This window comes from Rhinolophus sinicus, chromosome 2 (assembly GCF_057876585.1).
Source record: "Rhinolophus sinicus isolate RSI-liver-muscle chromosome 2, RSI-T2T, whole genome shotgun sequence".
Taxonomy (NCBI): Eukaryota; Metazoa; Chordata; class Mammalia; order Chiroptera; family Rhinolophidae; genus Rhinolophus; species Rhinolophus sinicus.
Genome location: NC_142502.1, coordinates 14,594,198 through 14,738,376, shown reverse-complemented (window position 1 = coordinate 14,738,376; position 144,179 = coordinate 14,594,198). Strand labels below are relative to the sequence as shown.

At 42.5% G+C, this 144,179-nt stretch overlaps 2 protein-coding genes and 2 long non-coding RNA genes across 4 annotated transcripts in view; 2 read left to right on the top strand and 2 right to left on the bottom strand.

Annotated features, from left to right (window-relative positions):
- Positions 1–41,023: 41,023 nt before the first annotated feature.
- Positions 41,024–56,780, bottom strand: LOC148758749 (uncharacterized). The gene is made up of 2 exons (XM_088795396.1): positions 56,336–56,780; positions 41,024–41,175 (listed from the first exon to the last, which is right to left on the bottom strand). Exons 1-2 carry the CDS (start codon positions 56,628–56,630, stop codon positions 41,141–41,143), a joined length of 330 nt encoding a protein of 109 aa, XP_088651522.1. The 5' UTR covers positions 56,631–56,780; the 3' UTR covers positions 41,024–41,140.
- On the top strand, positions 55,490–121,834 carry PPP1R14C (protein phosphatase 1 regulatory inhibitor subunit 14C). Its single transcript, XM_019735404.3, has 4 exons — positions 55,490–56,327; positions 105,121–105,204; positions 106,597–106,629; positions 120,204–121,834. Exons 1-4 carry the CDS (start codon positions 56,004–56,006, stop codon positions 120,276–120,278), a joined length of 516 nt encoding a protein of 171 aa, XP_019590963.3. The 5' UTR covers positions 55,490–56,003; the 3' UTR covers positions 120,279–121,834.
- LOC141571913 (uncharacterized) lies at positions 77,205–85,305 on the bottom strand. Its single transcript, XR_012496958.2, has 3 exons — positions 84,960–85,305; positions 81,574–81,668; positions 77,205–78,369 (listed from the first exon to the last, which is right to left on the bottom strand). It is a non-coding gene; the product is annotated as an uncharacterized LOC141571913 (long non-coding RNA).
- Positions 121,835–142,913: 21,079 nt separating the features above from the next.
- The window catches only part of LOC141571721 (uncharacterized), a 6,895-nt gene continuing 5,629 nt past the window's right edge, over positions 142,914–144,179 (top strand). Inside the window, exon 1 of the long non-coding RNA XR_016020164.1 lies at positions 142,914–144,179. This exon is cut by the window's right edge and continues 516 nt beyond it. This is a non-coding gene — a long non-coding RNA (uncharacterized LOC141571721).

Sequence of the window (144,179 nt, the reverse complement as noted above, 5' to 3'; positions counted from 1 at the left end):
ATACTGGTTTTTATAGTGGCTGCAATAATATGTAATCCCAGCAAGGGTTCCCTTTTCTCCACATCCTCACCAATACGTATTGTTTGTTGATTTATTGATGACAGCCATTCTGACAGGGGTGAGATGGTATCTCATTGTAGTTTTTATTTACATTTCTCTGATGGTTAGTGAGCATCTTTTCATATATCTATTGGCCATCCTTATGAGGTCTGACAATTAAGTTCGTGAACTTGTTGCAATGATGTTGCTAACCTTTTTATATCAGAGGGATTTTTCATTATGAATTTGTACCAACTGGACAAACAGTTAACCACGTTTACTATTTGGAAGTGCTTAAAAGGCTGCATGAGAAAGTTAAACAACCTGAACTTTTTGCCAACAATTCATGGCTCTTGCATCACGACAATGCACCAACTCACATGGCACTGTCTGTGAGGGAGTTTTTAGCCAGTAAACAAATGACTGTATCGGAACACCCTCCCTACTCACCTGATCTGGCCCCCAATGACTTCTTTCTTTCCCCAAAGATAAAGGAAATACTGAAAGGAAATAATTTTGATGACATTCAGGTCATCAAACGTAATATGACGACAGCTCTGATGGCCGTTCCAGAAAAAGAGTTCCAAAATTGCTATGAAGGGTGGGCTAGGTGCTGGTGTCAGTGCATAGCTTCCCAAGGGGAGTACTTTGAAGGTGACTGTGGCGATATTCAGCAATGAGGTATGTAGCACTTTTTCTAGGATGAGTTCGCGAATTTAATTGTCCGACCTCGTATGTCCTCTTTGGGGAAATGTCTATTCATGTTCTCTACCCATTTTAAAATTGTATTGTTTGTTTTTTTGGTGTTGAGTTTTTTTTCTAAATATAAATTTTGGATATTAACCCCTTATCAGACATGTCATTGGCGAATATCTTCTCCCATTTAGTAGGATGTCTTTTTGTTTTATTGATGGTTTCCTTTGCTGTGAAAAAATTTTTTAGTTTGATGTGGTCTCATTTGTTTACTTTTTCTTTTGTTTCTCTGCCCAAAGAGATATATCAGTAAAAATGTTACTAAGGTTAATGTCTGAGAGTTTACTTCTTATATTTTCTTCCAGGAGTTTTATGGTTTTGGGTCTTACATTTAAGTCTTTAATCCATTTTGAGTTTATTCTTGTATATGGCATAAGAAGGTGGTCCACTTTAATTTTTTTTTTGCATGTATCTGTCCAGTTTTTCCAGCACCACTTATTAAGTAGACTGTCTTTACACCAATGTAAATTCTTAATTCCTTCATCATAGATTAAATTACCATATAATCATGGATTTATTTGTAGGCTCTCTATTCTGTTCCATTGATCTATATGTCTGTTTTTATGCCAATACCATGTTGTTTTGATTAATATAACCTTGTAGTATAATTTGATATCAAGCAGCATAATACCTCTAGCTTTGTTCTTCTTTCTCAAGATTGCTGAGGCTATTCAGTGTCTTTTATGGTTCCATATACATTTTAGGATTTTTTTGTTCTAGTTCTGTGAGAAATGTCATTGATATTTTGTTAGGGATTACATTGAATCTATATATGGTTTTGGGTGGTATGGATATTTTAACTATTCTTCCTATCTATGAGCATGGTATATGTTTCCATTTATTTGTATCTTCTTTAATTTCTCTCTTCAATGTCTTATAATTTTCTGAGTACAGGTCTTTTACTTGCTTGGTTAAATTTATTCTTAAGTATTTTATTTTTTGGATGCAATTGTAAATGGGATTGTTTTCTTTTTTGTTTTTAAACTTATATTTTATTTTAGTGTGTTTTCCCAGGACCCATTAGTCCCAAGTCAAGCAGTTGCTTTGATCTAGTAGTGGAGGATGCAGCTCACACTGGCTCATGCAGGGATTGAACTAGCAACACTGGTGCTATGAGCACCGCGCTCTAACCAACTGAGCTAACCGGCTGCCCCAAGATGTTTTCTTAATTTCTCTTTCTGATAGTTCATTATTGGTGTATAAAAATGCAACCAATTTCTGAATGTTAATTTTGTATCCTGCTGCTTTATTAAATTCATTTATCAGTTCTAATAGTTTTTTTTTGTGTGGAATCTTTGGGGGTCTTTATATATACCTAGTATCAAGTCATCTTCAAATAATGACAATTTTACTTCCTCCTTTCTAATTTCGATGCCTTTTATTATAATATTTCTTTTGCCTGTCTGATTGCTGTGGCTAGAACTTCCAGAACTATGTTGAATAAAAATGGTGAAAATGGGCATCCTTGTCTTGTTCCTAATTTTAAGGGGAATGCTTTTAGCGTTTCTCCATTGAGTATGATGTTAGCTGTGGGTTTGTCATATATGACCTTTATTATGTGTTGAGATATGTCTCCTCTATTCCCACTTTACTGAGAGTTTTTATCATAAATGGATGCTGGATTTTGTCAAATGCTTTTTCTGCATCTACTGATATGACCATATTATTTGTATTTTTCGTTTTGTTAATGTGGTGTGTCACATTAATTTGCAGGTACTGAACCAACCTTGTATACCAGGAATAAATCCCACTTAATCATCGTGTATGATCTTTTTAATGTACTGATGAATTTGGTTTGCTAATATTTCATTGAGGATTTTTGCATCTATGTTCATTAGCGATATTGACCTGTAGTTTTCTTTTTTTGTAATGTCTTTGTCTGGTTTTGGAATCAGGATAATGGTGGCTTCATAAAATGAGCTTGTGAGCCTCCTCTCCTCCTGGATTTTTTGGAATAATTTGAGAAAAAATAGGTGTTAATTCTTTTTTTGAATGTTTGGCAAAATTCACCTGTGAAGCCATTTGGTCCAGGACTTTTGTTTGTTGGAAGCTTGTTGATTACTGATTCAATTTCATTGGTAGCAATTGGTCTGTTCAGCTTTTCTATTTCTTCTTGATTTAGCCTTGGAAGATTGTATGCTTCTAGGAATTTATCCATTTCTTCCAGATTGTCTAATTTGTTGGCATATGGTTGCTTGTAGTATTTTCTTATTTTTTTGGGTATTTCTCTGGTGTTGGTTGTCACTTTCCCTTTTTCATTTCTGATTTAGTTTAATTGGATCCTCTCTCTCTTTTTTCTTGATGAGTCTGGTTAAAGGTTTGTAAATTTTGATTATCTTTTCAAAACCCAGCTCTTGGTTTCATTGATCTTTGTATTACTATTTTTTTTTAAATCTCTATTTTATTTATTTCCACTCTGATCTTTATTATTTCCTTCCTTGTACTCACTTTAGGCTTATTTTGGTGTTCTTTTTCTAGTTCCCTTAGGTGAAAAGATAGACTGTTGATTTGAGATTTTTCTTGTGTCTTTAGATATGCGTGCATATCTAGTCCCTCTTAGGACTGCTTTCACTGTGTCACATAGATTTTGAGTCATTGTGTTTTTATTTTTGTTTGTCTCAAGATATCTTTTGGTTCCTTCCTTGATCTCATTGTTGACCCATTCATTATTTAGTAGCATTCAGGTTCCATGTGTTTGTGTGTTTTTTTTTCCCACTTTTTTCTTATAATTTATTTCTAGTTTCATATCACTGTAGTCAGAGAAGACGCTTGATATGATTTCAATCTTCTTAAATTTGTTGATACTTGTTTTGTGGATTAACATGTGATCTATCTTGGAAAATGTTCCATGTGCTCTTGAAAAGAATGTATATTCTGCTGCTTTGGGGGTGAAATGCTCTGAAAATATTAATTAAATCCATCTGATCTAGTGTCATGTAAGGCCACTCTTTCCATGTTGATTTTCTGTTTGGAGGATCTGTCCTTTGTTGTCAGTGGGGTGTTAAAGTCCCCACTATGATTGTTTACTGTTGATCTCTGTCTTTATGTCTGTTAATATTTGTTTTATATATTTAGGTGCTCCTATGTTGGGTGCATAGATGTTTACTAGGGTTATGTCCTCTTGTTGGATTGATCCCTTTATTATTATTTAATGTCCTTCTTTGTCTCTTATTATAGTCTTCATTTTAAAGTATATTTTGTCCCATATAAGTATTGCTGCCCCAGTTTTTTCTCATTTCCATTTGCATTAAATATCTTTTCCTATCCCTTTACTTTTAGTCTCTGTGTGTCTTTCGATCTGAGGTGGGTCTCTTGTAGACAGCATATGTATGGGTCTTGTTTCCTTATCCACTCAGCTACCCTATGTCTTTTGATAGGAGCATTGAATCCATTTACATTTAAAGTAATTATTGGTAGATACAGAGTTATTGCCATTTTATTATTCATAAGAGAGCTAAGCAGTGTGGTCAATGGTGTCTACAATGCAGTCTCGGCTTCCATACCAGTGCTGGGCCCATGACCACCCTGCAAAAATGCCCCAAGCCACCACCCGTCTCAGGCCCACAGATTCCTGAGGGCTTCCCAAGGGATGCTGCAGTGCAGCTCTTAGGTTACCGCCCACCCACAAATGTTTCCTGGGCTGCTGCAGGCCATTTGCCCACTTCAGACAGGCTTCCGAACCCTGTGGGGTGGGGCCAGCAGGCCAGCAGTCAAGAGTTTCTTGGGTGATGTAGCACCAGCTGTGCAGGAGGCGGGGACCCAGGGCATCACCAACGTGGTGCGCATGCGTGGGTTCCACCAGACCAATGCAGTCCCAGATTTGGTCCTTTGGGGGAGGGCTTAAGACTGAAAAGATGGCACCATCCTCTAGGTCACACATGTGTCAGGCTCCACACAGGGACAATAGCTCCTGTTCCTCCAGCTCCCCTGCCAAAGCCATACAACTCAGTCCTTCTCTGCATGTCCCTCGGCCTCCTGAGCCGCCTCCTCTCCACCAGAGATCAGGTGAGTGCCCACAGGTGAGCAAATTTGTGTGCCGACTCTCTAAGAAAGTGTCTGGGTTTCCAGCCGCCTTCTGCCCCACTGGGAAGGGCAGACAGAATCCTCACTGATTTTCACTGTCAGGTGCCATGGAAACTCCTCTTTCTAGCACAGGACCTCTTTCAGACAGGGGAGCCCGGTGTGGAGCTGGGGCCCCTCCCTCTTCAAGGGGGACCTCTGCCACTGCGGAAGTTTCCCTCCCAGCATTCAACCACTATCTGTGGGTTTGAGGTCAGCCTATTTTGCATCTCTGCCCGTCCTACCAGTCTCAACGTGGCCTCTTCTTTGTATCCTTAGTTACAGGGGTTCTGTTCAGCTAGTGAGATGATTCTTGAGGTTGATTGTTCTATAATTTATTTGTAAATTTGGTGGCCTACTGGGTGCAGTAGGCATAGTGTTCACCTAATCTGCCATTTTGAACCTTCCTCCCCACATATATCTCTCTTGCTTTTTCTTCCACGATACTGAATGCTGAAAAAAATTGTTCCTGTTAGAGAATGCCACCCATTTTAATTATTGTCAAAATATTTCTTATATCTTCATAATAGTAAACCTTGTCTCAAAGGAATGTGCTTTTCTGTTTGATTTTTGCTTGCAGAACATTCTTGTCTGATGTTATCTAACTTCTCATTTGCCTCTCTCTCTCTCTCTCTTTTTTTTTTGTAAGAATCCTTCCCGGTCTCCATTCTGAGCCCAAAAGATTCATCTTTGAAATTATTATATTTAGTCTCTTTGCTTCCCCTCCTGGAAAACATTAAGCCAGTCACTGGCGTTTCATGGCTGAGTCAAAGTTTACTGCAAGCAATACTCATTTTCTTACAAAGCCAGGTTTAATCATTTGTTTAGTAGCCATTGTTCGGAAAGAGAATATTTGGGGCCATAGCGTAAGCAGTCCTGGAAAGAAGGAGAAGAAGGAGAAGAAACATGAGACTGTATCCTATGAATCAAATATAGAGATTAGATGGTATTTAGAGAACTGTGATTCTCTAAGTCATGTGATGAACATTTGTTGAAGAATTCTTTGACTAATTTATCACTGTCTCTTTGGACTCTCTCTACTATGGGGGAAATCTTCTCTTGATGTTTCTTGTAGACACTATCTTGGCCTTTTTCTCAGACCTTAGGATTTTGGAAAAAAAGAGTCTTTTCTATTTTCTCGTCTGCCATGAATCTCCCCTGAGGGAAGGAACCTTGAAAGCTCTTGCTTAGATGAAGAGAAAGGAAAGTGGAACTACATAGAGAAAAATCTAGTTTATGTTGCTACAATAAAGTCCACTCAGCTGACATAGGTCAGATTAGATTTTATTCTCTGAAAGTTAACACCTGAGAATCATTGGCTGCTGTTCTTCCTATGGGTCCTAACTGGTTAAGATTCCAGATTAATTTATCTATCTTTAACTGAGAAATATGAGCATGTTAGGTTTAGAGTTTTGGCTGTCTGTCTCCAAAGCGAGAGGGATCTGAAATTCCCTTTTTAAGAGCTCATCTGAGTTTACATGAGAGGGAAATTTATAAACGCCAAATATGAGAAGAGAACAGAAAAGCAGAGTGGTAAAACAAGGGTGGATGTTGTGGCTTTCCAAAGTTTGGTAGAAGGACAGGGAAGGGAAGGGCAGGGATAGGTTTTGGCCTCAGTGTACAGGGGTGTAGGTTTTACTCCTGTTTAGGGACCTGAGATCAAGCTTTGGGCTCTAGCAAGGCGAGGAGTTGGACTGAGTCACCATATAAAGCTGAGATATAGTGAAAAAGTGTATTTAGGAAAAAAATCTGCTCGAGGGCACAGGGAGACAATGTAAAAGGAGATGGAAGACACATTTCTCTGTCTTGGCATGGATTCTGTGTGTAAAAATAAAACAAACAAATAAAAATTCTCATAAGAATTAATAACTATAGGTTGTCTTTACTTGGCTTTAGGTTTAGAATTTACTCTGCCTGACTCATCTGGGACTCTCCAAGCTACAGAATTAAGATAAAAATGATTCCTGGCTAGTAGAAATCCATGGGTATCTAGCAGAATAGAACATAATACTTCTCCAGAAGAACACAACCTCAGGTAGGCTGCAGACATTTCCTACTGACAAAGCCCTGACCAAGAAAAGCTCAAGATTTAAACTTGCAGAACACATCAAGACTCAAACCACAGTAAGGGAAATAAGCCAATGCAACACAGTAGGTTAGGCCCTCAAGAAGTACAGATATTAGAACTATCAGTAGAACTGTAAGATACGTATACCTAAATCATTAAAGGCATGCATGAAGGAATAAAAAACATTTCAAATAATGAGGCACTATCAAAAACAGACCAGTTATGTTTGAAATAGAAACAAACAGAACTAGCAATGAAAAATTAGTTTCTTAAAATTAAACATTCAACACACTGGTGAACAAGCATATTAGACATACCTGTAGAGAATCTGTAAACTGGATGATGACTCTGAAGACATCCTTTAAAATTCAGTGGAGAGAGTTTCATTCTGAAACTATGAGAGAAAGGTATAAAAATATGAATGTACAATGAGATGGTCTAGCTTACATCTAATAGGACATGCAAAAGCAGAGAAGAAAGAAAATGAAGGAAAGAAAATTGTCAAAGAGCTAATAGCTAAGTCTTTTCCAGATGATGAAAGACATCAATCTTCAGTTTCTAGAAACACAATAAATCCCAAGTAAGATACATAAAAATAAGTTCACTCCTGGGCACATTGTAGTGAAATTACAGAGTATCTTCAAGATTTTTAAAGAGAAAAAAGTTAACAGAGAAAAAAATTTAAAGCAATAATTGATAAGATTACCTTCGATGGAAGGATAATCAAATTGACAACACTTTTAATCAGTTTTGAAAATTCTTAGCCATTATGTCTGCCAATAGGACTTCTTCCCTATTTTCTTTCACTTCTCCCTTTAGTCTGCTATTCTCTATTCTTTCTTATGTGTTTTTCTATCTTTTCGTTTTTCTGTACCTCTTTCTAAATAATTTCTTCTGACCCACCTTCCAGTTGACCAGTCTCTTCTCAAGTATGTATAATCTGGTATGAACAACATCTATTGAATTCTTAAGTTCAGTTATTCAATTTTATAGATATAGCTTATTTCATATTCAAATCTCCTGTGTCACTTTTACATAATTTCCAGTCCTACATTAATTTTTTCTGCTTTTAAGCTCCTTAAATATAGTAAGCATAGTAATTTAAAAATTCTTTCCTGGTAATTCTAAAATCTAAAGCTGCAGGATCTAATAATGTAGTCACTAGTCCCATCTGGCTGTTGAGCACTTGAAATATGGCTCGTCTGAACTGAGATGTACTGTAAGTATAAAATGCACATCACATTTTGAAGATTTAATATAAAAATGTCAAATATCTCATTATTAATTTTTATATTGGTTACATGTTGAAATTATAATTTAGGTTAAATATGTGAGTTAAAATATGCTGAGTTAAATGAAAATATTTTAAAAAATAGTTTCACTTGTTTCTTTTTACTTTTTAAATGTGGATGCTAGAAAATTTTAAATTATGTGTGTGGCTCCCATTGTGACTTGCATTGCAGTTCTATTAGAGCACCAATCTAGAACTTCTGTTTTCTGTTTCTATTGTTTGTTGCTGTTGGTTCTCATTCTTTTTTATTTCCTCATGTGCTTGGTTATCTTTGTGTGCTGGGCATTGTATTTTTCAAATTGCTGTTGAAATAATTAGAAGTCTAAGATGGTATTTTCTTCCTACAGAAATGATTTTCAGGCACTTGATAGCTATCACTCTAGAATCCCTTCATTACATTTCAGGAATGGAGATATGTCTGGCCATGCAGATGCTTTGAAGCTGGACTGCAGTCTGCTTGAGGACTGGTTTACCTGTAGTTCACCTTTACTCCTAGGGTCCAGACCCACAGGATTCCTACCCAAAGAGCAGGGAGTTTTTCAGGGACCCCTCCCTTGGTAGGACCTAGATTTTGAGTATTTATTAGCTTTGCCCCATGAAACTACCCAAAGCCTTCGTAAGCTGTCAGAAGAACTATGCTCCTTCTGTGATTCAGGAGCTGCTGATTCAATTACCACACCAGAACAACCACAAATAGTAAACCACAATGTAAGGGTAAAAACTCCTGTAATCAGAAGCCACAGCTGCGACTGCTGAACCCAGAACCAAACTGTGCCTGTTATGATCTGTGCAATGAACGAATGCCGTGTGCCATGTGCCCTGCTCTCAATGTGCCATGTGCCATGTGCACATCTCAGAGCTCCTAATCAGAGCCTAGGAACTCTGCTAATGCTGCTGCAGAAAAACCAAATGTCTCCACAACTGAGCTTACCAACAGGAGAAACGAACCTGGCCTCTGCTCCAATTCTGCCACATTTGATTGGCAGAATCTAAATCTCATTCAGGACCGTGGTTGTGAAGGAGTCTGGGAAATGTAGTTTTTAGTTTCCATGTCTCTGTAATATAGGAAGATACACCAGAAAGAAGGTGGAATGCATGTTAGTCACCCCTTTTTCCCATCTGCCCCAGGTACATAAAATTATGATGCTATTTATTGTTATTTGGTGTTGCTTAATGAGTTTAATGAGTTTAATGAGTTGTTGTAAGGCAAACATCCATGTACCCACCACCATCCAGGTTAAGAAACAGAATTTTATTAGCCACCCCAGCAGCTCCCCCAGTATCCCATCCCAACATAACCTCCTGACTTTCCCTAAAATAATCACTTTCTTATGTTTGCACCCAAGTACAAATACTCTTAGACACTATAGTTTAAAGTTGCCCATTGAAAAACAAAAAAAACCCCAAACTATGTGTCTTCCAAATCTGTTACAATCCAGTTTCCCCCCTCATTGCTTCTCTCTCCTTTTTTTTTCATTATAAAAGCTGATGTTATTTATTTAAAGTTTCATTAAGATATGCAAAATAATACTATATTTTCCTTATTGGTATATACATGTACCTGCTTATCTATAAATCTGTATCTATATATCTATATATATACATGTATGTATACAATTTATATAAAAGCAGAGATCAGTAGTGGTTTAAGCATGGGTTCTGGACTCAGGCTGCCTGGTTCAAAACCTGTATTTGTGGGACCTGGAGCACACAAGTTTCCTCAGCCTTTCTCTCAAAGCTTATATTTCTCTATCTGTAAAATAGGTACAGTGATAGCACTTACTTCAAAACATTACTGTGGGGCTCACATAAGAGAATGGGTGTAGTAGATTAGGGATACTGCCTGGCTTGTGATAAGTACTTAGGAAATTTTAGCTCTTTTTATTATATGGTGGCAGAAGATCTAGGTGGTAACCCCAACTGATATATCACCTTGGTAAGTCACTTAACTTCTCTGGGTCTTGATTTCTTTGTCTTTCAGACGAGGGAGTTGTCTCCCATGCTCTGTGAGCTGAGTTCCTGAGCTAACAATCTCCTAGTCCCTTACTGGAGAAAGTGAGGCATGTTACTATTATAAGTAAGCAGGTTGCAGAATCTGGCTTCAAAGCATTTTTATTTTATTTTACTTATTTTATATTATATTTTATTTTATTTTATTTTTACAAAGTCTCGTAAATCTAATTTATCTGTAGATGTAAGAGAAACAGATGACAAAACTACCTCCGTGGAACACATTCAAATAGGACGCAAAGACGAATGACTTTCTTAAACCAAGAATAAAGGCAGAAGGCTCTTTAGTTAAAGAATGAGGTGGAAGAAAGTACAGGTTGAAGGTAGCCAGTCTTTTGAGAGTGTGAGAAAAAAGTGTGAGCAGAGGTCTGGCGATGAAAGTAATAGGATGTTAGTCTTCCAAAAAAGCCAAGTGAAAAAGGTTATTTAATTTAGTCTTCAGGTACGTGGGTGCGCATTGCTTTGGGAGAGTGGTTGTGTATATCTTGGTTACCCTCATCTGGATTGCTTTATGAAGTTTAAAATATCACATTAATAAAATAAAAAAACAAAACAAAAACGAAGCACTTTTACTCTTGTGATGGATTCCTATGCAGTGGGAAGTGCTTCTAGGAGTCTAGTATTTAGTGAACAAGAAAATGTTCTAGTTTATAGTGTCTGTCCACACTATAGGCTTTCACGTTACTTGGGGGAGAGGACCCCCAGAAATAAATGAACTTTGTGGCAGTATACACACAGTGACTTCAGTCACCAAGGAAAATTTAGGTTCAAAGAAACGTACGTTAGGACTATAATGAATATTGGAGATGGATAAAGATGAATGGGTAATAATTGAAATATAATTCCTTGAAATTATGTTACTTAATTGAACCATTTTTCGCTTTCACTGAGGTGATACATTTTAAAAATTAGAAATACGAGCAACTTTATAGAGACCAGGACTTCATGAACATTAGGTTCGACACATGGCTCTTAAATTATCTTCCGATATCTGTTTATGAGATAAGACCTTATATTCTGTCCTATACTCTTTTTCCCAGTTAATACTATAATGTCAAGGGAACAAATAAAGATCTTTATGCAAATGGCCTTTTATAATACAATAAACTGCCCTAGAGTTCAGAAATCATGAGTCTAGCAAATGAAGCCGCTCATAGGTAACAAAAGGCTTCCATTAACTACCGACCTCCTTCTTAATCCCAGCACTGCAAGTTCAGAAAGTTGGAAGTCTAGAAAGTCTTGAGAGCTGTAAATGTAGCTGACATAAGCATAGAGAAGAATGGACATTCCGGCTCTCACTTTTGAAAATTCTAAGAACTGACCAGATATCTATACCGTGCATTAGTTACTTCCAGGAAAGCAAGGGCTTAAATACAATTTGAAAAATCCTGTTGGTTACAAGAGCTATCAAAAGAAGCCTGGATGCTTTTCATAAGAAGTTGACAATAGACTTGTGTAGGGATTAGTAAATAATGGAGTGATAGTTAATGTTTAGCCTAATTTCTAGTTGTTGCACATTACTCTGAAGATCTGTGGTGTATTCATTTGCTCAGCATGGAGCAGATGTTACCTTTAGGTAGACAACTCTTTGCCTGGAATCTGGCTGACCTTCTTTTGGCGGATAGTTGGGTCCAGGCTGGTATTTGTGCAAGAGGAGGGTCTGCCCCATTTTGGAGCTCATATAACTGTAAAAATCATTATTTTTATTGCCTCCTTCTCCGTACTCATTATCAAGCTTGAGGGTGACTTTACACCTTTTAACTTGAAGCCCAAGTGTAGGACTACAAGCTGTGAGAGTGGAGATTTAAGAGATTTCTAGTTCTCTGCATCTCATACTGGGGGGTGTGCACCTGTCGACACACTGCTGAGCGACAGGGAGTACAAGAAACCACAGGCTAAGCCTGTGCATTGCCCTAGAGAATCCATTTTGGTTAAAACTTTGTATGGGATAAGCTTGCTAATTTATATTTATATTAAAACAAATCCAAGTATATTATGGAGTAAAGTACAGAACTGCACACATAATTGTTTTCAGTGGAAAAAGGGAACTTCAAAGAAATTTCTGTCTTGCAGAGAGCTGCTTTGGGCTGGTTTTCTTGGGCCTTAGCAATAAAACGAATGCTTGCTCGCGTTCTTCTGCCATTAGTGGTACTTCAGGGGAAATATTTGGAATTCTGGTTTAACAACCTCATTTGACATCCAAGGGAATATAGCCCAAAGTGAAAACTTCTAATATATGAATGTGATTTAGGCTTTATATGTCTTCCTTCTTTGATTTAACCTTGGATATTCCTTCCCACTCCCAGCCCTGGCCAACTAGTAAATTCCAAGAAAGCATGATCTCATGGGAATGAAGAGCACAGGGCAGTCCATAGGTTCAGTCCCTGCTCTATCACCAACCATTGAGTGGCCTGGAAAAGGGGTTTAATGTTTCAGTCCCTCAGCAATAAAGAAATACATTTAAATAAAGCAGTAAAAATAGCCATCATACTTGCCTTGTGTGGTTGTTAGAAAGATCAAACCAGGTAACAGATGTGAAGTGAATTTTGAAGAGCTATAAAAAGAGATGGAGCCCGCTTTTCAACAAATGGGGCTGGGGAAACTGGATGAAATTGGACCTTTACCTAGCACCATGTACAAAATTTAACTCAAAGTGGGCCAAGGACCTAAATGTTAGACCTAAAACAACAAAACTCTTAGAAGGAAACAGTACAAAAGCTTCGTGACATTGGACTTACAATGATTTTTTTTTGGATATGACACCAAAGGCAGAGGTAGCAAAAGAAAAAAATAGACAAATTGAACTTCGTGAAAATTAAAAATTTTGTGCAACAAAAGACACTATCCACAGAGTAATGAGATAACTCACAGAATGGGACAAAATATTCACAAATTATGTATCTGATAGGGGATTAATATCCAGACTATAAAGGAACTCGTAAAACTCAACAACAAAAACACACACAACCTGATTCAAAGATGGGCAAATACCTTGAATAGATAGTTCTCCAAAGAAGATATGGGAATGGCCAAGAAGCACATGAAAAGATGCTCAACATCCCTAATCATTGCGGGAAATGCAAATCCAAACCATAAAGAGATACCACTTCACACCCATTAGAATGGCTACTATCGAAAAAACCAGAAAACAACAAGTGTTGGAGAAGATGTGGAGAAATTGGAACCTCTGTACACTGGTGGAGGGAATGAAAATGGTACAGTTGCTTTGGAAAACAGTATGACTGTTCCTCGAATAATAAAAATGGAATTATCATATGATTCAGCAATCCCACTTCTGGACACATACCCAAAAGAAGTTAAGGCAGGATCTTGACGAGGTATGAGTATACCATGCTTGTCACAGCACTATTCACAATAGCTGAAATGTGGAAGCAACCCAAGTGTTCATCAACAGATGAGTGAATAAGCATCATGTGTTATATATACACAATGGAATATTATTCAGCCTTAAAAAGGAAGGAAATTCTGCAATACACTTCAACATGGATGAACCTTGAGGACATTATACTAAGTGAAATAAGCCAGTCACCAAAAGACAAACACTGTATGATTCCACTTATATGAGGTACTTTGGAGTAGTTAAAATCATCAAGACAGTTTGTATAATGGTGGTTGCCAGGAGTTGGGGGTAGGGAAGAATGGGGAGTTATTATTTAATAGGAATAGAATTTCAGCTTTACAAGACAAAAAGAGTTATGGGCATGATGGTGGTGATGGTTGCACTGCAACGTAAATGCATTAACTACCCCTGAACTGTACACTTAACAGTGATTAAGATGGTAAAATTTATGTTTCTGTGTATTTGCGAGAGAGAAAGAGAGAGAGAGACAGAGAGACAGAGAGACAGAGACACAGAGAGACAGAGAGACAGAGAGACAGAGACAGAGGTGGAGCCCAAAGATTTAAATCCAGTGCTTGAAGGGCTTTGATAAGGGATAGGAGTGGATTTACCATGAGCAATTCTAACTTCAAGCTAGTGTGCTTCATGCTGCTCTGTCTGCACAGCCTGTGGTCAGTGGGTCATCAGTTTGCCTCCACTGCTAGACTCCAACCTTCTTCCTAATTCTGGCCCATGGATGCTATAGAAACACACACCCAGCGTACTGGGTGAGCACTAGGAGGAATGGGTGAGCAAAAAGGAATCTCCATCATCTCCATCAATCCCCCCCACCCCCGCCCCACTGCTGGGATACCAGGACCCACCAGAGTGTAAGCCCCTACAGTGCTGTGTGATTGGCAGGCATTGTGCTCCCCCAGGCTCTTGAATCCTCTCAGCAACGTCATTAGATTGGGTCTGTGCCTTCCCTCATCGTATGGATAAGGAGATGGAAGATTACAGAAGGTAAGCGCTTTATTCATGTATCCTATCTGCAATGCCTACGCTCACTCTTGCATGAGGGACTCCCCCTGTCCCCCAGCTCTTTGTCACCTTCCCCAGGAGCCATCCAGATTAGGGACCCCTTCTGGGTGTTCCCAGTGATGTGGTGACACATGGTTTCCTCACTTTTTCCCCCAGTATTTGTGCCTCTGTCCCCTGAGATGGAGTGATTGCCTTGAGAACCGGAGCTATGCATATATAACTTCGTGTCCCTGTCACCTAGTGCAGTGTGGCTTAGGGAATCTTGCGAAACCCATGAATAAGTGACTGAATGGATACACACATGAATAAATAAACAATATTATAAAATAGTAAGTCCCTAAATGAGAAGTTCATTCTGGTTTATGATTCCTTAGAATTTGTTATCGACTCTCCCTCTTTATAGCTATTAACAGCCTTGGTGCCATCCCAGCTGGTACGGGTTCAGCTATTACTGAGACAATGTTTAGAAATCTGTTTAGATCCTGCTGGCTCCAGCCCAGTCAGTTCTTTCGAAGTCGCTGCTCAGCCTCATGCCAGAAAGCTCCTTGTTGGAGCAGTGTTTTGTGAAGAAAACTCACAATTTGTGTAGGAATCGGCCAGTTAAAACAGCTTGCAATTGTTTAAAAAATTGGCAATTGTTTTCAACCCTCACATAATTAATTTTATGCTAATTAATTCTGTGTGTCTTTAGGAAGACAGCAAATTCTCTGCAAGTTGTTCTGGTCTCAGAGAAGATTTTGATGGCCCCCCAGGAGTTCTCTCCTTGTGTGAAATAAAGTAACTGGGACTGAAAGGGGACCCCTTCTAGAAAAGCTGATAAACACCCTTGAGCTTGGGGCTTGGTTTACAAGCTTCATGAGGGCAGTAATATGACTTCTTATCCACTGCAGTGATGCCAGGGAGAGAAGAGCAGAGCTATGACTCTGAGACCTTAGCTGCTAGCAATGACCGGGAGACAGACATGTAGGGGGACAAGAGTCATTTTAATGCTTCTGAGCTGTGGAATCTTCTAATCTCAAACTTGGCCCATTCTACTTGAAGGTGTTATTTTCCCACTCATGTCATGACTGCACCTATGTCAGAACAAGAGGCTGATGACCCAACATCTCAGTAAAAACTGGGATGCAAGTTCACCTTGAACTTCTGGAAAGTCACATATGCGTAGGGCCCTTTCAAAGTATCCCCTAAAGAGCTCCCCATGGCATCTCTTTGATTTCGTGCTGATATCGTCCTTTCCTAATGACCACTGTACACTCCATGAAGCAGAGCTGGGCCACAGAGCTGGTTCTCTCATTTCACTTACTGGCACTACCATGTGCGAAGCTCTCTGGTCAGTGTGTTATTGACATGCGTCCCTATCTTTGACACACAGATAGATTGGGCCCCTAGTCCCAAATCTCTGTGATCACTGCTATAACAACAAGGGGAAAACAGTGGAAAACATTGCTTCCTCAAAGAAGGCCACTCGGATTCTCTACACAAGTTTGAATCCCTGTTCTAAGCCTCTCCGTCACCTTGTACTAGACATGAACTCCATAGAGTAGGGACCACATCTGTGTTCTCAGCACTGTATTTCCAGCTAAGCACAGTGATGAGCACATCGTAGGTATTTAATGTATGTTTGTTGAATGAATGAGGAGTCATGACAGTGTTACAGAGGTGGGGGCATTTTAAGTGGTTCTTGTAAAATCAGAGGGGTTTGCCAGGGGAAGAAGTGATGGATACTTTTGTAAAATAAATGGACATGATTAAGTACAAGATTAAGATTTATGTCCTTCCCAGTTAGCACAGAGAAATTCCCTGATGTTTACAAGTACTTTTCATGGCAGGACGAAGCATAAGCAGATGAAGTTTTTTTTAGTTGCTCATGGGTACACAAAACATTTATGAACTTTCGACCTACTTGGGGAACGAATCTCATAGTGCGGATGGGGCTTGGTGAACAGGAAGCCGCGGATCAGAGTGTGATAACAAGAACCTGCGTTTCCCTCCTTCCTGCTCCATCCTCCTGTGAAAAAGAGCATCACCCCCTTCTCTCCACCCCATGAGACCGAAGAATTAAGACTCGAAAGAAATCTTTGAAAGATTGCCCTTCCTTTGGTTAGTATTTATTATTTTACTTTCTTCTACTTTAGAATTGGGGTGAATATATTGGGGATAGGGCATTTGCCAGCTGTGGTCTAAACTTGGAATCTTTAATTCATGATTCAATTCATTTCAACAAATATTTAGCAAACACCCATGGCATTAAGAGACCTGGTATGGGAGCCACAGCAGAAAGTGCAAGACATGTGAGGCTCTGTCTTCAGGGAGCAGATTTATAATAACACAAATAACATAAACAACCTGAATGCAACCAGACCATGAGCGCTTGGGGAAACCTCCCCCGCAGGTCAGAGATGGCACAGGGAAGGTAGACTTGAAGGACAAATACACGTGATGGGACAGGGACTCCTGCTAGAGTAAAGAAATGATCCTGGGAAGCATGGCACGTTTAGGGAAGGGCTAGTAACAGCTACTTGTAGGAAAGTGATGGAAGGTGAAGTTGGTAAAAGATTGGCACCATACCATGGGAAGCACCAACATCATCAGATCTAAACATTTCCAAATGTTAAATACCTTACATGATTGGTACACTAGAACGTGGTAAGGAGTCCAGGGCTTTAAACTCATCTTTGGTCTGACTCTGAAGCCTGTATATGCCTGTATACACTGTGAACTGCTGAACGATGTATCTTGGAATTAGGAAGAAAGTGGTAGAATTTTCAGGAACCTTCACTGTCAGCTAGGTTTGTAATACAAAATTTTCCTAAATTCCTAATGCACAAGGTCCACACCCCATTGGTCTGAGCAGAAGGAGAGTCTGGGGGAGGTTTTTCTCACCCAGCCCCAGGAGGAATCCAAAGGAACAAAATTGGTGCATAACCACTGCAGCATTGGCTCTTGGTTTGATTGGAGAGTTGAAATTGCAGATTTGGTTTCTGTTTTTGTTTGTGTGTTTGCTTTTTCTTAGTGGGGATTGGTTGAGGCAAAGGAACAGAATAGTGTTGTACTCCATAGGAATGAAGGATGCGTGGGAAAGAGAGGGCCCTATGTGTCAGCGTGTAGCTAGTCAAGCTATTTTATGGGCATTACTGATTAGAACCCTGGGAAGAAATTGCTGGGAACCTAATTCCCACTCATAGAATCATGTCTGACAGAAAGCAGGTTCTAGGTTCTAAAAACGACATGCAAATGAACTTTTGAAAGTAGCCTGTTTGTAAGTTGAGGTTATAATAGTGATGATAATGATTTTAAGTTCAAACAATTCTTAAAATCTTGATTGTTGAAATACTTATCAACACAAATTAGGGTAGGCAAGAACATTTAACAAATGGGTATGTCTGGCCATGAAAAGCTAGTGGTCTCACTTGGTTGAGAGAAAGGATAAATCCATGCATTTTTCTTGCTCTAATACAAACTAGAGTAAAACCCGTCTCTACCGGAAATGACTCTCTTCCTGCCAAATGTTTTCTGACTTGTTTCCTTTTATTAGGTAAGCTTTGTTTATCCTGATATGATGATGTCTTTGATGTATTTCACCTTCAAGGTAGTACATTAATTCTTGCTGTTTACAGGTGGGGCAGGGGAAGGACACCCATGCCAGAAGAGGTGGATGGGTTCCTTTTCTCTCTTGGTGACTCTTGCTAAGGGACCTTGGAAAAGTCCCTTGACCTCTACAAGTCCAGTTAGCTCATCTAGATGTGAAATGAGGGGTGGAGCAAGGCTTCATCCAGCTCTGAAAGTCTCTGATCCTGTGTATAAAGCAAAGTTTTCTAGTAGAGCTTCTCTGAAGATGATTTTTAAAATTATTGTTCGATGAGTGATATTTTCCCCCCATCTCTCTCTATATTGTCTGAGATAGCTCATTGTTTATGTTTAAAGTCTGGGTTTTGAAACAATTCATATTGTTAAACATTGTATTTTTAAAGTGTCTCTTGAGTGACCATGGATACTCAGCAACAACTGCGGATCCTTTGTTTTCTTTGTATTTTCTTTTTGACATGCAGCTGGCAAGTTATTTGATTTCCCAGTAGAAAACACAGGAGAAAATGCAAGCATGGAATCTTAATCTTGGAATTAAGAATGTAGGTACATAAATTATTATTTTTTAAATTAAAAAATGAAGGTACCTTAGGAAGAGAAGAAATACCAGGGTGCCAAAAACATATATACAAGTGGACACTTCGGTCAATGTTGCGCAAGCAGTAGTTTGTGGTAATCAGAAGTGTTTGGATACTGATTATAACCACTTTGAGCACCTCTTGTAATCGCAGAAGTCACACGTGATTTTGTATTCATCTTTTGTTATTGGTATATATCGAGTATTACAATTTTAACACAGTTTTCTGTTCTTAAAATGTGTCTACATTATTTTGGCACCCTCTGTATTTTGCTCCACTGTAGTGCATGTTTAGTAATAACCAGGCTGTTCCTCCATTTCAACTTTGAACTGCCGTTCATTTCTATCGACCTACTTTCCAGCTTCAGAAAGAAACAAATCTTGGTGCTGTGAGATTTTTTTTTTTTTTTTTAAGTTAATTTCAGTGCCGTTTTCTTCTATAAACAAGTTTCTTCTGTAAACTTTATTCCAGGCTGGGGAGGGCATAAATTCACTCTTTTTACAAAGATGATCCCTCAGTTTGTGAGAATGTGTAAGTGGTCATCTGGGATGAAGTACAATTTCTCTGCCAGCATGTCAGCTACACTAACTATTCCACAGTGTGACCCTGTGCGATATACCCAGAGCTAAAGGAAAAGAAATACCAAGAGGATAAAAATATTTAAAGCTTGTGCATCAAAATGAGCCTTTGAAAGCTAGAGGGAGAAAGTGAATATAGTTTTAAGGAGGCAGGATTCTGCACAGGCGCCACTGGTTACACGGAGGGAGAGGCCTACAATTCATAGACAAGCTGGGGCATTTGGCTGAGGAACCTCTATCAGATCTGTTGTTAGCTTGAACAGAGGATGCTTTGCTGCCTTCACCTTTCTGTCCGTATGTCTCCCTCTTAAAGCCAGACTTCTGTTTGGGCAGCTCTTTCCATGGTACCCACTGGACTTTTGTGTTGCAGGTTGGTCAGGAAATATGATTTACTCCATTTCTTAGGTGAGGAAACAGATGTGGAAAGGTGAACCGACATGCCCAAGGGCACACTAGTTAGTAAGTGTTGTGGAATTTGAATCCAAATCACTTGATGTGAAATGTAGTGCTTTCTCTGCATTCTTTGTGACTTCTGGAAGAAATTCTCAAAATATTTCCTGCACTGATTTGCTGCCTTTCCATTATTAAACTTCTAGCAGAGTGCTAATAACATCCTCTGTGTCCCGGCAATTTAGAACCAGTCAGAGACTATGAAAATCTTACATCCTGTGGCTATGGGAAAGCAAGCTGCCGCTCTAGCAAAGAGGGGTGAAGTGTCAAGATAGGATAGCTCATGACATCATAAAAATGGTGCCGTGAGGTGGGTCTCTTGAAATCTCCTCTGGAATTTACAACAAATTGAACAACTATAACTCCACAAAGGACTCCCTACACAGCAGACAGGCAAAACGAAGAGGAGCACTACTGAATTCACCTAAAGGTGGGCAAATTGCGCAAGTTGGGGAGGAGGGAAGGGAGAAGTGCTGAGATGGGGCCACGCAGGTGCAGGACGCAGACCTAGCTCAGTGCTCCGAGCTGGCTGCATCCCAGAACTATCTCAGCTGCAGGAGAGGGAAGAAGTCAGACTGCTAGGGCTCTGTTTATGGCCCACAGGGTTGCGGGGACAGCATATAACATGGCTGAACCCAATGCTCACGGCACAGACCTTGGAGCAAAGACTGAGGGAAGAAGGCTGAAAACGGTGGTTTAAGCCCTCACTGCAGCAGAGAACAGAAGCCTTAGGCACTGAGACTAGCTGACCTCTCCCTACCCTCCCAGAGCTCGCCCCACTCCCACCTGCCCAGTGCTAGAAGTGGAACAGTAGCAGTGTCAGATCAAAAGAACAGAATATTTCCTGTTCTGAGAACTGTGGACCACAGACACAGATTCGCAGCCCAACTAGTTCCGGCAAATGAGAGGAAGCTGTGGAAGCAGGACCGGCTGTGGTGGTGGTCACCGCCATTGTTTTGGGCCATCTCTCACAACCCACACTGCCCCTGTCCCCACCTATCTGGGCGGATCTCTGCAGGAGTAAACAGAGCTGCTGAAACACATGGGCTCTGAATCTGGTGCAGGAAGAGCTTTGGAACTTCAGAAGCTCTCCACATCCCCCCATGGAGGTGGTGCCCTATGACCCAGGTGAACTGTTCACAGAGGAGAAGCCCACCTTCCAGGGAATCCCCGCATTGTGTGAGAAGCTGGAATAGTGCAGAGAAAATATAGCACTACAGTGTGAGAGAGAATAAAAGGTTGCAGTAGGAGAGAAAATAAAACATTCTACCAACACCTACTGGAAAACAAAAGAAAGACCTCTTTCTATTAACCTGTTGCAGAACCCACTCCTGTAGATGTCTAGGAAGAGAAATAATAAATCATTAATTGCCATGAAATATCAAGATAACAAGACAGCTCAGAAAGAAAATGAAAAGTCTCCAGAAAATGAACGTAAAGACATGGAAATAAGTGACTTAAATGACAGAGAATTCAAGACTGCAGTTCTTAAAAAACTCAATGAGATGCAAGAAAACACAGACAGGCAGTTTAATGAACTCAGAAACACAATCAAAGAACAAAATGAACATTTTACCAAAGAGCTTGAAATTTTAGAAAAGACCCAAATAGAATTTCTGGAGATGAAGAACTCAATAGAAGAAATGAAGAATGAAATAGCCAGCTTAGGTAGTAATGTTGACCAGATAGAGGAAAGAAGCAGTGACATCGAAGATAGAAATCTGGAAATGACACGGATGGAAGAAGAAAGAGACTTGACACTTAAAAGAAACAAAAGAACTCTACAAGAACTTTCTGACTCCACCAGAAAGAGCAATATAACAATAAGGGGCATATCAGAAGGAGAAGAAAGAGAGAAGGGAACAGAGAATACATTCAAGCAAATAGTCGACAAGAATTTCCCAAACTTGTGGAAAGAACTGGATCCTCGAATCCAAGAAGCAAGTACCTCAATCCCAACAGGGCTTCTCCAAGGCACATTGTATTGAAGCTGTCAAAAATTAACAACAAAGAAAGCATTCTCAAGGCAGCCAGGGAAAAGAAGATGGTAACCTACAAAGTAAAGCGCATTAGATTATCATCAGATTTTTCAACCGAAACTCTACAAGCCAGGAGGAAGTGGAATCAAATATTCATATTATTGAAAGAGGGAAGTTATGAGCCAAGAAAAATGTATTCAGCAAAGGTATCCTTTAGCTAAGAAGGAGGAATAAAGACCTTTCCACATACAGAAGCTGAGGGAATTTCCTAACACACGACCTGCACTACAAGAAATAATGAAGGAGGCTATTTGACCAGCATAAACAGGGATAACTTGTGCCAAGCAAAACATAAAAGGGGGGAGAGTAAAGGCCTGAACCGAAATATGGGAATGGAGAAAGTAAGCGTGCTGAAGAAAATTGAATACTCTAAATATGAAACTTTCTTTTACATAAACTTGATGGTAACCACTCAAAAAAAATCCAGAACTGAAATATATAATGTAATAAAAGGAGAAACAGAGGTAAAAATCATAGCATACCACCACACAGAAATAATAGACAACAACAAAAAGGCACCGGTCTTTGGTTTTCAGTCTTACCAGAAAACCAAAGACAGACTGATAGGAAATCCTCATATATCAATAATCACCCAAAATGTAAATGGACTGAACTCACCAATAAAAAGTCACAGAGTAGCAGATTGGATCAAAAAACTAAACCCAACCATATGCTGCCTCCAAGAGACACATCTCAGCTACAAGGACAAACATAGACTCAAAGTGAAAGGGTAGAAATTGACACTCCAAGCAAATGGTATCCAGAGAAAATCAGATGTATCTGTACTGATATCAGATGAAACAGATTTCAGGATAAAAAAGGTAACAAGAGACAAAGATGGACATGTCATAATGATAAAGAGGACTATACAACAAGAAGATATAACAGTCATCAATATTTATGCCCCCAATCAGGGAGCACCGAAATAAACAAAGCAATTACTAACAGAACTAAAGGGAGAAATTGACCAAAACACAATTATAGTAGGGGACCTAAATACATCATTGACAGCTATGGATGGATCATCCAAGCAGAAAATAAATAATGAAATAGCAGCCCTAAATGACACAGTAGATGAAATGGACATAATTGACATTTATAGAGCACTTCATCCTAGAACATCAGACTATACAGTTTTTCCTAGTGTACATGGAACATTCTCAAGGATAGACCATATATTGGTGTATAAAACTAACCTTAGCAAATTTAAGAAGATTGAAATCATACAAAGCATATTCTCTGATCACAAGGTTTTTAAATTGGATATCAACTGCAAAAAAGAAAAGAAAAGCAGGAAACGTTATAAATATGTGGAGATTAAACAACATACTTTTAAAGAATGACCAGGTCAAAGAAGAAATAAGAGGAGAGATGAAAAGACACATAGAAACAAATGAGAATAAAAATACATCCTACCAAAATTTTTGGGATGCACTAAAAGCAGTTTTAAGAGGGAAATTTATATCATTGCAGGCCTATCTCAAGAAACAAGAAAATTCCCAGATAAATAACCTCACATTACACCTTAGGGAACTAGAAAAAGAAGAACAAATGAAACCCAAGGTCAGCAGAAGAAAGGAAATAATAAAAATCAGAGCAGAGTTAAATGAAATAGAATAAAAAGACAATAGAAAAAATTAATGTGAGAAAGAGCTGGTTCTTTGAAAAGATTAATAAAATTGACAAACCCTTGGCTAGACTCACTCAGATAAAAAGAGAAAAGACACTAATAAACAAAATCAGAAATTAAAGAGGGGAAGTTATGACAGATGCCACAGAAAAACAAAGGATCATCCAAGAATACTATGAAGGACTATATGCCACCAAATTTAATAACCTAGAAGAAAAGGACAAGTTTTTAGAAACATATAGCCTTCCTAAGCTGATCACTAAGAATTGGAAAATCTAAACAGACTGATCACCAGTAACAAAATTGAATCAGTCATCCAAAATCTTCCCAAAAGCTAAAGTCTGGGACCAGATGGATTCACTAGTGAATTCTACCAAATTCTTCAAAGAGGATCTAATACATGTCCTATTCAAACTCTTCCAAAAAATTAAAGACGAGACAATACTCCTTAATTCATTTTATGAGGCCAACATTACCCTGATACCAAAACCTGGTAAGGATAACACAAAAACAGAAAACTACAGACCAATATCTTTGATGAATACAGATGCAAAAATCCTAAACAAAATTCTAGCAAATCGAATGCAGCAATGCATTAAAAAGATTATTTATCCGACCAAGTGGGGTTCATCCCAGGGGCACCAGGATGGTTCAACATATGCAAATCCATCAATTTGATACATCACACAAACAAAATAAACAGCAAAAATCATATGATTATGTCAATTGATACAGAAAAAGCATTTGACAAGATACAACATCCATTTATGATTAAAACACTTAATAAAATAGATATAGAAGGAAAATACCTTAACATAATAAAGGCCATATATGAAAAACCCTCAGCTAATCTCATAATTAACATTGAAAAACTGAAGCCCTTTGCTCTACGTTCAGGAACAGGACAGGGCTGTCCCCTATCACCTCTGCTTTTCAACATAGTGTTGGAAGTCCTCACCAGAGCAATCAGGCAAGATAAAGAAATAAAAGGCATCCAAAGTGGGAATGAAGTTAAATTGTCACTCTTTGCAGATGACATGACGCTATATAGAGAAAACCCTAAAGACTCCACCAAAAAGCTATTAGAAATAACAAACGAATACAGTAAAGTTGCCGGCTACAAAATCAATGTACAAAAGTCCATTGCATTCCTATATACTAACAATGACACCTCAGAAAAAGAAATAAGATAAACAATTTCTTTTGTAATTGCAACAAAAAGAATAAAATATCTAGGAATAAACTTAACCAAGGATGTGAAAGACCTATACACTGAAAACTGTAAGACATTTTTTAAAAATTTGAAGAAGACACAAAGAAATGAAAAGGCATTCCATGCTCATGGATTGGAAGAATCAACATAGTTAAAATGGCCATATTACCCAAAGCAATATACAGATTTAATGCAACCCCCATCAAAATGCCAATGACATTTTTTAAAAAAATAGAACAAAAAATCATCAGATTTGTATGGAACCACAAAAGACCCCGATAACCAAAGCAACCCTAAGAAAAAAGAACAATGCTGGAGGTATCAAACTTCCTGACTCTAGCGTGTACTACAGGGCAACAATAATCTAAACAGCATGGTATTGGCAGAAAAACAACAGACACGTAGACCAATGGATTAGAATTGAGAACCCAGAAATAAATACATATAAATATGGACAGATAATTTTTCACAAAGAAGCTGAAAACATGCAATGGAGAAAAGACAGCCTCTTCAATAAATGGTGCTGGTAGAATTGGAAAGTCACATGCAAAAGAATGAAACTGGACTGCTATCTGTCACCATGAATCAAAATTAATTCAAAATGGATCAAAGACCTAAGCATAAGACCTGAAACAATAAACTGCCTAGAAGAAAACACAGGTACTAAACTTATAGACCTTGGTTCAAAGAGCATTTTATGAATTTGACTCCAAAGGCCAGGGAAGTAAAAGCTAAAATAAATGAATGGGACTATATCAAACTTAAAAGCTTCTGCACAGCAAAAGAAACCATCAACAAAACAAAGATGTGACCAACTGAATGGGAGAAGATTTTTGCAAATAGTGCCTCCAATAAGGGGCTAATATCTAAAATATACAAGGAACTCATACAACTCAACAACAAAAGAACAAACAACCTAGTTGAAAAATGGGCAGAGGAGAGACATTTCTGGAGACATTTCTCCAAAGAGGACATACAAGTGGCAAATAGACATGAAAAAATGCTCAACATCACTAATTATCAGAGAAATGCAAATAAAAACCACAATTAGATATCACCTCACCCCAGTTAGAATGGCTATTATCAACAAGACAAATAATAACAAGTGTTGGAGAGGCTGTGGAGAAAAAGGAACCCTCATATACTGTTGGTGGGAATGCAGATTGGTGCAGCTGCTATGGAAGGCAGTGTGGAGGTTCCTCAAAAAATTACGAATAGAATTACCATATGACCCAGCAATCCCTCTCCTGGGTATCTACCCAAAAAATCTGAAAACATTTATACATAAAGACATATATATGTGCTCCAATGTTCATTGCAGCTTTATTTCCGGTGGCCAAGACATGTAACAACCAAAATGTCCTTTGATAGATGAATGGATAAAGAAGTTGTGGTATATATACACAATGGAATACTATTTGGCGGTAAGAAAAGATGAAATAGTACCATTTGTGACAATATGGATGGATCTTGAGAGTATAATGCTAAGCGAAATAAGTCAGACAGAAAAAGTAGAGAACCATTTGATTTCACTCATATGTGGTATATAAAACTGAAAACAACAAAAGGACAAGACAAACAAATGAAGGAACAAAAACTCATAGACATAGACATTAGTTTAGGGGTTACCAGAGGGTAAGGGTGGGAGGGGGGCTCTAGAAGAAGAGGGTAATCAGGGTCTAATATATGGTGATGGAAAAAGAATTGACCTTGGGTGGTAAACACACAATGTGAGAGATAGATGATGTATTATAGAATTGTACACCTGAAATCTATGTAACTTTGCTAGCAATTGTCACCCCAATAAACTTTAATTTAAAAATACAGGATAGCATGGCTCTGTGTCAACTGGCTTGTGCGTCTCAGAGGCTGACTGGTGGCTGGGCTGTTTGCGGGAGTCTGGTAGTTTTAGTTTCCTTCATCAGTGCTGGGAGATCGGAAGGGGATGGAGCAGAAGGGAGTTGACATTTATGGGGCACCTGCCATGGCTCTCCCCTATGCTCCAAAGTGGGAGGATGTAGGAGGGTGGATATCATCTCTTCCAGCTCCTGGCAGCCAGGTGGCAGGCTTGTCTCCTGAGTGTGCTGACTGGATGCTTTTGCCTGGGATTCTGAAGTGGAAAGACTGGCCAGGGTGCAGGGAGAGTCTGGGATGATTCATGGCAGCAGCAGGGAGCCAGTGCCCTGTGGGGCACTTGTGGTTTCCTAAGCAGAACGTCCCTGTGGGTGATCCTGGCTGGGCCTCTCCTGGCCTGGTGCTGTGGTTTGCAAGCCTGGATCCCCAGTTCTCCCAGGGATCCAGAGAGACTCCCTTTCAATAGATCCTTTCTGCAAAAGATGGTTTCTGTCTGTTGCATCTGAAACTCCAACTATGCAGCCAGTAAGAGGTAGAATCATGATTCAAACTGGGTTTCTCAGATATTGTAAATGCGTTATATATTCTTCTATGCCTCCAAAAGTGATCAGAATCTCAGTGACTGCCAAATCCTGTCCAGTTTAAGTCTTCAGGGGAAATAGATTTAATAGATCAATAATGATTAAATATATCAATAGTGATCATACGCGCACACACACACATATATCTAAATATAGACACACACGTATCTATATTTACACATGCACGTTTAAATTGATTGGCAAATTTAATTAAATAAAGTAGTTAAGCTTTATGCCCTTACCCTTGTGACCTTGGACAAATTATTTATTTTCTTTGGTCCTCGGTTTCCTTATCTGTAGAAAGGGGATAATAATACCCATTTCAAAGAGATTAAAAACAGCACACAGTGCTTGGCACATGGTTAGTGCTCAGTAAATGGGAGGTATTGTTTTTATTTACATGTATTGCATAGTTTAGTTCTCACAGCAATGCTGGTAGACAGGTATTTGCCCTTTCTTGAGTAAGTTTAGGAATCTTACTTGTTAGTACCTCCTCTTATTTCCTTCTAGAAGGGCAATGTGGGAGTGGGTGAAGAGCAGGTGAAATGAGGAAAGCAAAGAGCTCTTTATATAAGTTCTGCTTGAGCTTGAAGTGTCATCTGAGTTGTCCATTTTCAGGTTCATTATTGAACTGTCAGTCAATAATTAACTTGACTTGTTCATTTTACTTGCCATAATACCCAAGACAAATTTATATTTGAACGACGCTATTGTAAATGAAGAGCCCTCAGTATTTTATGATAAGCCATGATACCATTTCCCTGAATAGGGTTAGCTGTGTTATCCCTGGTCTCCTGACATTCAGGACCATGATACACCCAGGGAAGGCCTGCAGCCCTGAGCATCCCTGCTGTAGGATGCTGCGGGAGCCACAGGCAGGTTCTGAGAGGTACCAGTCCTGACGCAGCCACGTCACCAGTAAAGTGATGATAGCTTTGGAGGAAGCAAGTGAATACACTTAGAAAATCAATCAATCAACACATTTTTCTTAATGAATACCTAATAGTAATCCAATTGTATTCTATTACACAAGGTAACATATACAGAATCTTTGCCAGTATGCTGAGCAAAGGACAGGCATTAAAGGAAAACTAAAGTTCCCTTCTCCCTTTCTTACACAAACCCTATTTATGGCTTGTAAACATTTTCATCTGAATTGGCTTATATAATTCTCACAATGATTTAAGAAGATGTGTGTTTGGGTAATTTTGTTAGTTTTTTCCTCTTTATTTTATTTTTTGAAGTTAAAAAATATTTTTTCTACTCCAACTGATCTTCAATGTCATATTAGTTATAAGTGTACAGCATAGTAGTTATACATTTATGTAACATATGATGTGATCCCCTCATACATCTAGTACCCATTTGGGAGATGTGTGTTTTTAGTCTCTTTTTGTCTGAAGTGGAAATCTAGAATTTGGAAAGAGGAGTTTTAGAGGATTGTGCTGTCTGGAAATAGAAGAGCAGGGACGTAAGCCCAAATCACTGGACAGCAATCTGTATTCATTCATTCCCCATTTGTGGATCACGTGCCATGTGCCATGGCCAACGCACAGGGGATCCAGGTCTTGGCCATGGCCCGTGCCTACATGGAACTCACACCGGTGATGAAGAGTCTTTCCTTTTTGCCATCCTGTCTGAGACAGCGCCATTTTTTTTTTTTCTGGCCCTAATTAATAATCCATTCATATCCCAAGGCCAGAGGATGAATAGCTATATTCAGGTTTCCAATTTATGGCAATTTTCTTTGGAAACCGACCAGTTTCAGGTCTCTATTTCAATCTGCCCACATACTTCATAGTTCAACTGTCAAAAATGAGGTGGAACGTGGGAATAGTTTTTACAAGGCTCGAAAGAGGGGCATTTCAGGGGTCTATGACACCCAAACTCTCTTCAGTCTGGGTAACAGGGAGGAAGATGTCTCATGCCCAATGGTTGTATTGTTTGTTTTTGTTTTCCATGTTTTATTTATTTATTTATTTATGTTTATTTATTTATTTATTTTAATAGGACAAAGCTGGATTTATTGCTTACTCTTGTAAGAGAGACAGCTATTTCAACCAAGGCTTGCTAGCACCTCAGTGGGATGAGGGTAAAGTTGCGATACTTATTGAGACTTTGAAGTCGAGTTTAATGCCAATCTTTTAATGTGGTGCTGGATTATGACTGTGTTATTGTTTTAAAGCTTGAGATTTAGTTCCTTGAGAGGAAAAAGCTTAGAAAATCCTACTAAGATTTGGGTCTATTATTCAAGTCTTCCTTTGGCCACATTGTAACATAATTAGTCCAAGAAGTCCAGCTGTGGGATGTATGGACCAAGACACCAGTGACCTGCCTGTCCAGCCACTTTGATTCTTCTTCTTTTTTTTCTTTTTAATTGGGGAATATTGGGGAACAGTGTGTTTTTCCAGGACCCATCAGCTCCAAGTCAAGTCATTGTCTTCCATCTAGGAGGGCGCAGCTCACTGGCCCATGTGGGAATCGAACCAGCAACCTGGGTGTATGAGCACTGCGCTCTAACCACTGAGCCAACCAGCCTCCCCATTGATTATTCTTAGTTCACCACTACTTCCCAATTTAGTCCAAGGACAAGCCCTCTTTTCCTCCCCATCCCACAAAAGGTGGAGCTTCCTGGGGGCATCATATATATGACAGAGTAATAATCATACCAACCATAGTAATACTAATTTATTTACCCCTGACTCTGTTCGGAGAACTGGGCTAAACACTTCCCATTAAGCCCCATAACAATGCTGTGAAGTGGGTACTGTTTTCTTCTTATTTGTAAATTGAAATAATGAAACTTACCGAGGTTAAATAACTGGGACAAGGTGGTAAGTAGTGCAGGGGCCAGAATTCAAGCCAAGGCTATCTGCTACCTGAGCCCAAAGCCTGTATGCTCTTCCTATTATGCTGTAGAAGCCCTCTCTCCCTTTAAAATGTATTGTTTCTACAACTAATTTCTTTAAAGCAACATCCAAGTGTTCGCTCACGAGGGAGAAGATTGACTCTCCCTGCAGAACTCCTCTCTTCTTTCAACCTGGCAGGAAGTTTGGCCTTTAATCCACATTTAAGTAACTAGGTAGATCCTCCCCTTCTCAGGGGTGGAGGTTGCCCCACTTTTGTGATGTTCTGCCTGGTTTCCTGGTTTCCCTGGGAAGGCTTCCAGGTAAAAAACGGTCTCCTCAGTAACTGACAGCCCACCCACTGCCTCTCTGCCAGAGTGAATCCATCGCTTTGTGAGTCTTGGTTTCCTAAAGGAGTTTCTGTTGGGATATTCCCAACTGCTTTGACGCATGTTATGACAAATTGGTGAAGAAGACACTTCCATGGGCTAGAAGGAATGAATATTCAAATAAATAAAACTGTCAACATAAATGGTGGTTGCTGTAGAGTGGGAGGACTTTGAGCAACTGGTTAATTTATTTTCCTGGCTTTAGGCAACATATCTAATTGTTCTAGACAGATCAAATTCTACCAGTTTAAAAAGCTCCCTAGAGAAGCTAGATCTCACTGTTCCCTGTAACCAGTGTACACATATAACATTTGGGTCATCATTTGTAATAGCTAAACAAATTCCCCCACCTAGCAAGCTTAAATTCATTTCTAATTATTTTTCCTAGGGAGAAATGGACAAAGGATTGCCCACTTGATAGAAGGGGGTCACACTTATTCTGCTTTCTTGTCTTACCCACGGGGCTTACAGTTGGAGGAAAGGATTCGCTGGCCTTCATGGAAGGAAGGGTGGAGGGTGAGGGGAGCAGTAAACCCCACGCTCAGGCTCAGAAAGTGGAGGCCCAAGTTCTAAAGAAGAGGAACCATGATCATGGACCTTCTGGAACTCCATAAATGTTCTGTTTGTTTAGCTAGTGCCTGTTTCCCATTGGGAAAACACTTATAAAGCAGGGCTCTGTGTACTTGCTTCCAGGCAGCAAAAAAAAGATGAGGAGGAGGTAGCAGGGTGATGGTTGAGCTGACCTAGGGAACTGGGGCAGAGAACAGCCCCAGGGGCAGTGTGAGAGGGGGCTGCTCCTTCAGGAGAAGATGCAGGCTGAGTCTCGGCCACCTGAACTGGCAAATACATAAAAAGCCTGGTGAGGGATTTGGGGTCTCAGAAAGGATCGTGACAAGACCCCATCCGAGCTGCATCCTACCATGGTCTTTAACGCATGTGTAATCTGTGAGTAGAGTTCACGGCATCCTGACACAGCCCTGGGAAAATCACACCTCCTCCTGACTTGTAGCTTTTTCATTCCTTATAGTTTTGTCTGTTCTAGTCAAAGAGTGTTATTTTATATGGGGAGAAAATAAAATGGGGGGAAGAAGAGGAACCAGATTTCTCAAAACAGGTGAACTTTAAAGGTAGAGCTTGGGGAACAGAGACTTTCAATTAAAAGGCCGGCAACAACAATAAATAAGTGAAGCCAATAAGAAAGGATGAAAGAGAAGTAGTCAAGACAGAGCATATACATTCCCATATTGTGTGCACGTGCAAATGACTACAGTCTTCCATTGATTCAATACGTTTTATTAATATTACCATACCTAGGAACTGCACTGTTTGCTCTGGGCAAAGCATACATGAATTAGACTTGGAGAACCCAGGACCTGAGCTGACTTACGTAACAGAGCTAGATGGTGATAGTGAAATATGGAGGTCCACAGCCAGTGCCGTGGAGCTCAGAGAAGGTAAGATCCAGCTCAGCTGGAACAGCAGGGGAAAGGCTGGGGAGAAGGATGCCTGAGAACCAGCATTTAAAGAATCGCATGTCCCTTCCTTACCAATACCCTTCCCCTCCTGAGGTCACCACTTCTGACACCATTGATTCGTTTGGTCTATTCTTTAACGTCATATGAATAGGACCATACAGCATGGTCTCCTTCTTGTCTGGTTTCTTTTGTTCTTGTAATGATCATGACAGTCATTCTGGTTGTTTGTACCAGTAGTTTTGTTCTTTTTGGAAATGGCAAGTAGTATTCCTTTGTATGACCACGCACAATTCTGCTGTCTACACCAACCGTTCTACTGTCGATGGGCATTGGGGCTGTTTCCGGTTTCTACCTGTTATAAGGAAAGCTGCTGTGAATTTTCTTCTCTTTTGATATTAGCTTCCATTATGAAATTTCAGATGTGTTTCCTAGAAAACATTTTGACTGTGATGAGTAATGTGAAACACCAAACATTGAATTGAAGGCCTCCAAACATAAAGGACAATTATGGTTTCAGATGGCATCATTCTCATAAGTAAATCACATAGTAAAACAGTGTTTTCTGATATTATTTTTCCCTTTGGCACGCAGGCAGAAGAGTTCACAGTAGTGCTTTCATACTGCAGACTGGGAATCATCAGTGTTATAAAGTAAAAAAACACTTTTTTTTTTTAAAGGAAATAGAAAATAAGAGATAAACCAAAACTCTTTAGACCTGGTAAGGGTAAGAAGTGTACTTTAGGGCTTCTGTGTTAGTGATACATTCAAGTGTTTTTGAGTTGCAGCTATAAAGGGAAAATTGTCCCAAACCTCGTCTAGGACAGACCCTGAATGTGATGGAATTCACAACCTCTTTCTGGGAAGAAACTAGCGTTCCAGATAAAATACTGAAGTGATTTTTCTGATGAACTTTAAAAGGATTAAGACTTGGTCAAGGAAACTGGTTACCTACCCACTTAGTTGACTGTTAGTATCAGTCAAGAATCTAGTGACTTTTACCCAAACATTTATTTTCTCTTAGTAGTCTAACAATAAACCGTATATTTTAAATAAAATGTCCCCACCACAAATAAATCTTTGAATGGCCTACCAGAGGGCTATTCCTTTGCAGCAAGATTATAAAAATAGTAACTTAAAAATATGCCCATAAATTAGACTGACAAAAATTTTCCTTAACACTATGTAAAATATATTTCTAGAAAGAATTGAGTCAGGATCAAAAAGTCTGACAGTCATTGGTTTAAAGGGGGCAGGACACTGGCCAACTGATGGAACAGAACACGTGGCATCAGTTGGCAGTTTCCTGGATTCAGATACCCGGTCTCTGTGGCGGTCAGAAGCAGGGCTACAGAGGCTTTCTCATCCCTAGATGACACTGTAGGCAAAGAGACCAGGTGAGGGACTCTCCAAGGGAGCAAGGGAACAACTGCACGACGAATCATGCAAACAGAGTTCATGTCAAGACATCACCTGTGGGCTGAATTGCCTCTCTGTGTGGCCTTACAGCTGACAAATTTGGAGGGCAGGGTCTGAAGGCAGAGAACAAGAAGCTGGAGTCTGCAACGGCCACAGGGATAATCATCCGGGGTCTTGTGTCTTCTTGGTGGTCCTGCCATGAAGCGACATCTTGTGCCTTCAGTAGAAGACAGAAAGTTGCCTTGTCTTGCTCTGTGCTGCGTCTCTTAGCACATAGTGCGTACACAGTAAACATCTGTCAAATGAATGAATGTGACTTTCCTATTATTAAGGGTTGTGATGTGTCTCTCTCTGCCCCGAAGTCCTCTCCGTGCTTCCTCAGACAGATCAGGGTCCAGCCCAGGGCTGGGTGGTGATTTATCTCCCTGGTTCCTGGGTTTCTACACTATCTGCTTCTTTCCCAACAGGCCAGGGGCTAGCGCCTGACAGATGGGCTTTGACTGGGTCCCCCAAATACGTGGTTACCTGGATCCTATTTCCAGGGACTTCATGGTGGTTGCTAGCTCTTAGTATGACCAGTCAGAGGAAGGAGGATATTAACAGAGAAACAAGACTAAAGCATAGATGATTATCGTTAACAGGACAGAAGATGAAGGAAAAAGAGAGTGCATTTACTGTACCAAGAATAGTGAATAAAATATTTGATGAGCAAATTCCTGAAAATGACTGAAGATAAAATTTGATGAAAGAACTCATTAAGTAATATGCACTCAATTTGGTTACCTGATATTCTACATTTTGAAATCGTGAATTCTAGAATATAAAATCCAAAATAGACCACACTGCATATCTCTTTGTTTGTTGATTCTGCTGGAAATAATTTGGCCTGGGTTATAAAAAACAACTTTCAGAATAGACTATATAGTCCAGAAAGTATGTCATCATCTTTCCTTTCCCCATATAATTGAGTATTTAGAAGCAGGTTGATTGTTTTATTTCTTCACTTGCTCGTTTCCACTGTGTCTTAGCCTGGGTTTTGCAGAAAGCAGAGGCTGAATAAAAGGCTTATGTATGAAGATTTTACTGGGGTGTGTGATCCCACGGAAAGAAGTCACGGTCAAGCAGGGCCTTCCTGGCTCTTAGCTTGGCCTTGATTTCCTGTCTCACTTGCTGAATAAGAGGGAACAATGATTTTGATCAAACTCTCTAAGGAAAGGAGGCAAACTTTAATTGAGTGACTGTTGTAAAGTATTGTTGAATCAGTAGAATAGCCCTGTACTTTATGACATGTAAATTATCCCCTGATGCTATAGTAATAAGGATTTCCCATGGGCTAGCCCTGTTCAGTCTTGGGAGAGACATTGAGAAGAATGTAAAACATGCCTCAAAATGCAGGAAGCAACTTACACACATGGGCCATTGATACAAGCTCAGAGGACCAAGTTTTGAATTGTGCGGGGCAGAGATGGAGGCTGTTAGAGATTTTACAGCATCATCTTGGTGAGCCGATCGTGGGAAAAATCTAATAAGGAACCACCCTGGGCTTATATTGTATTTCACAACATATCCAATGTTTTCGTTTGTCTGGTTTTCATAAAGTCGTATGGTGAGAAAATATTTTACCTGATTGGAGTTTCACTGAAATTTCATAAGGCACTTTTCTTGTGATTCTAGTTACTGGCTATTTCTCTGTGATGCTAAAACATGTGAACGAAGAGAGAAAAATGCAGTCATCTCTGTTTTTTGCTTACTTGGCATGACTGAATTTTCAACTGTTCTTCCAAATGTTGGCAGCATGTAGGCTGAGACATGGCAAATGGCAGAGATTCTAATCATGGGTTAATGAGAGCTGTAAGAAAATAATCACGGACATGTTGCCTTCTGTCAGTGTTTACTGTAAGACACTGAGATTAATCTTATTCTAATTAGGATCATTACTGTGGCCTCAATTTCTTTAATAAATGCCAGGTTAAACCCATTACTTAGTTCACAGCCATGAATGAGCTCCATTCTTCATGAACATTTGCATATTCCAGAGGTCAGGTTTTTTTTCTTTACGTCAGAAGAACTTTTCCTTTTGTTTCATGTTTAGGATGTTTAACTTGTTGGTTCTGTCAAAAAGTGAACAGAGAAACCATTTATGATCACTGCTCCTTAGGTTGGATGGACTCACTTGACTTAGGGTAAAACTCGCCAACATCTGACAAAAATGATTTAGTCTTAACACATCCATTACAGACTGAACTGTGTCCTCTTCCAAATTCATATGTTGAAGCCCCAAACCCCAGTACCTAAGAAGATGACTGTATTGGGAAATAGGGCCTTTAAACAGGTGATTAAGTTAAAATGAGGCCATTAGGGGTGGGCCCTAATCCAATCGGACTGACGTCCGAAGCAAAAGAGGAAATTTGGACACATAGAGAGACACCAGGGATGGCACAGGATGGCCATCTGTAAGCCAAGGAGAGAGGCCTCAGGAAAAACCAAACCTGCCAACACCTTGATCTTGGACTTCTAACCTCCATAATTGTGAGAAAATAAATTTCTATTGTTTAAGCTGTCCAATCTATGATATTTTCTCCTGTCAGCCCTAGCAAACTAATACAACCTCCAAGAGCAAATTTATCATTTCCCCATCCAAACTCATTCATTCTGTGACAGAAGCATTTACTGCTCACTGAATAAGCCTGTAATTTTCTTGAAAGCCATGCCCACCTGTAGTTAGGTGGGGCCATGCACTAGATCTGGTCTGTGGGTGACAACAATATTATTCCCTGTCATAATGATGAAGGAGCTACTGTCCCAGAGGTGTAGCTCTGTGATGGTGGGGTTTCCACCAGGTCCCTGGGAGACTGAGTGGAGCAAAACCTCCCACCAACCAGTGCAGTGTATGTCTCCAGGAGAGAAGTGATTTATTACTGTATTAAACCTGGGATTTGAGAGTTTCATTTGTTTCTTCAGCTTAACTTTGTTTATCATTACCAGTACAATTTCCATCCTTAGCTCTCCTTGGAGTGTAACCTTAGCCATATATTTGGATTCTTTCACTTCACAGTTTCACATCTGACTGGTCACTAGTCTTTTCCGTACTACCTTTGCAGCATTCCCCAGGTCTGTCCCTACTTTTCCGTCACAGAGCTGCCATAGTTATATTCCTGAACAAATGTAACGGCGATGACGATGACAGAACACTGATCCAGGCACTGTTCTTCATTCTTATACAAAAGTCATTTAATCTCATCACCTGGGAAGTGGGTACTATTACCATCTCCTTCTCAGATGAAGAAATTGCAGTGCAGGGAGTTTTAAGTAACTTGTTCAAGTTCACACAACTGGTAAGTGGCAGAGCTGGGATTTGAACTTTGTCAATATGGTTTCCACTGTTTTTGAATACATTCATGTCATTAGTGACCCTTTACGTTCTAGTCTCAGTGTACCCTCTCAGTCTCTTCTCTCATCAAGGACAACCCTCCACCTCTGATGACTTCCAACCTGGTTACAGTCTAGATTGTTTCTGTTCTCCAAACAGATCTTGCATTTGTCAACCTCTGTTTCATTGCCAAAGCTCTTGCATCAGAATTGTTCTATTTTCCATTGCCTTTTCCTCTGGGCCCTAAGTATCAACATCCTGTGCATCCTGCACCACCCCACTCATTAGTCACCTCTTCTGGGAAGCCTTCCTTGGGTCATCTTCATCCAGCACGCCCACAATCCTTGTCTATACTTCCCTGTGGGCACTCATGGTTCACTTTTTTATATATGTATCTATCTCTCTCCCTAAAATAGAAGCTCCCTGAGTACTGGGACCATGTTTTCTTTGTCTTTAGATCGCCTCTCTAAGTAATGAGTGCATTGCACACAATCATTGTGTTATAAATGCTGATTGCAATTAATTGAAACGAAAGTTTCCTTGCATGCCTCGCTATTTCACAGAAGATAATAATGTTATCCCTTCTCACTTTGGCCACAATGGCTTAGAATTCCCAATCACACTGTGTGAAAGTGACTTTGTTAGCATCAGAGCATTTTTTCTTCGTTCTTCTGTCATTTCTCTGAGTTTGATGTTATCACACTTCATCTGTGTCATGTGAGCAAATTGCTCCTTTGGTCTTTATATTAGAACTGAATTTCACTGGATTTCAATTATTTCTTAGCTTTGACTTATTGATTAAGAGCAATCTTTTATCCTGTGGTACTTTTCAATTATGCGGTAATATATGGTCCAATCAGTTGAAAGAAAAGAGAAGGATGGTGTTCCTGCCTCTCTTTTTCCCTGCAAGTCTCACCTTTGAGCATTTCATGAAACCTTAGTCCTTTTCTCTCAGGGGTGGGCAGAACCCTGAAAGGAAAGTGGAGTGTGACCACTTGCTAGAAGAATTTCTGATTCAAATGCAGGATGAATTTGAAACGTGAACACAATTGAATTTTCTGAGGATTTCAGTTGATCGTTTCCCCCAAGAATGTATTGGTGTGAAATGTATTCTTACATAGGCATGCATTTACCATGGTATGGCTGCCATTCTCCAAGATGGCCGCCAATGGTCTTCGCCTCCTGGTATTCACACTTTTCTATTGTCTCCTCTCACACTAAATAGGGGAGCGATCCTGTATGGACAGTAGGATATTGCAGAAGTGACGGGGTGTGACTTCCAAGACTAGATTATAGAAAACACGTGGCTTTCACCTTGCTCTGTTGGATCACTTGCTCTGGGGAAAGCCAGCCTCCGGGATGTGAGGAGCGGGAGGAATCCTATGGAGATGCCCATGTAGCAATGAATGGAGGCCTCCTGCCAACAGCCAGCACCAACTTGACAGCCTATGTGAGTGTGCCATCTTGGAAGTAGATCCTCTAGCCCCAGCCAAGCCCTCAGATGTTAGTAGCCCTAATTTTAATTCATGAGAGATTGGAGCTGGATCAGCCCAACCAAGCTGTTCCCAAAATTTTGACCAACAGAATCTGTGTGAGATGATAAATATTTACATGTGTTTTAAGCAGCTAAGTTTTGAGGTGATTTGCTATGCAGCAACATGTATAACTAATATACATGGCACATGAATTTTGATTTTACTGGTTGGTTCTTTGTGAATCCATAGTCTTGCGTTTTCAGTTCTAACTATATTTTTGGCAGTATATAGAACATGACTCTTTGTATGGTAGAAGTACAAATCAATGGCATACAAGGAAAATAATCATGGTTTGGTCAGATGTTCAGCATAGAGAGGTTGCCTCAGTTTCCTGCTTTGGTTGTGCCTGGATTTCTGGAACTGCCCTGAGACATGCTCCTCTTACCAGCTCCTCCTGAAGACCCCTTTTAGTCCCTTCTCTCAGCCACCTCACCCCCCTTGCAGGTGGAACCCATCAACCCCCTGGGTCAACCTGGACCGTCATGCTCCTTACATCCACTATCATGCCCAACTGCTCTGATGGGAGTGCTGTGACATTGAAGAACTTCATGAAATATTTCCTTCATCAGTCCCGTAAGGAGAGACAACACATTGAGAAACTGATTCAAGTGCAAAATTACCGAGGAGGCCAAATCTTTTGGTGATTAAACAAAAGGGCTGAAAGCAGTGAAGTCAGCATTTCCCTGGGTGGGGAGAGAATGTGAGTCACTCATTACTTCAATAGAACAAACCAGCCCCAGACACAGATGACCCCATGTGAGGGACCTCCCTGACACCCATTACCTGAATGAGCAGGTGAAACCACCAAAGGTTACTTGGACTAGATGTGGCCTCAGATTCTGACATGGCAGAGCATCTCTTTGACAAGTACACCTGGAGACATCCACAACTAGTCAAATCCTGGGCGGCTTCCCTCTGGCCTTGAAAAAGATCGCCTCACCCATTCCTGTCTATTCCAGAAGGTGCCTGTGTCTCACCTTTCCCTTCTCCTCTCCCCCGTCCTCCCTTTCCTCTCCTCCTTCTCTACACTCCTACACACTGGCACAATGATAAAATCAACCTTCACAATTCTAAATAGTGCATTTAAGGAACTTAGTTAATTAGTAGAAATTCTGCATTGCTTTATAAGCAAAGAGTATGGAAAACATTGTGTAAAATTCTGTAAGGATTAATTCTATTACTTTAGAAAGATAAAAACTGAAATGAATGTATTAAGTGTATACATGTTTCCCGTAAGATGTTTGAGAACACAAGCCATCTTTAACTTAAATATTTGCTGTGTATCTATACAATTTAGAGAGAAGTGAAAATTAAAATCTGCATGGTTAATGTATTCAGTGTTCAAAACCATACTGGGCAATTTAGGCAAGAAGATATACTTCATCTACTTTGATTAAATCTGCAAGATTTAATGTAGCTGCCAAATTTTCCCTTGGCTCCATATTGCACAGACAGATTAGAAGGATTTGAAAGATTTTATCAATAATCCCTGTTATCAGGATACATGCAACACGTGCCACTGCCCACCTCAGATCACTTTAGGTTTCAATCTACTGATGCTCATGTCCAATGACCAGGTCAAACTTGGCTAAGTGTCCATTGGCTAAGAGCCCCAGGTCTAAGGAAGGACAGAGGAATCTGGTCCTTTCAGGCCTCCTGGAAGCTCACTTCTTCCCTCAGGGTCACAGTCAAGTCCAGGCCTGCCCTTTATTCCCCGTTACCCTTGGTCTGGCCCACTAAGCTCCAGGTAACACAGCACATCTGGGACAGAATGGTGTCTGATTGCTTTTTCCTTTTCACGGTGTCAATCAGGTGCTGAACAAAGTTGTCCCTCCACACCCCTGCTCCAACAAGAGCTATTATTGTGTTATTGAAACTCCTGTGCGCACTTCCTGGGAACGAGTAATTCATCAAACAGAAACACACAATGAGAGGTATGAACAAATTCCACAAGTGTTTGCTCCGCTCGGGCTGCGAGGGGAGGAGAGTGAGTACGTTGTGCTTCTTGCCCTTGGAGAGACACTGGGGGGTACCCAGGCAGCCGACTCAGTCACAGTCATGACATATTCGTACTGCTCTGAAGGGAATGTCTGGAAGAGACGCTGTCTCCAGGAGCGCAATCCATCAACCAGGACCAAAAGGCCATTATCGTGACCAGTTCCCTGATGAGGCCTGGACAGCCTGGGATAAAACTCTGAAGTGGGTGGGCTTGTCTTACTGGTCTTTCTCCTTCGAGTCCTGTGGCATATCCCTTCCAGGTTTCCTCATCTTCTACTCGCACCACTCGTATTCCGTGGGCCCCTTCCTTCTCATCACTGGCTCCCAGCTACTCAGGCCAATCGGCTTCATCCAAGCTGGCTGCCCCTCCGTCTAAGACACCCCAGGCTTCACCTTCTCCTGGCCTGTAACCTGAGAAGGTCCCCCCAACTCATGGGACAATCAAAGAGACCCCAGCACTCCCATGGCCTTCTCTGCTTTTGACCTAAGACTAAAACCTAAGACTCTCTGAATACATAACTTTCACACCTTTCTGTAACCCAGCAGGGCCTATGGGGGGAAGGAAGCGCAGCCTTAAGGAGGGGACACAACTGTGGACAGGCCATGGGGACCATCCCTAGGGGCAGTGTAGGTCCTGCAGAGGAAACCCTCAGATGAGACAAACTTGGCAAACGGCTGCTCACAATTAAATAGCGCTCACGGACGTCTTTTGTTTTGCTTTCACGGTTTTCTTAATTTTTTTGTTTAGTTGTCAACATTTTATGATAAGGGGATTTCATGTTAAAAAAGAATAACAATCTGTATTTCTGGATTTTCCTGAAAACCTGAAGACTTGGCCCTGCAGGGACTGAATAGATCTTGGTAGATGTGAAGAATGTACCTGTCTTTGATAAGCAAATGGGTCTGTTGTACTCTGAGGGCCGCAGGCTGGGGAAGGCCTCGCTGATGTGAGGTGCCACCCGGCTGTTGGGTGACTGGTGCCAGGTTCCATTTTGGAGGAAGTCAGAGTTGAGATTCTTTGCTCAGAATCTGCATGCCTAGAATCAAACGAAAGTAACCAAAGTGATAAACTTGCACCTGAATAAACATGATTTCACAATGAAGCTGATGTCAACACTTCTAACCAGCTCCGAGGCTGGATTACTCAGGAAATTCCTCAGAGGTCAAGGAAAATCATTTCTGGGGAGCTGTGGGGTAGAGCTCAGAGCCGGCATCAGGGGCCTGTGACCTGTGCATCACACAGGGCCCTGCGGCCGGTGCAATCACATAGGGCCCGTGCTTGGGAGGGCCTCATGCTTGGTTTAATGCTTTGCTGAGGTTGCCTTGAAATTATTGGTAATCTTTGAGCAAGGGTCCCACAGTTTCATTTTGCTCTATGCACCCTCCCAAACTTGTGTAGGCAATCCTGGCAGAGTTTAACCAAAGCAGGACCCCGACCTCACCAAGGGGATCTTTGAACATTGGATGCTTTAAAGAGATGTAAAATACTGATGGATGCCCTATAGCTCTGGGGTGCTGAGCAGAGAGTAATTTTGTGTAATACTGTGCAAATCAGTGAAATTAGAGAATCCAGTTAATTGATGATAGAGTTCCTAGGAGAATATGGGAATGGCTTAACACATTGTTAAGTGACCAGAAAGCTATTGCTGTCTCAGGGAGATGAAGTTAACATCCCTGCTCTAAGACATTTTGCAGATGGTTGGGTGGGCCAGCGAGGATCAGAGCCAGCGAGGACCACATGTGGAGTAACCGGTGGGGACCTGCAATTCTAGAGAAGTATCCACATCTGCTCAGGATTGCGATTTTCCTTCCAAAAGGATATAGTACAAATATCAGGCTACCACAGCAGCAACTCAAGTAAATCAGTTTGGGGGAGCTGGGGTGGAGCTCCAGGCCTGCCTCAGGGCCATGCCACTGGTCAGTTACCCGGGGCCCATGCTTGGTTTAACGCAGCCACCCTCTCCTGCTCTGCTGACCTAGCAGCCAGCCAGTCAGGCTCAGTTAGGTTCCTAAGGCTTGAGTCCAACATTGGCCCACCGTGTTCCAGGCATTACGGTTGAAGCCCACCCTTCACGGCTCTAAAGTAGGGGCCAAGCCTCTTCTACCTGGCCCCTCGAGGGTGGGTGCAGAGGACATTCAGCCACAACTGCCACCCCCAACTCCTCTCTATTAATACCCTTCATGTGAGAGAGGGGTCTGAGAGTGGCATGACCCTTGTCCCCCGCTTCTGTTTTGCAGTCCTCCGTGGTGGTCTCACACCTACTTTGGCAGGTGGATCCGGTGTCATTTGGGGTCAGTGAAATGTAATAGAGCCCTATTATAAGAGTGTACTCTGTGCCAGGCCCCACATTCATCACTGTGTAATACAGATCTCATGTCATCCACACAACACCTCCAGGAGGTAGGTGCTATTCTTGTACCCATTTTCCTGAGGCTGAAACATTTAATGTCGTGCCAAGGTCAACAGCTGCTATGTGATGGAGTCCAGATTAAAATCCAGGTCTATCTGACTCTAGGCCCTAATATGGATTACTGCAATAGTTAAGAGTTTTGTCATTTTTTAAATTGTTCAGAAAAGCCCTGAAAACAAAACTTTAAAATATTAACGAAAGTTCTTCCTATAGCCTACATTGTTCAAAATGGTGCACCTTTATTGAAAGTAGGAGAAAATAAGGTTCCGGGTTTATCCATAATCTCACACCTCATTATGTGGCAGAGACTGCTGTGGGCTCATCGAAACCTTGCTCTCCTTTCTCCCTGGGCACATAACTAAACTCTGTTTCCTTGCAAGGTCCCCTTGCAATGAAGAGTGTCCCATGTGAGTGAGTCCTACCCAATAGAATGTGATGTGTGCCATTTCCTGGCCTGGCCTATGAAAACCTACTCCATGCTGTCTTCCGGGCTTTCCCCCTTCTGAAGGCTTGATTTCATCACCAAGGACACTTGGAAAGTCACGAGCTAAAGATGGCAGAGTGTTCATGAGCCTGGGTCTCTTTTTAAATGACAGCGTGGAGGAGGGCTGCAATGGAAGAGGGCTGTTCATCTACCCAGAGTTAATATGTAAGCCCAGGAGAAATGTCTATAGTGGTGGTGCTATTGCATATTTTGGGTCTTTGCCATAGCAGTTAGCGATTCTAATGACCATACACTGTGTTAATGATACAGAAGCAGAGCAGGTGGCTCACAGGCCATATGGAGGTAAGTGCCCCCAAAATCCACACATGGTATTACTTTGCAGAAAAAAATAAATGTTATCGACTAAAGTTTTTCTGAATAGTTTTAAGGTATTTTATGCCAACCAACCAAGGGTCCGCTAACTAGCTGCAGCCTGGGAGGTGTCCTGGCGGTGGTTTAAGGAGTTCATAAATAAACATCAGCCACATATTGTCTTGATTGCATCAGGTAAATGATCCTCATTAGCAAAACTCCCTCAATCCCATTCTGATTTCTCAGGCGCACTCAGAAAACTTACTAGAACCTCTAGGAGGTTTGGCAAAAGGAAGTCATCAATCTTGATGCTATGAATAGAATTATCACTGCTGTCCTCTTGTTTGTCTGTATAAAATTTATTTTCAATTCTGGCCATTCTAACCATGTCCAGGGGTAATGTGACATCTGGGAAGATAGCCATTTAAACAAACAGTTTAGCTTTTTACATAAGCGAAATTAATTTATTTGCAAACACTAACTTGCTCCCTTAGGAAGAGAAGCCACAACTTTAGGTCCTTCCTAATTGCACTGTGATGCATGCCTTGTGCATGGGGTGTTACGTGTTAAAGGATTCCTTGTACCTGAGAGCTGGGTGTGAACATCAGCTTTCAGAAGGAGGCTGTGGAGTGTGAGAATCTTGGGTTTGGAGGGAGATGAATGGGTGGTGACCAGGAAGAGCTTGCCCTGGAGAGGCTCAGTGGTGCTTCTGTGTCCCAGTGAGATGGCCAGACGTGTTACTTGCGTGCTGTGGACACTTCATAAATGTTTATTGGAGGAATGACTCCTAATGAGAGGCTGGATAGGGAAGGGGGTTACACTGGCTGTGGTTACTCTGCCCTTTACCAGCTGTGTGATTTGGGCAAGTTACTTAACTTCTCTGTGTTTCCTTAGCCTCATCTGCAAAATGATGAGTTGTGAGGATTAAACAGTTAGTAGGTATAAAAGAAGCAATTATGACAGTAGCGGGCATTTAGTCGGGTTATGTAAGTGTTGTTTTCGTTATTACAGTAGTATTATTAATATTCTGCCCAAATATTGACTTTCAGAAGGTTGAATTGATTCTTAATGTTTCTCTCTTAACAAGCTGAGTAGAAGAGCACAGAAGAGTTACAGCTTATCAAGATGATATTTTTATGTCCAAGTAGCATTTGGTATTTAAATATCTTTATGTTTAAAAAATTAGCATATTTAGTCATATATTTATTCATTAAATTTACAGCTTGTCAAATACCATGTTAGGTAGTAGGGATACCAATCTAAGATGGTGAGCCAAATCAATTTTTGTTTTTCTTCTGGGATTTTATAATCTAAACCCTGTTGCTTAAGCCATTTTCTTTCTAGCCTCACAAATTTTCTGAAACCACTTTGACTTTATATCTTAAATATTTAAACTCTTATAAGCTTGTCCTTTTTTGGTGGGATTCTTTTCTAATATTTTGGCCTACTAACTAGGTACTGGGTCCAGTGCCTACTAATTAAAAATCAACTGACACTCAGTGCTTTTGTATAAGAATGAATAATTCCACAGTTTTGAAAAGATTAGATTTATTTGAAAAAGGTTACTTCTGATTCTAAGTGTGTTGTTTTGTATTCATTTCCTTCCCCCCGCCCCATAAAGTGAGAAGCAGAACGCATTTCAACATGGTAGGATAGCGAGTGAGAGTGGGGGCCACTGGCTAGAATGTGGGTGCTAAGCCTGGGAGCCCTGGAAGGTGCCTCCAGCAGGGCTGGCAGTAGGTGGTATGAACTGTCACTCTTTCTTCTGGGTTCAGGGCAGACAACACTCGTGCCCGGCAACATTCTTCCTGGACACAGCGCCACAGCCCACCTCCAAGCACAGTGCTAAGTGGCCCCTGTGAAGCAACATGAGCCTCCATTTGAGATGAAACTTACTCTCTGCCCCAAATCTGCAGTAGACTATGGTTAGCAGCCAGCTGCACACTTATCTTTAAAGGCTCTGCATTAGTTTCTAGGGCTGAAATCACAAGGTACTACAAACGTGGTGGCTTAAAACTGCAGAAATTTACTCTCCCTGAGTTCTGGAGTCTTAAAGTTGAAAATCAAGGTCTTGGTAGGGCCGTGCTCTCTCTGAAGCCCCCAGGCGAGGACCCGTCCTCGACTCTTCTAGCGTCTCTGGTGGTTCCTGGCACTCTTTCGCGTTCCTTGGCTTGTAGACGCCTCGCTCCTATCTTGGCATCCATCATCACACAGCATCCTCTGCGTCTCCTCTCCTCTTACAACGACACCAGTCATATTGGGTCAGAGGCCCTCCCTACACCAGCATGACCTCATCCTAACTAGTTATATCTGCACTGATCCTATTTCCAAATAAAGTCACATTCTGAGGGTCCAGGAAGGACATGAATTTTGGAGTAGGGGAATGTGGGGACACCATACAACCCAGTACAGGCCTTTGCCTTCCGCCATTATCACACAGCTGGTTTATCCCAGTCAGTAATTGCTGCCTTGGTCCTGGATGATGAGAAGGAGGGCTGGCCATGGGGACAGAGAGGAGTGAGAGATGTGTCAGGGGACAGGCTCGTGAGAAGCTCTGCCAGCACATGGTGGTGAGGGAGGGATGGGGCACTTGGAATATGCACCTGGGTGAGGTGGAGGACCTGGAAACTAGGAAGAGGGACACACATCATCCACTCACAGCATGGATCTAGCTCTGAACCAACCCAGAACTGCATTTAGAACCAACCCAGGTGAGCTCGCTGTGGGTGGGGTCTGGCTTGTTCCTTGCCCAGCCTGACTGATTTTATAGGACAAAGGAGGGGCTACCCTGCTTCCCAGGAAGATTCCACATTTCTGGGTTCACTGGAAGCATGAATTTACTAGCATTTTTATTTTTGGAAATGATGGCTGTGATGACAACTGCAGTTCTGCAATCTATACAGTTATAGCTTTGGAAGTACCTTGAGGCTTATCTTCATTCATTATGCTCTATAGCATTTCCGGGTTTTTCTGTATAGAACCTCTTTCTAAGGGTCAGACGGCCAAAGGACATCTGTGGAATTTTTAATAATTTTCTCTGTGGGTTGGACAGTCGGAGCAGAGGAGGTTAATGTCATTTATTACTTATTGTATAGCTTATTGCTTTGCTGTCTACACTGAAGACATTACATACACTTATTGCTTGACTCCTTTTCTGGACTGTAGCTTTATTGCTGTACATGACATACAGTGTTATAATGTGGTCTGCTTTTCAAACATTATGTATGCAGCATAGTGCAATAGATTTTTCTATTGGAAAAAAATTTTTTCAGCTGGAAAAAAATGCCATTATCTAGTTTTTCAACCTGTTATGATTCCCAGTGTCAACATAATTCTCTACACAAGGTTTTGATTCACATACTCGAGTTATTGCTGTTTCTGTTCTTCTGGTTACATAATCAGATTTCTTGGTGATATGATAGATTTAGTTATTTATACAAGTATATAGCTATATCTGATCCCATTCTTATTCTATAATTGAAGTGTTTTGGTCCATAAAGATCCACTCTTTTTACATTTCAAAACAGTTGCTAAATTGCTTCACCAGTTTCAAACTGTACAATGAATTTTGCACTGTGACTGAATTGAGTGTTTCTATCGGAGTTGACACATTTGATTGAGCATTTAAGGAGGAGTTGGTGATGACGCTTCTGAGGTTTTTGTGCAGCAAAGCCATTGAGGAGAGAGGAGTTGAGAGTGGGAAAGAACGGAAGATGGCTGAGAAGAGAGGGCAGGGTTTGAGGAGACCAGTTGTCATTTGTAAGATTATCATCAATGGTCTGGGACATTAGTCCCCAACACTACAGCACAGTGGAATCACCCAGGCATTTTAAACAGCACGAATGCCCAGGCTGGCCCGCAGCATGGGATTTGCATCCCAGGTGGCAGGGACCATGGAACTGAACATCTCAGTTCTCAAAGCAGAAAAGGGGAAAGGAAAAACTGCCTTCATCAATAAAAACAAAACGTGGCCACTAGAAATTTGGAACTGGACTAGCAATCTTTGTGGGGGATGGGCTCGTGTTCTTTCCTCTGAGGCCGACTGTTCCTGAAGCTCTCTCACAAAGACCCCAGGCTCCACCAAACCAGGCTGGAATGGGAGGAAAGGGGATGCTGTGGGCCCATAACCCCATGACCCAACCCTAAACACATAGCCCTGCCCCTAAAGACCCTGCACAGACCTGAGAGAAGGCTAGAACATTCAAGTAAGATTCTACTAAGGACCAGGCCAGCAGATAAAAAATAAGAGCGCTACTACTCGTAAAACCACAAAATGCACGTAGGGGTTACTTAGCTTCTCGGAGCTTGGTTTCCTTATCTTTCAACTAAGCACAATCATCAGTCTTACAGATACGTAGATTATCATCCAGGTTGTGGGAATATTTAATGAGGTAGCATTTATGATAAAGTGCCTGACACACAACAGTTGGCAGTGATGGGTAGCTTTTGGTATTATTAAACCCAAACAATTATAAACCTGGGTCATCTGCTCCAGGTAAGACAAGCTCAGGGCCTGCCGACCCTGGCTGTGGGTGCACTTCCCTGTGGAAGACACCTACAAACATAGTTAGGTCTAGGCATCTCCCTAGAGTCTAATCACAAGGCCAAAGAAAAATGGCTGCTTCCACCTCCCTAAGGGGTTTGGCTTCTAGAAGGACCTTCCAGTTCTCCAGATAATTGACACTGGACTGCCAGGCCCTTCTTTGATACTCAGCTCCCTGTCCACTGGGATGGAGCCCATTGGAACACAATGCAACACACAATGCAACAGAATGCAACACACTCAACACGATGCAGTCATGAGAGACACATAAAGAAATGGGCTGATTTCTAAAGGAGGGATTCTCATGCCATTCTCTCCAGGACACGAGAGCCAAACCATACGATGGTCACACAGCCTCATCAGAAGGAGAGCATCTCTCTGGGGCACTAGGGTCAGCTCTATTTTTATCAAAGATCTATGGAGGAGGACATTAAAACCAGTGTCTCATTCTCTCAAGATGGAGGGCAATGCCCAATTGTTATTGCTATTATTATAGCTATGAAAGTTTATTAGCCATTCATAATTATAAAAGGGGGCCTCTAGCACACTGATTTTCAGAATGTGGCTCCTGAACTGGTGCCAGTTGGTGAACTGTTTGTTTCTGGACCATGGTGAGGTAAGTACAGAATTCAAAAGTAGATGCTTAGAAAGTTTTAAAGACATTAATTGTTTTTCAATGACAGTTGACATACAATATGATATCAGTTTCAGGCGTATAGCATAGACATTTATATAACTTAAGAAGTGATCACCCCACAAAGGCTAGAAACCATCTGACACCATACGTAGTTATTACCGTATTATTGGCTATATTCCCTAGGTTGTATTTTACATCCCTGTGACTGTTTTTATAACAGGCGACTTGTATGTCTTAATCCCTTCACCTTTTGCTAGATGGGAAGGGATTGCAGGGATGGGCAAAACCCTTTTAGAGACATTGTTATAGGACCAATGGTATATATAGATTGGTGTCAAAGGACAGGGTTTAGACCAGGCCGCGAGTTGTCAGGCTGCCTTGGTGAGTCGAAGGTGACACAAGCTGCAGGACCACACCTGGGGAACAAAAATCGCTGCCTTACCACAGACAGCTTTAGATGGTAGCCTTCAAAATCATTCTTCCTTTTGCAGGTGCAAAAGCAACCTCTTGGCGGGTGGCAGAGTTGGGTAAGAGTAATTATGATTTGCTTTTACACCTAATTCCTCAGCTACTGGCTCATAACAGCCTCAGACCAACAAGGTGTTGAAAGGCTGAAACTGAATACGGGAGAAAAAGGTGATTGTGTAGAACCTTGGGAGAACGGGGTGACAGTTGCTTCCTTTGTTTACTGTGGAAACAGTAAAAACCCAGGGATCTATGGAGGGCAAGCTGTGACTGCCTATGATTTAAAGGAACAACCATTCCTATGATTTAAAGGATTGGGCCTATACTGAGGAGAGATGAGAGACACTTGTGTTTTTGTATGTTTGCATTGGAGACTCAAGAAAAAAAACGTGCACAGTCAGAAGTGGAGATAGTTTCACTCATTCACTATTTAGGGGCCCTTGCCACGTGGTAAGCACTGCTCTTGGACCTGAGAACACAAATTCCAATGAGCCATGTCCTCGTCTTCAGTTTACCGTCCAGTAGGAGGGACAGATGACCTAACAGACTCCTGCCCTCTCTGAGATGCCTCATGCTGCCACTGGTCTCACACTGTTTTAGGAAGTGGAGATACCAGAGTGGACCATGGAGTCTCTGCCCTCATGAAGTTTAACTTCTGGTGAGAGAGGGAGGCTGTTACCAAATACATACATAATTTTCAAGTAGTCATTAGAATGAGGAAGAGAAATAGAAAGTGAGGGGATAGAGGGTGCAGTGAGAGGGCCTGTCTGAGGAGGTGACATGTGGGTAGAGACGATCACACAAAGGCTTGGTGTGTGATGAGATCGAGAAAGGAAGTGAGATGGTGGCCAACAGGCAATCATGAGAGTGACACCTGGTTAGGAAACCGAGCAAAGAAAATGTAAGACCCAAAGCTGATCCTGGAGGGGTAGGAGGGATCAGCCTGGCACCATGGGGAACTGGGATGGGAGGCTGTGGGCATAGGCAAAAGTAGACAGGGGTAGTCCTGTATTTGGGAACTCCAAATTCAGTGAGGCATTGCGCAGCATGAGTTGTGCATATGTACAAGGTGTGGTGGGGAGTGTTTGAACAGATGGTGGAGCAGAAAGCAAGGGCCAGAGGAAGAAAAGCCCCACGTGCAATACTAAGTTGTTTGGACTTTAGCCTGAAGGGAATGGGGAATATGGAGGGAATTTTAAACATAACTTCAAGCAGAAGATTGATATGATCACATTTGCTTTAGCAATCGCTCTGTGGGAGCAATATAGAGAATGGGTGGGAGGCAGGGCTAAGAGAGACAAGCTAGGAGTGCCCAGGAGAAATCCAGGAGGGAGCGTGGGGATGGAGAGGAGGGGCCGGATCCAGACAAATGTGGGGTCAACAGGATTTGTTGATTGATTGGACCCTGAACAAAGTTTCTAGATTAGACGAAGAAGTATGTGATGTTCAACAGTCCCAGCAAAAGGACGATGGGAAGTGAAGTGGGTTCCGCCTGGGAAGATGGTGATTTCAGTTTGTATTTGTTACTTTGAGGTGACTGCAAGATATGCAGGTGCAGGTATCAAATGAAGAAGCAGCTGCAGGAGCTGGAGGTAGGCGTTGACCTCCATTTATCGGGACTTGTCAATGGGAACTGTAACTGCATAGAGCTGTGTGGTGAGTAAAATCCCTCTGGAGATGTTTCCTCACTGTTCTCTCCACACCCCTGAAATCAGAATGTGATGCACCCATGATTTCTTTGGAACATTGTGGGAACAATGGTGAGTCAGTCCTCTCTGCTGTGTTTACGATCCCTTCACGTAGCAGGCATTATTCTAGGTGCTTTATTCCCAGTAACTCATTTTCCCTCAGAACAGCCTGTGACACAAGCACTTTTTATAGAAGGAGAAATGGAGGCACAGAGGGGTTAAGTAACTTGCAAAGGTCACACAGTGCCTACGTGGCAGAGGCTGGATTCAATCCAAGCAGTTTGTGCTGGAACCCACCACAATATATTTCTCTTCAAGCTGGAGGTTCTATGACTCCCTAAGGCCTTCTGATCTTTATCCTGCAGACACTCCATCATTTCCTGAGAGAGCATGGAGGTCCAGCAAAGGTGCATCTTAACTTCTAGAATATTCTTCTTCTCTAGTTCTTTTGTGGCACTTCTAGAGGATTACACACATGCCCTATGCCAGCCTTACGGGGTCAACATTGTTTACCAGAACACTTAATAACTTAACAGTGACAGAAAGAGGGTGCCAGGGAAATACATAACAAGCCTGGAGTGTACCATTAAAACTAAGGAGGCCCAGGACTGGCACTCACAGGCACTGTTCTGGCTGACAGCAGCATTTTTCAAACTCTGGGTTGCAACCCTTTAGTGGGTTGGGAAATGAATTTAGGGGATTGTGAGCAGCATTCCTTACAATAATGAGGCAGAATACAATAGAATAGGATGTGTCAGAGTGTATCACATGTAATATAGGTAAGTTACGTGTGTGGATATATATGTGGGTCATGACATAAAAGGTATTTCTTATTGTGGTTTCTGGTTAGAAAAAATATTTGAAAAATGCTGAGCTAGAGCACTCTTTACTGTGCTGTCAATCCATAGTCAAAAATGCATTCAGTTCACCATTTTGTTCTCTAATGCATTGATACAGGTGTCTATTTGTGTACTTATAAATGCATTTGCATAGTGCATTGGCACTCAAAGCAGTATACCTATAGCTCTGAAGCTCAGACCAGAAATCCGCCATGATTTGGGGAGTTTGTGGCAGGTAGATGGTAGGTTGTCAAAACAGAAGCTTCAGCAGGAGATAAAATCACCTGGAGCGAGCCTGTGAAAGAGCCAAGAAAGATCTGAAGGAACCACCTACCTTCACGGCAGGGATGTAGGAAAAGGAACCGAGAGGAAATAGACAAGGAAGGCAAACCAGGAGGGTGTTGGCATAGGAGGCAAGAGAGAAGAGAGTTTGAAGAGCAGGGAGAGGTTCAAGATTTTCAAAGGTAGAGGGAGGTCAAGTTAGGTAAGAGCTGAAAAACCCACATTGAATTGAGCAACATGGAGTTTGATGGTGACTTTGGTTGATGCCTTTAGTACACTGATGGCAGTTGGATGCAGATGGCTAAGTGGTGAGAGGGTAAGAGAGACGTGGGGCCATGGACAACTCTTCCAAAGCTTTTGGCAGTAAAAGGGGGAGGGCAAGAGGCTATTGGCTAGACAGGGATACCTGACTCCTCTAAATACAAATTTGACCCTAGTTTTAAAAAAAGAGACAGGATATTCCACAAGCTAGGTTTATAGGAAGGCCCTGGGGTATTTCATCTTTGTTAGATGTAATGAGCTGAAGCTGTGTTCCCCTAGCCCCACCCTCTCGCCCCGCCCCCAACACTTTTCATCATCTGTGAACAGTCAGGTAAGAATTTCTGTTAATTGCGAAGACAAAAATTTACAATTGTGACAATGACTGTTCTGATTATTTATGCACGTAATGGTTAAGTGTATTTTGGAAGTATGATTCCAAATCGTAGTGCACGATACAATCAAAGATCCAGAATTAGGAGGAGGGAAAAAACACAAGAGGATGAAACAGCAGCCAAAAGAGAAACCACATCCATCCACTGTGAACAACATTGCTGCTATCACTCCATAAAGAATATTGAAATAATGGACAGTATTCTGCAAGCTGAAAATGTTGTCGGTAACTGATAAACTCCCCAAGGACAGATTACATTTCTTCTACTTTTAGGAGGAAAACCAGACTTAACATTCCTCTTGCTTTGAGAGAATCTGGATGTAGGCACCTTATCCCCTACACTGTTACTCAAGGTAAGAATTTCATGTTGAAGTTTGTGGACCTGGGGACTGTCATTGTCACAGTCTCAAGGTAGATTACTAGGTGTTGCATAATTATTGCAACACCCTGTCTTCAAGGAGTGAGGAAATTTGCATCTGAGCATAAACATTTGTATTTAGTCCTTGTTTTCCTAGGGCGTGAAGAAAGCCCTGGGACCCCTGATTAGGTCACTTTGTCTAACATGCTTAGACAAAAAGCATGTTAAAGGTCACTTTCAGAGGTAAAGGACCTATGTAATTCCTAAAAGAAACTTCCCCCAAACGAGAAAGCAAGTAAAAAAAAATGTTCAGTTAAGAAAACACAAAGCAATGCAGAAAGGATATTGACAAATGAATTTTCTTTAGGCTGCTCTCATAGTAGGGAGTAATTACATTAAGGTAGAAGCTCATCCTTTGTGTTCTAGAAAATTCTCACACCACTCAACTTATTAAAAACTATTCATTGTTTTTGACTAAAGCACTTTTAAAAACTTGTGTAAATGGGTTAGAAACAAAAGCATTTACCTTGAACACATAGCTATATATCTATATCTAAATATAGGTCTGTCTTGTAGATGAGAAATATTGCTGGTTTTGCTGAATTTAAACAGTCATCTCTGTAAAGGGTCTCTGGCCTGAGAATAATTCCCTTATCCCCAAATATTTTGAAACATGGAACTGTGTGTGTGTCTGTGTATTAGGGGTGGGGGCTGTGGAGTTCACTTTAAATGTAAATTATGTCCAGGGTGGAGCAAGCAGATTTATAGGAAGAACTCCTAGTTACAAGTCAATGTACCTGACTGACTCTTCACTGGCTATTTTTCTACAAGTTAAGATGCCTAAAACCCTAAATTTCTTTTTAAATGTCTCTTCATACCTGTCATTTTTTAATTCATAAGTGAACGTTGAGCTTTAAGCACAAAGAAAAATTATGTAGTGAGAAAAAATTGACACAAGAAATTTCTCAGAAAGAACTTAGTAAATGTTTATAAGTTCTTTGAAGTTATTCTTGAACTACTGAAGTCATTGTCCAAAGACTCAACAACAGGAGTTGGAATTCCCCACTCTTTCCCATACTCCTGGATCACAGGCACAGTTTTCATATTAATAGGTATAGCCAGGTCCCAGCACCAGAATGAGGCAGAGGGTTCATATAATTTCTCCTTTATTAATTAAAATTTTAGCTGTTTTTGTTTTGATTGACATCACCTGGTTAGCTGAGTTGGTCAAAGCTGGTGCTAGCTAAATGGATGAGTGCCAGATGTCTGGAGAGAGACAGGCTTGTTTTGTCTGTCTCACTGCAGCCCTCCCTCCTCTTTCTCCTGGTCCACAGAGTCCCCTTTTATTGATACTCTCACCCTCCTGGCTGTGTGTTCATGGTTTAAAAATGACCTATGATATTTCAGGGCAGGTGTGGGTGGAGGTGATGTGGAGAATGGTCATCAATCTTTAGGGCCCAATCACAGTAGTTCTGTCTCTCTTGTCCATGAAAAGTTGGGTGGGAAAGCTACCTTCCTAAGGACAGCTGGACTCTTCCATGAGATAGGGATCTTTTAGTCTTGACCTCTTCTACTTATGACAGGGGTCCAAGACCCACATCAGCCACCCTATTTCACTTAATTCCCACTAGATCCTTTCCCTTCACTCTTCAAGGCCTGACCTGTCTTGATGATGTGCTTCAGGTACGGAACACTTTGGGAAAATTCCTACTCAGGCTCTTGCTGCAAAACGCCAAAGAGAAGGAAGAGAGCCAATTATAAATCTGGGATGAGCCAATCTGGGCACCATTATTTGAAGACCCAGAAGACCCAGGAGAATGTTGCTGGGCACTTCTATTGTTTTTGGTTCCTTTACAGCTGTTGGTCTAGAATCTCACTATAGAAAGTATTCGAGGAAACTGACTTGGTTATCTATTTTATCTCTGAGAAACTTCTTTGAGAGCTGCCATTCACCTTTAAGAGCTTTAAAAAATTTCATAAAAGCTCCTTACTGTGTTTGAGCATCTTTGTGGTTTCTTTCAGTTGCAGGAACAGAGATGTAATGTTATACACAACAGAAATATATTAGTGTCTCCCTACAATTTTACATGCACACACATGCAGTTTTCTGTTTATAACTTCCCTCCCCGTCTCTTTGCCCCAAACTTTATAATGAGCTCATTCATTCCTAACTCTATTTGGCTGCATGATGTTTTTAACGTAGTCAGTGCAGTTGCTTTGCAGGGTAAAAAGAGGTAGTTTGGAAATCGTATTGAGAGAGAAAAAAGCTGGCTACGCAGGGAACGCAACACCAGAAATTAAGACCAGTAAACCGTCCGTGACTCTTTTAGAGAAATGTTTGCTGTCTGGATGTCCCCCCACCCCTTTAAACCAAGAGATATCAAGTCTTCTGTCCTTTAGATATAAAGATACCCCAATGTTCTGCCTATGAATAAACAGACACTTTGTAAGGAGAGAAAAACTGGTCTGAAGAGAATTTCTCAGACGCGGCGATTGCCTGATTGAACAAACAGCGCCTCGTCATTTTTCTCACAATCCAAGAAAGGAGGTGGCATGAATAATAGGAATGTGTGTTTGGAGCTCCGGGGTGGGGCCGCGAGCGGAGGAGACACTTCCCCGCCCTCCCTTGAGGAACCTGTGGCGCGATCCCTTTTCCCGGTCCCCTTCCCGGCGGTCCCCTGCCTCCCGCAGCGCAGTCCGAGGCCGCGGGAGGCGGCGGGTTTCGTGCGCTCCAGGACTGCAGGGGAAGCGAAATTCCCAGTCTCCGGGAGGAGAGGACACGGTCACCCGCGCCGAGGACCATCTCCGGCACCAGACCCACACCCGTCCAATCCCTTGTCTAAACACGGGCAACCGCGCGTATTTACGCGCATACATTCCTGCTTCCGCGCGCAACTCCCACTCCCCGGGCCCGCTTGCCTGCTAGGCGCCAGATCCGCCTCCCCGGCTGGACCCAGAGGGTCCTCGGTGGCGTCTTTAAGGCTGCGGTCCCCGCCCCTCCTCCTCCCCGCCCTATTCGGTGCTGCCGCGGCTCCGCCGACCTCCCCACGAGCCCGGCGGCTGGGCGTGCGCGGCGCGCCGAGCAGGTGCGGGCGAGCCCTTTGCATGCCGCTGCCGGGCGGGAGGTGGTAGCGGCGCCCGGCGCGCTCTGCCCGCCCTCCTCCGGGCCCACTCGGACTCCCGCGCGCGGGGACATGTCGGTGGCGACGGGCAGCAGCGAGGCGGCCGGTGGGGCCGGCGGCGGCGGCGGCGCGCGGGTTTTCTTCCAGAGCTCTCGGGGCGGCGGCGGCGGCGGCGGCGGCAGCCCGGGTTCGAGCAGCGGCTCCTCCCGGGAGGACCCGGCGCCCCTGGCCACGGCGGCGGCGGCTGGGCAGGTTCAACAGCAGCAGCAGCAGCAGCAGCAGCGGCGCCACCAGCAGGGAAAAGTGACAGTGAAATACGATCGCAAGGAGCTTCGGAAGCGGCTCGTGCTGGAGGAGTGGATCGTGGAGCAGCTGGGACAGCTGTATGGCTGCGAGGTACGTACCTGGGCAACGGGCCGGGCCTCCCGCGCCAGCCCTGCCTACACGGGAATTCTCCAGGGCTCCGGGGTGGGTACCCTGACTCCCCGAGACACAGCCCTGTAAGCAAAGCGCGGCGTGTTGCCTTTCCAAGGTGTCTTCCAGCGCCGGGGCGCAGCGATTTGGACGCCGCTGCCTGGGTTCAGCGGCCGCGTGCCGGGGGGTCTGCGGGTCCCCTTGATGGCTTTGGGTTTGGGTCTTGCGAAGCGCATTGCTTTCCTCCGAGCCCCGGCCGCTTCTAGCTGCAGCTACATGAAGCATGGCTTGGAGGGGCTCGCCCAGCGGCGCCTGACCTAACGAGAACAGCACTCGCTGCTGGGATGCTGGCAGCCCCGATTTTTGTGGAGAGGGAGCAGGAAAGGGACCCGAAGCTGCTTAACAGAGAGGAGAGGTTCTGGGGATCTCAGAGGCCCCCTCGGTTCCTGAAATTCTACATCAAAATCATGAGATGAAGCTTTCCCTTTTCCCACCAGCCCCAACGCGTGTCCCCACAATTCGCCCTTCATTTACCAAAGGTGCACACGTTGGTTGAGCTTTGTTGAAGCAGCTTTCTGGTTTCCTCCTCAAGCTCAGTTACTCCCGCTGATGGGCGCAGAATGAGAGCGGTGGGCAACCTGGAAGGGTGCCTGGGTGGGAGGAAGGTAGCTCAGCGGGTGGCTGGTGTGCGGGAGCCCAGAATTATGACTTCCCACGGTTCAGGAGCTCAGGTTATACACCAGTTTGACGTGCATGCATTTCATATTAGGAGAAATAGTTAGAATAAAAGCGACCAAAGCCAACATGATCTCCTATGAGAATCTTGAATGACAGTAATTCTACATGAAGTATTCTACTTCTCTAAAGAGAGTGGAGTTTGGAAAGGGTGGAGGAATGAAAAGGATTAAAAATTTAGGATGTGACCCCTGAGTTAAAGCTAGGTTTGTGTCCATACAACTGTTCAGCAAAAATGAAAGCCAGATGAACTCACTGGCTTTTCCACTGGTTTGGCATATTCTGTATTTCATACATTTTTATGGCCTATTGTGAATACATATTTCCCTTAACATTCTCATCACACAAGGGAAACAGCACTCTCATTATGCACTACTGATGAATGATTATGAGATAATGAAGCGTGACTATATGACTAAAAGGGCTTGTAAAAATATATTGTTTCTCCAGCCCAGCGCTTAGAAAAAGCCATTTTAGTTGCATAAAAAAACCTGGCCAACATCGGAAGTGTTCATGGTTTTTTAAAATAGGAAGTTGGCAAAACTCTCTAAAGAAACAATATGTTTGATTTAGATGGAATTACTGTTGGATGGATGGATATGCTCAGTCTTGCCTCTGTAGAATCTAGTTAATTTTCATTTATTTCATACTGGCCTTTATACTCCATTTTGGATTTGGAGAAGATTTGAATTAATAGAGAAACCTGTTGTTGAAATGAACAATGCGTTAGCAATGCTCCTTTTATGGGAGACTAGTTAGATGTCACTTGGAGAACTAGGGTAGAAAGAGTTGCAATCCCTTCGTAGGTTGGCAATTCTTCTATTTTAAACGTTCTTCAGAATAACTGGGAAACAATGAAGGATTGATTGTTCACTGTATTGAACATGTAGGTTAGGTATACTTTTAAAGGGGAAATATGACCTTGAGTCTTTTCCTTGTACTTTTCTTCTCCCATTTTAGACCTTCAACATATATTAAACAGCTAGAGATTTGGAAGACAAGTTTTGTGGTGAAATGATACAAGATGCTATACTAGTATATTGCCCACAGGTCATTAAAATGTGTCAAGCATTTCTCTTCAAGTTGTTTGTCCTGTCATTTTAGACAGAAAGAATATAAATCATTGAGAAGGTTGTCAGTTTGTAATTACTATGCTGATAGTCCACTTTCATTTAATAATCGAAAGCATGTGGAGTAATAAGTAGCCATATAAAGTATTGTGTTCTTCCATCTATTTCTTCACTGGTAGGGCTCTATTTTTAGGGCTCTGTTAGTCTGTCCTTGCTGATAGCTTCCAGTAGTTCAGCCTCTGATATGTGAATCTAGAAGGACCTACCCTGGCTTATAGCTCTGAATCTCATGAATATGGAGGTTAGGAAATGTTCTTTTTACACTTAGCATTGGTAATGTTTTCAAATGTTTATTACATGAAATTGTTACAGAAAGCCAATTTGCCAGACTTTAAACTTGTAAGAGGCCTGAGTTATCTGCCAAGTTGGGAAGGTGGGAGGAAGATGAACACATATTTAATTTCAGAAGAGCTTTTATCAGGCTGGTCAGCAGATAACTTGTCCTTTGCAGAATAGAAAATAATGATCTTTTGGACTGGCATAAAGCATAATATTTAAAATTAGAAAGGAGTGGGAAAGGGGAAATACACTGCCTGGCTGAGATCTAAAATAACTTTCTGGCTGTGGTTTTATCTAGAAGTTTGTACTGGCCAATCAGTTTTATATGAAGAATACGACATTTTTGGAGAGTTTATTATGTACCAGGTGCTGTTCTAGGCACTTTATGTGCACTCATTACTTAGTCTTTAACAACCCTATGAAGAGGGTGCTGTTATTATCTGTTTCATAGTTGAGGAAACTGAGATACAGAGAGATTATGAGGCTTTCCCAAGGTCACAGAGCTGGTGAATGGCAGGGGTGGGGGTATGAACCCAAGCCTGCCTGTAACTTTGCAGGGTCCTTTGCAAGAGAACAGATGGAGGCCCTCAGAGCATATGTCTAAATATTCAAAAGTTATGCATTAAGCTAACGAGCACTTATATAAAACTTATTCTATCCATCTACCTTGACAACAGTATATCCATCATGGCCTGGAAGGTTGGGTTTGATTGTTTAATTCTCAGAGTTCAGGGCCCAGAGCTGGAATGCCATTGGGAGACTCTGCCCAGGACCCAGGCTCTGCTTCCCTTTGCTTCCCACCCCTGGTACAGTCCTTGGTGGAGGGCATTGTGTCCAGTTGCATATCCAATCTCTATCCACACCCTCTGACACCCCTTAATCATACCTCTGGCTCAGACCAGTGGCAAAGTCCCCCCTTGGGAGGACAGATCTGGGAGGAGTCCATTCATGCCCTGGAAGCAGCTTGGTATTGGGTCAGGGAGCTCTGGGGACCTGGAGCATAGCTGAAAACCAGATGGAGAGATCCAGTTCTGGGTAGGTAGGTCCACTTGGTCCCAGGAACTCTTCAGGAAAAGGGGTGTGGCAGAACTGGGGCCCAGATTATGGCCTTCCTTACCTAATCTAAGGGGTATGACTAAACACCACACCATACAGCCTTTTGGATACATAGATAAATATTTTCATAGATTCTAAAATGCTTAGTTATGTGTTTACAGTTATTTTTGCATTTCATCTTCTTGTACAGGTAGTTAAATCTTCAGCTAGGAATTTGGTTATAGTGGCGCTCTTCGGTTAAATTTATATCCGCATTTAAGGCTTTCTATTTAAGACATTTTCATATCTCTTCCAAACCCTGAGGGTTTTTAAGAGCATTTTAAATCTGGCTTAGTGTCTGCTTGGACAAATATTACAAGATGATTTACTGGGTAAGTCATATCTGTTTTTCCCATCTTGCCCAGCATCAAGATAACATCTGTACTTCTAGGTTTGCAATTTGATACGCGTTTGAAATGAAAGCCTGTTGTTAACCTCAAATTATGGAACTGCCTGGAGCAGCCTGGTCATAAACAGACTTGTACACAGAGGGTGTTTCCTGAATTGTTTTCCTGACTGTTTATTTAGGAGTGTTTTCCTCTGGCTGCTGCTGTCTGCATTTTAAAAAGTGGTTTCTGGCATATTACCCCTTTTCATCTTTCCTGACTCCCTACCATCCTCAGGCTGTAAATCAGTGTTTGTCAAAGTTTTTTTTTTTGATGGTGACTCATAGGAAGAAATACCTTTAGATTGTTGCCTGATACATACATAGACACATGGATGTATGAAAACAGATACACAAAGCACCCATTAATGTTACTATGTATACTAAAGAAAAAAAAATGACAAAAGTAATATAAAATGTGACTTTATTCATATTTAAATACGATATTCTGTTTTATTTCATTTCCCAGAGTTGCTGGCTGTGATCGTCTAGATTGATTTCATAACACATTTTTGGATTATGGCCTATAGTTTTAAAAAGACTGCTCCAGAAAGGGAAAAGCCTAAATATATGTAATAAAATTAGCTGACCTTTATCGAATGCTTTCTATGGATCAGGTATGATTCATGGAGTCCTAGTAACAACCTCTGATACTTCCATTTTATGGGCGTGAAAACTGAGACACAAAGTCAAGAAGCTGCCCAAGCCCTCAGCTGGGAAGTGGCAGAGCCGGGATGCATCCAGGAATTTAGATGCACCTTGACTACTGCACTGCACTGCTTCTCGAGGCAGGACAGGCTTCTGTGAACCCTGTGTATTGGGTAACCCCCAGGTACGGCTGTTGTAACTTCTGATTGACTGACAATGCATGGAGAAGGACACCACTCTCAGTGGGTTTGTTCTTGTGCTTGGATCAGGCCTCACTTTAAGTTTCAGACCTTGCTTTGTATCTAGATTCTCTCTCTACAACATCAAATTCGCCTGCCTTGCTAGTTTGTGAGTTCCTTCGCTGGAGGCAGAAACTGCTGCTTAGAATTCAGCTTGTGGATTATTTGGTGATTCCCCATTTGTGTAGGTATTTGGGAATGAATAGCCGTTTAAACAAAACTGCTTAAAAAAAATCTCTATAAGCTCAATCTGTAAAATATTAAGGAGTAAGTGAAACATGTTAAATGTCTATGAATAAAAGAATTCTAAGTTGCCAAAAGAAGAAAAGAAAACTGTACTGAACACGTTTCCCTTTGGAATAATGGTTAGGGACATTTGGTGTGGAGGCAGTGGTTAAAAGAATAAAGGCTTTGAAACTGTATGTACCTGAAGTTCTAGCATGGCCCGAACATCTAGGAGTAGTTAGAGATTAGGCAACTTCCTTAACCTCTCGGAGCCTCACTTTCCCCCATGTTTAACGGAATCTTTGCAGGATTGTTATGAGGACCGAATGGGTAAGACTTGGAACTTGGTAGGTACAGTCAGTGTTGCAATTTGACTTATAACTAGCCACTAACTGTTGGTTACTGTGTATGATGAGGGGAGAGGGCAGACAGGAGAAGAAAACAAGGCATTCGTGTCTACTTGGTGGTACAATTTGGAGAAGGATGTGTGGGTATTTTGGGGTCAGAGCTGTTGGTGTGTGTTTGAACTTGAACATGGGCAACCATTCTCTACATCATTCCCCTTGCTCCTAGAGCCTTTCTTGTTCTGGAAGTTCTGTGGATTTCCATATATGTTTATAGAGAAATTAGACTTCAACAATTTTGAACGCAGGATCTGTCTTAATTCTTGTTGTCTATACCCTAATAGATCCTAGTTCTTTAACCATTAAGCATTTGCTTGAATAAATGAAAAAGGGTCAAATCTTCAGAAAACCTTGGAAAAGTCACCCATGTCTTAGCATTGAATTTGTTGGTGGTGTTTCTTTATCATAGTCATGGCTAGGAGAGAAAAAATGGTTCCATGGTTTTGTTATAATAATCCATATCATACTCTCGCATCATTACTGTTTTATGTCAGCGTTGTTGAAAAACACACTTGCCTTCACTGACTTATTTGCTCCAAATAGGAATTTAAAGGTAGTAGAGGCAGCAAATTGATTTTTAGGCTTATATTGAGAGAATTCTTTTGAAAATTTGGTCTTCCCCGAGTCTCCTGTTCTACTCTCTTTTTCTCCACGTCTGCTGTGTCCTCTGCCATATTAGTTCTGCCTGCTGGTCTCATCTGTGACCCGTGGTTGTTTCCAGTGTCTTCTGTTTTCCTCCGAACTTTGAAACAACCAGCTCCATAGGGCATACCTAGCCTAGCTCATGACTCCCCTCAAAGACGCCATCTCTCTCTAGGTGGAAGGAAGAAGGAAGTCTGAATTGTTCTCTTCCATGTGGTGTGTGCACAGTTCATTTCGTCTCTTGTCGCTGGTTTCCTGCACTTGGCTATTTTAAACCTTTACCTGTCGTTTCAAGGCACCTTTGCTGTTACACGCTCCCCCTCAGCCAGTGTCCCCAAAACCTCTTGTTCGGGCTAGTCCAGCCACACCCCTTGCGCTTCCTTCCCTTACTGACCTTCCTTTCTTGGCCACATTTTAAACATCCCCCCGCCTTGTACCCCAGTATGACAGACAAGTTGAAGTCTTTCTCTTCTGTCAACAACTAACCCCTACCACAAAAAACGTTTTCTTTTCTCAATCCTGTAACTCCTCTGGTTGCTACTCTATCTTTCTCCTTCCCTTACTATAATATATTTTTTCCCAGCTCTTTCTCTACCCATGATGCACACTGTTTATGTACCACACCTGGTGTCAGCTCCCACCACGGCCTCCCTGAGGACCTTGTGGTTTCTCTATCCAGTGGGTTTGTTTGGGTCTTTATTTGACTTGGCTTTCTGTGGCATTAGGTACCTGTCATCATTTCTTTTGGAAGCCTTTGGCTTCTCAAGCCGTCCCCTCCTGGTTCTCATCCTGTTCCCTCACTCTTCCAACCTCCTTCCTGGGTTTTCTTCCTCTGCCCGCCTCTTCATGCTGATGTCACACGGCGTCTGCCTTTGGACCCCTGCTCTCTCTTCTCTGCTGTTTTTCACTCCTGCACGCTCTTTCTGGGTGACATGAATATTCCCGTGGCTTCGATTCCTGTCCATTTGCTGACAACTCTTCAATCTACGTTTTTAGCCAAGGTCTGTTTTCTGAGTACCAGACATATGCCGAGAGTTTTGAAATGGACAGCTCCACGTAGATGCCTCATGGGAACCTCATACTCCTCTAAAAATGAGTTTAGAGAAAGATTCCCCTGCAAATCTGCTCCTCTTCCTCACTTCCCTCACTGAATGGCGGGGGCTGCCATTTACAGGGGTCGCAGCCAAAGATGGGGCTGGCATCCTTCTCTCTTGCCTCGCTCTTGCCGGTCGCACCCAGTAGTCATGAAGTCTTGTTGGTCTTGCACCTTGTGGCTCTGGAATCTGATTCCTTGACTTCCCACTGCCACGGCTTTAGTCCAATACTTTAGGATTTCTCCCCTGAATCAGGGCAATATACACTTCAATTTGGTTTCCTTCAAATCACTGCTAGTTGTCGTACTGGTATTGCTACTCTCCAGCCCTCTCCTCTTGCTGCTAGTATTACTTCTACTTCTGCCACTAATACAGCTCTCAGTGAGGCCCAGGTAACTTAGATACCTTATCTCCTACAATCAAACTTCACAATACCTTTATGAGGTGGCTGGTATCGTCTTCACTTCTTCCTTATAGAGGAAGAAACTGGGATCAGAGAAGGTGTGACTTGTCCTTGTCCAAGGTCATGCTGATTCCAAAGTCACATAGCCAGGATGCTGTCATCGCTTCTGGCAGCTACATTTATTAAGTTCCTACTGCATACCCCATCCTTCATGAGCTCTCCTTTAATCCTTATAAGGGTTAATTAACTCTGTATGGTAGGTAGAAACTGAGAGCTGGAGAGCTGGAGGGACAGGCCTTTGTCAGAGGTCACCTAAGTCTCAAGTGGTGGAGTCAGGAGTGGACCCCTGTCCTGTCACTGGTTCCAGGGCTGGAGCCTCCTCCTCTGAGCCCTCATTTCCTGCTATGCTGTCTCCACACTGCCTGAGTGTTTCTAAAATCCAGACCTGAGCTTGTTATTCCCCATAGCCTTCAGGATAAAGTGTGAACACCTTAGCCTGTGACAGCAGCTGACTCAGCGGTTACCCCTGCTCACCTCTCTAGTTCCATCTCTTGTCACTGTCCCCACCCCTGCTTTTTCAGTTATCATCTGAGATCTAATGCGGGGGCAGGTAGGAACCCATTTGCACTTGCTTCTCCCTTTGCCAGAATCATCTCTCTCTCCCTCCCCCACCTTACCTGTCTACTTGTTACCTGTTCTTCAGGCTCACCCTGTGGTATCTCCCCCAGGAAACCTCGCTGGCACGTCTCCTCACCAGCAGGCTGGCTGACAAGGCCTTTGTTGGCTTGTTCTTACCCCTTCCTTGGCATCCCATCTGTAGTCTTGTCTCCCTCCACCCCTAGCTGCAGCTTCAAGAAGGCAGGAACTTGTGACCTTTGCAACTCCAGTGCCTCTCGCACACCTGGCTGTCAAGCGAATGAGCCAGAAACTGACTCTCAAGGGCAGTTGACAGCATCTTCCAGTGCTGTGCTTTTCAGAAATACATACCACAGATTACTTGCATTAATATAATTTGGCTCTGCCTGTATTGAAAATCTGCCCTTTCATCACTGACTTGACATTTCAGTTCTTTCTCCTGGTTATGAGTTATAGCTCTACAGTCCTTTGAAGCTGTGAACTAAAAGGAAGTTGTTATGGAATAAAGCACAGATGCATGGGTGATAAAAGTCCTCTAAGGAAGTAATCACAGGTTACTGCCATTCTTTTCTGTAATTTTAATTTTTCAGCATGTACAAGAATACGGTTTTATTTATGCTGTAATTGTTCATTTCTTTGGGAGCAGAAATGCTTGCTGTGCTAGGAAGTGGGGAGTGCTTTTCTACCAGCGGATAACATTCCGAGTAACAGGCTTACACAAGTCTTGATAAAACAGGAATGAAAGCCAGGATTCCTGCCTCTGCTTAAAAGTTTGGGCCAATAAATTCTCACCAGGTTTTTCTTAGTCGGCATTGGCATTTTGGAAATCTGTTCCACTGCGTAAAAGCTTAGAAAAAAGAAGAGACCAGAGTGTGGGTTAGGCTCTAAAGCATCACTTCATTGTTGAGGAAAAAAATGATCCAAGAAGGGCTTTTGCTTTCTGAAAGAATCCTTGGGGAAAACTGTGGAAGGAAGTGTGGAGGGCAGGCATATTCATTCATTCATGTATTCATTCATTCATTCAGCAGTTATGTACATAGACGAGGAAAAAGGAATGAGAAGATTTTATCCTTTTAAACTGGCGAAGAGAAAAAGTACACTAAGTAAAGGAACCCTTCCCATCACAGGAGAAGAATGGAGGAGCTCATATGAGAGCATGTGTTTTGAGGGCACAGACTTGCAGTTGTATTAGTGTGTCCAGCATATATTTACTGCTTGGTGGTTGTGTATTTCCTTTACTCAAAGCCTGCTTTCAGAAAAGGGTGTGATACGTTTATTGACATTGTAGTGTAAATGACTGAAAACACTTCATCTTTTATTTATTATTTTTTTTAATTTTTAATTTTTAAATTTTATTTTATTAAATTTATTGGGGTGACAATTGTTAGTAAAATGACATAGATTTCAGGTGTACAATTCTGTATTACATCATCTATAAATCCCATTGTGTGTTCATCACCCAGAGTCAGTTCTCCTTCCATCACCATATATTTGATCCCCCTTACCCTCATCTCCCACTCCCCACCCCCCATCCCCCTTACCCTCTGGTAACATCTTTTATTTTAATAGGAATTAAGATCTTCAGTAAGAGAAAGTAATCTCTTAACAGCTGAAGTTCAGGAATAAGCCTGAGCAGGCTGTGTTATTTGTGGGCTGCGGGGCCTTGTTGCATCTATGAAATCAAACACGTTGGTTGTTCCCAGTACGATGTTTTGGGAAGGGCCCTGGTCTGTGACACTCTCCCTGGGCCCTGCTTACCAGTTTGGTGACTTTGGCAAGTCATATTCCTGATAGAATTTTGTTTCCAGGTTTACTTTCCTCCTCTGAAAAAAATGAGGGTGGTCTAGGGCTTTCAAGTTCTACTTTAGGGATGCTATATATAGCTGGCCCTGCACTGGAAAAAGTGAGCTTTATTAAAGAGACGGTGATAGTTAAAGCAGGAACAGAAGGGTCTGTTCCTCTCAAGGTAAACTGGAGACAAGAATTAGACTCGTTCACCAGATCATCTGATTTACGTAGTTAATGTTAATAGCTAAAATGAGAGTGTATCTTTCCACCCTTTCCTTGGCATAATCTCTGGTGTGATGTGACTTGGATAGAAAGGATCAAATTGAGAAGCCTTTCCTTTTGAAATCCTTTCCTGCTCCAGCACTTCCTCTCCCCACTATTGACTTCCAAGTTAAATTTGAAATCTGACAAGTACAGATACTCACAGCGACCCTATCCGCTCCTTTTTTTTTCTTTTTTCTTTTTTTTTTTTAAGAAGAGCTGGCATATTTGACTTAAAAACTTTCAGCATATAATTTATAATATTGGCTGTTGGGGGTGGGGGGTTTTCCTGTTCTTATTATTTGTCCTTTATCTTGGCAACTCTTAATTAACTAATGTTGGTATTTGTTTTAGCTTGAGCAGCATGTGTGTTGAGCTATAAAATGAGCATCTGAGAGGGAAAATCGCAGCAGCTTTAGGAAATAAAAATTTAAAAACGTGAAGGGTACAAATTAGCCTAAATAAGAGGCTGAATAAATCTGTACTAAACAAATTAATTTTCACTGGGGAATTTATTCCTGGAATGTCACTTTATTGTTAGTTTTAGAACTAACTTGACAGCATAGAAAAAAGAAATGATTTTTTTTTTTTTATGGACAGTTTCGGTAGGAAGTGAAAAGCAGAATTTCTTCTTCTTTGTAATGTTTATTTTGCATGATGACAGAATTCATAAAGAATCCATCAGACAATGCCATTCAATCCTCACAAAACCTTTCTGATATAAGTAGTTATCTCATTTTTAAAATGAAAGAAAACTGAGGCTTGGAGAGACTTAGTCCCATGCTCAAGTTTAAACTGCCAGGAAGTAGAGGAGGAAGACACACTTGAAACTAGGGTTTCCGGGCGGGATTTTTTTTCGCTTTTCCATTCCCGAATCCTGAGAAAATTTGGTCGGGAAATCGGGAAAATCGGCTCCTTGAACCCAGGTGGTTGGTAGTATCAGCCATCACTTTGTGGAAATGATTCATCGTGGAGAACAGAAAACAGTTTATATCTTGGGATTCGGAATGGGAAAGGGAAAATAATTCCTGAGAACAGGCAGAAATTCCCGCCTGGAAACCCTACTTGAAACTGCTCTTGGAAACAGTGAGTATCAGTTTCACCTTCCCCACCTGATCATTGCGGTGAATTCTGGTATGTTCTACGTATACACTGGGGAAGCCTTTTCTGCTTAATTTATTGGATACATTTTCAAATATGCTTCCTTTTTAACAATTTACAGGATCCCGTTATTTCTTAGATAAGCCATTTCCAGGATTCAGCTATTTCTTTAAAAAATTCAGTTCCTTTAGCTCTCAAGTATGTATCACTCTGAGTGTGTTACTTATTTCTTTGCTAGGTTTGCATGAGCAGTTAGTGTTAACGCCCCTTGGCTCCCTATCTATCCACTTAGATGGAATTTTGAGGTTAAAAGTTAGAAACTCATTTAAAATAAGCCAGAAGATGCAGAGTGAGTGTTTTATTCTACATGTTTAAAAGTACCAGCTATTGTTACCGTTGATATGATAGAAGTAAGGAAATATAATGCTTCTTCTAAATATAATGTGAAAAACCCTTAACAACTTGTTTTGCCTCTGCTAAAGGATGTCTTTGTTCTGAATTGTTTGGTCAATTATCTGTTAATATCTTTTCTCTTATATGTCAGGAGTGCAGCTGACATCACTGCTTCATTCATTTCTGCTAATTTAATTAAATATTTCAAGCCAAGTGGGTAAGGTGTTGAGTTTTCATATTGGCAAAAATGGCTTTTCTGCTTAATTCTTGTGAGCTAATATTCTGCATACCAATTCTAATTAGTAAACTGGTTTTTCTCCTGTTTGTGATGGGGCAGGGAAGCTCTCTGACAAGTCCCAAGAAAATGAGTCACTGATTTGGTGCTAAAACATGATTATACTTGCTATAATGAAAACATCCTACAAATACTATAAGAAAAAAATAACATGTACTATCTGTAGTAGACAAGTGACTTTTGTTAAGCCAAAATACTCCATTTCTTCATCAAACCCCAGATGGTTCAATATTTAGTAATCTTATGCCCGAGCACTTTTTATAGATGGATGTTTAAATAACAAAAACGTTTGTGTATCTCGGTAAACAGACGACCACCTAAACTAGCCTGAGCCTCTAAAAGCATTTAGCTACCAGTTATGCCTCAAACTTCTGAGATATTCCCATGTTAAACTCCAGAGAGGGATGGTGGGCTGCATTTAATAAGTGAACATCCTAAGCTTGAGTTAACTTACTACTACAAAGAAGGAGAAAATGAGGAACTTGTTTATTGATCATTGACACCTTACTATGAATTGCCTTGCACAAAGCAACTTAAAACAGTGAAGGAGCACAGAAAAATGAGACGCAGAGCCCATATAAAACATTGAGTAAAGTGAAATTCAAATTCTCCAGCCAGTCATTGTGACTAGGACACTGGCCCACCCCACCTCCTGGGTCCTCCAGGAACTGAGACTCCACGCTTGCTCCCTCTCGGCTCCACTTTACAAAATCAAAACAAAATGAAAAGTTCCTAGATATGCCTTCTTACTGGTGGTAGGAGTTAGTTTGCCTCATTTCAGAGATCCCTACCGGTTGCAGTCAGGGGTTCTTTTTACATTCTTTATTGCCGGGTGCAGGGCATTGACTTCTGAGAGGCTCTGCCTTCTCCTGGGGTAAGCTTGGTCTATTGAGGAGGATGAAGCAAGGCTCCTCCCATCCACCTTGAAGGACGTCTTGGCTGCTTCCAGTTTGGGGCGCTTATGAATAAACCTGGTGTAAACATTTGCGGGCAAGCTCTTGTGTGGATACAAGTCTCAAAGCTGTTGGGTAGATTTGCCAGGTGCACTATCAGGTGCTAGGGCTACAACAGTGAATCAGAGGCAGAGTCTCTGTGCCCCCAAAACAGATATACATGAAGGAGTCAAAATGGTTTCAGCTGTTAAGAAGTGGTATGAAAGGCTAATGGGATAAAGAGGGAACAACTGGCAAGGTTGGTGGGACCAGGAAGGGCCTCTTTGAGGGTGTTCCTTGCATTTGAACTTGGACCTAAATGATGAGAGAGAACACCCATTCCCCCCCCACGTGCAAAGGCCTGGGAGGATGAGCTTTCTTGCAACGGCCTCAGTTAATGCTGAGACCCTGAGGATGAATGGAGCTTGACTTAGACGAGGGGTTGGGACAGGAAGAAATGTGAGATGATAATGAATTAGAGCATCAAAGAATTTTTTTCTTATAGTATGGCATACAAAGTACACACAGATCTTAAGTGTACAGGTGGATGAATTTTCTCAAATTGAGCCCACCACGTAACCACTGTCCAGATCAAGAAATAGAATCTTGGGAGCACCACAGGCGTCCCACTCGTGCCCTCTTTCCATCATTAGCCTCCCACTCCACTCCAGTGTAACCTGGTAGACTTTGCCTTTTTGGAAGAATTTTTATGTGTTTCTTTTGTTCAACCTTAAGTGTGTGAGATGCACCCATTCCCTGCATGCCATTGAGGTTTGTTCGTTTTAGTTGCCATATAGTATTCCATGTGTTAATATATCACAATTATTTTTTTATCCATTCTGCTTTTGATGGGCATTTGAGAGGTTTCCAGTTTGGGATGACTCTGAAGTGAGCTGCTGTGGACATTACTGCACATGTCTTTTGGTGAACACAGTGGTGAAATTTCTGGTTTATAGGGTATGTTCAGCTTCCCTAGGTATTCCCAGCTAATTTTCCTAAGTAATTGTACTGACATTCCCACTGCAGTAATGAAAGTTCCAGTTGTTTTGCTATATACCAACACTTGGTATTTTATCTTTTTCATTGAACCATCTGTTAGGTGTATCGTTGTATATTGTATTGTGGTTATAATTTGCATTTACTATGTACTAATGATGCCCAGCCCTCTCTCATATGTTTATTGGCCTTTTGGGTGGCCCCTTTGTGAAGTGCCCGCTCAACTCTTTTCCCAATAAAACAACCAAACTTTGGGTTGAGTGGTCTGTCTTCTTTCTACTGGTTTTTATATATCCTGGATAAACAAATCTTTATACATCCTAGATATCAGTCCATTGTCAGAAATATGTGTTGTATTTTCTCCTACTTTGTGAATTGCCTTTTCCACTCTTTTAATGTCTAGTGTCTTTTGATGAACAGATGTTCTTAATCTCAATTTTGCCCAACTTATCAGTTTTTTCCTTTACACTTAGTGCATTTTGCCTCCTTTTAAAGGAATCTTTGCTCAAAGATCATGATAGTCTCCTATGTTACCTTTTGGATGCTTCATTGTTTTACCATTTATATTTAGATCTGTAATCTATCTGAAATTGATTTTTATGTATGTATAATGTAGGGATCAAGATTCATCTTTTTCCCCTGGGACATCCAGTTGACCCAGCACCATTCATTGAAAAGATCATCCTTTCCTCGCGGCACTGTCGTCACAGACCAGGGAACCTTGTATATATGTGGGTCTATTATAGATTCTGGCATGTGTGTGGGGCCTTCCCGTCTTGCTACTATACTCCATCTCCATTTCCTGGTACAATGGCCCATGTGCTATGAATGGTCAGTAAATATTAGCAGGTTGATTGACTGGTCTGAACTTGCCTTTAGGCAGGAGTATTTAAAACACCTAGGTTCAGGCTCAAAGAAAAGATACTCAGATTTCATCTCAGAGAAGCCTTTATGTGACTAGTTAGTTACGTTTTTTTTCAACTGGCCCCACTATGGTTTTGGACAAGTCCTGCTGGCTAAACTCCTAAGGAAGGCCAGTCAGCCTCAGACCACCCAGTCATTAGTAGGGCATCTATTCAACTATCCAGCCAGCCACCCAATTCATATTTGTTCTGGCCCTCTTATGTGCCAGGCATAAAATAGAGCTATGAAATAATGGGATTCTTTTCAGAGTTTCTATTTTAATATTAGAAATTTGTTTTTGTTTTTTCCTTTATAAGGTAAATGCTCAGTGCAAGGAGGGTAATTTTTGGAATTTTCTTCTATTTCTGGGATAGCTTTGTTATTCTATTATAGTTGTTTATAATTTCTTTGTGTGACAGTCTGGGTAAATAGGCAATTGGCCTAAGAATTAGAGCTTTTATGTTGCTACTGGAATATTTTAAAACAAACCCTACGAAAGAAAAGAGATTATTATTTTTTAATGTTTAAAAAGCACATTATTTCATCCAGTGAATTCAGCAAGCAGTTAAATACTTTCCTCATTTTCAGAATTAAGTGCCAGGCCGAAGACCACGTTCAGAGAAAGAGACATGTATTTTCAGGAAGTTGGTGTTACATCAGATGCAGTGCAGGTGGGTCCCATGCTGAGCACTGTGGTTGCTCCTGGCACCTGTCCATTGGGGCACCTGTCCATTGATGGCTTCTCTCCGGCTGCCATCTTGCCCAGTCACACCAGGGCCAGGGTTCATGTCACTGGTTCCCTCTGCTCCTTGTCTCCCTTGGGGATGTACCAGCAGAGTGGCAGTGTCGACAGATACCCTAAGCTGGGGCCAGCCCCCAGCATTAGCTGCTGGAAGGTGGGGCTGCCTCTGCCAGCACTTCCTTGTGTGCTGCTCTATGTTTCTGGTGGTTGCCAGTTCCAGCCGCTCCGAGCATTTTGTGGACCCTGGGAGAGGCATCCGTGGGGCTGGGCCGTGGCCGGCTCTGCCCCTGCCTCACGAAAAGGAAATAGACTGGCAAGAGAACACAGGGTGCTGTCAACTCTCACTTATATAACAGGACTTTCTTATTTAGTGAATGTTGCTTCTGTTTTCTTTATTTTTTTAGTCTGTCTCAGTGGAATGTTTTATAGATTTAGTGAAACCTCACCTACCCGGAGGTCACTCACCTCAATCATTTGGTGAATTAGTGAAGAACCTAAAAGAAAGCAGAATGAGTAACTTTGAGAACCTGAGGAGCTGTACTGGAGTTTATGATCTTTATTGATTGGAGAGACCCATAGGCTTCTTTGTGAGAGCTTGTTGACTCTTGGTTTAGCCACAATTCTCACAAGCTTGGTTTTCTGACTTGCTGGTTCACTATGATTTAGAAGCAACAATCTGGGCTGCTAGTACTAGGAGACCTGTCTAGAAGTGACAGCTGACAGCCTGACAGTAAGGGGGTTGACAGAGAATCTATAAAAAGCTCAGAAGATTGGAGCCATTTTATAGAAGACAAAAAGTGCTCTGTGCGTCAGTGGCCTGGAGGGTAATGCAGAGCAATAGAAAGTCTGAGCGCCGGGCTGACCCGAGTCACTGAGAAAATATTGAATTATATTGGTAGCCTCTGCCTCTGAAGGCAGGTGCATGAGTAATATATTTAGAGAGATTTTCAGAAAAAGAGTTTAAATGTTGGTTATGTGGAAGTCATTGCTTATAGAGAGAGCCATGGTTTTCCTCAGGGTACTAAATAAATAAAATAATTCTCCCTTTCTCTCTATTCCCCTCTTTCTTCCTTTTTCCTCTCTCTTCCCTCTTCCTCTGTCCTCTCTCTTGCTTTCTTCCCTCCCTTTCTCTACCCTCTTCTTCTCCCCACTCTCCTTTACTCCCACTTCCTCCACCTATCTCGCTATCTCTCCTGATTGCTTTTCTTCCCCTTTTCACTTTCTCTTCTTCCCACCCCCCTTCCCCTCTCCCACACAATACAGTTTCCCGTGTCTCTTTGTCTCTGAAGGACACTAATGTCCAGTGGGTTGCTGGTAAATGTTTAACAACATGTTTTTGAGGACAAAATCCCCCTGATTGGTAGCATTTACTCATTTCCTTGGTGTAAATACTCCCACCATGGTTGATTTCAGGCCACCATTGTGAAATCACTGAAAATGGAGCAGTCACAATGTTCCTCCATTAGGTACAATAACAACCTCAAGAATATAGGTAAGAGGGAGAATGGAATACAATTATTAGAAAGTGATGAGTTTTGAGTATTTGTTAACTTTGTCTTAGTTATAATACACTTACTTGTATGTTTGTATCATTTAATTTTTAATAATGACTGTGTTTAACAGCTGGTTTGTAAAACTCCTGAAAATTTAACAGCCGTCTCTCTTGCGAGTTGCGACAAGCCAGCTCCAACTCACCATTGTACGTACCGACATCTTATAGCTGAGCGTTGCCTTGTAAGCTTATTCGACCATAACAGCAACCTAAATTCTATGAGACTCTCAGAAGAGAGACCCTAGAGTCTCTATTCCGATCTCTCTGCCTGACACATGAGTTCCATCCACAGCCTGGTGAAAAGGCATTCCAGGGCTTCTGCCCAGATTCCTCACATCCCAGTGCAGAACCCATGATTGACGCACTCATTTGAAAGTTAAGGGATGTTCTTCAGGCTCCAAACCAGGACTGGAATTTAATCTCTTTCTCCTGGTGCTCTCTAATCTCATTTTCATGAAAACAACCCAATTCCTGATTTCATTATTTAGCGCAGGACATATTTTATATGTAGGGATTCATATAAATACCACCAAACCAGGTCATTAAGTAAAATCAACAAATGTTTACTAGCACTTATTATGTGGTAGGTGTTCAGAATCTCTCCTATTTTTTTGCTGAAGAATTTATTTTATAGACTCATCACCCATCTATAAAGGACATTCATTATCTAGGTTTTATATAACCTATATATATTTATTACATGGTATATTCATTCTAGGTATATATATTATACATACATATATGTGTATATATATACATATATATATATATATATATATATATATATATCCATTATATGATACTTTTGACATTTAGAACTAATGGTTCAAGTTACTATAGCTAGAAAATAATTGATTCCCTTGGGTCAGTGAGACTAGACAGCTTTCTAGAAGATCTGTCTAACTCCGGATGCTTATGACAAGGTGATGCTCTTTTGTAAAGCTGCACTTTTGTGTGGGTTTGTTAATGCAGCCGACCACAGCTGGCCTACTGTACAAGGCCCAGGGTATCATGGGAAGAATATAGCCTGCGGAGCAAGGCAGTCCTCAGCCTAAAGCCCAGTCCTGCTGCTCACTAGTTGGTGATGGTTCTTTATTTGGACTATTGAGAGCTGATGTTAGGCATATTTCTTCTTTCCTTAAGGAGCCTGGGTTTATTATGGGCCTCAAAATAGAAGCTCCTTAGACTGGAGATAAAGTTCTTTGGAAATACTATCTGCCACGTCTCCCGGTGGGCAAAGTTGCTGTAACAAGAAGCATTGGGTGTGTGTGGGGTACTGTGTGTGATGCGGTGGGCAGATGGCTCCTGACAAGGGATGTGAGGAATCTGGGTAACTTGAGAGGACAGTCCAGCCACTCCTTGTCTCTAACCGGCCGTATTTGTTCGGATTCGTCATGCGGCTGGATGTGGGATGAGGACGTGCTCTCACATGTCGGGCCTGGGCGTCTCCTTGGTCTCCCATCAGCCATATTGCTAAGTTGCTCAATCAACTCATCACCTGAGCTCCAAACCAGTACTTGCCCTTACTTCCCTCTTCTTATTGATGATATGATGAATTGCACAAAAAGACCTGGAGTTTTATTTTGCTTTTATTTTGAGATAATTTTAGATTTACGGGAGTACTGAGATAGTACTGAGTTTTCCCATATCCCCTTCACCCAGCTTCCTCTAATGTTATCATCAACATTGGCACAATACTATTAGCTAAACTATAGTCTTTATTCAGATTTCCCTGGTTTTTCCATAATGTCCTTTTTCTCTTCCAGGGCCTAATCCAGGCTATCACGTTGCATTTAGTGGAATTAGTGTTTGACTCCTCATTTCCCATCTACTCTTTGAACGACCTAATCCGGTCCCTCACACACCCCCTTCCTGTGACAAGTGCCACGGCCCAGCCCCAACCCCTTACTTCTCATACATGGACCCTGACACATTATTATTGCACTCCTGTCCCCAGATTGCCCCACCTGCTTGCAAGCTGCCCAGAGCTGCCTGGTGAACCATCGTAAAAATGACTCTTCTCAGGTGGCTCCAATCTCACTTTGAATGCAAGCTGAGCTCCTTACAGCTTCCTTCTAACCTTCCAACATTGTCTTGTACCACTTTCCAGCTTCAACTTCAACGTCTTCCAGAGACAGTTTGATCTCTTGGCAGCCTCCTTAACACTGCTTAATATCTCACAGTTGCTAACCTTGAGTCCTACTGTGTGCCAGGAATGGTGCTAAGCTCCTCACATGCTTTATCTTACTCAGTCTTTAGGACGCTTCCTATGAGGGAGACCAGTTAGGAAACTGAGGCACAAAGAGGGTAAATAATTGGCCATGGATGCTCACACAGCTAGTATGTGGATGAAGAAGGGTTTGGATTGAGGCAGTTTGACTGTAGAACTTAGGTTCCTAAGCACCCCAGTCTCTCATCTCAAATTCAAGATGGCTCCATGAGTTTTGCTCCTGCCGTTCCCAGTTGTCCCCAAACCCCCCCTCTCTCAGTGAGGATCTTCTCCAGCCTCCCAATCCCAACTTGGATCCCATCTCCATGGTGTTTTTCATAATAAGCTGAAATAAATCTGCTTACCCAGCCCTTCTTAGTATTTATAAATCAATTAAAAATAAATGCTATGGCATTACTCAGCTGGCACTTACAATAGGCTGCCTGTGATGTGGTTTCTTATGTGCATGCATCTCCCCAATCCGACTATATGCTCCTAGAGGGTAGGGACTTTGGCTTATAATATATGTGTCTTCCAAAAAGTCCAGCAGATGTCCTCTGTTGAATGACTGTATTTGAAATAAGTGTGATTTTTTGGAATATCATTTGATTAACAGTGAAGAGAGTGATTTCTTTTTGGTCTCATTCTGTTTGAAACATTATCAGTGATTTCAACATGGCTTATGGGCTGCTATGGCTTTCAGTCCCTGTTGTAAATAATGAGACCAATAGTAAGAACAGTAAGTCACATAATGCTTATTGTATTCTTGGCTCTATTCTAATATCCTTCTCACATTAACTCTTCATCGTCTTAACGAACCTATGAGGTGGCTACTATCACTAAGTCCCATTTTAAAAGGGTGGGAACCAGGCACCCAGGGGTTCAGTCACTCACTGAGAGCCACAGAGGAGCTGGTTAGTGGAGCAGGAAAGATTGTCCCCAGGGTCCAGGTCCCTGGGGTCTCCTTCTGTGGTGTCTTTGCCAGCAGAGGTCACAGATGGACATGGAACCCGACCTCTTCTTTTTGTGAGATCAGAGTGGTCATTTACTAAGGATACAGAATGTTGATATGTTGCGTGTATTTTGCGGAAAGTGAATTTGTTAATGCTGTGAGCCTTTATAAATATTTAACTCCTTGCTCTTTATGACTGCTTAATGGTTTCCTTTGTAAAGTATTCCTTCAGCAAATAAACACAAATAGCACAAGGTAAGGCAGCCACAAGCGTGGCTCTTGTGAGGGCATCTGTAACAGTAAGGAAGTGGCTCTGACATTTCCTGGGTGCTGGTTTGGTCCCCCCAGGATGCAGGGGACACCCAGAACTCTTACTTTGTGTGTTTTCCCTGTTTCAGTGCTTAATCATTTTACAACATCTAATCAACTTCCTGTTATTGGGTAACTGTAAGATCTGGGTTTTGTCTCCGCTAAGTTGAAGTCTGGTGTGTTTTTTTTCAGCAGAATTGGTTAAAATAAAACCTGGATGTCATACCCCTGCGCTGTTCTGGGAAATGCCATCTGAACCACAAAGGCAGCACTCCTGTGGTGTTTTTAACCACTTTGCTTTTCTGGTCTTCATTCAACAGTGGGTTCTGAAAGTTTCTCTCTAGTGACAAGAGCTCTGCACCCCCATACTTAAGTCACAAGTTGACTCTACTGAAGAATTCAAGACTTCGCTGGGGTTATTTAGTACATTGGCCTTGATCTTTTTCATTTCTTGTGGACCTGTTTTTTTTTTTTTTTGGGGGGGGGGTAAGGGGTTCTCAGGATTGGGGTCAGCAGGACGGATCCTGTTGGGTACCACCAGGTGAGGGGGTGTGGGGTTGAGGGTAGAGCCCACGTGACGCTTGCAGCCTGCCCTGCTGACTAATCTGGATGGGCCGTTTCTGTCTCTACAAGGGTTCCCTTGCCACCTTGAGTTATCAAGCCAGCAACTCTTCCTAAAAATCAAGTTTGAGGCAGGCTACCCATGGTACAATCGGTGTCTGGCTCCTTTGACAACTGCCTCGTCTTGTTTTCTGCTTCAAGGCAGTAGCTTAGGTTTAAACGGGATGCCCCTCTTGATTTTCTGTCTTAGTGCCAAAGGGATCATGGAGCAGTCACACTCTATTTCTTTCTATACTATCTTATTTAAAATGCCAAATAAATTCAGGCTCAATAAATGTGAGAACTTCCATAGTTCATTTGAAGGAACTATTCTTTGTCTAATTCATGATCTGCTGCTTTCTACTGGTATTTTGGTGGACTAGTGGATCGGTGGTGTCTCAGGGGCCGGCAGATTTTATGGTCATATTCAAGTAGTCCACGTTCTAACAAACCCCTTTCAGGCCATACAAGTGAGGTTTTTATTTTAAGCTGTCATTGGGAGTGAGGCCCTGTAAGGGCAGGTCTGTGTCTTTGCTACAGGTGTCTGGGTTTGGCAGAGAACTTGAAGGGGTGGCTGCATCAGGAGAATCCTGTTCACTGCATATGGGACCCTGTGGGCAGGACGGTGGGTTTTATAGTGATTGACGAGGCCACTCAGGGAAGTGGGAAGCAAGACTGCTAGGCACAGCCAATTATTTAAGGCGGGTCCCACCGAGCAAATGATCTAGCCTTACCCCGTGTGTCAGCTTGCCTGTCGCTCCACCTTCTGGCTTCCTCTGTTCCTGACTTTATGTCCTGTGTTCTGCCTTCCCTTTACCAGAAATTCTAACATCCGTGTTTCCCACCCTGTAAACTTGGCTCTAATTCCTGACAGATGTCTTGCTATGTGGTTTTGCTGTAAATGGTTTTGATGCTGGATTGCTTTTTGAACAGGATTAAGCCATTCTTAACATTCAGCAGAAAGGGCGCAGGCCTTTCCCCTGCACTGTGTAGTTTGGAAAGGGAATGGGCTTCTGCTTCGAGAGTTCCCAAAGAACTAGGGGAGATGGCTTCTCCTGTTGTTTCTGTGAAGAGATCTGCAGAGAAGAGAGGGAAAATTAAGTGATAGTTTGGGCCCATATATGGGTCTCACTTAATGGTGCTTTCAGGCCAGGTTTATATTGGGAAGGGAACTATCTTGGTAGATAAGACATGAAAATTCTTGCCCCTGTGACTGAGGACTGGGCCCTGTCTGTTGATAGGAAACAGGGGAAAACACAGGGTCACGTGTGGAGTATCCAAGGGCCATCAAGCTTTTGTGAAGTTGCTGTGGTTTCACACTTAGCTGTGCTTTTCCTTCTTTCTATTCTGTTTTCCTCTCCCTGGTAGAGGAAGGCAAAAGGTGGGTGGGGGAGAGTTACTTTAATAGGGCCGATTGGACCTGTGTCAGAACAGCAGGGGGAGGGTCTGCCCAGTGAGACTCCCAGGGAGTAGACGGGGGCAGACCTCATCCCTGGGCAGGGAAGATGGGCTTCTCTTTTCTGTCTGTGTCTTTGCTCTTTGCTGTGCTGTTAGCTTGGGTTGTGGTGTAAGTATTGGCTAGTTACTCATCAGCTTAATGTTTTACTTCGCTTGTGAGAGTGCTTTTCCCACATGGCCGAGTGCCATGACCATAATGTCCCAAGGGCTTTGTGTGTGTGTCTCCTGGCACCCGGGGTAGCCCCTCATGACCCCCCCCCCACCCCGCAGACACCATGGGGCTGTTGTGTGGAGGTTTTGTGCCCACCTAGGCTTCCTGCATCCTGTGATCAGGGGCTGGGACCGCACTGGAAAGGTTTGCAGTGACCTGCCTGTCGGTGCCCCCTCTGGGAGCTGTGGAGGGAGGTCTGGACTAAGGTTCCAGGTGGCCTGTCTGATAATGCAGTCCATGTGGGAGGCTGGAGGACACTCCAAGTGTGGGCAGAGGAGCATGCTGGGAGGCCCACAGATGAGGGAAGCCCTATGTGGGCTGACAGAGGGGGCAAGACCAGCTAGAGAATCTCAGGAGACTCTGGGCTACAATTGGAGGGGAAGGGGGTTACAGTAGGTAGAGATTTGTTATTCTCCTAATATGTATGACCAGCCCTTGAAATTCAGTTCTTCAATCTGAGTGACAGCAACACGATTGATTATAGACCTACTGGAAATATTTCAACCAAAGAGATGACTGCATATCTAACCTAAGCATAGGTGCATTGTCTTGCCTGCTGTTTCTTCTTTCTTTTTCTTTTTGGAATCATTAAAATACATTACACCTGGCTTTCAAAATTCTCATGGTGATACAAAATACTGTATCAGAAATATTAAAGAGGATCTTTTTGCTATTGGTTATTGTGTTACTATGAGTGGAAGTGATAGGCTAAGATGAAGAGCTAGCTTTGGTTTGTCTCAAATAACCTGACCAGGCTTAAGGAGACAGAGGTCATAATGCAGTCGAGCAGATGGCACTGTTCTTTGTTGCCTTAGTTGACATCCTTGTCCCAGTTTTCATGGTCACTCTTACTAGATTTGAGGAAGACTTTGGTCTCTTGACTGGATAAGAAGGCACCCAGATGTCCCTGATGGAATTTAGCCAACTTTCTGGTCTTCTTGTGGAGGACTAGGGAAATACTCGAGTCTCATCTGCAATATATCATCAAACCATCTTTTGCATTAGAGGGATTTCTGGTGACGGCTAAGCTCATCATGTTGATGTTGATTGTTCTAGGTTTTCTTTCAGTGGGAACATTTTCTGACCTCACATTCTAGGACTGCTCCCATGGGGAACCTTTAAAACCTTTCTTCAGACCAACATGGAACATTTCATTATCAAGTGTGCCTCTGGACAGAGTTTCAAGGGCCTAGACACCTTAACACCAACAACCACAGTTTGAAATCTTAACCCAGGCTGGATCTATACTGAATCCACAACCCACCACTTCCTCCTACGTCTTGTGTAGTAAGTCACACAGATCTGTTGTGGGTTGTAACTGCCCCACGCCATCCCCACCCCCACCCCTGACACAGAACACCTCCCGGAAGCTGCAGGAAGACAAAGGACAAGACCATCACTGTTCAGAAGGCCTTCCAGTCTCAGCCTGGCCTTGATTCCTTGTCTCACTTGTAGGTGAAAGGTGAGAGAAAGTTTGGTCAAACCAACTTGAGTCACACTGCCTGACTCAGAGCAAATCACATAAGCTCTCAAAGTCTTCATTTCCTCACTTGTCATCATTGCGCCCCTAACTAGGACTGAGAAGAGAAGTAAGTACACAGTTGATTGTAAGAGTTACTGGTGCGGTGCTTGGGACAGTGCTACTGATATGGATTAGCTCTTATTGTTTTGAAAAAAGAAGACTGTCTTATTCAATTTTGCACTTCTTGACCAGACCAAGGACTGTACTTTGTAATAGTTTGTGTTTACAGAGGTTTTTTAAAGGATCTAAACACATTGGCTCTAAGTCACTGACTCAGAGCTGATTTATGGTTCAGGACTTTGACTTTTTATTATTAATCAATGGACAGAATAGTGCCCACTCTGGGAACCGATTTACTGATTCTTAGAGGGTATAGATCAGGTGGTTGCTAAGCAATCTTCTGATCAGAGGCCAGTAATCCTTAAAAACTGAATAATAAAACTTATATTTTGAGCTCTATAAACAAAGGCATCACCCATGATAATGAATTTGAATCAAGACTGATTTTTTTTCTTGCCTGGGTCCACTGTTAACTTGCTCAGACTTATAGCCGCTCTCATTGGTGAAGCGCTTACTATAAGGCAGGCACTGTTAGGCAAAGGACATACTATTTAATCTTGAGACAGTCCAGTGAAGTGGGTTCTATTACTTATTCCCATTTTGTGGATGAGGAAATTGAGATGCAGAGTGATTGGGTCACACAGATAGTAATCGGCAGAGCTGGGACCAGAACCCTGGTCTGCTTGGCTTAAAGTCTTTGTAAAATACTATTATTGCTTGAAGGTCAAGGTGATGTTGGGTTTGAGGAATGTTCCTTTAAGAGCAAATATTTAGTGGAGTGTCAACAGTGTGCAAGGTGATGTGTGAAGTCCACTGAAAAGGAACCTGCCTTAAGTGTCTAATTACATACTGTACCCGGTGTGGTTGTTACTTGTTCTAGAGGAAAAAAGAGAGCTTCCCAGACTTTCTTTTGTCTAGGGTCTGGTTTGTTGATCTCGTTTGAAAGATTTATTAATTCGCTTGCTCTTTCTCTGCCTGGACTCACTAGGAATTCGTGATGGCTAACTAGGAGCAGGCCGCAGCACTTACACTTCGTTTGTCCAGTCCATCTGTTCTCCCATTTTCATAGGTGACAAATTCGTACCATTCTTCTTTCCTCCATTCTCAGCCATGGACCTTGTTTCCTGTTTCATTCAGAAAATAGAGAGAATCAGAGGGAGCTTCCCACATGTCCCCACCGGCATCTGTGCCCATAGACACTACGCATCTCCTTACGGTAGATGAACTCGCCACGTCCCAAGTGAGGGACCATCACTTATGCAATGGACTCCATCCTTCTTGCCCACTCAGGGATATTGCTCTGATAATTTCTCCTCCCTCATAATTATTTCCTTCTCTGGTGGATCATTGCCATCAGAGTATGGACATGCTATTATTTCTTCATTTTAAAAAAGAAAATGTAGAACCCTTTCTTGACTTTCTTATTTCCTCCTCTAGTTAGCAACCCTCTCCTTTCCTTCAAAACAACTCTTTGAAAAACTCCTCTATATTTTTGAACACCAGACCCAGTCCCAACCGCCCTTCATCTCTTGAACTGACTCTGGGTTCCCCCCACCAACGCTGCTCTTCTTATTAGGTTACTGAGCCATCTGTGTTGCTCGATCAGCGGCCCATTCGCAGTCCTTTTCTCACTTGTAGGGTTTGACACAGTCAGTCAGCTTCTCCTTAAGACACCGTCTTCTTCATCTGGCTACCCAGACACCAAACTTCCCATTCCCTTTGCTGGTTCTCCTCCACCCTTCTAATTTCTACACATTGGAGGCCTCAGGGATTAGCCCTCAGACCTCTTTTTCTGATTTTCCTATATTCCACCTCTTGGGGCTCTGATTTAGTCTCATGGTTTAGATTGCCATCTGTATACTGATGAATCCCAAATTCATATTTCTAGCCTGGACTCCTCCACCAGACTTCCTTCTTCTATCTTCAGCTGTCTCCTCAACACCTGTACCTGATGTCTGTTAGGCAGCTCAGCCTTACTCTGTCCAAAGCCAAGCTGTCATCTTCAGCCCTGTCCCTCTCCCAGTTGCCCTTCCTGCCTGTCTCGCTCATCTCAGTAACGGCGACCACATCTAACAGCTACTCAAGTCAGAAACCTTGGAGTCATTCGACCCTAGCATCCTATATTCAGCTGGTCAGCAAATCCCATTGGCTGTAACTTTAAAATATACCCAGAGCCCGAACTCCTCTGCTTTGGTCCACAACACCAACTTCTCTTGCCTGGATTATTTTAGTAGCTGCCACCTGCTGTCCCTTCTTCTTCTACCACTTTATTCTCGACACAGAAGCTAGAGTGATACGATTACTATAAATCGAATTATACAGTATGAGTCTTTACACTGGTCCACAAGGTCTGTGTGATCTGACCCCCATGCCCCACTTCATTACCTCTCTGATCTTCCACTTCTCTCCCCTTCACTCGCTCTGCTCCCCCACACTGGCCTCCTCATTCCTTAAACATGCCATAAGTGTTTCCTCCTTGGGGCTTTGCAACTTGCTGGTCCCTCTTCCTGGAACATTCTTTCCCTAGGTAGCTGCATGGCTCAGTCCCTCACCTCCTTCTGAGATTTACGCAAAAGGAACCTTCCATGATCAACCTTTTTGGAATTGCAACACCCTCAACCCTTCTTATTTCCTTTTCTTGCTTTAATTTTCTTTCTAGCACTTACGTCTATCTAACATTATTTTGCATGTTGAAGTTCCAAGAGGGCAAGGATTTTGTCTATTTTGTTTCTCGCTCTATCCATAGTGCTTACAACAATGCCTGCCTTATAGTAGGCACTCAATAAATATCTGTGGAATGAATTTATCCACCAAATGTTTATTATAACTATGCACAAAAAAACAGCACTTAGAATTGGGAGGGACACAAAAATAAATCAGACATAATAAGACAAAAGACATGCACATAACACTTACTTTTTCACAATTATTAAGTGCCATAGCAATCTGAGACTTTAAAAGAGAGACACCTGACCCTGCCGGCTGTTCTAGGAGGAAGTTGTTTCAGGCATCAGAGTGGTCTTGAGCTGGGATGTGAGGTGTAGATGGAGATGGAAGAGCATTCCAGGTGTGGATGCTCCTAGAGGTGGGAGCTTTCAGACTCAGTGTGGAGAGTGAGTCACTTGGTCTACAATACCATTTGTTTCTAAGTTTTCAGTTTATGAAGTGCAGTGTCTCCTAAGAAGAGTACTGAATGCCGAACCTGGGGTCCTCACAAAGCATGGAAATTCAGTACTGGAGATTTGATTGGCTTCAGAACGAGGCTGATCCATTTTTACTTTTCTCATTCATTTTGTGGACTTGATTTGGATGTCGTCATTTAATTGTCTCTAAGACCTGGCCCAGATTATTCGAATTGTACTTGAGTGTGCTACAGAATGACATGGGCACAGGTGTACATTCGGTCAACATTTTAGTGAGAAGAGATAGACCCTGGAATATTCTGAGTGTTCAGTTCTCTTTTGCTGCAAGTCTCTTTTCTTAATCTCTTGTTTAACTGCAAAGTAAAAAATCATTTATATAGGCATCCACTGGCAGATATGGGCCAGGCTTGGATTCATGGAGAGAAGGAAGCTTAGAGGTTACCAAGTTCAGTGTTTCCCAAACTTGACGCTTATAGACATCTGGGAAGCTTTTAAAAGCCACTCCAGGCCTCTTAATCAGCCTGTCCAGAGAACTGCCCCACCCCCCCGCCTTTTTTTTTTTTTTTTTAAGAAGCAGAATGGAGGAGGGAGGGCACTCTCCCATCAGCCTCTGCTGCGTCATTTGGATCTGGAATATCCTTCCAAGGCAGCCCATTCTGATTTTGAACAGCTGTTCATGATAATAGCTTAGTCCCCATTTCCTTCAACTGTCATTCCTGTGATGTGGCTCCTGACCCAATGTCCCAAGCCTCTTTACCCTGGCTTTCCTCCAGTTCTTTAGCAGACATTTATTGAATGCTGATGTGGGCATGGGTTTCTTATCTCCTTCCCCCCACCCCCACCCCATATCCCTCTTCTATTTTGATTACCTTTCCCTTATCCCAAGAAATGGTTACTCAACCAATTCATAACACTTCTGAGGATTTGGACACAGCTTGAGCCAAGATTTATCTTTGTATTGCACACCCGTGTTTATTATCTGTTTAAAGAATGTGTACAAAATGATACCGTCAACAGGATTTTTCAGTGATGTGTGTAACATAGTGAAGAGAACCAAATGATATCCCACCACCATTTGTACGTCAATTACAAATCAATCTTTTCCCATTAATTGAAAGAATAACTCTCCAATTATCTACCAAGCAACAGTTTGTTATGCTAGGATGGTTTTTTGAATGCTACTTTAAAATGAGGAAATAACTTTCCATTTAAGATATTTTACATTTCATTAAATTACATTGGCTTCGCTCCCCTCACTCTGAAATCACTGACCTTTTTACTCAGAAGGCGGCTGGCTCCTCTCATTCCAGGTCGCCTGTAGCACAAACACTTCTGTCATTCATTAACCTGATAAAACGCCTGGCCAGGGCGGCTGTAAAACATAAAAGTTGCTCTTACAATTTGTTCCTTAATTTAAGACCCTGTTTTGTTTATTTAAATTGCTTGGTGGTAGACGATTGGTATTCTTTAGCAGCTCAATGAGTAAAGGCGGAAGTCTGCTTAAGTACTTATACAGCTTGAATACAATTATTGACATAGAATTTAAAGGTCAAATTGAGCCAGTTCATAAATATAACAATTGATCCAAGAGGCTCTCTGTCTGGGATGAATCGATCAATGAAGGCAAGAGTTATAAAAAGAATGTATCTCTGCTTTCCCCTTGGACTTTCTTACATGCCTAGAGCAACTGCTGTTTATAGCTTTTCTTATATAAGCTGCATGACCATCTCATCTCCAATTCTGGGTTAGTTTCAAAAGGAAATTAATAACCCATAGAATTATATGGGTTCCTCTTATTCTTAACTTGAATATTCTAGAAACTGTTTAGTGGTAGTTTTAGGCCAAAATATTTTATTTGGGAGAGCGCTGTAGAAAAAAATGTATTCACACTGTAGAAAAACAATTCTATGTATTCACACTGTAGAAAAACAATTCACTGAGAGTATGTGGGTCGCATACCATGCTATGTATGGGGGTAACAAAAATAAATGAGACACAGACTGTGTCCTCAGGAGCCCTCAGTGTACTGGTGGAGACAACAGATACCCGTGATAAGTTTGAATATGTTAATGACTCTGATGAGATTTAATGTGCTAAGAACCACAGAGCTGTGGGAAGCCAACAGACAGGAAGTCCAGGTGCTAAGTCAGTGTCAGGTCACGGGCAGTGGTTGGCCGGAACGGTCTTCTCCCGTCTCCTGATCTGCACCATATGCCGAAGATAGGAGGCTGAGACTCTTCAACCTGGTCGTCCTCTGGGCTGAAGCACCTGTCTCAGTGAGTGGAGAAGTGGGATTCTCCCGTCTTACGTCATAGAGACTGAGAACTGTGGTCCTACCTAGTAGACCCTTTCTTTCTAAATAAGAATGCCACCAGGGTGTTCAGAAGGGACTCATCACAATGCACCGTCCCTATGCCTGCTGAACTGCTAGCTGGGCTGCTTGAAACAGCTGGAGGCTGGAAAGGATTTATGGTCATCATGGGCAACTGGGCAATCATAAATTCAACCCTGCTTGCCTTTATAACAACCGAGTTAGTTTGCAGACAGCCATTGGGACTCAAAATACATCATTCAGTCAGTCACTCAACAGATAATTGTGGAGTGCCAATTAGGTGTGAAACATTCTGTTTCCTCTTTAGTTGTGTCAATATTTAGCAGAGTAGGAGGAGCAAGACGTCAGATTCTTGAACCTAATTTCTGTTCCAAAACCCTTTTTTTTTCTTTTAATTTGCAAGGTTGTTTTGAGTATGTCATTTTCAGTCCAAATTGTTTCCTGCTGAGGAGAAAATCAATAAAGATTTGGGGAGAGATTTGACCATTCAATACCTCTTCCCGGGAATGAAAATGTAGATCAGTGTAAGGATTTGCCCCCTTGTTATTTGCCACCCTCTTTTTTTTTCTCCTTTGAAAAATAAATCTGTAGTTAAATCAATTCATTTGTTGAAATTAAAGATAAAGTCTGGCATCCCCTTCTCCCTTTCCATCTGCCATGACTTGTGATCTGAAAGGAGTGTCTGTTCCAGGAGCAAATGTCACAGATGTAGGTGAGGTACCGACTTACTGCCTTGTAAACTGAAGCTTACTTTGTGACCAAATCACAACAACAAAATTGGAGTTTTGGGAATTATTGGAGTTATAATATATGCTATTTGCCTGGAGTCTAAGCTGCAAAGCTGTTATTGTAAAGGTGAAACTCTAGCATATCAGACTGACAGCATTTGTAAAGGACAGATGAAACTTTCCAGGGCTGAGGATGGTATGTTCTTTCTTCCCCTCCCCACCCCTTCACATAAACCTGCCCTTCCACCCACCACTGACTACAGCTTGAACTTCTGCTACTTGTGTTAACCCTGTAGTTTCCAAACATGTAACCACGGAGAATGACTCAAATCTCAATCCTTGGAGGGCTGCAGAAGGGTGACAAGGGCTATCAGCCAAACTTCCCTCTGCAGGCCTTGGAGAGATACTGGGTGAGGAGTACTTTTATGGGAGAGGAGCAAGTTAACAGAAAGGAGCCCAGTGCAAGAGGCTCAGCTCCGGCCTGATGAATTTAAGCTGGCCCAGCTGCAGGTCCACTTCATGTGAAGACTGGCTTTCCAGTTACTACTGTTTATCTGGGAAGTTTCTGTGTGCGACTCTTACCACCATCAGTCACTCCCAGAAGAAGCACCAGTGGCTCGCTGGGCATTTGGCATGCGTGCAGAAGGCACAAATATTTGAATTGAGTGAAAGGTTCATTGCTTGCCTGGGATCTATGAGATTAGGGAGAAGGGGGCAGATGGTCCAGACGTGAAAGAGTTGCTTTGTAGGTTGGCAAATTGCTGATTTCCAGACCGTTATGAGGTATCTGGTGGTGGGTATCCGGGTAGTTGGAGCATGGCTTCCCAATGTGGTGCAGGCAATCTGGAGATGGCATCTGTGCCCCTGATTGCCGGAGTTGATGAGGGGTAGGGCTGAGTGAGGGGTGCTGTGTGCCCCTGCTCTGGCCGCACCATTGTCAGACAATCTCCATCCCAGGGAGAGGAGCCTGGCTGCTCCTTGGTAAGAAGGTATGTGAATGGCTCTGTTCCCTGGCCCAAATTCCTTTTATCCCTGGCATTTTCACTAATCTCGTCTCACCCTGTGTTTAAGACCTGTACAATTACAAAAGCTGTGGAAGGTGGGGTTCTTTTTTTGACTTTTTCAAAATGGAGTCTCCCACGGGCACCTAGAAGCACTCAGGTGACCTCAGCAATGCCATCTGTTCGTGGAGGGCCTCAGAAGCAGCAGCAGAGCAGCGACAGCCTTGGGCGGGGGAGTGCCTCCTGTGGCCCCTGGTTTAGTCACCCTGATTTGGTCAGCACAGCGCAGCCAGCTCTCACTCAGGCAGCTGAGTTCCGCTTCCACAGCCAAGCAGTGTGTTCCTTTGTGTCGCAGCCATCTGCCTCGATCCGTAGTTTCTTTACAGTTTTGTCTCACCCTCGAGCTGTGGGTGTGGGTCTTATGTCTGGTTGATCATTGAATCCTCAGCACCCAGTGCAGTGTCCAGCTTCCAGCAGGCAGCCAGTAAACAGTCATTAAAGGTCCTACAGGGGTGTGGGAATCAGCAACCATGCATAAGGGGTGTCTTTTCCTTTCTTGGTGATGCTATCCGTGATGGAATGGCTTCCCTTACTTAAAAAAACACTCAAAACCTTCTGAAGCAAGGGTTTGCAAGCTTCCATTGTTCTTACGAATGCCCAGAGGCTCCTGTTACCAATGGGGACTCCTGAGCTCCATCCTACATTCCTGGGGTTTGCCCAGGAATCTGCATTTTTCACCGGTGGCCTTTGGGGCAGGCATTTCTGTGAATCACAACTTGAGAAAGAGCACGTCAAGCTTCTAGCTGAGAAGTGCTCTGGAAGGGCGCTCTCCAAGTGGTGAGTCAACAACTGGAGACAGGAACTCGGGCTCATGGCCACTGCTTTTATCTTACCCCTGGGTTTTTCCACCCTTTGATTTCCTTTGTCCCCTAGGTACACTTTAAAATTCTCTTCAAGCACACTTTACATTTTCAGTGGTATGGTTGAAGCCAGTTAACATTTAAAAACTTGAGTATTTTTATAGGAGAGCAACAACACAAAATTACTGGGCATACATTTAAGAACTAGTTAAGTTTCCAAATACCAGAAAAACTTTATTTTAGCCCCAGGAGACTGGTGATACAGCATAGACACCCCTCAAACGTCAGGGTCCTAATTACTTGCTTCTGTGCAACAGCTGCCTTTTTTCCTCTCCCCTATCATCTCGAACCCTTCTCTACCCAAGTCTGCAGACGTAAGTGTATCATTTGCACCCTAAGGTAAACCCACCCAGTTCCCATTTTGGGTCTGGGGAGCACTCCTTTCTCACTGAGTGGAGGGTACTAGAGACTGGCCCAGCCCTCGGCTCCCTACCGCTTTGGACAAGCCCCTCAGGGGCAGATGTGGCCTCCTCTCTGACAGGCAAGAGAATAGCAATACTTAAATCAACCATCTCCACCATATTTGTAAAAGGTGAGGCCCAGGCTTCCAGCTGGGTGTTTATTTAACATGTTCTCTGGAAATGGTTAGTCATTCCCAAACTCACCCCAAAACCCTGAGTCCATTCAAGTCTGTCTCCCACAGGGTGTGGCCCATGGAAACTTGGAGTTGTTTCCTGGGTGCCAGATTCCTGTGGGAGTCTTGGCTGCTTCTGATGTGTCAGGTGTGTGTCAGGTGCCTGGAGCCATGGCAGTGGCTGGGGGCCATCCCCACACTACTGAAAGGCCTCCGCCATTGTCCCTCGCTGCTCCAACAGTCACTGAAATCAGGGGAGGGAGCTTGTCCCCTGGGAGGCATACAATACACACTGGCATAGACCATACATGTCGGGGTCAGATTATCCGAGTTCAAAACGAAGTTTTTCAGCCCCAGTGGTCGAGATATTCAAACATCCCGTGTGTAAAATAGAACAATAATATTACTCCTCTTCGGGAATTGCTCATTCTTTAACTCAAAAAGATGATGATCAAGGGCTTTCTATGTGCCATGTACTGTGCAAGGCACTGCTCTAGGGACTTATCATTTAGGGAGACACATGGGCAGATATAAAATTTTATGTGTGGTAAATGCAACCAAGGAGAGGTACATGGTGTTGGGAATGCAGTTTCAGGGGTGGGGAGGTTGACCTTGTCACAGAGGAGACCAAGGAAGTGATTGCTGACTTTGAATAATGAGCAGAGCATACCACACATGCATGCAGCGTGTGCAAAGGCCCTGGGCAGGCCTAAGTGGGGAATGTGAGGAAGGACTGGGAGGAGGCCAGCGTACCTGCGAGCAGCGTGTTGAATATGGCTGGAGAGGACACCAGGGGCCTGGCACCCAGAGCCTTACACGCTGCGTTAAGGATTCTGGTCTTAAGCTCAGTAGGAATCCATTCTCAGCAGGGCAATGACAGACTGGTGTCCTTAGAGAGTTGCTACTCTGGCTACGGAGTGGAAACTGGATTGGATGGGGAATGAGAGTGGATGTGTGGAAGCTGTTAGGCGATTCCTATAATTTAGGCAGGAGATAATTTGACTTAGACCTGGGGCTAGTGGAGGTGGTAACAAGTGTGGATTCTGCAGATGGTTAAGCCATAGAATTGGTGCTGGATTGGGGACAGGGGGAGCGGAGGGGGCAGGGGTAGGGGCCAGACATCCCAGACTCATCACATTGCCTGCACAGTGTAAGCACTCATTACGTGTAAATTATTATGGTAATTATTCACAAAGCAACACTCACTGGTCTGCACATTTCACATTATCATGACTTTTTTGGGGGGTGAGGGGTGGGCAGGCCTCTCTTTTAAGATTGGAATTTGATTAAGGTAGTTGGGCCCCTGTGTTCAGGGACCATCCTCTGACCCTGGCGTGGTCCTTGGATCAAGTGTGAGCTCCCCTCCCTTTCCTCCTGAGCCGTGTGAGGAAGGTAATGAAAGAAACTCCCGCAAGTTCTCCTCAGGCAGAACATCTCTCATGGGTGGTCCTGAGCCCTCTCCTGTACCCCAACTTGGGCCACGCAGGCAGAGGCGCTGTCCGACTCCTGCCTGCTTCCCCAGACTGCGCCCACACCTTCATGCCCCAGGCTTTCTTGGTCCCCGGCTTTGCTTCTCCTTCTCCCATCTGCATTCTCGACTGTTCTGAGGGTTGGCACATGTTGTCAGCGGTAACCCTGGCTCCTTTCAGCAAGGAGTCGGACTCTCCACTCAGGCCAAGCAGACTGTCCTGACTGCAGCTCCTTTCCTGCTGGGACAACCCCCAGTGACTCCTTCTCTGGGAGCTTCCACATGGCACCTCCCTCACACTGGCCCTGGTTTCTGAGGTTGAGCTTCGTGCCCAGATGTGCCTCAGGTGGCTGAATGTTGCAGTTTGACTCACACTCAGAACCTTTTACCCACCCATGTGTTGCAGTAAAGATAAGCGCGGCCACTAATGGGAGGGGCAGTCGCTCACATTGCCATGTGTTAGCCCCGCCAAAACAGTAGCTTTTCTTTTTTGTTGTTTTTTTGTTTTTAACGTAGTGGCCTTTATTTTTTAGAAGAGCTTTATGTTTACAGAAAAATCGAGAGGAAATTACAGAGCTCCCATATACCCTCTCAACCATCCCCACCTGTCCCTCTACCTCCCCTGTGATTAACATCTAGTATTAGTCTGGTGTATTTTTGTAATTGAGGAAGCAATGTGGATACGTTATTATTAACTTAGCCCATCGTTTACATTAGAGTCCACTCTGTGCTATGCATTCTAGAGGATTTGACAGTAATGACATGTATCCATTACAGGATCACACAGAATCATTTCACTGCTGTAAAGTACCCTGTGCTTCGCCTGTTCACCTCTCCTTTCTGAGAGCCTTTGACATCCTCTGATTTCTTTTACTGTTTCCATAGTTTTGCCTCTTCTAGAATGTCGTATAGTTGGAATCATACAGCAAGTAGCTTTCTCAGATGGACTTCTTTCACCTAGCAACATGCCTGTAAGTTTCTTCCATGTCTTGTTGTGGCTTGATTGTTCATTTCAACCATAGTCTTTCAAATTCCAGCTGCATCGTGGCTGGTGGTCTGCACCTGGAGGTCCCCATGGGGGAATCACAGTTTCTTTTCATTGCCTGGCATCTCTTCCAAGTGGCCTTTCCACACCGTCTTCTCAGTCTAACTCTTCTGTGCATCTATCAGACCTGAACACACTTGGCCATAGCTGATTTAGCAGCCTTCCCAAGATAGGAGGTACAAAGCATCTGGATTCACTGTTCTGTGTTTAGAAACTCAAATACTGCGGTGACTCCATATTTCCATCAGAATGATCCTGTCACTGGCAGTGTGGCAGCAGTTTTGGTAGCGTGGGGGCACTGTCTCTTCTCTAATTGGGCTGTAACAGGGCTTTGAATTATTGTTGGCTTTGTGACATCCTAGGGGTAAATTGGGGGTTTCTAGCCTAAAGAGTTCTGCTTGGCCCCTAAGCAGTTTTACTAACAAAGTTGGTATCCACCATCTTCTATCAGAAGATCACTAAATGGGTGGGAAGCAGGACATAGTCGAGTGTGACTTTTTGGAGACAGGCTGGGCAGCCATTGCCTATTGTTCTCCTTGGGGGACACCAGCCCTTCCCTTTGGAGCACTCCTTTATTCTTTCCCAGTGTGCTTATCCATTGCCTGTAGCCCCGTACCAGTTTGAACTCATTGCTGAGTTGTCTTGTCCAGATTTTTGAGCTTCTAGTCCCTTCTGTCTTTTTATGATGTACGTCCCAATGTTTGTCTCCACCAGCTTCCTCAGGACCTGCATGGTGTTTGTTGTGATGTAGGCACCGTTGGGGAGAGCTGGGGGTCGGAGGGAGGCACTGCTGTAAAGCAGCATGAGGATGCTGGCCGTCTGTCTGCTGTAGGCAGAGCTTTTAGGGCGTCCTCACCGTCCTCAGTTATGCCATGGCTAAGAAGGGTGCACCTGCCATCTTTATGAACTGCCATCACTGATTTTCAAATACCTTATTAGGAACAGCTTCCTGACTCTCTTGTCACTTTGGCATTGCTGATGAGCAGCTGTGTACATTTGGTGACCACATGCAGAAACGCAGAGCAAAGTGTTACTGTTTCCAGACAGTTCTGCCTCTGGGAATTTTTTTCTTACATTTTCTTTCTTTCTTTCTTTTTTTCCTTTTCATCGTTGTGGTTTTGAATAAGTTGGTAATGTGTTAAGTCTTTACTTGAAATTTCCAGGCATCTGGAGTGAAACATTTCTTAGAAGAGACATTTACATAGAACTTTTTGAAAAAGAGGAACCAACTGATCAAATGTATCCCGTCAACGTAGCACCCTCTGAGGTCATGTCACGAATTTGCTGTCGCTGGGTTTGCGCTACACGCCCAGGCACCTTCATGTAGGTTTTTATGCAGCCTTGAGAATTAGACAAGTCATCCCCGTTTTATAGGCATGGGAAAAGAAGGTGAGGAGGGTGAGTTGTCTTGCTCCAGCTCACACAGGTTGTTAAGTGGCAGAGGAGGTATATTAAAACCTGGGCCTCTCTGCGGACTCCATGCCCTGGGAATGCTGCCACCCGGCCCCTGCTGGTCTCATTTGTGCTGAGAAACAGGGTCAGCGGGGGGCCTGTGTGGGAATATGGAGGTTTTGGTCACTGGGTTCCTGTTCTGTTCCATGCTGACCCAGACGCAGTGTCCTTTTATCACAGAAGGAAGTGGCCTCGTGAGCCATTGAGAGTAAGGATGGGACATAGAACACCATCTTTGCCCTGACGCTGAGGTGTTTTTTTTAACTGTATCTGGAGGGCTATGATTTTTCTCTCCAGAGGTATTAATTTGTTAAAACAAATTGCTAAATGTCGGGTTTTAAGAAAGGCAGATGTTTAGCAGTGGAGGAGGCCTGATGCCCTACAGAGGAAGAACACCCTACATGGAGGGCAGGGGAGGGAAATGGGGTTCAGACTTGGGACAGCACCCCCTCAGCTTGGCTTCTCCTGCCCAGGCTGCTCCTCCCTGCCTGACTCAGCATCCAGTTCACTTCCCCTCACGTCTGCGTCTGGGCACACTCTCGCCAAGTGCCCTCCCTCAGCCCTGCGTCGGCATTGCCAGCGGCTCACACCCACCATCCCACCCACCAGCTGCCTCTGCTTAATAGGTGTGCTCTTGATACCTGAAACTTGCAAAATGCGCTCGCTCAGACAACCGTCATAACTGGTGCAGCTGCAGACATATTGTTTGCTCTTTGAGGTTTGGATTAGCAGTGACCCAAATAAGAACAGAATATATTCATGTTGCCGCCTTGGCCTAAGCCAGTGTCCTCTCTTACCAGGTCATTTCTGTGATCTCCCAAGTGGTCCTGCTTAGGCCCAACCCCCCACCAACAGCCCATTCCTCACAAAGCATCCAGGGTGATCCTTTCTAAAAGGTACACACAATGGGATTTACAGATGATGTAATACAGAATTGTACACCTGAAATCTATGTAATTTTACTAACAATTGTCACCCCAATAAATTTAATAAATAAAAAAAAAAAGGTAAATCAAATCACACCACCCTTTTTGCTCAAAACCCAGGGACTCTTTGATCCAATTAGAGTTTTTACAGGGGCCCTGCCCCCCATCTACTCTACTGACCCTGGCTCCTTGCAGCGTCTCAGACACACCTGGGCACTTGCTGTTCCCCCTCCGATGCTCTCCCCCCAGATATTGACACAGCTTTTGCTCTCACCTAACTCAAGTCTTTTATTGAGATATTTCTGTCACTACTCTGACCACCCTATTTCAAATTCCAGCCATCCTATTCCCTCTCTTCTGCTTATTTTTCCTTCAAGCTATTTATCACCATGTGCTACACAGGATATGATACTAATGTATTTGTTGTGTGTCTTCCCCAACGGGGTTTAATCTCCATGAGATCAAATATTTTTGTCAATTGTTGTTTGTTTATTCCTGACATTCAGAAAGTACCTGGAGGATGGTAGGTACTTAGGAAATCGATATTGTATGGATTTGCCCAGTGCTCTTAAAACCTGATGTAGAGGTGCCTGGTTCTAGAATACTCTCACATGACCAATAACGGGAGTCTTTATGTCTATGAGCCAGCATTTGTTTTGTTGATTGTTAGGGCAAGAATTCTCTATTGAGCTGCTATGACACGAGGCTGTGTCACAAGTGATTTGTTCAGTGATAAGAGTGAAAGTACCAAATAAAGCTAGTGAACTATCAAAAAAATTAAAACGTATTCTAGGGTATTAAAAAAAAAAAAGTTTGTCTTGATCGCTTGTATCGCAGTTTGTTTCCTTGAGCAGGAAGAGAAGGATGGCGCTCCGTCTGGGTGCTGGGTGCTGGGTGCTGGGCGCTGGGTGCTGGGCGCTGGGTGCTGGGCGCTGGGTGCTGGGGATAGCACATGTCCTGTGGCTTTTCTCTCTGCTGCAGCTGTCATGTGTATTTATGCTCTGAGTGATCCAGAAATGAACCTTAGCTGTGGGGTGTGTGGGATCAAGAGAGGTTCAGACCTGCTCTCCTGGTGGCAAGAACAGCAGCCTTGGTGGGTGGTATTTAAAACATCCCACTGTTAGCTGCATCTCCTGTGAGGATGAAGACCATTCTCAGTAATCAGACGGTGGACATCCCAGAAAATGTGGACGTCACTCTGCAGGGACGCACAGTTATTGTGAAAGCCCCGGAGGCACCCTGTGGAGGGACTTTAGTCACATGATGCAGAACTCAGTTTCCTTGGAAGGAAAAAGAAGAGGCTCTGGGTTGACAAATGGTGGGGAAATAGAAAGGAAGTGGCTACTGTTTGCACTATCTGTAGTTGTCATGCAGGGTCTCCTGTCCTGCTCCCTCATAAGAAAGCAGGACATGGTGAGGCCAAAAAGGAACACCCACGGAGCCATAGATAGGGGAGTCATACCACTATAGTCTCACTGGCGGCTGGGTTGGAGACACAGGAAGCAAATATCCGCCAGCACCCCAACAAGGGGTCTTCCTGTACCAGTCTCGCTTGCTAGCTCAGCCACCACCTTCTTGGTAGCCCCCATTTCTCTGCTAGCGTAGCCATGGCAATTATATTAATGGCCAATGGCTCACTGGTTACAGCTGACGGCCGACTAGCCATAGCTGATGGCCATCCAATCACAGTTGATGGCCATTTACTACCCGAGTGAGCACCTTTCCACGTGAGGCCAGGAGCCTGGAAACTGCACTCCCAGCTCTGTCCCCACAGTAGTCATGGCCAGAACGTGATTAAGGGTCTTACACTGGCGTCCATTACAACATGAAGTCTGTGTATGCTCACTTCCCTATCAACGTCGTTACTCAGGAGAATGGTTCTCTTATTGAAATCCGACATTTCTTGGGTGAAAAATACATCCACAGGGTTCAGATGAGGTCACCTGTTGCTTGTTCAGTATCTCAAGCCCAGAAAGATGAGTTAATTCTTGAAGGAAATGATATTGAACTTATATCGAATTCAGCTGCTTTGATTCAACAAGCCACAACAGTTAAAAACAAGGACATCAAAACATTTGGGGATAGTGTCTATGTTTCTAAAAAAGGAACAGTTCAACAGGCCAATGAATAAGATCTAAGTCGTCCAGCTACAGAAATGCCAAAACGTCAATCTGAGTGATTCCTCAGAATTATTTGTGATACTTTAAAGATGCAATAAAAGTCGTCATGTATGAGTATTACAACAAACAAACAAACAAACATCTCTTCACTGTACCATAGGATCAAGTTTGGTCAAGGGACTTTGATTTTTTTAGAGGAGAAGTTTGGGAAATTTTGCCATTTGGCTCTGAGTAAGCTTCCACCATTGGTGGATACTGAACTTTTACAAGAAGTGTATGTTGGGGACATACTAGTAACATGGGGTCACCTCATTTGCCACGGGTGTTGAAACCGGAATGACCTATGCTTGTTTACCCCATTTTAGTTCTGTTTCAGGTGTGAGATGAGGTCATCCTACCCTAGCCCCTCTGAATGGCCTGGCCACCTGTGCAGACGTATGCCCTCAGGAGCTGGGCTCCATGCCCGGAATAAAATAAACTCATCTTCATTCCTTCCACTCAGCTTCCCAGCTCCCAGCTTCCATTCACTTTGTTCTTCACCTCCTGGCCTTGAACTTCCCCTCCTCACTCCTGATTTTAGTGTATGCCATCCGGCCTCGATGATTCACAGCTCTAGATGACTTCCCTAGTTTGTGTCTTTGTTTTGCTAGAGCAGTACTTCCTGAAATGGGAGGTAAATATATTAAGACGTAAGAACTAATGTGTCTTAAAATGTTTATGGTTTTGTCTTAGTTGACAGTTTGGGGGATGAAGCCATCCAGGTTGGAAATCGTGTTCTCTCAGGATTTTGGAATCGTTGTCCCTTGGCTTCTAGGGGCAGCATTGCTATTGGGAAGCCTGAGGACACTGATTCTCTGTCCTTCTGTGTGTGACTTGTTTTCCTTCTGAAAGCTTCCCGGATCTCCCTTTCATCTCCGATGTTCTGATATCCCATGGTAATGTGCTGTAGGTAAGCTAGGCTCCTTTTTAAGTGGGAAAAATGTTTTGTAGATTCCAGGGCTGATTTAAATATTTAATACTATAACATTTAACTATGTACCACTCAAAACTAAGTATAAACTCCTTCTGCTTATGGTTCTTCCAATTATAAAGTCAAATCGAAATTGCAAATTAAACATAAATACCCAGCCAACGGGACTCAACGGTACAACATGAATTTACCATGATGGCTGACGTTGTTCTTTTTGTGTTAGGAGTTAGGTACAGAGTGCTACAGCTCAGTGTCCTTTGGTGCTCCTTCTGGCTATACTTGGTGTGGATAAGTCATTTATGTGTTAAATCTGCCCTTTGGCCTTTTTCTCATTAGCTCATGACAATTAACGTAATTCTGCTTGATGCCAAAGTGTAAACACAGCCGACTTGGTTATAGGATGGTCATTCAGACGATTCTTAGACTCAACAGGCTTCCATTCGATAAATTTTTTTTGGATTGCCATTAAAAATGAAAACATGAAATGTAAATATTCTCACAGAAAACTCACATAATTCTCGGGATTCAGTTTGTCTCTATTCTTTTTAGCTTCTGCCTATGCTGGTTTCCCCTGTAGACTTACAGAAAGGTGAGCTCTCAGAAGTGTTGGCTGTCATAATAGGCCGTTCCCCACTCCCTATCCTCTGGCTGCCCCAGGGTGTCCCTCAGCTGCCATCACATTCATAGTACTCTAATCCCAGGGTACTTTACATTCCTATTTTGAGATGGAGACTGTGCTGTGAGCCACTGTCACTTTTAGGGAGCTGTTAAGCTCTCTGTCATAGAGCTTAAAAACCATAATCCATTTTCAAGCTGTTTTAGCTTAAGTATTCCTGCTCCCTTCACTGTTGTAGAGAGAGGTGAGTGTGTGTATATTTTAAAAGCTGACACCACACTTGACAGGGTTCATGGTGTAAATTTTCAGGCTAGTTAGAAGCGTGTGTGCATGTGGTATGTGTTGAGTGTGCGTGCGTGCGTGCATACGTGTGTGTGTGTGTGTGTGATATGTTTTCACCACAGGCTGACAGTGTTTTGGGAACCTGCCTCAGTTGCATTACTGCAGCCTGTCGCCTGAGCATGTTGTGAGGTCCTGGCTGTTACAGGTCCAGCTGCAGGCTGCAGGTTCTGTCTGCAGGGTCTGTGTGTCTGTCACTCAGCACTGCAGTGTGTCTCTGAGCCGTGACAGCTCTGAAGTTTAGGGGTGCTGGAGATGGCTTAACTCGTGAGATGTCTTCAACGTCCCAGGTGTACTCCTACTGTGTCATCTTTGTCTAAAAGCTCTCGGGCTCCAAACCTAGACCTTCTCTACTTTTTCCTTCTCTGTCATCCAATACCCAGTTCACCTCCGAGTTCCATCTGGTTTTCCCTTCCTATTTATCACTGTTTGAAATGTTCCTTTTGTTCTTGCCACCACTTGCATTCCAGCCCTGTTACCTCACAGCTGGATGAGCAAAGTGCCTGTCAGCGGGCACTCACTTCCTCCCCTTGCCTGGCCTCTACACCTGCGCCGGCTCACCCTTCTGGCATTACCTACCCTTGCCCTGGAGGCCTCAGTGGCTGCAGTCTCTGCAGGATGAGAGGAAACTGGCAGCCTGCAGGGTGATGGATTTTATTTGTTCTTCACAATATTTTAGGGAATTGTTAACCAAGTTAAAAAAAAATCGGGATAGTTTCACATTAAAGATCTGTATTTTCAACTCTCCCTGAAAACTTGGAAAATCTGGCCACACTGAGCACATGTTTCAAACAGGTTCCAATAGGTGGGAATAGAGTGTTCTTTGCTGCCTTTCCTTGGGGCATATCTTCTCCAGTTTGCCACACTCCCCACTACTCCTTAGAGCACCCCACCCTACCTCAGCTCTCATTTCTGTTACCCGTGTGGCCTCCATAGCTCAGATTTGCAGCACAGAGATTTGCAGCACAGATTTGCAGCACTCAGATTTGCACCACAGAGTTGTCTGACTTAAGGCCAGGGACCTTTCTACACCGTGTGTTTAGAACACATCTTGTACTGTTGCCTTCTTTTGTGTACCATTTTGTCTCTTGTGGGTGTTCTCCCTCCGCCTCTAAACCTATCTAGATCCTGCCACTCCACAAGCCCAGCTGACATGCCCTCTCCTCTGTGACCCCCACAACCTCCGCCGCCAGCCAACCCCAGTTAGACGTTTTCCTCTCCTTAACTACTAAGGCACTTGGAGTTTGTCATTGTCTTTTGGTGCCATTGTATGTTGTTTTGTTCTGAGCTTAGACTTTCAGTCCCTCCAGGGCTGGGCCTCACAGCGTCTGACACACAGTGCCTTGCACATAATGTACTCAGTAGATGTATAACCAGAAAAATGCAAAAAATGATCACAGGCCTTATTCTATGGGCACCAAAAGGTGGACCTCTGACTCAGTGTGGCACGGTGTTCGCTGGTGTCTTACCTCAGTGACTCCAAAGAGACTGTTCACTTGCTGTCACCAGAACCACTGCCTGGGGATCTGTTTTTAATGTGCGGAAGTCCCCAGACACACTGAACTCTTGTACACCAGAGTGGGCTATGGGGGTACTTACTGCCTTGTAAGTGATTTCATCCGTCACTAAGGTTATTTACTGCCCCTGCCTTATGCAGCAGATAGAGCTAAAGAGAATGTCAATTGCATTTAGACTGTTTTCACTCCTCATTAAAAATACTAACTACCAGATTACCCGGATGCTGTATTCTATACTAGTTCAGTCTTTCCTTCCTGGACGGTCCCACAGGTTCCTCCAGGCCCAGGTCTCTGTGTCCTTCTCACCCCCGCTTTGGTTTTGGCATCATGGGCCTTCAGAACACACCCCTGCTGCACGCTCAGTGTGCACCCTAGGCTCAGACGCCTCCTTGCCTCTGAGAGACAAGGGTGGCGGCAATGAGAAGCCACATGGATTGGTGGAAAGTGCCGATGCTTAATGGTTATTGTAATTAGTCAGAGAAGAGTTTGTACCAGTTTTCCCACGGGGAAAACCAAGCCCGGGGTTTCCCAGCTACATGCCCGGTAATGAGGGTGCCCTTGTGATGCATTTTCTTTACTCTGTCACACACCTCTCAGAGGGGAGGGAGCTTGCTTGCTGACCTGTGGTCCAGAGAGCGAGTGGGCTCTAGGCCTGTCCCATCTGATGGAATGGAAGGTTCTGTATTGTGCCATCCAGTGCAGTAGCCTCCCGCCATGTGTAGCAATCGGTCACTGAAATGTGGCTAAAGTGACTAAGGCACTGAATTCTTAATTATATTTCATTTTAGTGAATTCAAATTTAAATACCATATGTGGCTACCATGTTGGACAGCTCAGACCTCGAGGGCTGGGGAAAACGGGTCAACTGCAGGGCCTGAGGAAGAGCTGTGTGCGATCTTAATGAGAGGCCACCTAACTGCGCGTGCCTGCTACGTGAGTGGGACTCAACCTTGCTGCTGCACCAGTAAAAGCTTGGTTGACCAAATTTGGCAGGGCGTCAAAGCTAAATAATGTTTGCAAAAAAACCCACTTCCTGTGCTTTCTTCTTTTTTTCTTTTAAGAAGAGCAGACACTGAGTTCTCCTTAGTTGTGAGTCCTTGACTAGGTTCTATATCCTGCTTCCTCTGCTTGATTTCATTAAACCTTCCTATAAATATATATCCCTTGTGCTCAAATCAAATATGATGGCGAACCCACATGACTGATATGGGGAGAATTGGGGAATAAATGGCTACTGACATAGAAACTTGTGGATTTATCTCTTTTACTTTTACTGGCTGTGAGTATTTTGTCCCTGTGGGGTGGTTGTTAAAGTCACACCATGCCCACGCCGTGGAGAGGGAGCTGACTTAATTCGGGGCCACATTTGCTAGCCTGCACGCATGCGCACTGTCAGGGGCGTGGCTCCCCAGGCCCCACCCTCACGGCTTCCACATTCGTGGCCAGGGAGGGTGATTTCCACCTGTGGTCTTGTAATCTGGTTAGTTTCTTGGATGGTGTTTCAGTCCCCACCGGCTCTTTGACTATGAGAAGTCTGACAAATCCTTGACAGCTGTACCACTGTCTATCTGTGACTCCCTCAATGATGCCCTTTCTCCCCCAGTCTTCCTTTCAGTGGAGGTTTCACATATACACACAAAGAGGACGTTGGGCACAGGGAGTGTGGGGGAGGGGAATGGGGTGGCCAGGGAGGTGGGTCCCATGGAGGGAGGGAAGCAGCACGCACATCCAGGGAGGTCTTTCCCAGTGTCCTGACAACAGAGTGGAGCCTTGGGACCCTCCCGGCATCGTCTGCCATCCTTCACCCCCTTGGAAGCCACATCTGTACCCACCTCCCTGCTCTGCCCACAGGGGGTTAATAACGGCATCTCATTTGAAATAGTGACTCTGTACCAGTCTGAGAGTCAGACTGGTTTGAAGAGGTGTGGGACTGATGGATTCTAGTGCAGGACAGCAGCCCAGCCGCCTCTGAGAGGAGGGCGGTATATACCACCTGTGTTCACTGACTCATGTGGATTGAGTCTCCAGGGCCTGGCAGGTACCGTCAAATAGTCTCATAGCTATATACACAGTCACACCCCTGTACTGCTCTCTGACATCCTGGGAAGCTAGGGGATGATGTTTTAATTTGAGCTGTATCACTACTCTCTAGCAAGAAGCGTCATTCCCAGTTTCAAGGTCATTAGAATTTTCTAAGGAGACATGCTTTTTCTCATCTCTTGTTGGTATTATATTATTATTAATTTCTTTAAAAGAGATTTTAACCTTAATAAGACTAAGGATGTTAGAATTGCCCTCTACGTTCAATGTTATTTCTGTTTTATCTGAGCTTTTCCAATATGGACTGTGTCTCTTACAATAGTTAAGAAACAATAATCAGTAATCAAGAAGTCTTAGCTGTATGCCAGGTACTATTATTTTAAGAATTTGATATCAATTAGCTAATTTAACCCATACATCAATGTTGTGAGGTAGTTGTTATTTACTTTCCCATTTTTGGGGGTGGGGAAACCGAGGCCAGAGAGGTAAAGGCACTTGCCCAGTTGCCACCAGCAATTGGTGGCAGAGCTGGCCTCTGATTGAAGGCTGCCTGCTCTGGACCCCTAGCCACTGAATGGTCACTCGTCAGCATTATTCTCAACATTTACACTTCCTATTTGTATTGTTGGCTTTGCTAATGGGTAAATGACAATTAAATATAAATATAAAAGTTGATGAATACAAAACCTCTCTTCTATTGGGTGGAACTTTGCAGATGAGGCCAAAGACACATTGATTATCCTACTGAACACCCGATCAAAGGATCGAAACAGGAATTCACCATAGGAACAGAAATGAATCACTCGGGGTTCACTAGAGGGTTATTTCTGGAACTGTCCATTGCCCACTGAGGGCCTGACTTCAGGAGCTAGTGTTACTAAGGGTAGTTGGGTAGGAAACCACACTCCTTTATGTTTCTCCTTTACTCTCACACTATTTCCACATTCACAACACTTCTGATACCAGATGTGTGGGTGTCCCACAAATCAAGCAATTCTCCTAGACACCTAGGTGTCCTGTAATTCATCTGAATTCTACCCGGAGATACCGTTGGGTCCCACAAGTTAAAGGCTCTGTCCCATGAGATTGCCCCCACTTCAGGTGCCAACCTCAAGTCCCAGATTGCTGCCTGTACTTCTGATCTACTGGCTCTAAATCGGGCTTCCCAGACCCCCTCTACAGATTCAGAATGGCGGGAAGTACTTAACGTTTACTACAAAGGACATAAGAAAGGCGAATAGCCAGCTGAAGAGGTACAGAGGGTGGGATCCAGTAGCGTCCCCGCACAGGAGCTTCTGTCCCTGTGCAGGTGGGTGCACCTGCCTCTCGGTACATGGGTGTGTTCACCAACATGGAAGCTCCCTGAACCTCATTCTATTGGGATTTTTATGGAGGCTTCATCACATAGGCATGATTGATTAGTAACTCCATTTCCAGCCCCCTCCCCTTCCAGGAGGATGGAGGTTGGGGTAGAAAGTTCCAAGCTCCTATTTATGGCTTGGACTTTCTTATGACCAGCCCCCATCCAGGAGCCCACCAAGAGTCTCCTCATTAAACAAAAGATGCTCTTATCACCCAAGAAATTCCAAAGGATTTAGGATCTCTGTGTCAGGAACCGAAGTCAAAGACTAATTATTAGAATAAAAAATTCTCCTAGCACCTCTGTATACAAGGGTTTTAGGAGCACTGTGCCAGGAACCAGGGGCAGATACACACACACACACACACACCACACATGGTGCCAAAAAAATGTTTACGCATTTGAAGAAAGGAAAAAACTATTAAAATTGTAATGCTCAATATATACCAATAACAAAAGATGAATACAAGTCACATTTGACTTCTGCAATTACAAGAGGGGCTCAAAGTGATTCCCATCAGCGTCCAAACACTTCTGATTATGGGGAACTACTGCTTGAGCAACGTTGACCAACGTGTCCACTTGTGTACATTTTTTTGGCACCCCTGGTTGTGTGTGTGTGTGTGTGTATGTGTGTGTGTATTTCTTCTTATTTCACAATAGTGTATCATATTTCTCAGTTTCCTTAAAACACTTGGGTCCTCTTTTGTGTTGGAATAGGAAAAAAAATGATTGAAAACTATTAGCAAATGCATTTTACTAGAAAGACTCAGAAAGTGAGCCTTGCCTCTGCTGACCAGATGATGCAGGTGACACAGACCGGCTAGGCCCAGGTGCACACACAGGTGTCCCCCACACAGGTGTCTCCTTCTCTCTTCTGGGGCGCTCCTCACCCATCCCTGTGGTTGGGAGGAGTTGGGGTACAGGTGACTCCTAATGGGAAGGTGAAATGCAAAATTACAGCCTCTCTTAAATGTGATTTGATTTCAGTGTTCTCATAGGTATGCAGAAAATCAGATAACAGAAGAAATGAAAAGTAGCAAAGACCTACTTTGGGTTGGAAGTACAGGTTCCAAGTTAGTGAGGTCTGTCACCACATTCCAGCTGGACTTCCTTACCCTCTTTTCTGGATTGTATGTCTTTGGTTTTGGGAGTATTAAACTCCAATCACACTGGCTGAAATAATAGCAGGGATTTACTTGAGGGTATACGGCTTTCTAGGTGGTTTGACTCGGCGATTCAGTGACGTTATCCAGAACCCTCTTTTCTTATTTTTCCTACTCTGCCAATTGTGGAGTCAGACTCATTCCCTTCAAGGTCAGGGCATTTCCAGGCTAAGAGCTTCCTCAGTGGAATGAGGAGGATGCTTCTGTTGAAAGAACTTCTTTTCCCAGAGCCCCACTCGTCTCAGTGGGGGCACGAGTCCTCTCTTGAGTCAGTAACGGGCTGGCGCTCAGGCGAGGCTCACCCACGATCCCTGCCTCAGAAACCTGTGGTAGAATCAGGTTTATCCCACCCAGAACCATAAAAGGAGTTGCCTAACCCTCACGAAAGATCAAAGACGCAGTAGTCACCAAGAGAAGTTAGATGCTGGGTAGGAAACCACACCTCTTACCCCTCTTTCTATAATTTGCCTATCTCCATTGTCTACTCACAATCGCACTTTTCTGCCAAGAAGTAGAAACTTGTCAGTTTTGAAATACGTATATTACTTTGTATTGCTTGTGACTCTTAAATCTCCTCTTCCCCCTCCCTCCCTCCCTTTTTCCCCCTCTGTCCTCTATTCTCTCCCTCCTTCTTTCCCCTCCTTCCCCCTCTCTTCTCTTCTTTCTTTTGCTTGTTTTCCTTTACTCCTTTTCTCCTGTCTCTCTCTCCTATTTCCCCTTCCTTCTCCTTTCCCTCCACTTCCTCCGAGTCTTGCTTTCCCCCTTAATTGATGAGCTAGTCATTTAGTTAACTCAGCAAAGTTGGTTTGGTGCAATGCAGTTTCTCACTAAATAGAATGCCTTCACATTTGTCCTCCAGGAAGAAGAAATGCCAGATGTAGAAATTGACATTGACGATCTTCTTGATGCAGACAGTGAAGAAGAGAGAGCTTTAAAATTACGGGTAAGCAGCTTTCAAAATCTAGAACCTTCTGGTCATAGATGCTAGAATCCACTTGGGCTTCCAGAGCTTGGCATGCACCAGTTCTGCCCTGTGGAGATGTTGGCACAGCACGTGGGCATGGCAGCTTGCAGAGAGGAAAGCAGTGGGATGCTAAGCGTTCACCCCCATGACGTTCATCTCTGGTGATAAAGCAGGTCTTGACTACAGCCAGTTCTCGAAGCAGCTTTCAGATCTGCGCCTCATCTTCCTGGGAGGGAAAGCTGGTTCTGCCTCCAGAGATCCATTTGCCAGGGAAGGAAGTGGTGTCCTACAGTTGTGTGAGGAGAGGGGCTGAGCTGGAACCGGAGTGTCTAAACCCAGGACTCTGGTCTTGCAGTTGTGGATTGTATCATTCTTGAAATTAATTTCTAGATAAGATGGTTTACAACATAATTCTGTTTAATAAAATGTCTTTTATTGGAGTTTGCTCACCTGATATTATTCTAGTATAACTATGGATGTTGAAATGTCTTATGTTTCCTTAGTCCAGAGTAATGCAATATTCATTTCCCTTCCCAGGGGAGGTCAAATCTATCATTTAAAAATCTGTATTAGAAAGTTTCTAAAACCAACTAACCTTTGACCTGCCAATGTTCTTAATGTTCACTGATAATTACTGTTAATGGCTGTTGGTTATCACCGGTGACAAATGATCACTAGAGGGCACATAATTAAAGGGCACATTTGAATGTATTAATATGTTTAATGTATTAATAATTACTAGCATCTCTGGAGTGGTGAACAGTCTGTTTAATGATTATTTCTTGTTGGTAAATTTAATTGGGAAATAAAAGTTAAAAAAAAAAAAGCAGGCATCAGTTCTATACAGAGTGAAATGACAAAAATGTTTTCTTAAAATTGAGAACTTGAAAGGAGCATTAGCTGCCATCAGGTCACCCCCTTCGGTTCCCAGGTGAGGACACTGAAGCCTGCAGAGATGTGACAAGCTGCTCTGGGGTTGACTCACAGCCAGTCCATCACTGCCCAGTGTAACTGTCATCTCTCACAGGCTGTCTCAACTTAAGTATATCCAGTTTATTGTTAACCAAGTTGGGACCCCAAAGGAAAGGGGTGTGTCTGCACGCGTGTGTGTGTGTGTGTGTGTGTGTGTGTGTGTGTGTGTGTGTATTCTGGAGCGTGCAGGGCATTCCTGCATATGAAGGGCACAGCTTTTTATATCTTTAGATGACTAACGGGTGCTAAACCAAAGTGTGACGCTAGACAGTCAGTATGAAATGTTGATTTACCATGTTTAGAATCATACTATAAAGATGAAATAATTTTTAGTTTCATTTTTAAAATGACGTTGAATTTTAAAATAATGAAACTTACTTTCTGTGTATTTCATTCTAGGAAGCTCTTGTAGACTGCTACAAACCAACAGAGGTAAACAAATCATGTTTCCTAAATGCCATGTTTCAACTGGATTTTATTAAATCAAGTTATGTATTTTTAAAGCTAACCCACAATAAGTGGGTTTGATTATGTAAATACTAAGTAGCAATTATTATCCATAAGTGAAGCGAGTATGTTTGACTAGTACTAACTTCCTTAATTGTAAGCTTAAATATGTCTGGTTTAGGAAAACGTAAAACTCATGAGATCTCGTGTGTTGCTTGCTTTTATATAAAAGCCAAACTTCAAAGATAATTGTGAGAAGTTTTGGGATCATTTGGGTAGAAGTTTAGATTTATAACAGGAAAATACATTCTATTAGTTTATATGTATATATTTTTAAGAAACTTAAAGCCAGTTCTGTTGTTCACAATTAAATAGTTGCCTCTGTTGGAAGAAGAAATTTTGTGCTTTGTTTTGATATTTATCAAGTGTAGAAATATTAATGTAAAAAGCAATGGTTATTATTTTAATTAGACCAACACATCTAATGTCCTTGTATACTCTAATGACCAAAAGTACAATGTAGGATATGATCTATTAATGAAAATATTGGTAAAAGAAGTGCTTTCACTTTGTTCCTCTGATAAGTCAGAGAACTTAGAAGATTCATCAGATGTTTTGGAGTCTGTTTGCAATCTCAAAGCAATGGTGGTAGGACTTCTGTTTTTTGAAGTGGTATAATTACAAAGTGACAGGAAAGCATACTTTTCCAAGTGTGTAAGATTTAAATGACTAGGGTCTTTTAAGATCATTTGGTTTGAGGCCAGTTACTTATCTAAGCTTTATTCTTACAGTCTCTAGTTTTTCTTTATATTAATTACATCTTGCAGTCATAGAAATTTTAATTTAATTTTAGTTATTAAAATATACATATTTTAATCAATATAATACATATTTATAGTTTTGAAAACCAAAAATATGATTACACTATAAAGAAAAAATAACTGACTTTTCCAACCCTCAGTTTCCCTCTCTAGAGGTATATATTTTTATATTTATATATTGTATTTATGATTTTTTAATACAATAACACTTTTAGCTTTTTCCCTGCTACTTTTTCATTCCTAAATATGTATTTACTTACTTTTTTTGTTTTGTTTATTGACTTAAGGGGAAATATGAGCTCTCTTACTCTCTACACAATTCATTTCCCTTCATCCCCTTAATAAAGTTATTTAACACTTTTTATTAAATCAGTAGTCAAGTATGATAATTTATGATTTAAAGAAATGTTTTTCACTGCTAAACCAAATAGTAAAATATGACCATGGCTCCTTTCTTGTATAGCCCTTTGTTTTTCCTGGAGTTGATAACTACTTTGTCTTTGTTTTGTCTCCTACCTATTGCTTTTTTATTTTGGCTTAAACAACAGAAATTTATAGTTGAACTCGTCAATATCTTCATCAAGCATGTAATAATATGTTTTCTGTATGCTCAAACACATCATTACCATGCCCCCACCCCAGATTTTCCTCCTGGAGCCCCTATGCAACAATCTGGAGAAGTTATTCTCTGGATCTACTGAGTAGCTACTGTCCTGAGGTTTCTGTCTACTGTTGTCCTCTGTTAGGTGCTTTCTTTCTTCAATCTCAGTCTTCCTCATCTTAGTAGGAGCATATCATCCAGTAGATTTTGGGGAAAGGATGCACAGAAGGTAAATTTTTTGAATTCTTGCATATATAAAAATATATCTTGATCAATATAGTTGGGATAATGTAGACTTCTAGGATAAAATTTGTTATTAAAACTCAATTTTAATGGTGTTGCTCTATTGTTGTATTAGTTCTATTGTTAAGAAATCTGATCATCCTTATTTTTCTTCTCTTCAGTTAACTTTTAGGATTATCTCCATTTTTGAATTTTACAATGATATGCTCTAGTGTGGCTCCTTTTCTGTTCAGATGCTGGGTACTTTGCAAGCTCTATTAGTCGTAAGAGTTATGTCAAAATTGTCTTTTATTATTTATTATTTTTATTAATTTCTCCCTCAGTATTCTATATTTCTGTCCGTGCTGTTATTTAGATGTTATATCTTCTGGATGGAGCCTCTAATTTCTTATCTTTTCCCTTTTGTTTTTCTTCTCCTTGATCTTTTGTTCTCCTTTCTGAAAGATTTCTGACTTTATTTTCTAGCCTTTTTACTGAGATATAAAATTTTCAGCTACCTTATTTTTAATAAGTCTTTTCTTGTTAAAGTGCAAGAGTCCTTTTTTTGATCTCTGTTCACTATTTTCTTTTAGTATATCTTATTTCATTGATGCAATTTTTTTCTCGTTGAGGATATGAATCAAATGTTTTATTTTCTTTGTTTTTATTTTTAAGATCATTCTGCGCTCTTGATTGTTCTGTTTTCTCTGAATCCTACCTTTTTTGCCTATTTTCATCTGTCTTTGCTGATTTGGGGCAGTGTACCCATGTTTGAGTGTTAGGAACCATAAACGATTGAAATCTGTGTGTTGAGCACAGTTTGTCCATTAATGGGTCTCACTATAGAGTGACCGGGTTATGAACTAGATTGTTTTTGTTTTCATCATATGTGTGTATGGAGCAAGGAGACCACTCAGAATGTTGTTATTTGGACATCTTTTTTTTTTTTCTGGAGAGATTTTTATTATTATTATTTTTAAGAGTTAGACACTCTAAACTCCTGCCAGAGGTTTGATATTCTGATTTCAGGCTTTCTGAAAGTAAGAATGGGAAGTAGGCAGGAGACCTCACCATTTAGTGTTTTTTTGCGGGTGGGGGAACTAGAGCTTCTTTACTCATAGTTAGTTGGGGGAATTAATGTAAGAGTTAAGCAATTATTTATTTGGAGAATCATATTAAATTGTTGTGAAGGGTTAGACAAGAATAATAGGATTGTAGTCAAGAAAGGTGTTGGATGATGCTGATGAGTTAACATGTGATGTGGGGGGCGGGGAGGATTGCTGCCAAGAGTAAATCTGGACTGGGAGGTGTAGACCTGTCATTTACTTACTTTTCATTCCCTTTTTCTTCAGTTCTTCTCCTAGATGGAGAAGTTCATGTTTGGGTTATTTAGGTGGGGAAGTTTGGACGTGCTGTTTTCTCTTCTGATTGGCTCTGCAGGTAGGCAGCAGTAGAAAGTCATTTTCATTTTCTCACTGAAATAAGCCCCATTCTCCCCAATTTTTGCAGTATCTAGGGAGCAAAATATTTACACTCACTAACAGCCATGCAGGTAAATAAAAATAATGGGTCATGTCCCCCTGGAACAAAAGATTCCCCATCTGGTTTCTATAAGGAGGCTTAAGAGATAAAAAGATGTAATATTTGAATGTTCTTCAGAGTTTCAGAGGAAGAAAGAAGGAAAAGGCACAGGTGTTTACAAGTGAACATCTCTGTTCTTTGTTTAGCTCACAGTTTCTAGGAATGAAATGCTATAAAATGCTGAGGAATTTCAGTCAAGTTCATTTGTCTATTAAAGGATCATTTCAGAAAAGTTTGGATAGTTGTACCTTTGAGCTTATCATGTTCATAAGAAACCAATTTTATCGGCACCTGGATTGTGATGATAAAAATAATAGCTTATATTTCCCCAGAGCTCTATAGTTCGCATTGTGGTAATGAGCGTTATCTTATTTAATTCTCAGAATCATCACTTGAAGGAGAGAGTTTGGGTGACTTCTCTGAGACCTCACAGGAGTGAGCAAAGAAGCCAGGAATCAACTTGAATTTCTGGCACTTAATCCTGTGCTCTTTCTTTCTCCATCCTGCCAGTCTTGCAAAGCTACTCCACTCACTAAGACTTTCAGGACATTAAAGGATTTTGTTCTATCTCAACTAAATGCCTAATAGTTAATGCTGTTCTTTTTGAAGCAGCCTTCTCTGGCAGGGCTATTTTTTTATCAAAAGAATTTTATGTACAATTATGATACCACTTTGATGTGAGAAATGTAAGAAATACATCATTGCTGATTCAGATAACGTTTATTTATAGCGTCGTTGCGTAGGTAGGGTGGGTGGTGGAAAGAAGACTGGACTTTGAATCACGAGTGTTATGCCAGTGCCAGCACTAAATGTGTGTGACTTCAAGCAATTTCCTTAAGCTCTCTGAACCACCAATTCCTCCTTTATAAAATGGAAGTAATAACTACCTCCCTGGGTTTTAGTAAGGATTTTCACAAAGGTCATAATGTTAGTGATAATTACAACAACACTAATAATGGCTAAATAATTACTAAGCACATACCAGGTACCAATCTAATCACATCACGTGTATTAACTCATTTCATCTTCATAACAAAGCTATGAGGTTGACACTCTTTGTTTCAAATTAGGGACTTCAGCACATACAAAGGCGATGTAATTTGCCTATGGTACCTAGTTAGTAAGTGCAGAAGTCAAGGCACGTATGAAAGCCCATCGCATAAAGCTTGGCACGTGCTGGTTGAATCTGGTTCCATGTAATGCTTCTCCATTATACTATATTAAATACACAAAATGCCAGAATTCACCAATAATAATGTTCTTGAATTATTCAAATTGAAGAGTTGACTTTGAAGAATCTGGCAGTTTCACAGAAGTGATACTGTTTTTGGTGTGTTACTTTCTGTCATATACTTTGGGTTCATGTCATCCTGTGTGGTTTCCTGACTGATAAGCAAAGGACTTGTGTTTTCCCATTTTGTCTCATATTCTATACTGTCAACTCGTGACGTGTAAATCTTTCCTGAGTGGGATCCTTCAAAACACAGCAGTGTGATTGTAAGTCACCACCCTAATGTATTAGTGATTGATTAGTAAGAATGGTGTTTTAACCTTTCCCCTTAAGTAAATGGCATTTCTGATGTAGCTGATATTACAGTAGAGCTGATTGAAGGGTAGCAAAAGGATGTTTCTATGCAATGCAAGAAGGAAAGGAGTAATTATGTTTTGGTTATTACTTGAATTTGGAGGATCTGTAGTGATAGCCTAGTGGACAATTGTAGAAATCGAGGGTGAGGGTATTGGGACCAGTTAGCCAGCCTAGGGAGGAGCTTTTTCTAATTTTCTCTCCAATTTTGTATGTTTTTCAAATCTTAGGATCACATAGGAACACCTCCATCGTATTGGGATGGTGGACAGCAAATGCATTTAATGTGAGCTTGAGGGCTTCTGTCTTAGCGTTTGTTCAGGGAGCTGTCAGTCCGATCAATGAACTGCTAGGAATCTCTTTTATAGCTCAATGTGGCAGTACTATTGCTCTCTGATAATCATCAGGTTTTTCTTTCTGTGCATTTATTTCATTTCTGTGAAATAGAGGTTGTGGTGCTACTTATTACTTCAGCAATCAAAACCTGTAAGTTGATATGCAACAGGGGTTTATGCGGGATGATGAAGTCTGAGACTATGTGGTGAGAAGCATTTCTCGGTCTCAGTAATCAGTAGTCAGCTAGGTCAGGGAAATGTCATGGCCGGGGGAAGGTGCAGGAGAGATGTCTAGATCGTGCTTTGCAAATAGAAATTGGGCAGTGTTGTTCGGAAAGGCAGGCCTGCCTTGTTGTTCTCTCTGCGTTGGCAGTAGGAAGGCAGAATCTCCCTCTATTGCTCAGATGTCTTGGTGACTGCATCTCACCTTTCTGACAGGCTTTGCTGGTGACCATTGTCAACTCATCCTGCTCATATCAGCTCTCTATCCGTTTAGCATTTTAACCTGTTACTTGAAATTTTGTTCAGTTTATATATTCTGTACGTAGTCCCTGTTCATTGAGCTAATTGCAGAAGAGAGAAAATATAAACTGGATATTTACAACACAGAGAGACTGTGTGGGTGATCAGAGGAGGTGTGGTTGGCATTTTGCTATATTCTCTTTGTTCATTTGCTCAACAAATTTTTATTGAACACCCATGTGCTTGTAACTAATTCAGGGACTTAGATGAAGCAAAGAACTTGTATGTACACTTTAAAAACAATCTCTTCTAAGGCCACAGTTAACTATGGTGAGAGTTTAAGTGCTCAAAGAATATTACAATAGAAATAAAATGACAGAAATGCCAGGGTATCAGCTTATCCTATGGATCTCTAAGTTAGGAGTCAAATTGCTTAACAGAATGTGATTATCAGGGGATCTGTGAAAGGAAGCTGAGGAAGCAGCCATTTCCCTTCAGTTAATGGGTCTGAGTGTTTACACGCAGGAGAGCCTTGCCATCTGGCCTCTCATGGGGTTTCCTCAAAAAAGATTGTAGTTGTGGGCAGAGGGTGAGGAATAGAGTTTGAATGCTAGCTGAAGGAGTTGAAATGCAACCTTGGAAAGCTGTCACCTTCAGAACAATGTTTCTGACCAGTGAGAGAATCGGGAGTTTCCAAAGAAAGACTGTAATCAGATGAAAATTACATTTCAGTGGTTGTAGCCATTGGCTATGAAAGTCTGATTATGTTTGGTGTAATTGAGGTTATAATAAAGGGGTGGGATTTATTAACCAGAAACTCGAGTAACCTCACCTAGAAGCCAGAAGGCTTTTGGTCCCAGTGTGTCCATTGCTCACACGCTTTCAATAAGGCTCTTTATACAACAGGCCTCCTCTGCCCAGGGGAAAGAGCCAGGATGCGCTGCAGGTGGCATTTGGACCCTGTCTGAGCCGACATCCTGTGACACTCACCTACTTCTCACTGCCTTTGTCTGAATTCTTACTAGGTGAGCACAGCCTCCACCTTGGACTATTTATAAATCAGATTAAGACTGTCTTCATTGAGGAAAATCCACCCAGAAATGTTAGGTGACCAAACATTTGAGCTAGCCAAAGACATGCAGTCGTGGAGCAAAACTCTGCGTGTATTTCCTGGTCTTTACTCCGTACTCTGCAAAGTTAGGGAACTGTTCACCGGACCATCTTCACTTCTGACACCCATTGCAAGTTCTGGGGTCTCCAAGACCATACTCACATTTGATCATTTGCTAGAAGGGCCCACAGAACTCACTGAAAGTTGTCATACTCACAGTTCTGGTTTATTATAGTGAAAGGCTACAGATTAAAATCAGCCAAGGGAAGAGATGCATGGGACACAATCCAGGAAAATCCCAAATGCAGAGCTTCTAGGTATCCTTTCCCACTGGATTCACAGTGTGGACTCTGGCCTATGATGTGTGGCTGTGTGTAGAGAATTTTGCCAACCAGAGAAGCTCACTTGATGAGCCTGATGTCCATCCTTTTTACTGGGACTTGGTCACAGTCATGGTTGACTGCCCTCATGGTAATTTCAGTCTCCAGTCCCTTGGGATATCAAGCTGGTACCATATGACCCAAAGCCCCGACCCTAAATCACATTGTTAGATTGTCTTGCAGGGCCCCAGGCCCCCAGCTGAACAAAGACATTTTCATCAGGCAGGACATTCTAAAGGCTTAGAGCTTGCCTCCCAGGAGCTGAGGGCGAAGACCAGACCTCTTTTGGGGCAAGGTTAAATTCTTGACCACACACTCTTAGAAGCAGGATGTCCATGAGAATAGTGAGAATGATGATGACAACAGTAATTGTGATGTAACAGAAGGAAAGAAGAAAGAAATGCCATAACAGGGACAGCCACATGCATCCTGCCTTTGGATGCTTTTCCCCAGTAATTAATGATTGTTATTTTTTTTAAGATGTAGTAGAGGAGGTACAGGTTTTAAAAGGCAATGGACCTTTACATGGTTGGCATTTTTGAATGACTGACTGTGATTTTATGGCCTCTTCTTTCGTTTTTAATTAAATTCAGAACAAATGATCATGTTTTCAAAGCTAATCAGAAAGTCCCGTGTTCTCTTCTAGTGTTCAGACTTATCTGGACAGAAGAAAGAATATGAGTTAAACGCAATTTAACACATGACTTTTGGATTTCTGTACTTTTCAGCAAAGGCAGTTGCAATCAAAACCAAATTTCAAACAGTTTAGAAATGGATTTCTTTCATTTAGAAAAGATTGAGGTGTTTATAGCAAATGCTATTCTCCGTCCTTGGTAATGGGACCCTTGATGAAATTATTTTAGTTTCATGGTGATTATAAAGTGGGGATTATAATTTTGCTGAATTAACTCCGTTGATTATTTACATTGGTTGCATTATTTATGTGGATTTTATTTTATGTTGTCTGAATTGCACATGTGTGAAGGAATTAAATGCCAGTAAGGTGAAATATTGTGAAAGCAAACTGTCCCTCTGTATACAAATAAAGGCTAGAATTTGGGTACAAAATAAATTAGCTCAAGAGCAATGGTCTGACTCTCTAAAATAGATTAATGGGACTACAATCACCAGTAGAACAAATTAATCTTTAAAGGCAGATAGTCAAGAAATTAAATGGACAAAATAGTGTCAGTGGTTTTAAGTGAAAGGAGGAGAGGGGTTTGGGGACAGAACAACCATCCAGGATTTGGTTAACACCTTCAGAAATTTCTGTTGACAGAAGAGATTATAACAGCAGGTGCAAACCCTTACCAGGGACAGAGTCATAAGCCTCTTTGCAGATAATGAAAAATAGGATAGTTGTGTGTGGTGTGCTCTGTCGGCAAATGAACCTTTCTCACCATAAACAACACTATCCACCCCTTTTCCTCCCCCAAAAAGGGGGAAATTAAATATTTCAGTGGGAAGCGATGATGGTACTTGTGAAGCTGAATAATGCCCGTGACTACAGGGAGCGAATCCTAGCGTCACACAGGGCTGGGGACACCCCCAAAGCTGTGTGCATCAGTGCTGATTCACTGCCTGCCCCATTTGGCCTCCGGGGTGACCTGAATATAAAAGTTTAAGGTGCGATTTTTAAATGCTTAGCTGGTTCTTTGGGTGAGGACATTTTGCCATTTGAAAGTTTTCAGGGTTGCCATGATGTTTTAAAAGAGGTACATTCTACTCTTCCATTGTCTTCACTTACCTAACCTTTGTTGGTTCTAGAAATTTTTCTCGTACAGCTGGTGACTATAGTGAACCACACTGTGTTGTACATTTGAAAGTTGCTGAGAATAGATCTTAGAAGTTCTCATCACTGAAGAAATGTTGTAACTACGTGGTGATGAATGTGAACTAGACTTATTGTGATGATTTCACAATACCGGGGATGCCAAAAAATGTACACAAGTGGACACTTCGGTCAACATGGCTCAAGCAGTAGTTTGCCATAATCAGAAGTGTCTGGACGCTGATGGTAACCACTTTGAGCACCTCTTGTAATTGCAGAAGTCAAACGTGACTTGTATTCATCTTTTGTCATTGGTATATTTGAGTATTACAGTTTGAATAGTTTTCCTTTCTTAAAACGTGTATATATATTTTAGCACCCTCTGTATATACATATAGCAAATCATTAGGTTGCTCACCTGAAACTAATGTAATGTTATATGTCAATCATGCCTCAAATTTAAAAAAAAAAAAAGAAATTCTGCTCTCCCTTCACCTTGTTACTCATCTGATTTCAACATCATCTATTGAATATCAGGCTTTTGGGAGGAAGTGTCAGGTAGCTACGTAAAACTTGTGGGAGCTGACTTGATTTGTTGTCATCTGGTGGTGAGACTCAGATCAGGAGCAGATGGTCCCTGTGAACATATATGAGTATTTTTAAGGCGATGACTGTTGCATTTCTTGGGGTGAGAAATAGGAGACTGTACTCGGGGAAGTCGCTGACCTACGTGGATCTCAGCCTTCAGAATCCTCACTGCTGTCTCTCTTCATCCCACGGGTACTCTGTGTAAGGGGTCGATGACTTTTGTTTTGAAAAGCAGGCTGGGCATCCAGCGTTCTGCTGGGCACACTTTATTGAAGCTGGCACAATGTACACAATTACTGTAGTTGGTGACACCAGTCACCGAGCAGCACTTTTAGGCATTTCTTTCAAAAGTACTTTTGTCAGGAAACACTTCTACTCAAAGGGCTACTGCATGATATCCGTTTATCTTATTTATCTTTTTAAATGACCTGATAGGCTGGAAAGAATGGCATAAGTGTAGTTTAGCCGCAAAGCAGTGATTTGCAGTGATACTGTGGTTTCTGCTTTTCCTACTTTCTGAGGGACCCATCTTCCTTTAAGCACTGCCATATCATCAATGAGTGTAACAGATGAATCACTGAGTGACGAGGGAAGGTTCCCAGACGCCTGGCTCTGGTGATAATTACAAAACGTGTGTCCATCTGCCGCTTCTGGCACAGTCTGGAGCAGGTGGGAGGGGTTGGAAGCTGAAAGCTACAGGGCTCAAGAGGGATCAGGGATGAGAACTCAGAGTAGAGGGTGGCCACCGCGATGCCTTGCCCTCTTATGGTGCCACATGGCCGAAACTCCAGAGTGAGGAAAGGCCTTCTGTTTTCACACCGGCTGCCAGGTTCCTCAGAAACCTGCTTTGGCTTCTTTCTTTCTTAGAAGTCTCTTATAAATCAGGTGGCTGCATGTTATATAAAGTCAAGTTTCCAAGGTCAGTGGAACTGTTTCTTTTCTTTCTATTGCTTCTTTTATCTCTCTTTTCCGTGTGTGTGTGTGTGGGGGGGGGGTGTACACAAGGATCCTAGGCTCTGCACTTCCCCAAATGCCTCTCATCTTCCCTAACTTCCCCCAGGTTAGCTAGTTTTCCAGTGCTTAAAGGAGAACCTCTAGAACCTTCTTCCATAGTAGCTGGGGTCAGTTGATACTTTGTGCAATTCCAGCCACACACACACACACCCCCGCCCCAAGTGACACACAGTTGCCCCTGTCTTGCCAATCTAATGGCTTTGTCTCTGTCTTTGACTTATTTAACCTCTGATCAGCTCTTGACTTCATTGAGCACCTCTTCCTTCTAGAAACACTAGAAAACCTTCTAGCCACCACTTCTCTTGGCTTCTTAACAGCACACTCTCTTGGGTTTTTCCTCCTATCTCTTTGGTTTCTTTTTTTCAGTCTCCTTTGCTGGTTCTACCTCCTACAAGACCTTGCCTGTTAGAAGGCCTCTTCAGCCTTCTCTTCTTCTCTATTTACGCTGTCCTCCAAGGTTATCTCATCTAGACCTGTGATTCAAAGTATTGTTGTCTGCTGTCCAGTAGTTTTCTGCGATGATGGAAATATTCTGTATCTGCATCGTCCCATACGGCAGTCACTCGTCATATGTGGCTACAGAGTACTTGAAACGTGGCTAGTATGATTATGGAACTAAATTTAAAATTGTATTTATTTTAATTAATCTAAATTTAAATAGACATGTGTGATTAGGGGCTATGGTATTGAATAGCCCAGGTCTAGATCATTGTTTATAAACTATGGGTGATAACTCATTAGCTCGTCATGACCTGTGTTTTTTGAAAATAAAATAGAATAGAAAATGTCATATAGTAAGAGTTCTATTTTTTTTCACAAAACTTTTGTTTTAGTCTTGTGTCTCTGTCTACTGGGTTACTGTAACTATGTGTGGGTCACACACAGGATTTTAGTTTTTTATTTAGCTGAAAGCCACTGATCTAGGTGCTGCTGCTACCCATATTTATGCCGTCAGCCATACATGAGATATGTTGTTACTTATATAGAATATTTTTGAGTAATGAACGGAGAGCCATCAATCAATATTTTTGATTAAAGATCCTTGAATTTTCTTTGTGACTCATCTGTAATCGACAAAAATCTTTGTGTTGCCAGTAGTGTTGTCAAGTTTCTATCTGGAGAATAAATATTGGTCTTGCTATTTTTTAACTTACTCAGCTGAGCACCTCATTACTCAAATTTAATAAACAGTTTGAAATATGTACAGTATATTAAGTTGTAGATATAACAACTGAGGGTAAGGGGGATCGAATATATGGTGATGGAAGAACTGACTCTGGGTGATGAACATACAATGGGATAAAAAAAAAAAAAAAAAAAAAAAAAAAAGTTGTAGATATATAAATTAAGTATGTTAATATAAATTTAAAATTAGTTTTTCATTAATGTTAATATGTCATAAGTACAAAGCGCGTTATTTATTAACTTTTTAATCACTGAGATTTATACACATCATGATCAATTTTTTGAGAAAATTTGAATTTGATACAAATTACCAAATTACTTTTGTCTTGAAGAAAAAAGGTCTGCAGTTTAGGGTACATTATTCTAAATGATTTCTTTAGTCCTTATTTTTATAATGATCTTTATGAAAAAAAGTTACTAAAATAGTGCAGATAAATTACCAGAGTTATTAACAAGATATAGGATAGGGTTTGTAATTCTGACATTTGTTTTTAAAAAAGAAAGGAAGTCTACACTCAAATGCTGGAACTTTTCACAGTAGTCAGTTGAGTAACAGATTCCAAAAACCACAGAATTGAAATTTTATGTGCAGCATATTATGTATTATTTAAACCACATAGTAAAAGGGGCAATAGGAAATGCATTTAACTTTCCAAAATGAAAATTGGTTACAAGTGGGAAAAATTGGCATTATTTCATCCTAGAAAATTCTATAAATTAGATAAAATAGTATTCAGAAAATTAAAATTGGGCCCCATTTTACTTCACATGGATTTTATTCTTTCCAAGTTCAGAAATGGTGGTGACTAAAATGTTTTTGGCTTTGACCCACTTCTGGATTACTCTCCAAAGGGAATAATCCCAATTTCAGGCAAAGATTTATGCACAAAGGTGTTAATTGTGGCATTGTTTATAATTTTGAAAAGCCAGGAACCAACCAAATATCCAGGGATGGGGGAATTAAGCAGACTGTAGAAAAGCCATATAATAAGGAATTGTATAAGTATTACAATTAATTCTTAGAAAGACAATTTAATGTTGTGGGGAAAAGCTTTGACATAATTCTAAGTGGGAAAAAAAAAAGAGTACATTTATACAGTATGATCTCAATTAGGTAAAAATAATTTCCATGGAAGAAAATATGTTAATAGTAGTTCATTCTGAGCAGTAATTGTTGCTGGTTTGTATTTTCCAAGTTTTCTATAAAAAGCACATATTACTTTGATAATACCAAAAAGATGATTAAAAAAGGAAATTGCAGCGGCTGATTAAATATTTAAGCTTATTGTGTTTTAGAGCTGGAGAGGAGTTGCAGGATTATTAATGTGGGAGCTCCTGGCTGAGAGCTGTGACTGGTGGGGGAGATTGCCTGAGAGCTGTTTTGCAGAAGGCCATAATGGAGAGCAAGTTTCCTTAGCGTTTTTGTTGAGTCCTGGCATTCACTGGTTGTCATTTGCAGATCAGAAAGTCTGACGAGCTGTCAGCTTCGTCTTTGACAAATACAAAAGAGGAAGACAAAGTAATTATTATCTAATAAATGTGACTTGTTTGGTAGCCAAATATTTTAAAACATGAAGCAACAATGAAAGATGCCTGATGGTATGAACTGGGAACCATTCTAGGTTGTTCTTCAGTCTCTGGGTTCTCATCCTTGAATAGGTCATGGAATCATTTTAGTGCCTCTGCCACAGCATTATCTTTTCAATGAAATCAGAATAGAAAATATAGAGTGTGTACAGTAAGTATCATTTAAATTTACTGTATTGTACCAGTTGGGGTCAATACGTCCACCCAAACTCATCAACTAAGGTTAACTGCAATTGACATCAATTACTTCATGTAGATTTTAAACCCAAATTTTAATAAGAGCCCCCTCATATTACCTTCTTCTGATCTCTTTTAGGAATTTATCAAGGAGCTGCTCTCTCGGATAAGAGGCATGAGGAAACTGAGCCCCCCGCAGAAGAAGACTGTGTAATTCTGGCTCAGGGTGGAACTCAGCCAGAGATCAAGAAAGGGTTCTGGGATTTGGACTTCACAAGGACTTTTATTAAAGAATAGTTGTCCTTATGAGCAACTTTTTTTTGGGGGGGAGGGGTCTATTAGACATTTATTCTAGAGCGTTTGTTTGTTTGTTTGTTTGTTTTTTAAAGGTGTTGTTAGTGTACTATTTTAATAGCAAAGAGATCAATGACTTTGGTTTCAGCCCAACCGGGGATTATCAAAACAGGCAAACATCCAGGGATGGGCTGGGCCAGACAGTATTTTCTTCGGGAAATCTGACGTTTAGGACCTTACTATACAGGGATGATGGTTTTTTGTTTTTGTTTTGTTTTGTTTTGTTTTTACAGCTAGTTTGGTAATACTTTTTTTTTTTTTTAAGTTGTACATTTGACTCAGATACTGAATCTCTCATACCTGTATATACCTACACACAAGTAAGTTACAAAGTAGATGTGAGTTTTATTTCACATGGTTGAAATAAACTTGTGGTCATCCTTTACCTGGAGGTCACAGCACATGTGTTTCCAAGAGGCCCCTAGAGATTCCTCATGGGAGTGCTGCTGACCTCCACGTCCACTTTACGCACCAAAGTGAAAGAATTCAGTGTATCCGTTATTCTAATGAGCTACACTACGAAAATGTTGAGTTAGTCAAGGGCTTAATTTATGGACTTTATATTATTTCCTTAATTGGGATGCTTTGCCAGGTCATTTACTTATTGCCTCATTTGTGGTATTTTAAAGTTTTATGAACCCTTAATTTGAAGAACTTCACTCGAGAAATGCCCACACTAGCTGAGCAGAGTTTTGCAATGGAAAATGGAAGCGCTGTGCAGCAATTAATTCTCTGCTTTCAACCAAGTACTGTGTGTTAGTCTTTCTCCATGAAAGCAGGTCATAAGGAAGTTAGCAGATTATGTATCTTCCTTCTTAGAAGTAGCTTCTGGTCACTTTGTGCCTGGGCAGCGTCAGACCAGAGGGGATAAACTGACTGTTGAACAGGTGGGAAGTGAGAGAGCTTCACCTTCTCTCAAGAAAGTTAATAGAGGAGCATTTGCTGGTTTGGAAGCATGGTGGAGATTGCATTTCCGGTTTCTCTCAGTGGCCTGTGGTGAGGACTCTGGCCCCTGGCCCTAATTTTGCACCCTGATCCCCTTGCTTGGAGCTAGGCCAGGGGCTCCTGTCCAGCCCCTCTCAGTTACATACCAGCTCCTTGGGGGAGGCTCAAAATTCAGATGGACATGGGTGGGGTAAAAGGTCAGAGTAGAAACTCTTTCTTCCTTCCAGGAGGCCCCCATTGCTTCCCCACAGAAACCCCACTTCTCGTAAGGTGTCTCTAGGAGGACCTGTCACAGGACAGGGCTCAGGCATTTTCTATCAAGGGTGCTCTGAACATATTTTATTTTTTAAAGAACTATGTTTGTGAAATTTATGTATACTGGCAAGCTTTTGAAAAATGTATTTAATTTTGTAATGTTTACCAATGATTTATTTACAAGCTATTTACTCAAATAAATGGAGCTGCTTACAACTCTGCTTACACGTTTGCCTTACAAAACATGTTCCCATGATGATTTGACTTTGTCAGGTGCTCTGCAGAGGAGGGTACCTAGCAGTTATGTCTAGCTGTTCATTTTCAGGCATTTGATCCTGGCCCTTTCCTGATGAAAGCAAAGAAACCGGAACACATCCCTGGGTTGAGAAGAAACAAGACGATCGCTGTGCACTTGGCCCTAGCTGCCTTCTATTGCAATGCTCTCCTAGGCCATGCCCCTTTCTTTAATTAAAATTCCCATTTACCTATCTGATATAAATCCTCAAGAAGATTGCAAATTAATTAGATATTCCAATTACTGTTAGAATGCCACGCACCCTATGAATACAGAAAAATGAAGAATTTGTAGGATTTCCCTTAGGCTTAACCAGCCCAAGTTAGGGTCTTCAGGTGAAGTAAGAGTGAACCTTTCCTCTACAGGCCTCTAACCCTACCTTGTAACACACTCCCAGCCTTCCCCTCATTCCTGGCGCAGAGCCTGGCATCACTCCCCCTGTGTGCTCAGGCCATAAGCATGGATCTCCTCTTGGATGCCTCATTGCTGCCCCCAACACACACCTTCAGGTTCTTAGACCTGAATGAATGACTATTTGTGTCACCTGGGAAGCTTTAATGACAACTGAAGCCTAGAGGCTAGTCCCGACCAATTTAATCAGAAGCTGGAGGAGCAGAGCTTAGGCATTCTTTACAAGCTCCCAGGTTGTGCACCACTGTGCCACTGGGTCATTCTCGTCTAGTCTGATGCACGAGTTTGACCTCAGCTCACCATGTTTATGCTCTTATAGCAGGTGGCAGCTATGACATGAGCACATTGACTTTCTCATTTTATTCTCTACTGGAGAGGAATGAAAGCACAGCACTGGGGGACGACTCCCAAGTCTCCAGCTTCTAGTCCAGTGCTCACTTGAACACTGGGAAATCTAAGGTTAAACTTTATGGAGTGGCATGCTTTACGGCAATCGTAATAGTGGTTCCCATTTATTTATCACCGTGCTAAGGGCTTACAGCCTTATCTCATTTAATCCCAACATTAATGTTATGAGATAGATTGCATTATCCTCATTTTACAGATGAGAAAAAAAAAAACACTCCAAAAAACTCAGGTTGAGCAGCTTACCTGAGGTCACACAGTTATGGAGGTGAGGTTCAAACCCAGTCCTGTTTGACTCCATACCCTTTGGCCATTAAGCTTTCCTGCCTCTTACAGGTGGTTACTCTCAGTCCCACCCTCCTGAATGAAAGGCAGGAGCTGCATCTAATGTGAGCTGGCCCCTGAGCTGGTGGGTGGAGGGGTGGGAGGCTCTGTGGTTGGAGAGGGTCCTTGGCCACCTACCAGTAATTCCTTACTCTCTCCTGAGATCCAAGGGGCTCCCTGCTCCTGAGCAGAGTGTAGCCAGGCTCTGTGCTGCTGCCCCTCCATTTCCAGGCTCTTCTTACCTTCTCCCCTGACAAGATGCTCCTGGACTTGGCCTTAGCAGCTGAGCATCCTTGCATCAGTGCCTGAGAAGCCAGCATTGGGAGAAAGAGCAGCTCAGGGTACGGTGGTTTGCAATTCCTGGAACACACAAATATCCGTTTTTCATTTACCACTTAGATTCCCCACGACAGACTGTGTGCTGTGCATAATCAGTTTATCCACAATAGGTGAATATGTGATTATACCGGGCTCTTTTCAAGAAGACACAGTGGTTGGGAACATGAGCTCTTTCTGAGCCATGACTACTACTTCACTGAGATAGCCAGTCTGGCCCAGGCTCTAGGCCCACCACCTGGAGAAGCAGGTGGGAGAGCACCTGAGAGATGACCCCTTTCCTTCCCGTGGTGCTGGAGAGGCTGCAAGTGGGACCCAGATATTTGCCCTATGGCTTAGTTCTGTGCTGGGCCCAGCTCCACACTCACCTTGCTGAGATTGAGTTTGTCATTCTTGTTGCATCTTAGTTTTTAACAAAAAGTTTTAAAAGTAAAATTTTAAAAAGTTTGAATAGGAAAAGCTTATGGGATAAAGCTATAAAGAGAGAATATGTTCGGACAGCTGTACAATGTGTTGGCTTTAAGCTAAGTGTTATTACAAGAGAGTCAAAAGTAAAAAGAGTTTATAAAGCAAAAAAGTTACAGTAAGCTAAGGTTAATTATTGAAGAAATAAATTAGCCTAAGTGTGCAGTGTTTATAAAGTCTACGGTAGTGGACAGTGATGTCTGAGGGTTTCACATTCACTCCCCACTCACTCACGGACTCACCCAGAACAACTTCCGGTCCTGTAATCTCCATTCACGGTAAGCGCCCTATACAGGTGTACCATAGTTTATCTTTCATACCTTACTTTTACTGTACCTTTTCTATGTTTAGATACACAAATACCATTGTGGTACAGTTGCCTGCAGTATTCCGCATAGTAACGTGCTGTACAGGTGTGTAGCCCAGGAGCAATAGGCTATATCATATATCATAGAGCCTAGGTGTGTAGTAGGCTCTGCCGTCTAGGTTTGTGTAAGTGCGCTCTATGATGTCCACACAATGATGGAATTGCCTAACAACGCACTTCTCTGAACCTATCCCCATTGTTAAGTGACACATGACTGTATACACTTGATCACATTTATATACATATTTTCAATTCAATGTTAATGATTGTTGGGAAATAATTGTACATGAGTCTCTCCTGTTTCTGCATGTTTGTGAACAGAGACTACCTTAGATCTGAACAATTGTGTTCACGTATGTTTTATGTATAGTAAACAGCCTTGGATGCTAGAGATAGTTTCTCCCTCTAGAGCAAACAGCAGTCAAGCTTACTGCCCATTATAAAAGATGAGAGTTCCTTGAGTTCAGAATTCTGCCCCTGTATAGTAGCCCACTGCATGTGCAGCTGTCACCTAGCCTTCTTTGCAACCCTCTGTGGGAATTGGGACTTGATAAATCAGCACCAAAATATGCTGCTATGCTGGTTACTGCTATTGCTGTGAGTGATAAACTGTCCTTTCTCTCTGATTCAGGAGTGTCGGGTCTCCTACAGCATCCCTGAGAGTGTCACTGGCTGACTTGTCAACATGCAGTCGGGTCAGCTCTCATACCCTGCACAAACTTGACAATGGTCAGTCTTCTTGGTCTCTTTCAATGTGACTTGTGCCATTTATGTAGCTAGTAGATACTTTCTTATATTTAGACCCTAACTTGATAAATCATTTTCAACTATATGGGATCAGAATTTTCCTTTAAAGAGATTTCATGCCTGGAGACGGTTGTTCTGTGGACAGAATTTACTTTCACAAAAGCCACTTTCTCTCTTCTGCCTTGTTAGCAACAAAAAAACGAATGTTGACTGGTGGATATCAGGGGAAATGAGTAATGGAAGAAAGACAAACTAATTTATTAAAAAACTGGCAACCTAGAGTGAGGTGGAGAAGACAAGCAAATGGCAGTTCTTGCCTCACATCTTTCTCTTTAAAATATGTGCCTATCTAATATGAGTAGCACATTATCACTTGCTATTTTGAAGTTTCCAAATTAAATTCTGAAAGCAGTTTTATGACTGTAATTTAGCAGTATCACAGTCTACCCAGTGGTGACTGAAACTGAAATTAGAAAATGAACGCATGGAATATCTGGTGCTACCAGATTGCTTCTTGGCAGGTCAGAAAGTGATCTATATAAAGTGTGACCCAACATACCCTGCTGGGTCACAAGTTGCTTGAGAGTTTTGTTAGTAAAAGGAGATTGTTCCATTGGTGCTGATCAGATTCTTAAAAGGGCGATTACTTCCTCAATCCCCCTTTCTGATAGCTCATGACTAAAAGGATAAATATGATAATTTATCTTAAAAATACTTGAAAACACTTAGCATAGCACCTCACCCATTTTTTTGGCTGTGATCCCAACATAGGGGACCAATGTTACAATCTATCGTGTAGGCTGGTATTACTTTAACAGGATACCCCCAAAGCCTTAAAGAAGCACCACTTTCTGAAATTGGGATGAGTGAGGAGTTGAACAAAACCTCACAAACTGAAAAAAAAATAACATCTTTTGTTTTCTTTTGAATCTTATTTCTGTTTTAAGCATTTGTGCTCCTTTTAGAGCTGACAACTTTCTGCCTATATTTTTAATCTAGGAGTTCTTAAAGCAACAGCTCATATAGGTTTAAGGGGGTCCTCACAACCTCTGAAACTATGCAGAAGAGAGAGCAGGCTGAGTCAGAGCCACAGAGAGAGCTCATATGGCAAGGAGGGAGTGCCAGAAAAGAAGCGAGACACAGGGAGTGGCAGAGAGAAAAGAGCAGAGAGGTGTGAATATTTCAGGGAGAAGAAGCTCTATGCTGTCATCGGGTTCTCCAAACGTCCATACCTAGAACATGTGAAAAGCCAGGCCTGGAGCTTTGAAGGCCACAGCCAGACAGGAAGCCAGGGTTTCTGGGTGTCCCAGAATAGTGGGGTGCAAGCCCAGCCTCCTCTCCTCAGCCTCAGAACTCCCTGATCAGATTTCCTCGTCTTTTTCTTTCCACCCCTTACCCAGATGTTCCACTCCGCTGAATTCCTTCCATGGGTGGTAGCTTCTCCCCAGACACTGCTCCAGGAACAAGTAACAGCCTGACAGTCAGGGAAGCCGGGAATAGGGCTGGTTTCACACCCCCTCACACACAGATACTGGCTTGTTCAGGAGCTGGGTGTCACATCTCTTTCTCCCGCTTTCCGTGATGGCTTCCACCCATGGGTTCTCATGATCACAAGCCATTGGTGGAGATTTACCTCCAATGTGGTGTGCTTCAATTGCTACTGCCATTTCACCAGTGCACACCAGGTGCTGGAAAGACACCTGGAGAAATACCTTTCCTCAGCCTCCCTTCACCTTCATCTTGTTTAGGTTACCAAACAAACAAAGTAAGACAAGCATGTAAATACTGGTGTATGATACAGAGCAATGGGTGGAAGAAAATGCCATGCTTTGTCATCCTGTCCCTGGGGAAAAAACCAAGATGGGGAAGGGTGAGAATGCTGTCTTGTCCCGTGACAAACTACCTTCTGTGCATTCTTCTGTTGTTTCATAGGTGTGCCAAGAAAGAAAGCTATTATGTTATATTTGGGCTGGGAATTTAAGTCCCATAAAATATTTAATAACTTTTAGGAGGAACTGAGCTCTTAATTGCTCTTTTTGCTCGCATTTTATCATGAGTCTCATTTAATCCAAAGTGCTGCTCCGTAATTTGCGATCTTTACGTGGAGGGAACAAGAAAGACACTTGTTAATGCCACTGTACAAACAGGCTTCACATTGAATGTTAGGACCAGAAATCGCCCGTGTGTAAGCACTTGCTCACGCTTCTACCACTTGAAGTTAACAATGACTCATCCATCCTTATGATGAACCAGACAAAGCCGCATTTCTAATGAGCTCCACAGCCTGAAGGCAGAAACCCTTTAAGAGTTTAGATTCCCATTTTGTTGTCAACAATAAATATCAGACTTAATGTGCATTCAGTGATGACTGTCCAGGGAAAAACAAGCAGAAATGATGAGCTTTTAAAAATCATAACCAATCATTCTCCCAACAATCTCCCTCAGATACTCATTTCATTACTAAGGGGGCTGTTATTTTTGTGTTGTCAGAGTTTTAATGAGAAATCCTTGGCGGTTACTCACTGGTAATTGGGAAAGTCAATGTTAATGTCTGCCGCGGATTAGGGAAGAGTGTTTTATGACTAACTGTTCAGATGCTTATATTGAATTGGCCGAGTTTGGAAGTGTCATTGGTTTTTTCATCCAAGGCTTCATAAAAGCTTTTAAATTATCGGTAGTTGTCAGAGGGAATTGTCTTCTCAAAGAGGTGGATGAAGCTTGCCACAATAGTGCATTTCAGGTTTTTAATATAATGCTGCGGTGGCTGCCTCTGTCCTCCCTTCTTCCATTTTAAATCATGGCCCCGAGGCCAAACTATAGTGAACTGACTTTAAAAGAAAGAAAACCACAAGAAACAAGCTTAGGTTATTATGAGTGGTGGAGGTAGCAGGTGAGGTAGAGGATCAGTTTTCAGCAGACAGAGGGACACCCCCTGGCGCCCTGCTATCCTCCCACCAGCAAAACACAATCTCTTACCTTCTTAGTGTGAAGACCTCACACTGCAGCATGCACTCTCTGTCACGTTAACCAGCACGTACTCCTGGCAGGGATTGACCTTAAGCTTTAATCATCTTTGCTTTTGTCAAATTCCTTATTGAAGGGGAGGGTCTGTGAGGGGCTAGTTCAAGGCAGGGGAAGGAGTACCATCATAACTGTCATTCGAATGTCATTAGGTTGCTGACAAAACACTTTTATGCTATTTCCTTTTCAGTTAACTCTTACAGAAACCCTGTGATATGAGCAATATGCTGTCAGAATTAATAACTAGGAGCCAAACTGAAAAAGGTTAAACTCTGCCCCGTGACAGAGCAGGGTGGGTATGTAAACTGGAACCACGCTTTTGGAGGGCAACTTAGAAATATTTATTAAAATATAATGTATTAATATCCTTTGATTCAGCAGTTAAACTCTTTTAAATGTACCTAATACTTGTATAAATATATAATGTAAAGACTCTTTATTATGGTATTGTTTATAATAGAGAAAAATGGAAACCAACCCATGCCCATCAATAAACATTACACAGTTTTAAAAAGAATGGGACACCAACAGAGTGTTGGTTACTAAGAAGGAAAAGGAAATTACAGGAGAGTATTTAACGTAATTCCACTTTTTAAAACCAGTATATACATTTTTGAAAAAGTGAAAGACTATTCTGTCATCAGTAGTTAGTTATCTTGGGGTAAGAACCTGGGGTTAGGAGTAGGGAGACCACTTACTGTCTATTACATTTCTGTAATATTTTAGTACATTTTTCATAGTAAGAATATATTCACTCTTTGAGTTAGGAAACAAAGCTTGAGGAATAAGACAACTTTTCAGAAGGTCCCTGCCCCTTGCCTCTGTGAACCTCACACTTGTGTCCAAGGCCGCATGAAGGTGGTCCGCAAAGGTTGGTCTGAGCCCTTGGGCCCACATGACTGCACAGAGCATCTGGAAGGTCCCAACAGGCCCTAGCAGAGAAAATTTAGCCAGAGGGCTTGTTCCTCTGACAGAAAAGGCTGACGGTCAATTGGATCCCAGTCTGATTCACAAAGGGTGCCTGTGAGGAATGTGAGAAAACAGGACAAAATAGTATCCACCTCCAGCAGGAAGGATTAAATAGACCTTGAAAGTGCAGGGTGGTAAAAATATATCCATAAGGACATGTTGAAGAATTGAGGGAGAGGGGATTGGTTTCCTTCTGTAAAATATGTAAGAAAAGGGGGAGGGTTACTTTTTCTCTCCAGAACTGTCGAAAGCAGTGGCAGCTAGAACAGACTCAGGTGGCCCTTTTCCTGTGACTCCCGAATGCCCGCTCAGCCTCTGCTCGTTTTGTCTATCCAGCTCATGTGACTACTTGCTATGCATGTACAGAGAAACAGTTTCTAAGTTCAAGATGCTTACACTTGGGGATGCTGTCATGATCACCAACCCCTGGCTTGAGCAAGTGATGGTGACCTCAGCTACCTTCCCCCTGGGTGTACTTGGGTGAACTGTGAACTTGGATGCATTACCCAGAAAACCCTCATTGCTGTACTTGCCCATGAGGCTGTGGCTATTCCCACAGTATAGATAAGGAAACAAGGCTTGGAGAGATTAAGTTGCCTGGGTTCAAACAACCAGCAGACAAAGTTTCTATTTCAAGGTAGGCAAACGACTACAAAGCCAGCTCTGTTAACCTGTATAGCTTGTGGCTATAGGTGAAACTAAGATGCCAAGTGAGACAGCTAGTCGAGCTGGGGAAGTGTGAGCCATCATGCCTTTGGGCTCCCATCTTGTGACATAGGCCTCCTCAAACAACGTATGGGCATCTCACGGTATTTAAAATAAAAAATAGCAAAACTTGTATTGAGGCAGGCCCTTGGTGCTAGATTAAGCAGTTTGTGATTCTGGTTTGCCCATCTGAATATTGTTTCCACAGACACTTCACACAATGTAAATATTGTAGCGAAAGGTCTAGCTCAGAACAGTACCAGAGGGGCCATGAGATGGAAGCTTGCAAGGGCGTTGGGACAGGTATGAGCTTCATTGTGATAAAACCTCTGTGTGTCTCAGGTAGACTCCAGGAGGATGAGAGAATGAAAAGAACACTGGCATCTGTCACAACCCAGCGTGGTGTCTTTGGGTAAGTGATTCTGTCTGGGCTTCAGTCTTCTTATCTGAACATTTGTCTTGACTATCTCACAGGGTAGAAAGGAGAAAATGAGCAATTAATGTGAAAGGCCTGGCACAGTATAAACATCTACAGAAGCAAGGTAATACGTTCATTATTGGAAGCTTGGGTAGCTGCAAGGATGTGGGGACAATCAATCAATCACTGTATCAATCAATCAACATTGGGCTTGGGATTAGTCCTGCACACTAGTCCAGCTCTCCAGCTTGCTGTCTATGTGATTTCCAGTGCTGCCTTGCTTTTTTAATCTGTGAAGTGGGAAAATAACAGGATTAGAGTTTATATGTATATAAGTATACATACACATACAGCGTCTTATTACTCTTACATAATAGAAGATACTGCGTGTAGGTACTTAGAATACTTTTCTTGCTCACTTCCAGTTTCAAAACATGATCACTACCCTTCAGGCAGGCCCTCCCCTCCCTCTTCCTTCGTGGTCTGTTCCCATGTTGAGGCACAAGTGTGGAACCAGGGAAGTTCAGTGGAGTTAAGGCTGCGAGGCTACAATTAGGACGTGTCTCTAGAAGCAAGACTGGAGCACCTGCCTGGGAGGGTCAGGTCTCTGTCACCCAGAATTCTCAAGCGCTCGAATGCTGTAGTTAGACACTTGTAGAATCTGAAAAAAATTTATTTTGCTTTTTTTATTTTGCTTTGTTGTGTGTGTATTACACTTTCTATTTCTTAACACTGAAATATGTTTGTATCATTTCTCCCACTTGGAGTTATATTTGGCTGGGGGTGGAGGTGGAAGTTTAGCAAGAATCCCAAATCCAATAACCATCCCAGATGGCCAAATTCTAGGTGGGGAAATGGCCCTCCACATCTGAGGTTCAAAGAAGGAGAAATCCATCTAACGAGGCACACATGTTTTTTTCTAGCATTTCCCAGAGCCGTGTTTTTCAAATCAAGGGCAAGATTATGGAAGATCATCTTTAATTAAACCTGCAGTCACTCCCTCTGGGGCTTTGGGCTGTGTTTACCTCTTAAATTATTCAGTCCAATTCCTCCTGGCCTCTGGGCTTTATTTGCAGGTCTCACCGTCCTCTGGCAGCTACAAGCTGATGCTCCCTGGAAGCCAAATCTAGAGGATTTTTTGGATACGCTGCCTTAGGCTGCATTCTTTTTCTTTCTCAGTGTGTCTTTGTTGTGAGCCCGGCTAAGGCCACAGCCAGCTCTACCACTTAAACCACTCCCCCTGCCTATCGCCACCCCACTGGTTACCACTCCTGGCTTTCCCCCACCCCCCAAATCTGTTTCCCCAAATCTGGTCCACAGTATTTTAATAAGGATGTTGACCAGCATTTCCGGTTGTGTCCAGAAAGAAGCGTAGGAAGTGATGCTCCCCCCTTAAGACAGAAAAACCCAAGTATAAAAGGGCCTCCAGGGGAAGAAAGGGAGGGATCTCCTTAATCAAGTAGGACCTGCTGACACTTCCGTCTGAAACGATTAGAAAGAGTCGTTGCTTTTTATCATCTTTTGATAAATTAATCATTTGGGACCAGAAAATGTGGAGTTTCTTTCATATTCACCCTAAAAGACTTTGGCTTCCTGGAATATCTATTTAGAGCTATAAATTACTCAGCAGTAATTTAAAAAAATAATAACAAAATTTTCCGGTGTATTAAAAAATATCTAAGGAATATTACTAAAATATCCATATTTCTCTATATCTATATCAATAGCTATATCTACCTATCATCTGTTTACCTACTTGTCACGAAGCTTAAGAAGTGAAACTTCACAGGTCAAATTGAAGCCCTCTTTGTGTCCGTCACTGACCCCTCCCTGTCCCTCTGTAGAGATAACTGGGAACCTGACTTTGATATTTATTCTTCCCATGCATGCCCACCCTTCCATCCTGCACCCCTGCATGAATGCATGGGGAGCTACCCTCACCGCACCTATTCTTCATGGTTCCACTGGCATTCCAAGCTCTGGATCTCTCTTTTCTTATCCCATGTCTGCTAACCTACAAGGAGGCACTTGTGAGGTGGCTTTTCTTCCAGGTGACACGGTGCCTAACGCAGCAAAGAGCATGCATGTCTCCGAAGGCCATTTCTGCTCTGTGGTAGGTCTGGTGGCTCTCTCCCTGCCTCTTATATCACACAGTGACCTGCTCAGCTGGTGCTGAGGGACACCCCGACACAAGCTCTGCAGCCACGTGGCTCATTTGTTGTCCTGGTCACGTGTCTCCTAAGGAGATTGCAGGACTGATGGAAAATATCTTCTTTCCTTCTATCTCCACGCCGTAGTGAGCTTACAGGTCCTGTCTGTCTTCCTCTGTCCTCCCTGTGCCCCAGCAAGGACAGCGCTGGCGGCAGTGAATGGATCACCTCCTTGAACTGACTTACCGTGCGTGACCTCCAGTGTTCCATCTTCATTCATTTCATCTGAAGCTGAGTGCCCCCTTTTCGTTGTCTTGCTTTGAGACCAATTTTGCAAAATCTGAAAGAGAAAAATAGTTGCCTATCATTTGTAAGAAATAGGTCCTTAGAATTTAATAACTCATATTAGTGTTGCATTTTCTTAAAAAGTGTTTTCATCTGTATCATTTGATATTCAAATCAACTCTATGAAGTAGTTGAGGCAAGTATTGCTATTCAAAAAATTTGGTTGCCACTTTATAGATGAGAACTTTAAAGCTTGAAGAGAATTTTAGGCCTTCCAGAAATGTCCAAAGTTTCTAGAGCGGGTATGTGATGAGTCAGACCCAAATTTTCAACTCTTAATCCTATGATTTTCAACTAAACTATTGTTCAGTCAGGTTTTTCCAGAGAAACAGAACCAATAGGGTAAACACACATATATACATATGCATATATCTATACAATTGCACACACATATATATAATATATATATATATATATATATATATATATATATATATATGTATGCATGCATATGTATGTATGAGCATATTATATAAAATGTATTATTTAAATAATTGTGGAAATACACATATTATACATTATATATATAAAAAGGGAATTATTATTTTAAGGAATTGGCTGTGTGACTGTAGAGGCTGGCAAGTTCAAAATCTGTTGGGCAGACCGGCAGGCTGGGAACTTAGGTAAGAGTTAATGCTGCAGTTTTGAGGCAGAATTTCTCTTCTCTGGGAAACTTCCATTTTTGCTCTTAAGATCTTGAACTGATTGAGTGAGGCTTACCCACATTACCGAGGTTAGTCTCCTTTATATACTGTCAATTGATTGTAGAAGTTAACCACATCTAAAAGTACCTTCTCAGCGACACCTAAATTACCGTTTGATTAAGGAAGTGAGTACTAGAGCCTAGCCACATTGGCACATAAAACTAACCATCACGATTATATTATGGAAATATAAAATAGGAGAAGTCTCCATTTTTGTGGTGGGCAGAACGAAGCATTAGTACAGAGGGGTGAAAATGCAACGGAAGATTTATGCAATGGCCTTTGTTCCCTAGATGCCGCGTCCCCTGCAGGCAGAGTCTGTATCAGATTTGGATGTCTGGCACGAATATTTCCTGGCATGATAGGCCAGCAGAGGGTATGGGATGAAGGAATATGTATAAGCCCACCATGTTATCTGAGAGATTCTGATCATGGAATTAATCCTATCTTATAAACTAGTGGCTTCTAGGTCTTTCCAGTCATAAGAGGTGTGTTGTGGCTGCCAAGAACTGAATCATAGAATTCCCATGTGCTAGCTGTACTACCTTAACCAAGTAACTAAACCTCACTCATTTGAAAAATGGGGGTGATAATTGTATCTCTTACATAGGGTTGTTGTGCAAATTAAGTGAATGTTGTGCAAATTCAATTAAGTGAGTGGCTCAGCTCAGTGCCTGACACATAGAAATAATAAACGTTAGCTGTTATTTCTATTATTATTTACACATCTATCCTAGATTCGTTTGCTTTGAGCCCCGTATTCTTTACCTGTAGGAAGTCCAGAGTTCTACAAATTCTTTCCCATTCGCTACATTCCCAGGTTGCTATTGCTAATTGTGCACATCAGAAACAGTATATTTTAAAAATGGGTAAGATATCACCCCATGGAATGGAAGCCCTCCAGATGAATATAATCAAAAATAACCTAGTATATTAGTTTGCTAGGGCTGCCATAGCAAAATACCACAAACTAAGTGGTTTAAACAGAAATTCATTCTCTCATAGTTCAGTAGGCCAGACATCCAAGATCAAGGCGTTGACATGGTTGGTTTCTTCTGAGGACTGTGAGGGAGAGCTGGTTCCACGCTTCTCTCCAAGCTTCCGGCAGCTCAGCTTTCCTTGGCTGGTAGGTGTCCCTCTTCTCCCTGTGTCTTCATATTGTCATTGTCTTCTTTCCATGTGTACCTGTGTCTGTGTCCAAATTTCCCCTTCTTACAAGGACACCAGTCATATTGGATTAGGGTCTACCCTAAAGATTTCATCTTAATTTGATCACCTGTGAAAACCCTATTTCCACACAAGGTCATATTCATAGGTACCGGGGGTTGGGATTTCAGTATCTTTTGGTGGGAGACACAGTTCAATCCATAACACCCAGCTTTCATACTGGGCTCAGTGAATTGTAAACCGTGCTTATGCTCTGGCCCTGAGGCAATGCCCTTTAGCTGATGAATAAATACCCAATTCCAAACTACATAGTGGTATGTACAGAGGGATCCTAGCCAGAGGGATGTTGGGGGCCACTGTGTTGTTAGTTTAACATTCACTGTTGTTATATTGAACATCACTTGTATATCTTGCAATGAGCATTCATGTAGTTGGTGGTGGCTGAAAGATGGGTTGGAACGAAAATGGGAAATAAAAAGCTACGACAAAGGCCCACACCATGATGTACCATGTTATTCGCTTCAGAAGACCGAGTTAGCTGAAAGAGTAGATAGAATGCTAGATAATTGTTTTAAAAAGCACTACTGCATGGTTGTTGATTTACGTGCTGTGAGAAGTTTTTTCTCCCACATTACATTTATCTCCATTTAAAAATTAGTTCGGGTGTTGCAAGAACTTCAGGCTGAATTCCTCCCGTACAATGCTACGACCCTCTAAGTGTGTAATGTGGCATTCTCTCACAAGCATTGTCACAAGTACCATGTAGTTGATCTAGATATATCACAAGCTACCACCCTGAAGTGTATAGGGGAGGATGATCATCCCTGTTTTACAGGTGAGGGCCTGTAAGGAGAACCCATTCTGGGCTCATTCCACGGCTGCAGGTGGAAGACCTTGTTAGGACAGCAGTAATACTCTTTCATGTCTGTACACTGCCGAGTTCAGACAATATAAGGAACTGGTTCCAACTCTCTCAGAAAGACAGGAAAATCCTTAATGATGGGAAAAGACGAAACTGCCCAACATCAATTCATTCCACTGGGTGCTCTTTAACCTTGAAGTGGAAATCAAGTGCTTGATAATTAGTTGTCCTGAGGTGTCCTTTTGAAAATGATTGGCCAAAAATCAATTGCCTGATTGAAGTTAGTCTTTGCTGTTAACTGATCAAGCTGGGCGGTGCCAGTCACTAAATAAAACATGTTTGTCACCTATTGGAAATAATTCTCGGTCCAGCTGCTCCAGGCACTCCACAGCCTTCCACATATATCTAGTTTGTCATCACCTTCCTTCAGACGAGATCAGACATTTCTCCTTTCCACTGTGCCTCTCTGGAGGGAATTGTGCAATGCCAGCAGGGCTCTGGGAGAATGAGGTCCTGAGATGCTCTTGGGCAGGGACACAGTTGCTGACAGGACAGGAAACAAGAGTCAGGGTAGTGCTGTCCAAGTCTAATCAAGAGCCTGTCATGTGCTGGAAAGCCTGCTGGGGGCTAGGCTTCAACAGTGAATGAACATCATAGTTACTCTTTTCTGAGGACCTGCCATGTGCCAGCACAGCACTAAGCATCTCTCATGTGTTACTTCATTTAACCCTCATAACATTCCTGTGAGGCCTAATACTCTACCTTTGTACAGATAAGAAAACTGAGGCATAGGATGAAGAAACTTGCCCATGTATACAACTAAAAGTAGGAGAGCCAGAAAGTGAACCTAGTTGATCTGACTTCAGAGCAAGGTCTTAACAGCACCATATAAATATTGAGGAGTTTACAGTCCAGTGGGAAAGACAAGGAAGCTATTGAATTATGACATGAGAAGGACTGTGATGAAAGCTATGGGAACAGAGAGAAAGGACCCGGAATGGAGTCTTGGGGAGGCATCATGGAAGCACTTTCAGGGTTAGGATTCTAGCTATGTGTCCCCATAGCACCCTATGATGGTTAATTTTATGTATCAACTTGACTGGGCCACGGGCTGCCCAGATATTAAGTCAAACATTATTCTGGGTGTTTCCGTGCAGGTGTTTTTGGATGCGAGTGACATTTAAATTGGTAGACGAAGTAAAGCAGATTGCTCTTCTTTGTGTGGGTGGTCCTTATCCAATCAGGTGAAGGCACAAGTAGACCAAAACGATGGATTTTCCCCTCAATAAGGGAGAATTCCTCTGCCTTTGAACTGGGGCATTAGATCGTTTACTGCCTTTGGTCTAGAACTGAAACTTTGGCTCTTCCTGGGTCTTGAGCCTGCTGGCTCACATGGGTCTCTGGCTTGCCAGCTCACTTTACAGATCTTAAGACTTGCCCACCATCATAATCACATCAGCCAATTACTTACAATAAATCTTTTAACTCTCTTTCTGTCTCTCTGTCTCTCTCTCCACACACACACACACACACACACACACACACACACACACACACTTTCTATTGCCTATTGCTTCTGTTTCTCTGGAGAACACTTAATACAGACCCCTTGTTCTTATCCTGTCATGCCACCTATCAAAGCATTTTACCATTACATGTTTAATTGTGTCCCTTCACTGGGCCGTAAGCAAGGACCAGCTCTGTGTGTTCATAGCGGTATCCTCTGTACCTGGTGCACATAGGGTACGTACTAGCAGAATGCCTGTGGACGGACTGACTGATGGAATAAATGAGGTGCTGGAACTCCCAAGAATAAGTGGGAATGAGCCAGAAGGAAGTGTAGGCAGTGGTGGGGTTAGAAGTGGAAGAAGGATGGTAAAGGCTTGCCTCAAGTGGCTGGCCAAGCATAGGCATAGTGAGGGTGAGTCTCACACATCAGAGTTCAGCTTGGCTGGAGGCTGCAGAGAGAGGCAGAACCGTGAAGCCGGGTCATTGGTCACCAAGGGCTTCACACACATTAAGCAGTTTGGACTTCATCCAAATGGGCAGCCACTGCAGAGGATTGTGCAGTGTGATCTTGGCCAAGGTATTAATTCCATCTGGGCTTGGTTTTGTTGTTGTTTGGTTTTTTGTTTGTTTGTTTTTCTTTTTGTCATCAGACAAATGAGGGGAAATGTCTGCCTAGGGTAGTTGTGCAAAGCGTCAGTGCTGTTCAATGACTGGGAGGCAGGCTGGAGGTCTGGAGGGAGCTGGGACAGGGCCCAGTGTGCCCCTGGGGATGGGTCCCACCTCCCCCTTGCCACATAGATACAACCCAGGTCATCCTTCTGCTCTGAAGGCGTGACAACTGGCAGCATGTGATGGACGAGTCCCCAGTGGCATCAGAGAGTGACAGTGCCTTCCCCGAGTGCCTGACACGAAGGGAGTAATTTCTCTGTTGGGAGCAACTAAATGAATAAATGGTGTCTAGGAAGAGTCCCTGGGGAAGAGCCACAACAGCATGAGCCAGCGTCTCTGTGTTAAAAGAGAGGGCCATTGAATTCCAAGTTAAAAAAAATCTTGGATTCATGTAAGAGCCATCTCTCTGCTTGTGCTAGTTTGGTGTTTATCCACCCTCACTGCATATTCAGCTCAGCAGCTGACTAGACCTTTCCATTGGTCAAATGTACTCCAGTAAGTCCTCACTTAATGTCATCCATAGGTTCTGCGACTTTAAACAAAAGGATGTATAAGGAAACCGATTTGGCTCTAGGCTAATTGATGCAAACAAGAGTTAAGTTCCTGAGGCATCTTCTCAATGTTATCAAGAAATGACTGTATTGGGGGACCTGCTGTACGCTATAGGGGAAAATGTGGAGGGTGAGTAGATTCAACAAATATTGCAGAGCCTTCCAGACCCCGCTTCGCTTCCAGGTAAACTCCTGTTATAGCACTAACTGGTTGTAATTATTTTTATGTTTACCCAAATGTGATTTCATCAACAAGGTGTCAAAGAGAATGGCTATCAGGGTCATCGGTGGCACATGGGAGGTGTTCAATCAATCCTTATGATGTAATGTCTGTACTTTCATCCAGTGACACAGGGCTTGGCACATAGTGAGTATTCAGCACGTCTGCTGAGAGTCAGGGTTCGGTTGTAGATAATCGAGTCCACTGTCACTATTTTAAGCAGAAAGGGATTTAATACAGAATATTAGCTGCTTACAAAATTGTTGGAAGGACAAAAGGAGTGGGATTCTAGTCCAGGCCCCCAGGAGCGACTTCTCAGAAGAACATGATTTCAGGACAGACCTCTCCAGGGAACATCAAGAAACTGGGGAATCAGGGGGTCTCCAAGTGCAGGGCTCCTGGGTCCTCCCCCTCAGCCACACTCCAAGGATCAGGAAGAAACTATTGCACATACTGGGTAGTCTAGGGACACTCTGTTCCAGCTGTGATCCTGGGATCAAAAGCTACCATTAAACCCCGTGACCACGAAACCAAACCATGCCTGGCAGCCCTGCCTTGCTCCTCACTTACCTCAATCCCTAATTCAAGGCTGCATGAGTGCATTTGAGTGGCACACCTCAATCATAGGAAACCCTGGTCGCAAAGGGTCTGAGGAATTCTGTTTTTAATCTTTTCAAAATGACTGCAGTATATGAAAGCTCTTAGAAGAAGGTTGGAATAGGTAAAGAGCTACCAAGTTACCATTTCCACTGCACTAAGCATCTGAATATTTCTCTGTCCAGTGTATGCCAGTAAAGATCAATGCTGGGAGTTGGCAAGAGGTAAAATTCTCATTAGCTTCCTATTTTAAGCATCTATGATTTAATAGATCTTCCTAGAAAGATCCAAATACTTCTCTGTCCTCTGCTCCCAAACTGTGCTCAAGGCAAGCACAGTTTGTAGAAACGATTTGCTAAACCAGAGCGGGGCAAACCCCCCCAAAATTTCTGATAATGGACACTTTTATGGGCCAGAGACAGAGACTGAGATGGCCCAGAGCCAGTCCATTCAATCTCCCTTTCTTCCTCTTTCAATCTTGTTCCCAAATCCCTTTGCCAAGATTGGATGTGTTGATGGTAGCTTTCATTAAAGTTGAGGTTCCCCAGCTCCCAAGGAAGTTTCTGGAAGCCCGCATTTAACTGATTGTAAAGTGTGCCTGGCTGATAACCTCAGCAGTATATGCTTCCAAATCCAAGTCCAGGGTCAGGTGGGTTCAGGCATGTTCCTGAGGGAGGGCCCCAAGAAGTCATCAAGGCAAGACTTCTTGATGCTGATTCCAACTGCATGACTCATGGAAATTACCCCAGCATGTTTGCCCTCCTCCACCCCTAATGAGAAATTGTCACTAAGTTCATTCATTTGCCAATAACTGTCCTGGTGCCAGGACAGTGTCTCTCTTTTCTGGTTATAAAGGCAATAAATGCTTGTCATAGAACATTGGAAAATATACCCAGTAGGGAAAACGGAACACTTATCTATAATTGTATCACATGCTGTTACATTTTGGCACTTTTCCTTCTTTTCGTCTTTTTTCTCAAAGTCGTGGGAATTTAAAAGCAATCCAAGAGAACCAGTTAGTCTCTTCACATCTACGCACATCTGAGCGAGAGCTGACATAACCAGGGAGACATCACCACGTTCTGCTGCAATATTCATCACTCTGTCAGGAAAAAAAAAATTTTTTCGATAGTTAACTGAAAAAAAACTGGTATGGTTATAGACCATCTTCATCGTCCACTGCCCATGGCGGTAAGTGACATTTGGCCTTTGCTATCTGGAAGATATGAAGAAAGGCCCACAACCTCTTTCGGACAACAACAAAATAGCTTGGAAGAATCGCTAAGGGCCTGGCTGGCGTCTAGGGGGTGTGAGGGAGGGCACTGAATTAATAAGGGTTTTTTTGTTTTCAAAACACTGTGTGGACAAAGGCTGTGCTGAACGGGCAGCGTGTCCATATAAGTCCCTTGTCATATGCCCTGACTCTGCTACTTAAGCCCACAAAAAGTTAGCATATGGCTTTTCCTTCTCTGTCCCCAGTGGAAAACGACAGGTCAAGGACATGTCTGTCTGGCCTGTGGTAGCTCTTGCTCTGGAAAAAGGCGTCTGTGGCACTGTGCCAATAAACATTTCTCAGAAGACTCCCCAGCAAGTGTGACCTAGTTTAATCCTATGTGGGTGAGAGCAGAAAGCTAAACTGACAGGTTTGTGGGATGAGTAACCAACAGGCATAACAGCTGAGGTTTGGGGTTCCGCGTGAGGGTAAATAAATCCTCACACATCTTTGAGCTACTTGGGAGACTCGAAAGGGCACGTCGGTCTTCAAATGATACTCTCAAGGGAAAAAACACATCCACTCTCTCTCCTGGAGCTGTGCAGTTTTCAGGGACTCAAAAGATATGAAATGAATCGCCTTCTCCCATGTGTCGTTGAGAAAGATCTTGAAGTGAATGCACCCGGCTAATGGCCAGTCACCTCAGCCACTTTCCATTCTCCTTCACTCTCCTCTCCACTCTGATTCCACCCTATGCTTTTCTTTTTATTGCTGATGCGTCAGAAGCATCCAGGAAACATGGCAAGGGCTGGGGGAAGTTAACTTGAGAAAATGGAAATGGGGGGGGGGGGGCTGCGATCGGAGGTTTCCAGGTCAGATTAATACTGTGAGCTTTGCCTTCTCTGAAGGGAAGACACAGAGCAGCACAAGTTCCCCTCTGTTCTTGGTGATAAGGCAGTCAGGTATCGATTATTGGACGGGGATGAAAACCACTTGGATATGACAACATTGCTTCCTTGTCCCACTCGATAGCAAGCAAACTAAAAGCACTGCTCCCTACCCCCCAAACAAACCAGTGAACAGAAGGTGTGATATTGTGATTTATATTAAGAAATATATATTTGGTCTTCATCTCTGTTTTTGGTACAGAGCTCCTAAAACCCTGGGAATTTCCTAAGTGCTAAGAGGGGGGGAAAAGGTGTCTTTTGTCATGTTAATAAGGTGACTTTTGAAAAGCCCCCGAGATCACTTGGGGATGGGGATGGTTGCCAGGGGAACCAACCCAGTAAATAGATGGTTGGACCTTTCAGTCCCACCCCCTGATTTTGGGGGAGGGTAGAAGAGCTGGAGATTGAATCAATCTCCAATCATAATCATAATTTAATTGATCATGACTATGTAATGAAACCTCCATAAAAACTGAAGAAGATGGGGTTCAGAGATTTTCTGGGCTGGTGAACATGGGCAGGTGCTGGGAGAGTGGCAGGCCTGGAGAGGGCATGGAAACAAGCTCTGTGCCCTTTCCCGCACACCTTGCCCTATGCATCTCTTCCATCTGGCTATTCCTGAGTTCCATCCTTTTATAATAAACTGATGCTCTAGTAAGTAAAATGTTTCTCTGACTTCTGAGAGCCACACTGGTAAATGAATCAAACCCAAGGAGGGGATCACTGGAACCTCTCATCTATAGCCTGTCTGTCAGAAGCATAAGTGACAGCCTGGGCTTGTGACTGGCATCTGAAGTGGGTTGGAGGTGGCAGGGAAGAAATCTTATAGGACTGAGCCATCAACCTGTGAAATCTGGCACTATCTATTTCTGGGCAGATAGTGTCAGGATTGAGTTGAATTGTGTAACACTCAGCTGGTGCAGGAGAATTGCTTGTTGGTGGGGTGGGGAAACCCCGCCACACACACACCTCACCCACACACGTTAGAAGTGGGTGCAGAATCATTGGAAGGCTACCACATATGTTTGTGCTGAAATAATTTCAGTGGTTCCCAATCTTTTCCCCATTACATCATACATAGAAAAGATGTTTGATGGCACACTGGAGCAAACGGACAAACTGATGGAAGGTGAAGCCTGGGAGACAGGTAACAGACCTGTAACCCACCTGGACAGCACCAGTGAAATGTTCTGAATTCCATGAGCCCAGTCAGCTGTGTTACCTGAGGCATGGAGTAGCTGGAAATTCTTCTAGTGACCAACTTTCATGTCATTGGTTTCTCCCTCCCTCCCTCCCTTGCTCCCTTTGCCTCTCTTTGATTGATTGATTAATTCTTTCTTTCTGTCATTATTCAAAATCTCTCTTCAGGGATCTCACCTTCAGTTCTAGGAACAAAGCCCATTAAGCAACCACAAGGCAGTGTGAAAGGTAAGAAGAGAGAAGGATGGTCGAGAGGGTATTTACTGAAACGTGGTCCTAAATCAGTGACCCCCCAGTGTGGTGTGAAGTCCCCCTGGAATCACGTGAAGTCCTCTTCATAGGTGCAGCCTCCAGCTGACCGCAGACCTCAGGAATCGGCGTCTTACCACACCCCTCAGGGGCTCCACACGGCACACTTTGGGAAACCTGCTCAAAACCATGTTGTTCCCACTGCGTCCTTCCTTTATTCGCTGAGTGTCAGGATGCATAGAATCACGCTGTATTTTTAGGGAACATATGGTGTTTGCCTCCAACTCCCTTCTGTCAAGACTTAGGTACGTGTTTGTCAACACCAAGGAAATGCTGCTAATCCTTCTGTTTCCCAAAGGGCACCAAATTTCCAAGCATACCTGCAAGGGTGAAAGGGTTTTCTCCAGCTCTGGTGTCCGGGGGTGGGGGGCGGGGTCAGATGTGCTCGATGGTGGTGTCTGCACCTGGCCTGCTCCTGTTCTTGAGCTGCTCTCGCTGGAAGCAAACGACAGGCTTGTGTGCGTGAAGACATGACAGCAGCGTGTAAAGGACAGAAGACTCTGACCTTGACCGGTACCTAAGCTAAGATCTGGGGGAAGAAAACAAGTGTGTGGTGAACACATGTTTCAGGCCATTCCACATGGGCCTGCCTTCTGAAAGCAGAGTCTGGGAATACTTCCCCGTGCTTTGTCCCTGATGCCTGGCAGGCACTGCAGGCGTGCCCAGCATCTTCACTTCTTCACCCCCTTTCACAGGCCAAATACGAGGGTGTCCATATAATTTATTGTTTAGCCAGACACTGTTGAAGTGAAAAGGGTGCTGTTATTTACAATGGACAAAAATATACACCGGGCTGTTTTGGGCACCCAACCTAATGCCCACTTCTTTAAGTGACGGAACACAAGACTGTCAGTGTAAACTGACATACACCCTGTGGTTTCAGTCAGTTGGATCACAGAAGTCTATGTCCGATGTGTGCTTCCCACCTGGAATGCTGAGGTCCAGCCTTCCGGGTACCGCTACCTACTGGCGTGACCTTGGACGTGCCACTGGCCATTGCGGGCTTCCCCTCCTTCTCTGTAAAATGATCTGAGCCTTCACCCCTTGGCCAGTTGTGAGACTCGGAGCTGTGTGCGCTCATGTCCTTCCTCTTTTTCTTTACTTCCTCCTTTCATCTAGCGCTTATTCTCCATTCTGTACCAACTTGGGAACGGCAGCACCTATGGTTATTGTTACTAATTTAAAAACTGCTGTTTCAACATGCAAACCATGTGGTTACAAAATCAAAGACTATTTTAGTTGTGGACATTCTCTTACAGCTCCTTGGGACAGAGACAGGGCTGCCTGGCTGGCGCAGTTGGAATAATACTCGAGTCCAGGAGCCATGCTCAATTACGACATAGGGCTCCATCAATATTTATAGTTGTCATTGAATGAGCAGCAGGAGAAAAGTCATCTTTCTGGGTATCAGGCTTCCTATTGGTTGAGCCTTAATAAAAAAAGAGAAAAAAAGAAAAGAAAAAGGAGTGTAGTCTTAGAGACTGATAAATAGTAATCATCGTAATAGCTATCATGTTGAGCAAACACAGGTAAACGTCATGCTACATGTTTCATACATGTGATATTTAACTCTCATAACTCTGCAAGGTTGAGCACTGCCTGGACCTTACCTGAAGGTCATATGACTAGAGACCCAGAGAGGTAAAGAAACTTGC

What these genes read in the sequence shown, in the direction of transcription:
- PPP1R14C (XM_019735404.3), top strand. Translation starts at nt 56,004, where the DNA reads ATGTCGGTGGCGACGGGCAGCAGCGAGGCGGCCGGTGGGGCCGGCGGC. An exon ending in GACAGCTGTATGGCTGCGAG is followed by an intron (nt 56,328 to 105,120) that starts GTACGTACCTGG and finishes TTTGTCCTCCAG; the next exon opens with GAAGAAGAAATGCCAGATGT. An exon ending in ACTGCTACAAACCAACAGAG is followed by an intron (nt 106,630 to 120,203) that starts GTAAACAAATCA and finishes GATCTCTTTTAG; the next exon opens with GAATTTATCAAGGAGCTGCT.
- LOC148758749 (XM_088795396.1), bottom strand. Translation starts at nt 56,630, where the DNA reads ATGCTTCATGTAGCTGCAGCTAGAAGCGGCCGGGGCTCGGAGGAAAGC. An exon ending in AGGCCCGGCCCGTTGCCCAG is followed by an intron (nt 41,176 to 56,335) that starts GTACGTACCTCG and finishes GTTTGATTCTAG; the next exon opens with GCATGCAGATTCTGAGCAAA.